Source organism: Chiloscyllium punctatum, chromosome 18 (genome assembly GCF_047496795.1).
Source record: "Chiloscyllium punctatum isolate Juve2018m chromosome 18, sChiPun1.3, whole genome shotgun sequence".
Classification (NCBI taxonomy): Eukaryota; Metazoa; Chordata; class Chondrichthyes; order Orectolobiformes; family Hemiscylliidae; genus Chiloscyllium; species Chiloscyllium punctatum.
Genome location: NC_092756.1, coordinates 82,571,532 through 82,715,710, shown reverse-complemented (window position 1 = coordinate 82,715,710; position 144,179 = coordinate 82,571,532). Strand labels below are relative to the sequence as shown.

The window sequence follows — 144,179 nt, the reverse complement described above, 5'->3', positions numbered from 1 at the left end:
TTTCAAGAAAGAGATCTCACTCCCCTATGCCAATCATTGAAGCAGTTTTGCTGCAAGTTAGCAAGGCAGACGTCCTTACTACCTGAAACGTGAAAGATTGATAGTGTCAAATGAAGTTGGGTGTTTCCTGATTACTTTTTGGATGCCAGTTGGGAGAAACAGATGGTTGTGCATGCCACTTGGCGTTTCTGTGGCTCCAACATGAGATAGTCAGTGATCTTTCTAGAGAGGAAGCTTTAGCGCATAATCTGCTCATCCATGCATGTAGTGACATGACAGAAGATGCCAACACAGACCATAATTAGAATCGAATGAGATTGCTGAAGAGATTGTCAGGTAAACCTGAAACTGAAAACGAACCACTGCAATTGTAGAGTACAGATGTCAAATATATAGGTTAGGAACTGACCATGAAAGGACTTTGCCCTGATCCTTATAAGGTGAGAGCTCCGGTAGAGACACAACAGCTGACTGATGTGAAAGCAGTGCAATGAGTAGTTGGCTTTATTATCTACCGAGCGACATTCTTCGTAAATGTATCATCAAAGAGTGAATATATGCACATGATGTATAACGGTATTGGGGCACTGGTCAAGAATCAGCTTTAATAAGAATCAAATGACAAAAAGCAACAATTCCAGTCCTGGGATGTTATGATGTTAATGATGATATCAATTTGCAGCGTAGTGCCAAGGCAGGACTTTAGATTAACCCTCATGCAGCAAGGTCAACCAATTGAATTTGCATTCAATGCATTAATGCAAAATGAAGACATTCCCTGGAGCCAGAGAAGGAACATCATCCCAGGAATCAGCAGATACCAAATGAACAGCCAGCAACAACTTATGTCCATGCCATTAGAAGACCTGAATTCTTTAAAGATTATGGATGCAAAGCATGTGCAGAAACAGATAAAAGTTTTGATAGAATGGAATAAATGAACAGATTTGTTCATGAATGATATTTTTCTTTATAGATCCTGCATATTGTGTAAATTGAATTTGCAAATAGAGTCATAGAATCATAGAGATGTACAGCATGGAAACAGACCCTTCGGTCCAACCTGTTCGTGCCGACGAGATATCCCAACCCAATCTAGTCCCACTTTTCAGCACCCGGCCCATATCCCTCCAAACCCTTCCTATTCATATACCCATCCAGATGCCTCTTAAATGTTGCAGTTGTACCAGCCTCCACCACATCCTCTGGTAGCTCATTCCATACATGTACCACCATCTGTGTGAAAAATCTTTCCCCTCTCACCCTAAACCTATGCCCTCTAGTTCTGGACTCCCCAACCCTAGGGAAAAGACTATGCCTATTTATCCTATCCATGCCCCTCATAGTTTTGTAAACCTCTATAAGGTCACCCCTCAGCTTCTGACCCTCCAGTGAAAACAGCCCCAGCCTGTTCAGCCTCTCCCTATAGCTCAGATCCTCCAACCCTGGCAATGTCCTTGTAAATCTTTTCTGAACCCTTTCAAGTTTCACAACATCTTTCCGATAGGAAGGAGACCAGAATTGCACACAGTATTCCAACAGTGGCCTAACCAATGCCCTGTACAGCCGCAACATGACCTCCCAACTCCTGTACTCGATACTCTGACCAATAAAGGAAAGCATACCAAACACCTTTTTCACTAACCTATCTACCTGCGACTCCACTTTCAAGGAGCTATGAACCTGCACTCCAAGGTCTCTTTGATAATAATTGCAATTTTTATGGTCTTTTAAGAAAAAGAGGATGTTTGGAGGAATGTGTCCATCACTTTGATTTGCCATAGACATTAACCTGGGATGCAGTTGCTTTCTGTTTTGAGAGAGAAGCCATTAAAGCCAGCAGTTGGAACTTTACCTTCAGTCTTGGTGAAGAAAGCATTTGTCTTCATACAGTCAGCTCCTACTAGTCCTCAGGCTGACGTTTACCCATTCCTTTATCTATCCAACTGTTTTTCTCTCTCTTTGGACTCTATCTCCACTTATCATTTACTCCTCCACCCCCTTCCCTATTCCATCTTTTGTACAAATGTCAATTTTTTCAGAACCAGACCTGCTGTGTTTTTTTACTTATTTCTCTTCTCGTTTCTGATTTCTAGCGTCTGCAGCTCTTTCAGTGTTTTTTTTTGCCTTTGTACAGTGTTTTATTCATGTTCTCATGATACAATTAAGGCCAATAAATTATTTTTGAAATGCAGTTAATGTTAGAGTTTGCTCATTTGCATACACAGTAAGCCTCCACAAGCAACAATATTGTGTTGGTCCCCATCTCTTTCTCAATACTTTGCTCTGTAAAATTATTTTATACTTTCGTGGTATGGGGGCATTGCTGCCAAGACCAGCATGCCTTGAACTAAGTGGTATATGAATAGTATGGGTGGCATGATGGTTAACACTGGTGCCTCATAGTGCCAGGGACCTGGGTTCAATTCGACCCTCTGTGTGGAGTTTGCACATTCTCCCTGCATCTGTGTGGGTTTCCTCTGGGTGCTCCAGTTTCCTCCCACAGTCCAAAGATCTGCAGGTTAGGTGAATCGGCCACAGTATCCAGGAATGTGCAGGCTAGGTGGATTAGCCATGGAAAATGCAGGGTTACTGGGATGGGGTGGGTCTGAGAGGGATGCTGTTTGGTGGGGGGGGGGTCATTGTGGACTTGATGGGCTGAATGATCTACTTCCAAATTGTAGGGAAGGCCATTTCAGAGAGCAGTTAAGAGAGCTACAATGCCGTGGATCTGGAGACACATGTGGGTCAGACCAAGTAAGGACAGCAGAGCTCCCCTGCTAAAGGGCTTGGTGAAACAGATGAACTTTTACACCAATCTGCAATAATTTCCTGAAGTTAGCTTTCAGCTCCAGATTTTTATTTCAAATTCTTCCAGTTGCCACTGTGAGCTTCTCCAGCAAACAGTCTGGGCCTTTGAGTTACCATAGGGATTCCGGTTCGTGATCAGTAAGTTGCTGATTTTTATGTAGTTCGAATCACCCCCCCCCAGCTCTCTGGTTCTGACACTGGACTTAGTTAGGGAATGTGAAATGAAGAAAGCAGAAGATGGGTGTTTCAGGGCAAAAGAATCTCTATTTAAATACACAAAAGGTAAGGATAATACAAGAAATAAAAGACAAGTCCAATAAAACAGTGAAACTGGCACAATTATACGGAGGTAAAAACAATGACTGCAGATGCTGGAAAGCAAATACTGGATTAGTGGTGCTGGAAGAGCACAGCAGTTCAGGCAGCATCCAACGAGCAGCGAAATCGACGTTTCGGGCAAAAGCCCTTAATCAGGAATAAAGGCAGTGAGCTTGAAGCATGGAGAGATAAGCTAGAGGAGGGTGGGGGTGGGGAGAGAGTAGCATAGAGTACAATGGGTGAGTGGGGGAGGGGATGAAGGCGATAGGTCAAGGAGGAGAGGGTGGAGTGGATAGGTGGAAAAGGAGATAGGCAGGTTCGACAAGTCCAGACAAGTCAAGGAGACAGGGCTGAGCTGGAAGTTTGAAACTAGGATGAGGTGGGGGAAGGGGAAATGAGGAAGCTGTTGAAGTCCACATTGATGCCCTGGGGTTGAAGTGTTCCGAGGCGGAAGATGAGACGTTCTTCCTCCAGGCGTCTGGTGGTGAGGGAGCGGCGGTGAAGGAGGCCCAGGACCTCCATGTCCTCGGCAGAGTGGGAGGGGGAGTTGAAATGTTGGGCCACAGGGCGGTGTGATTGATTGGTGCGGGTGTCTCGGAGATGTTCCCTAAAGCGGTCTGCTAGGAGGCGCCCAGTCTCCCCAGTGTAGAGGAGACCGCATCGGGAGCAACAGATACAATAAGTGATATTAGTGGATGATACAGAGGACAGTAATTAGATACACTGTCAAATTACAAGAGGATAAGACACTAGTGGAAGCTAAACAGCAGTTTTGATCACAGACACTTCCTTCGAGCTTCCCTGCACTGTCACCACCCACCTTCCCCTCCTTGCTTAGAGACAAAAAAAACTGCAGATGTTGGCATCCAAAGTAGCTTTGCAGGAGGCTGGAAGAACACAGCAGCTAGGCAGCATCCGGGGGTGGAGAAGTCAACATTTCGGGTGTAACCCTCCCTGCTAGCCAGGTTGGAAACTTTGGCGTCTCGGAAGTTTCAGCTCATCACTGGGGATAACAGTTTCAAAAGTGTGTCCAGTTGCTGTGAGGTTCTCTTGGCCTGGAACAGGCCTGTGTCTGGAAGCTCTTGCTCCCTACCCTCTCTGATGTCCTTTATTGGGATGATGATTAGATTAGATTCCCATGTGGAAACAGGTTAGATCCAACCAGTCCACACCAACCCTCCGAAGAGTAACCCACCCAGACTTGTTTCCCTCTGACTTATGCATAGCCTGGTCAAATCACCTGACCTGCACATCTTTGGACTGTGGGAGGAAACCGGAGCACCCGGAGGAAACCCATGCAGACACGGGGAGAACATGCAAATCTCCACACAGATAGTCGCCCAAGGCTGGAATTGAACCCTGGGACCCTGGTGCTGAGAGGCAGCAGTGTTAACCACTGAGCCACCGTGCTCTTGACTTGTCTTCCCGATTCAGCTTCTCGGCTCGGCCTCTGTAGTTTTTGGTTCCAAAGCTGCTTGTTGGGGCTAGAGCTTGTGGGGGAACTGTTTCTGAAGGGGTTTGATGTTGGAAAAGGATCTCTCTCTCTCTCTCTTTCCCAGATCAGGGCTAGCAATTATACAGACTGTATGCCCCGTTATCTCTTCTCAAATCGGTGTTGCCATTGTGTTTCTGTTGTTCCCTTTTAGGTCAATTGGCTTCCTCATAGTTAAGAGTAGGTGTAAATGGACTCTGATGGAATTCGGATGCCTGGTATCTATGTTAATGAATATTGATTTTAAGTTGATGGGTATCTGTAGAGGCCCCATTCAGTCTGTGTTGGGTGGTGTTATGCCTGGTTGATTTTTGAGTCGAGGTGTGAATTGGATATTCGGGTTGAACAATGGTTCTAGGCAGCTATCTCTGTGTCTGCATATTTTCCCAGAGCAAAGCCCAGCTGTCTTTTTTTTAAAACTTGAAAGTCCAGAGTTTTGGCCCAGCATTTTAAATTATAGGGATTTTTGCTCCATCCTACAGTTACTAGTCATGTGATACTACCACAAAGTCAGCAGCTCCCCAATTATGATATAGGTAAATTGAAAAAGAAACATTTGACACAATATCTCAAAGAGGAGATTGGAATGGCATCAATTTTAATCTTTCAGATGCAATTTGCACCATTGAAGAGACTTCAAGCCCATAGAGATTAGGATTGGAAAACATTTTACCCTAGAATAAATCAATGTGTGCAATCAGAAATTGGAGTCAATTTGCTTTTTCACCATCGATGTATTTGCTTATCAGATGTTCGCTTCAATGGAAATGACTTTATCAAGTCAACAGGAATTCAGATGTATTGGCTGCAGATAGGAAATGGTTGTGGCTTCTTATTTCTATTCACTCAACAGAAGTATTCTCTTATCAGGGTGAAGAGGAGATCATTATTTCACATCAGCAAGCTCAGAATAATGAACAAACTGTCCGCAACTAGTCAGGGGAGCAGAATCTGTCACGGTCAGGATTTCTTTTGCCTTTGGTGGAAGTGAATGAGTTCAACAGAAGATTTCTTAGTATTCTGATGACTCTGAAAGCACTTCCAAATAAACCTGTTGGACTACAATCTGGGTTTTTAACATTTTTAACTAGGATAGAATACAATCCCTCCAGTATGGAAACAGGCCTTCCGGCACAACAAGTCCACGCTGACGAGTATCCCACCCAGACCCATCCCTAACACACCATAACTGCAGAGCCTAGCACAGCCAATCCACTGAATCTACATCTCCATCTCCATACACCACAGGGCAATTTAGCATGGCCAATCCACGTAACCTGCACATCCCTGAACACTATTGGCAATTTCCCGTGGCCAATCCACAGAGTCTGCACATCCTTGGACTGTGGGAGGAAACTAGAGCAGAGAGTGGAAACACCACATAGTCCCCTGACGGTGGGATCGAACCCCGGTCCCTGGCACTGTGAAGCAGCAGTGCTAACCGCTGAGCCACTGTGCCACCCTTCTACAGCACTTTTGTGACACCTACATGACGAGGATACAGGCAGCCCTTCCGACGGTGAGGAGGGGCGCAAGGAGGGTCGTCACCAGAGGAAGAGACAGAGCGCCGTGGGGAAAAAGGAGGGCAGCACCACCCAAACAAGAAAGGACGACTCCTCTGAGGGGATGGGTAAAGACCTCCCCCCACCTGGTGAGAACCAAGAGGTACCCACTGGCCCATAGCTCCAGGTAACTGGGAGCAGCGGTCCTATGACAGGGTCCAGCAGTTTGCCGTCACCACAGGCATGCACACAGCTACCCCAGAGGGGCAAGACCAGCAGTAAATGGACACTGGTAACCTCGTAAACTGTTAAAATGGGGATAAGAGTTGCCAGCATCAATGTGCGTAGCATCAAATCGGCTACGCGATGTGTTTCTACGATGGCCTTCTGGCCAACATTAAAGCCGATGTCCTGTTTCTGCAGGACTATGGGATACTGCACATCAGCAGCTACAGGAGATGGTCAAGCTTGTGGGCCCATAGGCCGTCAGTGTGGTCGGGTGGCAACGATAGCCGCGCCTCCTGCCTGGGTATCCTGTTGCGGGGAAGCAACTTCACCATCTCCGAGGTTAAAGAGGTGGTGGGCAGGTGCCTCCTCGTCACCGACATCATGTACAGGGATGCTCCCCTGAAACTGATTAATGTGTACGCCCCAATGGGTAAGAGTGAACGGTTGGCCGTCCTGCAGCAGCTTCCATTGTTGCTGGCTACGTCCAGGCTGGTCATTCTGGCCAGAGACTTCAACTGTATCATTGATGCAGATGGACGATCCGGCGGGGGGGACAGTAAACCGGACGCTACGTCCAGGGCCCTGATAGACACGGTAAAAGATGCCAAGCTGCACGACGTCTTCAGCGCCCCTGCAGATGGAGCGCAGCGTAGATACACCTGGTCACGGGCAGACGGGTCTATCCGCTCAAGGATAGATTACCTGTTTGTGTCCCGAACGCTCTCGGTCAGATCCACCGACGTCAAGCCGGTGTTCTTCTCTGACCACTGCCTCCTGCTGGCCAACTGTCACCTACAGGACGAACAGCGGGCGGGCAAGGGAACGTGGAAACTAAACACTAAGCTGTTGACCCCGGGAAACATCGAAGAGCTCAAGAGGGATTACGCAGGTTGGAGAACCGTGAAGCCCCTCTTTGAGTCTCCAGCGGACTGGTGGGAAACGGTAAAAGGGAACATCAAGAGGTTCTTTATCCTCAAAGGTGTCCAGGAGGCGAGAGAGAGGCGGGGAAAACTGTCCCAGCTCCAGGAAAGTATGCAGAACCTGCTCCTGCTGCAGACGATGGGGGTCGATGTCACGGAGGACCTCAAGGAGGTGAAGGGCCAGCAAGCCTCGCTCTTTGCCTCGGAGGCCTCCAGGATAATCTTCCGGTCCAGGGTCCGCTCGGTGGAGCAGGACGAGACGTGCTCACATTTCTTCTTCCAGAAGGTGCACAAAGAGAGCTCCGTGCTCAGCAGCCTGAAGAAAGAAGATGGCTCGGTAACGTCATCTCAGGCTGACGTCATGAGGATCAGCAAATCCTTCTACGCCAGCCTGTATGACTCAAAGCCAACTGACAGCGCGGCCTCCCAGTCGTTCCTGTCCTCTATCACGGAGGTCCTAGATGACGGAACACGAGAGAGGCTGGACCAGCCGCTATCTCTGGATGAACTGACCAAGGCCCTCGAGTCCTTCAAAAAGAATAAAACTCCCGGAAGCGACGGCTTACCGGTCGAGCTCTATTCCGCTCTGTGGGACCTGATTGGCCAGGACCTGCTGGAGGTGTATGTCAGTATGCTTCGGGCAGGTACCTTGAGTGAATCCATGAGGAAAGGCATCATCACCATCATCTACAAGCGGAAGGGGGAGAGGGAGGAAATTAGAAATTGGAGACCGATCTCACTGTTGAATGCGGATTACAAAATTCTGTCAAAGGTATTCGCCAACCGGGTCAGGTCTGCTCTGGGGTCGGTGATCCACCCTGACCAAACCTGTGCTGTGCCGGACAGGAAGATCTCTGAGAGTCTCGCACTCCTCAGGGATACGATCGCCTACGTGCAGGACAGGGGGGTGGACACCTGCCTGATCAGCCTGGACCAGGAAAAAGCCTTGGACAGGATATCACACCCGTATATGAGAGATGTTCTCTCCAAAATGGGCTTTGGGGAGGGAATCTGCAATTGGATCAGACTGCTCTACACCAACATTGTCAGTGCAGTCTCAATCAATGGGTGGGAATCAGATAGCTTCCCAGTCAGATCTGGAGTCAGACAGGGATGCCCCCTCTCACCCGCCTTGTTTGTGTGCTGCATAGAGCCATTTGCCGAGTCTATCAGGAAGGATGCGAACCTGAGAGAGGTGACTATTCCTGGCAGCGGGGGCCTGCAGGTTAAGGCCTCCCAGTACATGGATGACGTCGCCGTTTTCTGCTCGGATCCGCTGTCCGTGCGCAGACTCATGTGAGTATGTGACCAGTTCAAACAGGCTCGGGGAACAAGGTAAACCGAGGCAAGAGCGAGGCCATGCTCTTCGGGAACTGGGCCGACCAATCCTCGATCCCCTTCACTGTCAGGACTAACCACCTGAAGGTGCTGGGTATTTGGTTCGGGGGGGCTGGGGCGTGCGCCAAATCTTGGGAGGAGCATAATCAGGAAAGTGAGGCAGAAACTAGGCAGATGGGAGCAACGGTCGCTCTCCATCGCGGGAAAAAATCTGGCGATCAGGTGTGAGGCACTGCCATTGCTGTTATACATGGCACAGGTCGGGCCTATTCCCAGAACCTGTGCCGTCGCAGTCACCTGAGCCATCTTCCATTTTATATGGAGGTCAAAGATGGGACTCGATGTATAAAGATCTGGGCAACAGGGGAAAAAGCACACCCAATGTCACCCTCACCCTGATGGCCACCTTTGTGTGTGGCTGCATCAAGCTGTGCGTGGATCCCCGGTACGCAAACACCAAGTGTCACTACGTACTGAGGTTCTACCTGTCCCCGGTGTTGCGAAGGATGGGCCTGGCCTCGCTGCCGCGGAACGCTCCGAGTAGTTGGACCGTTCCGTATCACCTGTCCTTCGTGGAGAAATTTATGAGGAAAAACACCTTTGACCACAAGTCCATCAGGAAGTGGTCAGCACGTAGTGTCCTTGAGACCATTCGGGAAAAGGAGAGGGCGGATCCTGTCGAGCGGTTCCCTGAGCAGACTGTCAAAGCCATTTGGCAGAATGCCTCATCGCCAGAACTTTCCAACAAGCACCAAGACATGGCTTGGCTGGTGGTGAGAAGGGCTCTGCCTGTGAGATCCTTCATGCATGCCCGGACTCTGCCGCACCACACGCTGCCCTCGAAGTGGCTGCGGGGGGGACGAGACTGTCACACACCTCCTTCTGGAATGTGCCTATGCAGATGAAGTCTGGAGAGGAATGCAGTGGTGCTTGTCGAGGTTCGTCCCGAGCAGCGCCGTGACGCGGGACTCCGTGCTCCAAGGCCTGTTCCCCGGGACTCACACCGAGACGAACATTAACTGCGTCTGGAGGATCATCAACTCAGTGAAGGACGCTCTCTGGGCGGTCCGAAACCTGTTGATCTTCCAGCTGAAGGAGTTGACCCCGACTGAGTGTTGCAGACTGGCACATTCCAAGGTCCAAGACTACGTGTTGAGGGACGCGCTGAAGCTTGGGGCAGCTGCCGCCAAGGCGCGGTGGGGAAAGACCACCGGGTAACATCTGTCTGCCTAAGAAGAACAGGGGGCCCACTCAGTAAGTGGGCTCCGCTAATGCCTCAGCTAAATAGATCGATAATAAACGTCGATTTTTCTGCACCTCGGATGCTGCCTGACCTGATATGTTTTGCAGTACCACTCTAATCTTGACTCTAATCTCCAGCATCTACTGTTCCCACTGTGAGACAATCTAGGCAAGATTGTCTCACAGACAATTCTCCATAGAGTCACAGTCATAGAGATGTACAGCATGGAAACAGACCCTTCGGTCCAACCCGTCCATGCCAACCAGATATCCCAACCCAATCTAATCCCACCTGCCAACACTCGGCCTATATTGCTCCAAATCCTTCCTATTCATATACCCATCCAAATGCCTCTTAAACGTTGCAATTGTACCAGCCTCCACCGCTTCCTCTGGCATTTCATTCCATACACTCACCATCTATGTGAAAAAGTTGCCCCTTCGGTCTCTTTTATATCTTTCCCCTCTCACCATAAACCTGTGCCCGCTAGTTCTGAACTCCCTGACCCCAGGAAAAGGCTTTGCCTATTTACCCTATCCAAGTCCCTCATAATTTTGTAAACCTCTATAAGGTCACCCCTCAGCCTCCGACGCTCCAGGAAAAACAGCCCCAGCCTGTTCAGCCTCTCCCTGTAGCTCAGATCCTCCAACCCTGGCAACATCCTTGTAAGTTTCTTCTGAACCCTTTCAAGTTTCACAACATCTTTCCGATAGGAAGGAGTCCAGAATTGCACACAATATTCCAACAGTGGCCTAACCAATGTCCTGTACAGCCACAACATGACCTCCCAACGCCTGTACTCAATACTCTGACCAATAAAGGAAAGAATACCAAACGCCTTCTTCACGATCCTATCTACCTGCAACTCCACTTTCAAGGAGCTATGAACCTGCACTCCAAGGTCTCTTTTTTCAGCAACACTCCCTAGGACCTTACCATTAAATATATAAGTCTTGCTAAGATTTGCTTTCTCAAAATGCAGCACATCGCACATATCTGAATTAAACACCATCTGCCACTTCTCAGCCCATTTGGCCGGTCTGGTCAAGATCCTGTTGTAATCTGAGGTAATCCTCTTCGCTGTCAATTCTCCAGTCCAGGATGAAAATACATCAAGAGAAAGCTCTGAGAGAGAGCACAACAGGGAAAGAGAAGTACTGCAGTTTCCAAACCCTTCTTTGAGAGCCCAGCAACTGTTAGTGAAAGACTAAAAGTGAAAAGCCTGGCTCTATGGAAGCTTGACCCCACCCATTCAAGCTGCTACTATTGTTCCAGAACAAAAAATCTCCAAGGCCTCACAAGCTGTTTATGGGCTTTGAAGCAGACCAATTGGCACTTCTGATCTCAACATTTCTTCATAAAGAAAAAACCAAGACAAAATACATTTCTTAAAGTCATTATATCATCACAACCTCCAACTGCGTTCTCCTGTGTTTGACCATTTGCCCTATAATCTCCCTGTGCTGTTCAGTGTCAAATTCTGGCATTAACTCTCCTATGAAGCACATATGAATCACACAGTTTTTACAATCATTCAGCTCATAGTGTCTTCAGAGACTCTATGAATGAGCAATTGGCCTAGTGCCTGTAACATTGCTCATTGTTCCTTTTCAGACTCTCACTGCCTTTTGAATGCCTCGATTGAACCTACACCCCACCCCATCCTTTCGTTTCATGTCCTCATCATCACTGCGAGAAGATGTTTCCCCTTGTGTTACTTTTGCTTCTTTTGTCAGTTGCTTTACATCTGTGCCCTCTCAGTGTCAATGCTTTCATGAATGCAAACAGTTCTCTCCCTATCAACACTGTACAATTTATAGTCCAACAGGTTTAATTGGAAGCACTAGCTTTGGGAGCGACGCTCCTTCATCAGGTGGCTGTTGTTCAATCAGGTGTTTCATCCACCTGATGAAGGAGCAGCGCTCCCGAAGCTAGTGCTTCCAATTAAACCTGTCGGACTATAACCTGGTGTTGTGTGATTTTTAACTTTGCCCACCCCAGTCCAGCACCGGCATCTCCAAATCATGATCACTGTACAGGGCTGTCATTTTGAATCCTCTCAATTTTCCTTTCTCTAAGGAAAGCAAAACGTTGAAAATACTGCATTCAATTCTGGTCTCCCTGCTGCAAAAAGGATGTTGTTAAACTTGAAAGGGTTCAGAAAAGATTTACAAGGATGCTGCCAGGGTTGGAGGGTTTGAGCTATAGGGTGAGGCTGAATAGGCTGGGGCTGTTTTCCCTGGAGCATCAGATGCTGAGGGGTGACCTTATCAACGTTTAGATTAGATTAGATTAGATTAGATTACTTACAGCGTGGAAACAGGCCCTTTGGCCCAACAAGTCCACACCGCCCCGCCGAAGCGCACCCACCCACACCCATTCCCCTACATTTACCCTGCAGCTAACACTATGGGCAATTTAGCATAGCCAATTCACCTAACCTGCACATTTTTGGACTGTAGGAGGAAACCGGAGCACCCAGAGGAAACCCCTCAGACGCAGGGAGAATGTGCAAACTCCACACAGTCAGTCGCCTGAGGCGGGAATTGAACCCGGGTTTATAAATCATGAGGCACATGGATAGGGTGAATAGCCAAGGATAGGGAGACCAAAACTAAAGGGCATAAGTTTAGGGTGAGAGAGGGAAAGATTTAAAAAGGACCTGAGGAGTAACTTTTTCACATAGAGGGTATATGGAATGAGCTGCCAGAGGAAATGGTGGTGGCTGATACAATTACAACACATAAAAGGCATCTGGATAGGTACATGAATAGGAAGGATTTAGAGGGATAGGGGCTAAATGTTGGCAAATGGAAGTAATTTAGAATATCTGGTCGGCATGGACAAGTTAGACTGAAGGGTCTGCTTCCATATTGTACAACTCCAAGATTCTATATCTAACTCGATCATCAAAGAATAGCATCCTAACAGTGCCCTTTGGACCAACTGACCCTCCAAAGAGTAACCCACCCCCTACCTTATAATTACCCTTGACTAATGCAACTAACCTACACATCCCTGAACACTACGGGCAATTTAGAATGGCCAGATCACCCTAACCTACATCCTTGGATTGTGGGAGTTAACTGGAATACCCGGAGGAAACCCCTCAGACGCAGGGAGAAGGAGCAAACTTCACACAGACAGTCACCCGAGGTTGGAATTGAATCTGGGTCCCTGGCGCTGTGAGGCAGCAGTGCTAACCACTGAGCCACCGTTCTGACCCAATCCATCCTCAGAATTGAACTTCCTCAGCCCTGGAGCCTCTCCAATGCTTTCACAACCTTCTGAAAGTGCAGCACCCAGAACTGGCTACAAAATTCCAGCTGAGGCTGAACCTATGACTTGTACAAGTTGAACATAATCTCTTTATTCTCTAGTACTCTATGTACCTATTATTAAAGCCCAGGATCCTGTATGCTTTTGTTCATTGCTCTCTCAATGTTTCTGGTTGCCATCAATGATATTATTAGGATGATTTTATAACATTTTTAGAAGCTCTAGAAGGAATGCAGAATCATGTAAATGACTTGGATGTGATTATAGGAGGAATGATTGCAGATGACACCAAAATTGGTGGTGCAGTGGACAGTGAGGAAGGTTATCTCAGAGTACAATGTGACCTTGATCAGATGGGCCAATGGGCTGAGAAGAGGTAGAAGGAATGTAATTTAGATAAATGCGAGGTGTTACATTTTGACAAGACAAACCAGAGCAGTAATTACACAGTTAGTGGTAGGACCCTGGGGAATGTCATCAATCAAAGGGGCCTAGGGGTGCAAGTACATTGTTCCTTGAAAGTGGAGTCGCAGGTAGACAGGGTGGTGAAGAAAGCATTTGGTACGCTTGCCTCCATTGGTCAGAACATTTGAGTATAGGAGTTGGGATGTCATGTTGTGGCTGTACAGGACGTTGGTGAGGTCACTTTTAGAATACAGCGTACAATTTGGGTTGCCTTTTTATAGGAAGCATGTTGTTAAACTTGAGAGGATGAGGAAAAGATTTATAAGCATGTTGCCGGGATTGGAGGGTTTGAGTTATAGAGAGAGACTGAAAAGGCTGGGGCTTTTCCCTGGAGTGTTGGAGGCTGAGGGGCAACTTTATAGAGGTTTATGTAATCATGAGAGGCATGGATAGGATAAATAGATAAGGTCTATTTACCAGGGCAGAAGAGTCCAAAACCGAGGGCATAGGTTTAAGGTGAGAGGGGAAAGATTTAAAAGGGACCCAAGGGGTGACCTTTTCACGCAGAGGGTGGTGTGTGTATAGATTGAGCTGCCAGAGGAAGTGGTGGAGGCTGGTACAATTACAACATTTAAAAGGCATCTGAATGAGTATATGAATAGGAAGGGTTTAGAGGGATATGGGCCAAATGCTGGCAAATGGGACAAAATTGGGTTAGGATATCTGGTCTGCATGGACGAGTTGGACCAAAGGGTCTGGCGCTATGGCTCTACATCAAAGAAAAACCCCAATTTGGAGTTGTTGATGGGGATTAAGTGAAAGATGATATAGATCTTGAGGCCATAGGAAGCCAAGTCCTTACTCCGTCCCATGCCATTACAACAAACCCACCTTAAGGTTAGTCTTTGCCTCAAAGGAAAGTAAGCATTTTATTATGAGTTAAATAATGTTGAACAGTATTATTTCACAAAAACCTTCTTAGGTGCTGTTCATATCCACTATATTGACAATTGGGGAGGTAGGATTTGAAATATTTACAGAGAAACCAACATTTCCATAATATATATTCAGACTGGGATCACATGGATCTTCCTCTCTCAGTCTTAAGACCAAGGAGCAGGAGTAAGCCGTCTGGCCCATTGAGCCTATTCTGCCTTTCAATAAGATCATGGCTGATCTTTGTTGTGGACTCAGCTTCACTTCCCCGCCCTCTCACCCTAACCCTTAATTCCTTTACTGTTCAAAAATCCATCTTTGACATAAAAACTTTCAACGAGGAAACCTCAACTGTTTCACTGGGCAGGGAATTCCACAGATTCACAACCCTTTGGGTGAACAAGTTCCTCCTCAACTCAGGCCTAAATCTGCTCCCTCCCTTATGTTGAGGCTGTGCCCCCTCATTCTAGTTTCATCTGCCAGTGGAAGCAACCTCCTTGCTTCTATCTTATCTGTTCCCTTCATAATTTTATATGTTTCTGTAAGATCCCCCCTCATTATTCTAAATTCCAATGAGTATTGTCCCGCTCTACTCAATCTCTCCTCAAAGCCAACCCGCTCAACGCCGGAATCAACCTAGTGAACCTCCTCTGCACTCCCTCCAGTGCCAGTACATCCTTTCCCACGTAAGGGGACAAAAACTGTACACAGTACTGGATGGGAAAAGTGAGTACTGCAGATGCTGGAGATCAGAGCCAAGAGTGTGGTGCTGGAAAAGCACAGCAGGTCAGGCAGCATCCGAGGAGCAGGAGAATCGACGTTTCGGGCGTAATCTCATTCCTGATGACCAAAACATCAATTCCCCTGCTCCTCGGATGCTGCCTAACAGGCTGTGCTTTTCCAGCACCATACTCTCAACTCTGATCTCCAGCATCTGCAGTGCTCCATTTCCCTGTCCAGTACTGTGTACAGTTTTGGTACTGGACAGGAATAGCACTGCAACAGTTCAGAGAAGAGCCTTCGAGCATTCTTGCCATCCCTTCATTGCAAACCTGTAGAGAGAAAGAAGGTGCATCAACGAAGTTGTAAAATTACATGATCACGTAACACTTCCAGAAAACAGATAAAAAGTTTGCAATCTTTTGAATCAGAATTTGCCTGAGAATTCATAATCCAAACCGAACAACCCCCATTCTCAGGATGAAAATGAGTCAAGAGACCATTCATAATAGCATCAATAATGCAGCGTTTTCAAGTCAAAATCTTTATATTTTATACATAGCTGTTTGCTGTTAGTTTTGGAACTAGGTTTCTATTGTTCTATCCCCAGCGCAACACTAACCAATAATCCCTTTCCTCTGACTGAAAATGTAAAACCTTTTCTGGGAAAGTGACTTGCCAGCCTGAGGATAAATACCAGTCCCACTTCAATTACGATTATTTTAACACCTAATTTGAGGCTGAATTACTCGCATAGACTTGAAAGTGCAGTTCTTTCAGAATTATTCCGTTTTTTCTAATCTCTACTTAGATATGACTAATATACTCAATATCAATGTTATATTTGCATGTGGTTTTATAAATTCATACTGCATGCAAATAAACTTGCAATTGTGATCAGAATGAAACCCCTAACACAATACAATTAAGGCAACAGTCAATGAATTACAGGGGTGTGAAAATTAATCCTAATAAAAGAAACTACTGGCGTAAAAACATGGGCTTTGTTCCCTTCCATTTCAATGTCCCTTATTAAATCCAGGATGAACATCCCTTTTTTGGGGTTTATGATTGTCATGCATGCTGAATTCTACAGGAATGTTTTTAAAAGAGCTTTTTTGTAAATTAAGATCAGTCAGGATGTTCTGAAAAGGTTGGGGGCGGTGGTGAAAGGGGGATGGTGAATTCCTGACAAACACCTGAGTTCAGAGAATTACCCATGTGATGGGGAGAAACGAAAACAGAAACTCACCAAAGGTACAAGTGGCAGACTTGACACCATTCACTGCTGCACCGAATAAAAGACGACAGCTGCCGCAGAAAAAGAACCTACTGCTGTGGCAAAACAAGAACTGCTTTGTGCTCATTGGAAACAAGATACTTTGAAAAGCTTAGGTTCTGATTAAAAGAAAAGTAACAGAGAAGAAGAGGCTGTCGAAGATTTAAAGAATGTGAAGGCATTGACACATGAGATGCAGGTGGAGTGGAATAATTGGCAACAGACATAGAAATTTTGATTTGCTGTGAGGGAGAGATATGAACTTCTGCGGGAGAGCAGGGAGTGACTTTGGGACAGTTCCTTTAATGATGCACACAGAGTCATGGCGTGGACAGCACGGAGACAGACCCTTCGGTCCAATTTTATCCGTGCCGACCAGATATTGTAAACTGATCTAGTTTCATTTGCCGGCATTTGGCCCATATCCCTCTAAACACTTCTTATTCATATACCCAAGCAAATGTTACTATTGTACCCACCTCAACCATTTCCTCTGGTAGATTATTCCATACGCTCACCACCCTCTGCGTGAAAAAGTTGCCCTTAAGGTCCCTTTAAATCTTTCCCCTCTCACCTTAAATCTATGTTTTGGACTCCTCTACCCCAGGGAAAAGACCTTTGCTGTTCAACCTATCCATGCCCCTCGTGATTTTATAAATCTCTATAAAGTCACTCCTCAACCTCTGACATTCCAGGGAAAACAGCCCCAGCCTGTTCAGCCTCTCCCTATAGTTCAAACCCTCCAACCCTGGCAACATCCTTGTAAGTCTTTTTTAAACCTTTTCAAGTTTCACAACATCTTTCCCATATCAAGGAGAGCAGACTAAAATGCAGTATTCCAAAAGTAGCCTGACAAATGTCCTGGATTAGTGGTGCTGGAAGAGCACAGCAGTTCAGGCAGCATCCAAGTAGCTTCGAACTCGACGTTTTGGGCAAAAGCCCTTCATCAGGAATAAAGGCAGTGAGCCTGAAGCGTGGAGAGATAAGCTAGAGGAGGGTGGGGGTGGGGAGAAAGTAGCATAGAGTACAATGGGTGAGTGTGGGAGGGGATGAAGGTGATAGTTCAAGGAGGAGAGGGTGTCCTGTACAGTTCCCAACATTACTTCCCAACTCCTATACTCAATGCACTGATGAATAAAGGCAAGCATACCAAATGCCTTTTCAGGACCCTATCTTTCTTAATTCTGACAAATTATAACAAAGTAGGCAAAAGATTCTGTATATTTTGGTTGTGTTAGTTACTTAATGCAAAAGTACCTTTTATTTAGTTTGTTATACTAATTGCCTGTTGGTCTATTTTATCTATGTTGATTTTTATTTGATTGTGACAATTCAAGTAATAAAAAATAAAGACTTGCTCTTCAATCCTTGCAATTATTTATTGGAAAATACTTCTGCTTTTTAAAAATTATTGGTCACAGAATGGGTGGGAGCATATTAGGGATTTGTGTGGAATTGAACCAACAAACTACAAAGCACATACATTGAGGTTTTAAAGTCTTTAAACACAGCAAGACCTTCAATTAAAAGGTCAACATGTTTATTTTCAGTCCTCAAGCATTTGTGGAAAGAGAAAGCCTGCCTATTTAGTGCCTTGCAATAACCAGAAAATAATAACTTTTCGCAGTGGTTCAGTGGTTAGCACTGCTGCCTCACAGCACCAGGGACCCGGATTCAAATCCAGCCTCGGGCGAGTGCCAGTGTGGAGATTGCACATTCTCTCCGTGTCTGCATTGAGTCTGCTCTGGGTGCTCTGGTTTCCTTCCACAGTCCAAAGATGTGAAGGTTAGGTGATATGCCTATAGGACTCAGGGATGTGTAGGTTAGGTGCACTAGTCAGGAGTAAATGCAGGGGAATGAGCCTTGAGTGGGTTACCGTACGAGGGACGGGGTGGACCTGTTGGGCTGAAGGGCCTGTTCCCACACTGTAGGCATTCTATGGATAACTCAAAGTCTGTGACAGAGAAATGAAGCATTAGCGTGAAAGTAGGAGCTAAAAAAACAAGATGGCCGAAGAATTGGTTTAGTCATTAAATGCTGAAGACAAGATGATCCTGATAGCACTCAAATTATGTTCGCTAGAATGTATTGGCAATTTCTATTTGAGTCAGAAATCTAAATTTTGAAACGTGAGGAAGTGAAAGAGAAAATAATATGGAACTTTAAGTGGAGCTCTGTTGAGCAAGTGGAAAGTTAAACCTTAAATTTCAAATTGAAAGTTGGAACTGCTTGGAGTGTGTAACAAGGGCACAAACCTGAGGAGGGCTTAGATGTACCAGAAATGGGAATGAGGTAACATGCTCTTGGGGCTGTGGAGGAAGGGAGTAGGCTATCTGGTGATCAGTCACCCCAGATGGGACTTGAACCCACAATCCCTGGCTTAGGAGGCCAGTGCCTTATCCATTAGGCCACTGGGGCTGCACAAGCTCTGGCTGGAGGGCTTTTGCCTGAAACATTGATTTTCCTACTCGTCGAATGCTGCCTGACCTGCTGTGCTTTCCCAGCACCACTCTAATCTAGACTCTGATCTCCAACATCTGCAGTCCTCACTTATACCTATCTGGTGATCAGGCGGAATCTGGTGTTGACAGTATCAACCATGCGCTGCAGTCCTTGCCACCTTTCACCGTCCTTCATAAGCTTAATGCAACTGGGAAGTGGCCGTGAGAATGCCTAGGGTGGGAAGAGTCAGTGCCATGTGGATGGGTGAAAGGGGTTCAGGTTTGGGTGGCACCATGGTTACTATGGTTGCCTCACATCACCAGCAACCTGTGTTCAATTCCAGCCCTGGGTGACTGTGTGGAGTTTACACATTCTCCCTGTGTCAGTGTGGGTTTCCTCCAGGTGCTCTGGTTTCCTCCCACAGTCTAATGATGTGCAGGTTAGGTGGATTGACCATGTTAAAATGCCCATAGTGTCCAGGGATGTGTAGGTTAGGTGGATTAGCCATGGTTAATGTGGGGTTATGGGGATAGAGTGGGGGACTGGGGCTGAGTGGGATGCTCTTCAGAGGGTCAGTGCAAACTCAATGGGCCGAATGGCTGCTTTCTACCCTGTAGGAATTCAATTCAATTCCACAGTATATTGAAGGGTCAAATTCAAAGAAAAAAGCAGTTATGTGCAAATCCCAGCTACATTTAATCTGCAATTATTTCATCATCCATGTGCAATGCATGTGGAGTGATAGTGTTGAGGATTCATATGCTTATTGAAGCATTTGGCACATTGCCATTGGTCATTGAACATTGACATCTCACTGAGGGTGATGTTAGCAACCCAATGACTTTAAAAGAAGCCAATATTGGCCAGAGGTGACCCATTTCTCCTACAACTTCCAAAGATGCAGTAGAAGGCAGACACCATTGCTTTCTCATCTGTCATGTCTGTTTACTGATGGTTTGATGCTGAATGCGGTGAGATATTGACTGATAGATGTGCATCTGGGTTGAGATGTTGACTGATTGATGTGTCTTTGGGTTGACAAGGAGGTCAGCAGCAGCGGGCTCTCCACTTTTGGGTGTGATGTGTTGATATGGACCTTCACCAAGATGGTGCCCATGCCGAGGTAGAAGCTGACTGAATGATGGAGGCGTGGCCCTGGTTATCAGGAGCACATGTCTCATGGTATGGAGGAGCACCCTCATCTGCATGAGGACACCACCTCTGAGTCTTTAGAGACCTAAGAACCTCTTTCACACCTCATGTTCCCAACAGAAGGGGAGACAACGCTCTAGTGGTATTGTCGCTGGATTGTTAATCCAGAGGTAATATTCTTGGAACCCAGGTAGATGGTAGAATTTGAATTCAATTAAAATCAAGAATTAAGAGTTTAATGATGACCATGAATACATTGCCGATTATTGGGGGGAAACCCCATCTGGTTCACTGAAGGAAATCTATCATCCTTACCCGAAGAAGACTCAAACCTGAAACGTTGACTTCTCCACCTCCTGAAGCTGCCTGGCTCGCCGTGTTCTTCCAGCCTCCTGCTTGTCCAGCTTGGATTCCAGCATCTGCAGTTTTTTTGCCGCCATCCTTACCTGGTCTGGCCTACATGTGACTCCAAAGTCACAACCAAGTAGTTGACTCTTAAATTGCCCTCTGGGAAATCAGGGATGGGCAATAAATGCTGGCCTAGCCAGTGAATGAATTACAACAAAAGTCATTTCCTCTGAGACTCCTGTCCCTAGCTGCTGACGGGATGTTGCTCACTGTGTTTGATTTCCTGTGAAGGTGAATGCAGAAAGATCAGGGCTGACCATAAGCCCAGGGGGAGGTCCCCAGGTCTCCTCAGGGACTGCAGGTGGCCCAGGGTTTGTTAGTCCTGACTCTATTCCCTGAAGATGAGCAAAGGAGGCAGTGGTCAGTGGGGGTTCCACATGTTCCAGGACCACGGGAGTGGAGTGGTGACAGGCCCAGGAGCCAGACCCGAAGGCTGTAGAAGTAAGAGGCTGTCCTGTTCTTGTGGCTATGAAGGTCATGGGGTCAGTCTGGCTCCAGGAGGACCAAACTACAATTCATTTGCAGGAAGGGGCTCCAGCCCATCAATGTTCCAGGTGATTCGGGGTGGGGGGTTGAGACCATAACCTTGGCAGCTGCCCTGACCCCTACACCCTGGAGCACTCTTGCATTCCCAATAGAAGCAGAATTTGAGGGTCCAGGTGCCTTAGAAGTCTGGTGACTGGGAAACAAGGGATATATCCACGTGACTCGTGCAACTGCCTGACTGATGCCAAGCTTGGGCATACTACTACCCAAGCTTTGACCAGGGACATGGTGCTGCAGACAATGGGGCTATAGAAGATGTGGTTCCAATGCCAGCCCTGCTGTGAAGGGGCAGCCTTCTAGTCCAGTGTGCTCCAGCATCCAGCAACAACGGCTGGAGGAAGAGCGCCTCATCTTCCGCCTAGGAACCCTCCAACCACAAGGGATGAACTCAGATTTCTCCAGTTTCCTCATTTCCCCTCCCCCCACCTTGTCTCAGTCAAATCCCTCGAACTCAGCACTGCCTTCCTAACCTGCAATCTTCTTCCGCCCCCACCCCCACTCCGGCCTATCACCCTCACCTTGACCTCCTTCCACCTATCGCATTTCCAACGCCCCTCCCCCAAGTCCCTCCTCCCTACCTTTTATCTTAGCCTGCTGGACACACTTTCCTCATTCCTGAAGAAGGGCTTATGCCCGAAACGTCGGTTCTCCTGTTCCTTGGATGCTGCCTGACCTGCTGCGCTTTTCCAGCAACACATTTTCTGCTCCAGCATCTTGGCGAGCTATCAACAAGGTGGCATGCTGGGTGCTGAGGGCCTGGGGAACAGGAGCAGTCATAGAGTCATAGAGAGGCACAGCACGGAAACAGCCCCTTTCATCCAACTCGTCCATGCCGATCAGTTACCCTAACCTGATCTAGCCCCATTTGTCAGCATGTGGCTCATATCGCTTTAAACCCTTCCTATTCATATACCCATCCAGATGACTTTTAAATGTAATTGTACCAGCCTCCACCACTTCTTCTGGCAGGTCATTCCAGACACGCACCACCCTCTGCATGAAAAAGTTGCCCCTTTATATCTTTCCCCTCTCACCCTAAACCTGGGGTGGGGGAGTCTAGAACTTCTAGTTCTTTTCTCCCCCACCCCAGGGAAAACACTTTGTCTATTTATCCTATCCATGCCCCTCATGATTTTATAAACCTCTATAAGGTCACCCCTCAGCCTCTGACGCTCCAGGGAAATCAGTCCCAGCCTGTTCAGCCTCTCCCTATAGCTCAAATTCTTCAACCCCAGCAACAGCCTTGTAAATCTTTTTTGAACCCTTGCAAGTTTCCCAACATCCTTCCGATTGGGAGGAGACCAGAATTGCACACAATATTCCAAAAGTGGCCTAACCAACGTTCTATACAGCCACAATATGGCCTCGCAACTCCTGTACTCTGATGTTCTGTCGTGGGCATTGGGAACAGAGTGACATAGAGAGGGTGTTCAGATGGGACCTAGCAACCTGTGTGGCCTAGTGGTTAAACAGTGTCTAGGGTGATAGAAAGCGATTGGATGTGCCAAAGAGTGTCAATAATGTTGGCAATGTGCTACGATTAACGTGACTGATGTGACACTGCAGCTGTACAAGACATTGGTGAGGCCACTTTTAGAATATGAGGAGGAAGGTGATGAGAGCATTTGGCAGGAGGAAGCTCTCTGCTTGTTCGTGACAGAGCTTAGCAATGTCAGGGGCTAAAAGCCAGTCTGGCCTGTTCCAATTGAGGGGACCTGGGTGCAGTGGACAATTAGGAACTGTTAAGAAGCTATTGGTCATCACACTAGCACTTAGTTGGCACTGTGGAGATGAAATGCAGCTTCTATTGATTTTGAGATTAGATTAGACTCCCTACAGTATACAAACAGGCCCTTTGGTCCAACAAGTCCACACCGACCCTCTGAAGAGGAACCACCAGACCCATTCCCCTGCCCTGTATTTACCCCGACTAATGCACCTAACACTATGGATAAGTTAGCTTGGCCAATTCACCTGGCCTGCACACCTTTGGACTGTGGGAGGAAACTGGAGAACACGGAAGAAACCAACGGAGACAGGGGGAGAATGTGCAAATTCGACACAGACAGTCACCTGAGGCTAGATTCAGACCCAGGTTCGCTGGTGCTGCGAGGCAGCTGTGCTAACCACTGAGCCACAATTTGGTTTTCTTTTTGTGACTGTAAATAAAAGCTCACATTTGGATTTGTCCAATTGCTTGCATGTATTTGATGTCCCCTTATCGGACAACAGCAAGCTGCAGTTCTGTAGAGGGCATTGGGAACAGAGTGACATGGAGAGAGTATTCAGATGGGACCTCGCAACTTGTGTGGCCTAGTGGTAAAACAGTGACTAGGGTGAAAGAAAGCGATTGGATGTGCCAAGGAATGTCAATAATGTTGGCAATGTGCTGTGATTAATGTGGCTGATGTGATATTGCAGCTGTACAGGACATTGGTGAGGCCACTTTTCGAATACTGTGTTTAATTCTGCTCTCCCTGCTACAAGAATGATGTTGTGAAACTTGAAAGGGTTCAGAAAAGATTCACAAGGATGTCACCAGTGTTGGAGAGTTTGAGCTATAGGGAGATGCTGAATAGGCTGGGGCTATTTTCCCTGGAGTGTCGGAGGCTGAAGGGTGACCTTATAGAGGTTTATAAAATCATGAGGGGAATGGATAGGGTAAATAGCCAAGATCTTTTCCCTGTGGTGGGGGCGTCCAAACAAAAGGCCATAGGTTTAAGGTGAGGGGAAAGATTTAAAAAGGACCTAAGGGGCAACTTTTTCACACAGAGAGTAGGAAATAAATGGAATGAGCTGCCAGAGGAGGTGGTGGAGGCTGGTACAATTAGAACATTTAAAAGGCATCTAGGGGAAGGATTTAGAGGGATATGGGCCAAATGCTGGCAAATAGGACTTAATTAACTTAGGATATCTGGTCGGCATGGACGAGTTGGGCCAAAAGGTTTGCTTCCTTGCTGTACATCTCTATGATTCTGTGACAATGACAGTGACGCGTTACCAATGCTCATCCAAATACACAGCAGCGTTTGAAAAGGTGCCAATCCATTGGTGCGCATTTGCCGAACGGTGGGTCATTTTGGCCACATATTAAGATGGAGCAGGAATTGGACACGAGGGGTGTGATGGATTGTCAATGAGGTGAGCATGGTTAAATACAGCAAAAAGGCACATGACCTCACAACAAAAACCCTCCAAAAACCTTTGGTGCAGCTTACACTTAGCCACAAAAAAGAATACAATTTAGCCCAAAGGTTGCTTTTGGATAGGCTGGGAACGAAAAGGCCAAAATCTTTTCATATTAAATAAAATCAACACAATGCCGCCTCAGTGCGACTTCAATCCATTTGTGTACACAACTGCTCACACGTACTCAAACTCCCACAAGCACAAATATTAGTCAAATGCAAATCTCTCCTGAGAAATGTTCTCCCTCTTTGTTTAAACTCCACTTACTTTGAAAGACCACGTAATGAATTCATCGTGATTCGTCATCTATTATCAAGAATGTTTCTGGATGCTCTCCTCCCTCCAAGTGATACTACGACCTGTTTAGGATCAGGGCAAGAATGTTGAGCTCTCTCCTCTCAATAAGAAGACTTGTAGGATTTGGCAAACAGCCCATACCCCGCACCAATGTCACCCGGAAACACTGGGAAATAAGCCAGACAGTAGTAGTCTGATATGAGGGATTTTCATCTTGGAGGAAGGATTTGGGATTCAGGAGATTTCCAGACATTGTGATCCCACCACATTCATGATGTAGAAAAGGGACAGTCATTCTTTGGTAATTGACCTGTTGCAGTTATAGAAGGGGACACAATGTCAAGGTCAGGCTGATCTCAGTTCACTGGACCACTGACCTGTATCTGATGATGAGTGAGAGGCTGTTAAACCTCTACTCTGCTTATCCCACCACACCATACCTCCCAACTCCCAAAACCATTCACCTTGTACCCAGCATAGATAGAACTCAGAGATCCTTTGCTAGCATTGCAGAGTCTTTGAGAAGCTCATAATACTGTGAAAATAACCAAACAATATCACATATCTATTTAATAAAGACGATTTAGCAGTTAACAAATCTCAAAATAATCATGAATCCATTTTGTTTTAAAAAAAAGCCATAATCTTCCTTTCAGATCATTAATCTGTGAATCAGTGAATTTTGAAAACTAGATTTACTCCCTGAAAATTGAGGGAATTAAATATCCATGATGGCAGGGATGGAGACAGGAATCCTGGGTCACATCCACCATTTCTAAACCCTACCAGTAAATTCTAGCCCATCGCAGGATGAAAAGGTCCAACTTGAAACCCATTAGCACTGCTGCCTCACAGTACCAGGGACTTGGGTTAAATTCCTGCCCTGGGAATTGCCTGTGTGGAGTTTGTACATTCTCCCCATGTCTGCGTGGGTTGCCTACAGCACTCCAGTTTCATCCCACAGTCTAAAGATGTGTAGGTTAAGTCGATTGGTCACGTTAAATTGGTGTCCAGGGAGGTGTAGGTTAGGTGGATCATCCATGGGATATACAGTATAGTACGGGTGTAGGGTGGATTTAGTTGGGATGACCTTCAGAGAGTTAGTATGGGCCAAATGCCCTGCTTCCATACTGTAGGGATTCTATGAATAAATCCACAGAACAATTTTGTTTTAAGAACATTCCCTCACACGCTCTTCATGGGAATAGCATGGTGGCTCAGTGGTTAGCACTGTAGCCTCACAGCACCAGGGACCTGGGTTCAAATCCAAGCTGGGGTGACTGTCTATGTGGAGTTTGCACACTCTCCCTGTCACTGTGTGAGCTTCCTCTTGGTGCTCTGGTTTCCTCCCACAATCTAAAGATGTGCAGGTTAGGTGGATTGTCCATGCTGAATTGCCCATAGTGTTCGGTGCATTAGTCAGGGGGATAAATTGGATTAGATTAAATTCCCTACAGTATGGAAACAGGCCCTTCGGCCCAACAAGTCCACACCGACCCTCCGAAGAGTAACCCACCCAGACACATTACCCTCTGCGTAATGCACCTAACACTACGGGCAATTTAACATGGCCAATTCACCCGACCTGCACATCTTTGGATTGTGGGAAGAAACTGGAGCACCCATAGGAAACCCGCGCAGACACGGGGAGAACGTGCAAACTCCACACACACACTAGTGCTAACCACTGAGCCACCATGCCGCCCTTAAATATAGGGAATAGATTTGGGTGGATTACTCTTTGGAGGGTTGGTGTGGACTTGTTTGGCCGAAGGCCCTGTTTTCACTCTGTAGGGATCCTCAGTTAACATGCGATTTTATATATTTATAGATTTTTCCCTATTAAGCAGGATCAGAATAATCATTTTATTAAGATAATGTTACATACAGTATCTGGGACTGGGATGATTTTTCTGTTTGCATCTCACCCAGTGAGATAGTTGCAGTCTAGATCACAGCATCCAGTTCTAGGTCATTCTAAGCAGGTATCAAACCAGTACAATAGTACCACCCCTGCCCCCACCCCCCCCCCCGCCACCCCAACCCCAACCCCCACCCTCCCTTCCCCCGGTAGCCATGGGGGATATCTTCCAGGACCTACTGCGAAAGCCCCAAACCACGGATATGAGTGAACCCATTCATTTCAATGGGAAACGTAGCTTCCTGGCTGCCTCCTGCTCTCTGGTTCCCTATAAAATGTTCAGGCCGCAATAATCCATGGGTAACTGAAACTGCAGAAAATGACTCCGTGGATATGGGGGTCGTCCATTTTCAGAATACTTAAATGAAACTTTACTCTTAAATGCAGCCACATCTCCTCTGCGTATCAAAACATGCTTTTCTTCCAACATCTATTTCAGATTTGTGGTTGTCTTTTCTCATGTCGAGCTGCAATATAACGACAGGCTGTTACGGTGGCTCAGTGGTTAGCACTGCTGCCTCACAGCACCAGGGAACCAGCAGTCAATTCCAACCTTGGGCAACTGTCTGTGTGGGATTTGCACATTCTCCCTGTGTCTGTGTATCTTTCTACCGGGTGCTCTGGTTTCCTCCCACATTCCAAAGATGTGCAGGTTAGGGTGGATCGGCTGCGGGATGGAACGGTCTTCAGGGTTGGTGTGGACTTGATGGGCCAAACGGCCTGTTTCCATACTGTAGATTCTGTGATATTACAACTCAAGAGCTATGAAAGAGATCATATGGATCCTTTCACAACTTTGCAGCATCCCAAAGCACTTCAATGTCCAACACTGGTTTCCCCTTGTGGGAAAGTCTAGGACCAGAAGGCATAATCTCAGAATAAAGTGTTGCATATTTAAGACAGAAATGAGGAGGAATTTCTCCTCTCAGAGGAGGAGAATTGATGAAATTCCTAACCTCAGAGGGCTGCCGAGGAAAGATCATTGAGTATGTGCAAGGCTGAGGCAGACAGATTTTTAAACAGCAAGAGAATCAAACATTGTAGGGAAAGAGGAGCTGGGGATTATCAGATCAGCCTCGACCTCTGACCGGAAAAGCAGACTCAATGGGCTGAATGGCCTACTTCTGCTTCTACGTTTTATGGTCTTAAAACATTTCTTAAAGTGTTGTCAATATTGCACTGAAGGGAAATGTGTCAAACAAGCAGCACAAGGCATTTCCCCATGGACCAAAATAACATAAATCAATGGTTTAAACCTGTGTTCAATAATTGGTTGAATAATGAATGGTAACAATATACCTGAGGAGATTAATCCCTTGCTTCTCTCTGAATAGTGCCAATCACATTTTACCTCCAGCTAAACAGAAAAACCGAGGGTCAGTCACACGTTGCAACTGAAAGGCAACACTGCATTCCCTCAGTCCCTTGGGACTTCAAAATGTCATCTCGACAAAGTAGTGGTCTTGACTTTTGACCCGTGACCAGAACTGGACAGCTGCCCATTACCATGGCAAAGCGGCCTCCATAATCTTGAGAACCTCATAATTTTGCCCTCAGTTAAACTGGGTAGGTCGGCTGTGGGGAGCTGAATGACAGCTGGCCAAATTAAGGCCTCGTTAAAGCCTCAACGTTGGGATTGGGGCGACGTTGTTAATAGTGGCCCGAATGTCACTGAGATCACTCCTCAGTTCCAGTTCCCTTCACTTTGATGCAAAATGGCAATCAGCCTCCGCTTTCAAAATATAGTTCCCCACAGCATGTGAGGGCCACTGACAAGGGACAACATTTGTCACCCGCTTCCTGTTGTCTTCAATCGGAATATTTGCTCAGCCATTTCAATTAAGAATTCTGTGGATCTGGAGTCACATAAAGGCCAGATCAGGTCAGTAGACTTCCTTCCTTAAAGGGTATTCATGACTCAAATGGGTTTTTACAACAGAGGATAGGTGTCACGTCACCTTAATTAGATTATTTGACAATTCCAGATTTTGTTAAAAGAAATTAAGCTCCAACCACTGTCATGGTGGGTTTTGAATCAAATCCTTAGGCCTTTTAGCCCGGCGACAATACCACTATGCCACCCTATGTGATTGGGCCCCAATTTCCATATTCAAAAGGTTTCAGTCATCTGAAGCAAGTCACACTGAGAATAAGCTACTTGCAAAATTGAGCAGGCCCCATCACCATACCAACAGGGGCCCACCATCAATATTTTGAGCTAATTGTTGTTCCATTAAAACCAGGCAAAGATGATAGACAATCCACCCACTCAGGTGGGGGTTTAAACCCAGACTTTCTATCGCAAAAAGTGAAGGTGTTTCCCCACTAAGCTCCTTAAGGGTTTTGATCTGAATGCATACATTGGAGTTGAACATAAGGTCATTCAACATGGAGCAGTCTTCTGAATCATGCCAATAAGGGCAAGCTTTTGCTTAAAGAGGAGAAACATTCTCTTCTTGCCTCCCCAAAGTCTTTATTCCAAAGGGCCTGTGGCATTGATGAAGAAAAAATACATTTTTTATAAAATTAAGTTAGCCGCTCCACCACCTGCTTCACAGAACCCTTCCATTGCCCACCGTCCACCATTACACCATCCAGGAGGGCAATGATTCTAAGATTCTTACCGTTTTAGGCTCGTTTATCCACTCAGTTGTGCACTCAATGAATGACCACGATTCTTTCCTGTCACTCCGGGCCTATACCTTTACTACCTCTAATCTCCATCCGACAAGACCCGAAACAAACCAAAGGCAGCAAGACACTTTAACACAAATATCTTTATTTGGTTCACAAATAAATATTCTGTACATGTGTTAAATGACACAATAAAACAGAGCAGCTAAGTTGCACTTGGTGCAAAGGGAAACTTAATTTGTAATGAATTACAAATACATGTCAAACAAAACAATTGTGTTAAAATATTTGTTTCTGTTTTTGAACAGCAGTGTCTGGTTTACGCGAGATTCGTAGTGTCTTTTGTGGAATTTGTCACACAATGTGACGGTTCGGTTTTAATGTGGCGCCGGGGGGGGGGCGCAAAATCAGAAGTCACATGACACCAGGTTATAGTCCAACAGGTTCATTTAAAATTTATCACCTGATGAAGGAGCAGTGCTATGAAAGCTTGTGATTTCAAATGACCCTGCTGGACAATAACCTGGTGTCATGTGACTCCTGACTTTGTCCACACCAGTCCAACACCGGCCTCTCCATATCATCAAGGGGCATGGGAAAGGATTTACTTCCATTCATAAACATATACAATTTTGGCCTATATCAGATTAGGAAACTTCGGTGTAAATGTTCTGGGAACTGGAGGGTACAGTTCAACATTGTCAAAAGAATTGGGGCTGGGCGAGGAAACTGGCTTCCCAATGGGTAGGGTTGTTTAGATGCAAATGTCCGATCAGCCACACGGGTGGGAGTAGGCCCCAAACCAGCTTTCAAAGCGAAGGTGGATCCTTGAAGAATAAAACTAATTAACAGTTTGAGAGAAAAGGCAGGAGAATAAGTGGCCAGCGCTGTCCAAGAACAGACACAGACACAATTGTCTGAATAGGCTCCCTCTTTGCTGTATGATTCTAAGATTCTTACCGTTTTAGGCTCGTTTATCCACTCAGTTGTGCACTCAATGAATGACCACGATTCTTTCCTGTCACTCCGGGCCTATACTTTTACTACCTCTAATCTCCATCTGACAACAGCAGAGTCAAAGAAATTGCTGGAAAAGCTCTGGTGGCATGTGTGCAGAGAAATCAGCATTCCCCTTCCTTGGAACTGGAAAGGCAGTAGCTAAGATCTATGCTGTCTGTCCTATCTGTTTCTTCCTTACATCCGCGAATGGGAGGTGGTGTGTAGTGGTAAAATCATGGGACTAGCTAATCCAGAAGCCCTCAGCTAATGTTCTGGGGATGTCGGGTTTAAATCCCACATGGCAGATGGTCAAATTTAAATTCAATAAAATGGGAATGAAAAGCTAGCAACCATGTACCATTCTCAATTATTGTAAAAATCCATCTGATTCACTAATGCCTTTAACAAAGGGAATCTGCTGTCCTTACCTGGTCTGGCCTAAATGAGACTCCAGACCCATCACAATATGGTTGACTCATTAGGGATGGGCAAGCCAGCATCACCAACATCCCATGAACCAATAAAAAAAACTAACTTACAAGGTTAACTTTAGCTAAATTTCACCTCCTCAAGTTACCCATGTCAGGTTGAACATCTTACCTCCAACTATTATTGAAGCTAGCTCAAATCAAACCTAAGGGACCTCATTTATTGAGGGATGCATTGGGTGACTTTGACTAGCAATGTGTCATGGAAGGAAGCAGCTCAGGGGGACATGGTCAGATAAGAATCCTGAGATCTAGCCCTATCGATACTGAGCAGGTTGATATATTTTCTTGCTGGCTCGTCAATAGCTATTATAGAGCCCGAACAGTATGCAGTCTGATGCTCACTGGCTGACAAGGCTTGGGAGCAAAGTTGGGTGCAGTTTTCCTTGATGGATATAGAATCAGAATGAGCACATGGTTGCTGAGCATAGAGAATGAGGTCTTCAGGAAAGCCGAAGTTTTTGGACATTAGAGGGGGAATTTTGAAACTGCATTATGATATTTAGCACACAGAAATGTCACAAATAAAAAGGGAGGAACCACTATGTAAGCCAGACACTGCCCTTTTCAAATTACATGAAATTATTAACCATGCTGCAAAAAACAGCAACGCCTTGGGACAACGATACAAACTTCTACAGTATCAAAGCACACATTGGAGAGAATTCGCACAAGCTCTTCTGTTATTCTTTGGTGGAACGTGAGCTTCTCTGGCAAGGCCACTGTCTGTCGACCATCCCTAATTGCCCTCGAGGCTAGCCCATCACCCAATAGATGCCAATCATTCTCTCTCAAGATTGTCACCTGCTCAAGAGCATAGCAGTTTTTCAGCAGTCTGTCCCAGGAGTGAAAAGCGTACAAATGACCCGATTTTTCTATTTAAATAGAGGTCTGATTGATTCAATTTGACTGAATGTAGAAGTGACACATTCTCACCCTGTAGATACTGGACCCCAAACCGAACTTTTCTTCCTATCTGGATTTAGATCTGGGTTGAATGGGGAACTCTAACATCCATGGGACATCAGTTGAATTGTCCATAGATCATATCAGTGCCAAATGATAGGCTCTTACAGCATTGATCTAGGCTGTCAGAAGCTAACTAGCTGTTGTTGTTCACTGCAATTGGTAATTATCACTTCCATTATTAACCTCGAAATTCGCAATAAATCATTAAGAAAAGACTTGTTTCATAAAACCTTTTACTTTCTTTATTAAGAAATACTATTCAAATAAAACTTTTAGGAGCAAAAAGTTGATTTTCATTACCAGCGTAGAAGTGCTTATTAACCTTGCTTATTAACTGGAGACAGCAGAGGTTAGGATTAATTTTCTGCATAGATTCTAACTGGGGTTTGACATAAACTCAGAATCAAGATGGGGGAACAAGGCCAACTTATGTGAGAAATCAAAACTGTTCGACAGACTTGAATAAACAAACCATGAGTATGGAACCACAGAGTAATATGGTGGAATCGAATAAGGGTTCCGGTCTGACAAACAACAGAGATCACAGAGTGAGTTTCAGCTTGGAATCCAATCAAAGGGATGGTCCATTGAACTGCATGGTGACCTGAGCAGATTTAGATATTTTCATTGGAATAATTAAGAGATCATTAGGTGATCTTGTCTGTACGATAGATTCCTTTTTCCAACAATTTACATTTGTGGCAATATTTGCTTTCCCGTTGTCAAAGAGGCAGATTCACGCTGGGGTGCTTCACCATGGGGATCAAGGTGGCTGACAAGGCAAGAGAGGAGTTACTTGTTTATCCAGGCCACCCTTCTTTACGTAATAGATTGAGTAATGAGTGCAGGTGGGTTACATAGGGCTGACCTGTCAGAGACTGACCCAATTCACCCCCCCTCAACATACTTTGGCCTTGCTGCACGATGTTTGCAACACTCATAATACACAATCAACATGGATCATAGAATCCAACAGTGTGGAAATAGGCCATTTGGCCCATCAGGTCCAGATCGATCCCTCCAAAGGGCATCCCTCTCAGATCCAGTCCCCTATCTTCTGCCCGTAACCCTGCATTCCGATGGCCAATCCACCTCACCTGCACATCTTTGGACTATGGAAAGAAACCAGAACACCCTGAGGAAAACCACGCAGACTCGGGGAGAATGTCTGTGTGGAGTTTGCACAGTCTCTCGAGGCTGGAATCGAACCCGGGTCCCTGGCGCTATGAGGCAGCAGTGCTAACCACGGTGCTGCCCTAATGGAGGAATGAGAGAGGCAACAGTACAGTAGCGCTAACACCACTGGCAAAGAATTCTAAAGCTTACGGTGACACCCTGCAGACATGGGTCCAAAGACCACCACAGCAGCTGATGGAACTGGGTCTCTTATGGTGTGGTGGTGTGTCCCCACCGCTAAGCCAGGAGGCCCGGGTTCAAGTCCCACCTGCCCCAGACCTGTGTCATGACAGTTAAGAACAGGCCGATTAGAAGATTAATGGGGCCTCAGTAACTCAATTCTGACCAGTCTCTCCTTCTCTACCAGAATGTTGACAAACTGCATTCTAACAAATCAGTTCATTGTTTAATTACATATTAAAATATAGATATGAAGATATAACATTAAAATGATTGACAAAAATTCTGCAAACTAATGCTTTTGAATAACTAAATACTCCTCAGTGCTGACTCCAAAAGGAACCACAAGACAAGGTCTTCTTTGAAAGAACGAAAATGATGTCTCCACATCCTTCAGAAATGATTGACTAAAAATACCGGTGTCTTTTCCCAGCCTCCTACCTGAGGCGGTAAGTGCTCGGGAGCTTGCTCGGCTCTCGATGTGCACCCTTCCTGACTGTACACTGCCCGTATACATCCACTGGCCAACGGCACTCCTACGTCTGGGTCACATCACCAGGGCAAAGGGAACACAGCAACCGGGAGGACGTTGGCGGCATCCCCAGGAACCTGGTGCTCCTCGCTGGGTGTGGATGCACTCCTTCCTCCAGACTCCCAATCTACACCAGCGATCAATTCCAAACAGAAAATCCCGGCGGTCCCTCAGTTACAGTTTGAACGGAAATTCCTCCATGTACTGCTGCAGCCGGGGAACTAAAGGAAGTTGCCGCACGCTTTCAATGCCAAAATGGCCGATTATGTTCTTCCTGCACAACTGCTTCAGATTCAGGATGGGGTTTTTCCTCAAGGGTTTGGAAAAGACCACAGAGACCCCACAGTCAAACCTGAAGGGCTTTACCTGGGTGCTGTCCACACAGTATTCCAGAAGTTTCACCACGCAGTCAAAGCAGGCACCGTTGAACCAGAAGTGCTCCTTCTCAAACAGGATCCGCATGCTAACCGGTCCGCTCTCAGCCCGGACGCTCAGGCTGAACAGGTGGTTGGCCTGAGAGCTGTCCCGAACTAGGAAAGTGCCCACCGGTTCCATCATCAGCAAGGCGTGAGCCTGAGCCACAGTGAGCGGGCCCCAGTAAAATCCACTCTCGTCCAGGAAGCGCAGGGTCCTGTTGACAATCTCCCGCTCCCGGTTGCGGAACGGGCGGAAGTGCGTGGGCTGGTCAGGCGGGCAGTGCTGGAATCGAGGAGGCTCGGGTCGTCGCGCATTTGCCAGTGCATCCAGTTGCGTGCTCCCACCGACCATCTCAGAGAGTCCGCCAACTTTGAAAGGACTCCATCTTTAACCTCCGTGTGGATAAAAGTCCTGAGGGGTGGGGGAGGGGGTGGGGGGGGGGGGTGCGAGGGGAGAGAGAAAAAGAGAACAAGTTGAACACAGAGTGAGATTGTGAACTGGACTATAGCCATGGAGAAGTGCAGCACGGAAACAGACCTTCCAGTCCAACTCGTCCATGCTACCAGATATCCAAAATTACATCTTGTTCTTCGATAATGCAATGGTTGTGTTCTCGTGCAACCCCATGTCATAGAAACATTACAGTTTAGAAACAGCACTTAAAGTGTCGGCGATTTAATTGTGTCACAGCCAATACACATTTTATAAGTTTGTGCTTTAGAAATAGTGTCCCCAAATCATTAATCGCGTTACAGCGAATTCATGGTAACAAAACACGCATTATAGCAGAACGACCTGTAATCTAGAACCATTTGCCAGCATTTGGCCTATATCCCTCTAAAGCCTTCTGATCCATATACCCATCCAGATGCTTTTAAATGTTGTAATTGTACCAGCCTCCACCACTTCCTCTGGTAGTTCATTCCACACATGCACCACCTTCTGCTTGTAAATGTTAACCCTTGGGTCCTTTTTAAATCTTTACCCTCTCACCTTAAACCTATGCCCTCTAGTTTTGGACTCCCTTACTCTAGGGAGAGGTCCTTCACAATTCACCCTATCCATGCTCTCACACTTGCGCAGACACTAGTTTGAGCCGAGGCTGTAATGAGGTCAGGAGCTCAAGGTCCTGGTGGAACCTAAACTGGGCATCAATGAGCAGGTGCTACTTGATAGCAGTGTTGACGACACCTTCCATCACTTTAATACTAGCTTGTGCTGCCTCCTGCAAGTGAAAATAAATAGAAGTTTAAGAAGTAATGGTTCTGACAAGCCAAAAGGATCACCTCAGTGATGGGGATAAGGTCCAATGAACTGAATTCCTAGTCTTTCCCTCCATCTAGAACACCAATGTTTTCCTGTCTGTATGTGTGTTTTGGGGGTGGTTTACAAGGGCGTTAGAATTTTAACCACTAGAGTTGTAAGCCAATGGTTCATAACTGTTTACCTAGAACTGATATGTCTTTTTTAATAAATATTAATCCTTAAATATAGAAACCTGGTTGATGTTTCTGTCAGCTTATATCTAAAAGGTAGGTAAATTGGAGACTTTTGTGTATTTTTATGAAATCTTTACATTTGAAGGTGACTCCAGAAATAGTAAGGTTTGATTTCCAACATTTTACCCCAGTGAGGTGCAATATACCCCCAAACTTATGTCCCTCTATCACCTCAGGAGACAAATAAAGCCACATGGAAACACTCCCACTATCTCAAGGTTTCCCTTTAAGACACACAACATCGTGACTAGGGACTCCAATGCCACTCCTTCACTGGCTCTGGGTCAAAACCCTGGAGCTCACCTCCTAACCCACAGTGTCTGTCCCTACAACTTGCGGACTGCAGCAGTTCAAGAACTTAGCTCAACAGCATCTTCTCAAGGACAATTAGGAAAATGTTGGTCCAGCCAGTGGCATTCATTTCTTCATGAATGTTTGCTTTCATTCCAAATCCCATGATGGCTCAGCGGTCATCATTGCTGCCTCACAGCACCAGGGACCCAGGTTTGATTCCACCCTTGAGCGATTATCTGTGTAGAGTCTACACATTCTCCCTGTGTCTGCATGGGTTGCCTCCTGGTGCTCCGGTTTCCTCCCACAGTCCAAAGATGTGATGTTAGGTGGATTGGCCTTGTTAAATTGCCAATAGTAATGGAGGCTAGGTGGATTAACCATGGAAAACACAGGGGAGTGGGACGTTCTTCAGAGCGTATGTGTGACTTGATGGGCTGAATGGCCTGCTTCCATTCTGTAGGGATTCTATGATTAACAAAGAGCTGCACTGTCTGAGGAACAGCCTTTTAGATGAGAAGTTAAACAGAGGCCTAATCTACTCCTTCCAGTGGGTCTAAAGCAGCACAAAAAGCAGGGAGACTGGGGAATAATAGAACAAAGAAAATTTACAGTCCAGGAACAGGCCCTTCGGCCCTCCAAGCCTGATCCGATATTGTACTGGATAATTTTACCTGGACAAGTATTGAAAAATAGACAATACCATTATTAGCAAACCAATTTTTGCAAGATCTTGCTATGTGCAAGTTAGTTATTGCATTTCCTATATTACAAATGCCAGCCACAGTTCAAAAGTAATTAATTCCCTACAGAGGGGATATATAAAATCCAAATTCTTTCTTCATGGCTGCCTTTATTTAAAACCACTACCTGCTGATTTCTATCATACTAACAGTGTACACTGACCTTCTGCCCTAATCCCTTCATATATCTACTATAGATGCGCCCATCACCTTTCCTGGAACTCATTTCTCCCCTTTTCTCCAAGTTTTTAGCAATAGGAATTTAGTTCAAAAAAATCCTTGTTCTTTGTATGATCTCACAAGACCTGCTCACCTCCTTTCTCCTGCAAGACCAATTGTAGCAGTCATTCCTAGGACCTTCTGAAGTCCATTACTGCATGTTTCACAGCCCTCACCCCTCACACTCTGAGCCTCCTACTTTTCAATGTTGCTTTCTCTAGTTTTGCAGTCTTCAGTTGAGCAAATTATTGCCCAGTTCACCTTTGTCAATTCTTTTAACCAGCTCCCCGCAATATTTTGCTTTTCTAACGAATGCAGGCCGAACTTACACCATCACAACTGGGAAGAAAAAAAGACTTCCTGAAAATACCTTTGTAAAAATAATTTTACTTCTACGTATGTGCTTAAAAGGTACAAAACTTAAACGGCGCCTAAGAGAGAGACAAAGTTTCCCCACTTGTGTTCATCAGGACTGAAATACAAGAAAACAACTGAAAACAGTTTATACAGCCTGAGAAGGAGGTGCTGATTTCCCTTTTTAGCAATTCTTTCCACGTGACTACATGACCAGAATTGCACTTAATACAACAAGAATGCAATTTCCTTACACTGACCATCAACCCCTCTGAAAAGCAGCACCCTTAAGTGTTTATTTTCACTGCAGTTAAATATTGTGCGTGATTGCGTTGTCTATAACTCTGCTGAATTCGAGTTTGTACATCAACATTGACCTGGAGCTGCCTTTCTCTCACTCAGTTATCAAGGAATGGTTGAAGCCTCCTGCCTGAAACCGACCTTGATGCTTTGGTCATGGATGATGATGGATAGTGTAGGGGGACGAGCTGAGAATAGTTCACAGGTCAGCGCAACAGTGAGGGCCAAAAGCCCTGTTCTGTGCTGTATTGATCTATCTCTCTCTCTCTCACTTGACCTTGGCCTACCTGAGTCCCTGAGCGCAAACTCTTGCCAGTGCCTTGTTCCATCTAAACTCAATTATTCCAATGCAGTCCTGTCCATCCTCCCGTCACCCATCCTCTGTAAATTTAGCCAAATCTTCGCTGCCCACATTCTATTATTCAGAGTTGAGAGTGTGTTGCTGGAAAAGCACAGCAGGTCAGGCAGCATCTGAGAAGCAGGAAAATCGACATGTCAGGAATCCCGATGAAGGGCTCCGGCCCAAAACGTCGATTTTCCTGCTCCGCGGATGCTGCCTGACCTGCTGTGCTTTTCCAGCAACACTTTCTCACTCTGATCTCCAGCATCTGCAGACCTTACTGTCTCCTACATTCTAATATTCAGACATATCATCCATCCATTATTGCTATGCTCAATGATGCACATTGGGTGCGCTTCTATTAACATTTTAAAGTAAATAAGACCACTTGTGTATTCAAGTATCTCCAGGCACCTCCATCCCACCCTGGTTTCTCTAAACCCTTGGTCAGCCTGCTATAGGATAGGCTTTATTAAATTGGAAAGAGTACAGAAGAGATTTAGCAGGATGTTGCAGGAACCGGAGGGTTTGAGTAATAAGGAGAGACTGGGACTGTTTTTGCCCCTACAGCATTGCGGGTTGAGGGGTGACATTATAGAGGTTTATAAAACCATGAAGGGCATAGATAAAGTGAACAGTGAAGATCTTTTCCCCAGGATTGGGGGGGCGGGGGAGTTCAAAACTCAAGGGCATAGATTTAAGGCGAGAGGAGAAAAATGTAAAAGGGACATGAGGGGCAACTTTTTCCACACGTGTATGGAATGAACTGCCAGAGGAAGTGGCAGATGCAGATTCAGTTACAACATTACAACAGTGACCAGCGACCACTCTCCATCATGGGTCTGTCCTCCTGGATCGGAGTAGGAGCGTCAGCGGAGGCAGTTGGCGACGGATGAGGACCGGAGCAGGCCTCATCTCGGACACGCATGTCAAGGCCGCAGGGGCAAGGGTTGAGGTTCCAGGGCCCGGCCAATGTCCAATGTCAGGCGAGAGAGCCAGAGAAATTGCGGCCGTACAAACGGGTGGGAATTGAGCCCTTAAGACGGGTGTCATCAGCTGGAGAGAACTGGACAAATTCCAAATCTCTTGCTTTAATTTCTTGCTTTTTATTTAAAAATCCAAGATGGTGCCTGTGAGTGTCGAATCTTTGCACTTTTCACTATATTCCAGAACACGTGATAATAAATCCCAACATTTAAAAGACATTTAGACAGGTAGATGAATAGGAAAGGTTTAGAGGAATATAGGCCAAGCACAGGCAGATGGGACTGGTTTAGTTTGGGAATATGGTCAGCAAGGGTGAGTTGGACCGAAAGGTCTGTTTCCAAGCTGGATGACTATGTCATCTCTTAGATCACTACACGTGTAGCAGACAATTTACATTACTATTTGAGCACTAACCCTTGACTCTGCATTTCTATATCCTAATTAATCAACACGTTCAGTGAGATTAGAAGGTGTTCCTCACACATTTCTTTCACAAAAGCTACTGGTCATTTCGGCTGTTATTATTTGCATTTCCTTGGACACTTGTGTTAACATTCAACTTTACACACAGTACGAGATCTGGAATGGTTTGAAGTTGGTTGAGAGACATAAAGCAAACTGGAGAGGCATGATGAGGTAAAATGGGATAGAGAGAGAGAGAGAGAGAGAGAGAGACAGAGAGACAGAGAGAGAGAGAGAGAGAGAGAGAGAGAGAGAGACACACACACAGTCAGTTAGATAGAGGGAGAGGAGCACGATCAAAAAGCAAAAAAAGTTGAAAATCTCATAACACCATGTTATAGTCCAACAGGTTTATTTGGAAGCACTAGCTTTCATAGCGCTGCCCCTTCATCAGGTGGCTGTGGAGCAGGACCATAAGATACAGAATTTATAGCAAAAGATCACGGTGTCATGCAACTGCAACGACATATTGAACAAACCCAGATTGCTGTTAAGACTTTTATCTTTTTGAAGGGGTTGCAAGTGAAATACTTAACAGTAATCTTTGTTCAATATATCGTTTCAGTTGCATGACACTGTGATCTTTTGCTATAAATTCTGCGTCTTACGTTCCTTTTCCACAGCTACCTGATGAAGAAGCAGCGCTTTGAAAGCGAGTGCTTCCAAATAAACCTGTTGGACAATAACCTGCTGTTGTGTGATTTTTAAACTTTGTCAACCCCAGTTCAACACCAGCACCACCACAGAAAGAGAAAAGCCACATTTAGATTGTCACCCTTCCTGCCCCACCCCACACATGCCATGGTCAAACAACCTACCACCATTCAATGCCTGGAGTTTTGGTTGGAGAATATCTAACTGGAAGTTACCAGCACTCAACAAGACCACAGCATGAGAAATATCAGCCAGCAAACCATATTAAAAAAAAACACAAGCAAACGCATAGAGAACACCACTAAAGACTCACCAGTCCTAAAACAGCTCGATTCCCATTATTGTTAAATACGTATTTTTAAACTGTCAGCATCAACTGTGTGAGGGAGATATCAAGGGGTTTAAAATGTGCCATTAATCTTATCGCGTTTTATTGCTGCACAGCATCCTACTTTGTCCTGCAAGTCTAGCTCCACCCTGACAAGAGCACTGCATAGATAACATGTCCCGTCAAAGGTACAAATGCAAATCAGAGGGGACCACATTTGCTCTGCGGGAAAAAGCTACCACCAATTCCAAAAATACAGCCTTCAGTCTAAGCGTCACCAGCTTGCTCTTATAAGTGGGACCTTCATCGCTTCCTTATGACAAAAGCAGTCAACATTTTGAGTTGCATCTCAACGCGCTACTTAAAAGGTTTCAGCCATGGTTAGTTTCAGGGATACAAGGTTCATGCCAGAGAATCATGCGTAAAACTTGAGATGGCACTCCAATGCAGTACTGAGGTGGTGCTGTATTACTTGGAGCTGTGGTCCTTTGCATGAGATATCAAACGAGCCCTTCCCAATTTTTCCCCCCACTCCCCTTCCACTGCAATCTCAGTTCAAGACTTGAAAATTGCTGTGACCCCCATCGTTAAGAACTGACAGTAAAAGGTGGGCAAAACTACAGCAGTCTTCAAAAATCTAACTTTTTACTGACTTTGGTGCAGCAGGAATCAGTTTTCAAAATAAAAGCAAGGTCTTAAAGGGACCTCGCAGCTGTGGACAACTCGTCAGAGCTGCATGGCAACCGTTGCTACCTTGGAGCTCATAACCCCATAACCTCAATCACAACCCCCACTGGGCCTGCGGTCTACCTTTTGGGAAGTCCTGTATTAAACCAAAGCTCAAATCAGCCAATAAAAAAAATCTTGTACAACATTATCTGAAGACGTGCAGGGGGATCTTCTCCTCGTGCCCTGTCTGACATGTATCAAATCATTTAATCACGTTTACTGTTTGTGGGATCATGCTGTGTACATTAGGTTGTTGCCTTTCTTAAATTATCAATTGCACTTCAAAAGTGCTCAATTGACTGTAAACACATTGCAGTCAGTGTTCGAAGGTCATGAAACCTCCTATGTACAACCCAGCTTCATGCAGTGCGATTAGTTCCAACACCAGCTATTTCCTTTCTGACTTTGGTAAGCAAGACTACAAACTAGGAATCAATTTAAACACAAATTCACCTGCACCTCCACACACATCATTTACTGCATCCGCTGCACCCGATGTGGCCTCCTCTACATTGGGGAGACAGGCCGCTGACTTGCAGATTGCAGGTCCTTGGCCTCCTCCATCGACAGACCATGGCAACACGACGCCTGGGGGAAGAGCACCTCATCTTCTGCCTAGGAACCCTCCAACAACAAGGGATGAATGCAGATTTCTCCAGCTTTCTCATTTCCCCTCCCCCCCCACCTTTTCTCAGTCCCAACCCTCGGACTCAGCACCGTCTTCTTCACCTGCAATCTTCTCCCAACCTCTCCGCCCCACCCCCACTCCGGCCTATCACCCTCACCTTGACCTCCTTCCACCTATCACATTCCCAACACCCCTCCCCCAAGTCCCTCCTCCCTACCTTTTATCTTACCCTGCTTGGCACACCCTCCTCATTCCTGAAGAAGGGCTTATGCCCGAAACGTCGATTCTCCTGCTCCTTGGATGCTGCCTGACCTGCTGCGCTTTTCCAGCAACACATTTTTCAGCTCTGATCTCCAGCATCTGCAGTCCTCACTTTCTCCTAATCAATTTAAACAAATCAGGACAATTCTGTACAGCACAACTGGGCTCAATGCAAACTTGTACACAATTGTCAAGCTGATTTAATGACAAGATGTTACTGAGGTGATTGCTAGTGAGGCTACAGTAGTGTGCATATTAACACAGAGGAGAGAGACCCCAAAATAAGCAGCTATTCCAGCTCCCAATGTATCAGAAATCCATCTTTTGGTTGAAGTACGACATCAAGTTTCCATCAGTGTGTCTTTTGGATATAAAAGGCCCTGTGGCACTGTTTTCCGAATTCTTCTCAGTTTCCTGGCTAATATTTACCCTTCAACTAGCAACATGGAACACAGATTATCTGCTCATTTATCTTTTTTACTGCCTGAGAGAGCGTATGTGCAAATTGCCTGCTGACTTTCTTCCATTACAATTGAGAACTAGGAAGCACTTTGATGGTCATAAAATACTTGAGTGCATGCTGAGAACATGACAGATCCTGCACTTGCAAATATTTGCAAACCCCATATTTACAAACTGCAAGTTTGTTCCTCACTCTCTTTTAGAAACCAATACAAATAATGAACTAAATAAACCAATGATAGCCCCTTAAAGGGGCAGTGTAACTAAATGCAGATATTCAAAAGCAAGCTTACAAGGCTGAATTTCAATGTTGTGCCCAGACACACTCTAACCTCTGCAGTGCTCATTGGAGATGGAAGATGCTCATAGTGTCCAAGTTTGTGCAGGCTAGGTAGACTAGCCATAGGAAATGGAGGGTTACAGGGATAGGGTACAGGGGTGGGTCTGGGTGGGATATGCTTCAAAGGGTCGGTGAACACTCGATGGGCCAAATAGCCTGCTTCCACACTGCAGGGATTTCATAAAGATCTGAGATGTATCCACACTCCACTGGCATAGAGATGTGTTTTTCAGATGAGTTTCAGGTTATTACCTCAAAGTCAGATGAATTGGTAGGACCAACGAACATGAGACTTATTGGACACAGATAAATTGACTAGTTGATGTTGGCACACAGGAGTCAAAATTTAATTTAGTATTTTAACTGTAAGGGGGGTTAGTAAACATTCAGGAGAAAGTGAAAACTGCAGATGCTGGAGCTCAGAGTTGAGAGCGTAGTGCTGGAAAAGCACAGCGACGTCAGGCAGCATCTGAGGAGCGGAAGAATCGATGTTTCGGGCATAAGTTCTTCATCAGGAATGAGGCTTGTGGGTTGGGTCTGAGAGATAAATGAGAGTAGGGTGGGTTTGGGGGGGAGGGGGGGGGGAAGGTAGCTGGGAAAGCGATAGGTGGATGAAGGCGAGGGAGAAGGTGAAGGTCAATGGGAGGAGTGATGGACGGGTCCAGAGGGTGGTGCAGAGTTCAAGGCTTGGGACTGGGATAATGTAGGGGGAGGGGAAATGAGGAAGCTGTTGAAATCCACATTCATTCCGTGTGGCTGCAGGGTCCCAAGGTGAACTATGAGGCATTCCTCCTCCAAGTGTCAGGTGATAAAGGTTTGGCAATGGAGGAAGCCCAGGACCTGCATGTCCTTGACTGAGTGGGAGGGGGAGTTGAAGTATTCAGCCATGGGACGGTGGGGTTGGTGGGTGCAGGTGTCCCAGAGATGTTCTCTGAAACGATCTGCAAGAAGGCGTCCTGTATCTCCGATGTAGAGGAGACCGCACCGGGTGCAAAGGATGCAGTAGATGACATTGGTAGAGGTAAAGGTAAATTTCTGATGGTATACATTCAGTAAATTAGTAAACATTCAAACTAGTTAAGGTGGGCATTTTGAAACACTAGGTTCTGTCCTTGAGTGATGACACTGACAGGCTGCATAATAAAAAGCTGAGCAGCTGTGGAGGAACATGTTGACTCGGACATAGTGTCAACTGTTGAAAGTGTAACAAAAACAAAACAAATGTAGATTCAAATGAATTTTAGACAATCATAGATAGCAAACCCAAATCTATCACTTTTTGAATTCCAGGATAGAAACCACGCAGTCTCAGGGGTTTTAGTCCCTTAAACGTTTCCAATACTTTTCCTCAGCTGATATTAATTAGTCTAATCTCCTCGGTCTTTTTTTTCCTAAAATTGTCTCAATTTCTTATGGGCAACTAGAGTCTTCTAATGTTAAGGCAGAAAAGTTATTTGTGCAATGTGTCTGCTACTTCCTTATCCGTCCTTATAATTTCTCCCATTTCTGCTCCTAAGGAACCAAACTTTACAAATAGCTACTCTCTTCCTTTGTATATGCTTATTTGAACTCTTTTTTAAAAATTATATTCCTGGCTGGTTTAGAACATAGAACATAGAACAATACAGCACAGAACAGGCCCTTCGGCCCACGATGTTGTGCCAAACATTTGTCCTTGCTTAAGCACCTATCCATGTACCTATCCAATTGCCGCTTAAAGGTCACCAATGATTCTGACTCTGCCACTCCCACAGCCAGCGCATTCCATGCCCTCACCACTCTCTGGGTAAAGAACCTACCCCTGACATCCCCCCTATATCTTCCACCCTTCACCTTAAATTTATGTCCCCTTGTAACACTCTGTTGTACCCGGGAAAAAAGTCTCTGACTGTCTACTCTATCTATTCCCCTGATCATCTTATAAACCTCTATCAAGTCACCCCTCATCCTTCGCCGTTCCAATGAGAAAAGGCCTAGCACTCTCAACCTATCCTGGTATGACCTACTCTCCATTCCAGACAACATCCTGGTAAATCTCCTCTGCACCCTCTCCAAAGCTTCCACATCTTTCCTAAAGTGAGGCGACCAGAACTGCACGCAGTACTCCAAGTGTGGCCTTACCAAGGTCCTGTACAGCTGCAACATCACCTCACGACTCTTGAATTCAATCCCTCTGCTAATGAACGCTAATACACCATAGGCCTTCTTAAAAGCTCTATCCACCTGAGTGGCAACTTTCAAAGATTTATGAACATAGACCCAAGATCCCTCTGCTCCTCCACCTTACTAAGAACCCTACCGTTAACCCTGTATTCCGCATTCTTTTTTTACTCTCCCATTCTATTTTTGCCCCTTTTTCTCTAACCTTTGATGCCTCTTTGCTGATTATAAAACACTGCTTATTATAATTTGCTACTGCTCTTTACATCATAATACTTTCCTCTTAATCTAATATCTCTTACATTCTGAGGGATGGATCTTGCTTTCTGAGTTTTTCTTTTGATGGAATGAATTTTCATTGTATATCTTGAACTGATTTTGTTTTACATGTTACCCATAGTTCATTTACCACCACATCCCTTGACAAATTTACCTGAGCCAATTTATCATAATGCCTACATCATTGGCTTTGTTTCAGTTCAACATGTTTCCTTGTGTTATATCAGTTTCAAACTAAACATGGTATCCAAGGATATTGTGATCACTACTCCCCACAGGATCATTTATTATGAAACTGTTAATTAATTCTGCCTCATTACACAATACTAGATCTAAGATAGATTCATCCCTAGTCATTCATAATTATTGATCCAGAAAACCAACAAAATAAATATTTCACAAACTCATTGACTAGATCACTCTTATCAAGTTGATTGTCTGATTCTACATGAAGACTGTCCGCTACAATTATTGTAAGTTCCAATACTTTATTACTGAATGCTGTACTGTTAAGTGTGTCCTAAGGGGCAACTCTTTCACACAGAGGGTGGTGCATGTATGGAAGTGGTGGAGGCTGGTACAATTACAGCATTTAAAAGGCATCTGGATGGGTATATGAATAGGAAGGATTTAGAGTGCCAAGTGCTGGCAAATGGGACGAGATTAGGTTAGGATAGCTGGTCGGTATGGAAGAGTTGGACCGAAGGGCCTGTTTCCGTGCTGTACATCTCTGTGACTCTAGCTGAGTGATGGAAAAGCATATTCATAAAGTATGCAGCATTAACTGCAATGAATGTGGAATCGTTTGAAACTAATTTTGCTTTTTAAAATGGACAGTAGTGGCTGCGATGGGTCACCTGACTCTTGGCGTGGTAACCTTTGAGCCTACAGACGATCTCAAAAGGAAAAAGACTGCAGGTGTCACTACTCATCTCCTAAAAGGTACTTCCTGACTCAAATGGAACATTCTGAAACAAGACACTGTCTGAATGTCTCAGTCCCCCAGCTGAATGTTTGGAAACAATAATCTCGTTACGGGCAATTTGCAAAAGCCTCAGCACCATATCTGGTGAGGAACCAGATGGTAAGGCACCCCACATTGGTCGCCCAATGAGTGCTGGTCTGCAGAAAGACACAACTTTGCTGCCACTGCTGTTTTAGCAGTTATAGAGGTACAGAGTGATTATAGCACAGAAACAAACCCTTCAGTCAATCAGTCCGTGTCGACCATAATCCCAAACTAAACTAGTCCCACCTGCCTGCTCCCTTTCTTATTCATATACTTACCTGAAGGTTTTTTAAAACGCTGTGACTGCACCTGCATCCACCACTTGCTCTGGAAGTTCATTCCACACATGAACCACCCTCTCTTGCAAAAAAATTTTTTAAATCTCTCTCCTCTCCTTAGTCTTGAAATCCCCCATCCTAGGGAAAAGACAACGACCCAAACCCCTCATTATTTTATAAACTTCTATAAAGCCGCCTCTCAGCCTCCCACGCTCAAGTGAAAAGTGTCCCAGCCCATCCAGCCTTTCTTTATAACTCAAATCTTCCAGACCGAACAACATCTTAAGAAGGAATTAGCATCTATCCCTCAAGAGTCAGACACAGTAAGATCATAAGGTCTCACAGATGTTCCTTTACGAGTCCACTTATGAGCAAACTGACCTCCAAGAGTGGTGGTGGTCAATGCATTTGTGACTCAGAAGCCCAGAAACTGCTCTGGTGTCAGGTGTTCAAACCAGTCAATCTGGAATATAAAGTTAGTCTCAGTATTGGTGACCATGAAACATTGCACAAAATCCATCTGGTTCACCAACGCTATTTAGGGTAGAAAATCTGCAATCCTCACCTGGCCTGGCCTACACAGGACTCCAAACCCATTTATGTGACTGAATGGCAAACCGCCCCTTGAGATCATCACTCAGCTCAGGAGCAGTTAAGGATGGACAAAGCTTTCTGACACCACAAGAGATGCCCACATTCCATGAAAGAATAAAGAAAAACATTAATTCCATGATCCACAGAAAGTCCAGCTGTTGAAAGGTTCCTGCAAGGACTCTGGCGTACATCATCAGATATTGAACTTATCCAGCTCGCTTTTCCCACATGATGTTCTCTACTTCATTGGGGCCAGCACCCAACATTTTCCAAGACAAGGCAAACGCATGCATTTTGAACTTTTTTTTTGTAAAACTGCAATATTCCCTTTAACTATATTATGCTCAAGTCTCAAAGAATGTGGGTGAGTGAGTAAAAAGCTGCGTTAAGATTTTCATGGTTATGAAACTCAGAGACTTGCTGCTGGTTTTCAAGTGGTGTACACAGTCAGGTGGTCAGAAATATATACGTCTTCCTTTCCAAACCAAAAAAAAAATTCAGTATTGGGAGAAAACAGTGCATTCAAATGTCTCATACCTTTAGCATAATAGTGAGTTAACAATCTACTCCCACCAGCATTTTCTGATTTTGCTTTAATTTATTCATAGGATTGGATTCCCTACAGTGTGAAAACAGGCCCTTCAGCCCAACAAGTCCACACCGACCCTCCGAAAAGCAACCCACCCAGACCCATTGCCCTACACCTAACACTATGGATCTCTGGATGAGGATGGCAAGCCCAACATTTATTTCCAATACCTAATAGCCCAAAGGACGGCTAAGATTTAACCACATTGGTGTAGATCTGTCGGCCAGACCAGGTGAGCACAGCAGATTTCCTTCCCTAAAGGACATTAGGGAACCAGCTGGCCTTTTATAACAGCTAACATGGGTACCATCAGGCTAATTCTTTTTTTTTAAATTCCAGATTTTTACTGAATTCAAACTGAATAAACAGCCAGGATGAGATTTGAACTCACATTTGCTGGGATTCCAGAGGTTACCAATGACAGAATCACTGTACTACCAATGACAGAATCACTGTGCTACCACCTCTCTCTGAATCAGCCCCGATTCTTGAGTTGCCTCGTTTCTGCATGTACAGATTCAACTTTTGAGGCCACGCTGTTTATCACTGAAGTCTTCTTGCTACCAGAGCCAACCATCTTCCTCTGCCATTCTCTGTCTGTCTTTCTGAAACATTTACACCCCTGGAATATTTGTTTCCTACCTTCAATCACAATACAACCACGTCTCTGTAACGGCGATTACATCTAAAGCATTTACCTCTATTTGCGCCTATAGCTCATCAACCACACTGTAGATCCTTCCTGCATTCAGATAAAGAACCTCTAATTTCACTTTTAATTACTTCCTGCATTGGCCTTATTTGCTGATGCACAACTAGTGCTAAACTCTTCAGCCGTTCCTGTTCTTAGCATACATCGCTGCACAATCATGTTGCCCTCACCCCTCTTCATCTGAACCCACTCAACACCCCTGCATGCCCAGTCCCCACTACATGCTTGAAGCCCTGTCCATAGCCCTAGTTATAGGATCAGCCAAACTACCAGCTCTAGCCTGGTTCAATGGAGCCTATCCCAACAGAATTGCTCCCACTTCTCTAAGTAGCAATGCCACTGCCTGTGAAAGCACTTCTTCCCCATCAATACAGCGGCTCAACGGTTAGCCCGGCTGCCTCACAATGCCAGAGATCCAAGTTCAATCCCGTCCCCAGGCGACTGTCTGTGTGGAATTTACACTTTCTCCGGGTGCTCCACTTTCCTGCCACAATCCAAAGGTGTGAAGGTTAGGTGGGTTGGCCATGCCAAATCGTCCAGAGACGTGCGGGCTAGGTGGATTACCATGGGAAATGCAGGATTATAGGGTGGGTCTGGATGGGGATATTCTTCAGGGGGTCAGTGAATGACCTGCTTCAAAACTGTAGGGACTCTGACCCTTTGAGCTCACACTTTAAAGTTTCCAACACAAAAAAAAATTGCAAAATCCCAACCGCCCCGCCCCCACTTTTGGTTTTGCTCCACTTTCCTGTGAAGTTGATGTCATTTCTTTTGACCACTTCTGGCATAACGAGACATTCGCCGAAACATTTTACAGAAGTAAGCGGGTCAAGGGCAGTCGTAATGGAAGAACTCTGAGTTAGTCTCACACGCTGCCGGGTCTGCTGACACAGGCAACTCATTTCTCCCACTCTTTATTACAGAGCACCGGAGCAGGCAAGAATGACCACTGTGAAAGATTCCCCGCTGATTTCGTGCTTACCCACTTAGCATTCTAACCATGTCTTGCTTTGCAGCTGGATATTAAATGAAAACCCTGGATCCATTCTTGCTCTTCCAACCCAACTTGAACCTGTTAACTCCTTAATCCCCTCAAAACAAGCAAAGTAGCATATGTGCAGGCAACAGCGGCGCACTGAGTATTGTTTCATCATAATAAGGTGCTGCACAAACACTTTCTTATTTAACACTTCCTTTCAAGAAAACCAACCACTGACAGTGCTACCAAAACAGATATTTTGCCATGATTTTTCTTCCCCTCTGTCTCACCCCCAAAAGATCTTCCAGCTGCCAACAGAGGTGTTGCATGAAAACTATTGATTTAAAATCATAAAAAGTGCTTACAATGTTCCGCATCCAGTGCTAGAACTTATTCTGCATGAATATTCATCCTACTGTGCAGTTGTACAGTTTCTTGCAGATATTGAGCCCCAATGAAATGCACCAGCATTGTGTTAGGTGCAATTAATCACAGAAGCCCTACAGTGTGAAAGCAGGCCATTCGCCCCATCGAGTCCAAACTGACCCTCTGAACAGCATCCCATCCAGGCCCACCCATTTCCAAAGACTAACCCATCTAGCCTGCACATCCCCTGGACACTTTAGCAATGGCCAATCCACCCTAACCTGCACACTGTGGGAGGAAACTGGAGCACCTGGAGGAACCTCACGAGACACAGGGAGTGAACGTGCAAACTCCACACAGCAGTCGCCCGAGGCTGGGATCAAACAGGCGCCTGTGAGGCAGCAGTGCTAACCACCGAGTCGCCGTGCTGCCCCAACCAAAACACTTCAACTTGTCAAAGGCAAATGTGACATTCATGTAGTTCCACTGCGGGCAACACAGAAGCATCCCTCACAAAACCAGGAGAGACAATGCAGGGGCTAGGATCCTGAGTGAAAACCTCTTTTAAATATACAGTCAAAAAATGACTTCAGCAGTAATTACTGACTTAATGAAAGTGAGATGAGAAAAGAGCAGACTTCACTGACTTGAGTGTGTCTCAGGTACAGGTCTAGATTTCCACGTCAAACTCCTTTATTCCATGCCATTCATCTGCTACACACCTGGATCGTCCCTGGCCACACATATCTCCCGGTGTCTGATTGCGTTAAACCTCACACAGATGCACAATCTTTCTCACAGGCTGAGATTGCCACACGAGTCAAGACAGCGTTTAAATTTAAACACTGTGGTGGCGTTCCGTTTTCTTTTCTACTCGATCAGCGGTGCTAATTAAATATCAGGCATTACTCACTGTCTCAGAGTCTAACCAGGCTGCAAATGCACAGACACAAGCAAGTCGCAGCAACTCCACCTCCAGCACCAGCTGAGTCCGAGTCCGAGAAAGCTCATTGTTTGCAGTGCAGGCGCGATCCAAGTCTGCACGCTGCTCTCCCCACACCAGCATGTGCCACCCACTGAGCGAGAGTCTCACAGCAGCTTGGCACCATGCCAGCTACCCGACTAAAGGAAGCATACTACTGACCGGCATGAGTCAACCCTCTTATAACTCCCAGAATAGCAGCTCAGCACCATGACTGGTGGAAAACAAAAAATGCAGTACAGCACAAAGTGAGTAAGTTACGCCGTGTTACACTGCCTCACGCCAACCGTTAGCCTCTTGCGAATGGAGCTTGTTGCCATCAAACAGTCAGGTTAGATACAGGGGAGGCTGCCTAATCAAACCCTTACAGTCAGAGGTGAACTCCCTTGTCTCTTTCACAAGTCAAGCACCAGGGTTCACTTCTACAGAAATTACTTTGAAAAGGACAAGCTGTGCTGCATGTTTTGTTTCAGATTCTTTAACAAGCTGAGGTTCTTGCTGTTAAAGGCCAGCAACTGTTGCCTTTCCCAAACTGAAAGTGGTGGTGAATTGCCGTCTTCAACTGCTGCACTCTGTCTGGACGGACTGGTGCCACCTGAGTGGTTAAGTCAAATAGGATGCATTCGAAGGGAAGTGAACTCCATGGGCAGGAAGGAATGGGTTAATAGGGCAGATGACAGCATTTTGAGTGGCCTATCAAGGAATACTTTTGGAATACTGCATTTAGATCTGGTCTCCCTCCTGTCGGAAAGATGTGAAACTCGAAAGGGTTTAGAAAGGTTTACGAGGATGTTGCCAGGGTTGGGGGGTTTGACCTACAGGGAGAGGCTGAATAGACTGGGGCTGTTTTCCCTGGAGCGTTGGAGGCTGAGAGGTGACCTTATAAAATCATGAGGGGCACGGATAGGGTGAATAGGTAAAAACAATGACTGCAGATGCTGGAAAACAGATTCTGGAGTACACTGGTGCTGGAAAAGTACAGCAGTTCAGGCAGCATCTGAGGAACAGGAAAATCGACGTTTCGGGCAAAAGCCCTTCATCAGGATAGGGTGAATAGTCATGGTCTATTCCCCAGGATAGGAGAGTCCAAAACTAGAGGGTATAGGTTTAAATGTGAGAAGGGAAGGATTTAAAAGGGACCTAAGGGGCAACGTTTCATGCAGAAGGTGGTACGTGTATGGAATGAGCTGCCAGAGGAAGTGGTGGAGGCTGGTACAATTATAATATTTGAAAGGCATTGGGATGCATACATGAATAGGAAAAGTTTAGAGGGATATGGGCCAATTGTTGTCATGTGGGACTTGATTAGGTTAGGATATCTGGTCAGCATGGACGAGTTGGACCAAAGGGTCTCTTTCACTGCTGTACCTCTCTATGACTATAATTCAATGCAATTTCAAACTCAAGAGTGCCCCCTGCTGCATCTGTGTAATGCTACCATCCTCATGACTCTGAATGCAAACATTAGAAACTATTTTTAACTCATTAGTGGACCCTCTCACTCTTCAACCAATTATTTCCAAAGGATGATTGAGTGTAGCCCACTATGGCAGCAATCTCGCTTCACCAACTTGCTCTGTTTGCAGACAATTCTCCAAACATCATTAGCAATTGTGGACAGACCCAATCTGACTGTGGAAACATTCTCACTATATTCCAGTGATATACAAACAAACAAAGACTGAATGTGACTGTGTGCTGGTCCCACGCAAAAGGAGCTCAGATTCAGTTCAGCTCATCCTCCTTCCCAAAATGTGGAGCTGCCAATGTTGGACTGGGGTGGGAGAAAGCGAGGACTGCAGATGCTGGCGTTCAGAGTCGAGAGTGTGGTGCTGGAAAAGCACAGCAGGCCAGGCAGCATCCAAGGAGCAAGGGAATCGATGTTTCCAGCATAAGCCCTTCATCAGGGTTGATGCCCAGAACATCGATTCTCCTGTTCCTCGGATGCTGTGCTTTTCCAGCAACACACTCTCAACTTGGACTGGAGTGGGCAAAGTTAAAAATCACACAACAGCAGGTTATAGTCCAAAGGTTTATTTGGAAGAACTAGCTTTCGGAGTGCACCTCCTTCGTCATCAACTCCTTTCCAAAAGGCTGCATGGGGAGGCTAGATTGAAAGTTGGGAACGTGTTAGAATTCAACCTGTGAATCCACCTTTGCTTCAGCACACACTATCACAAACTAGATCAAGACTCCAATGAAACTACTAATGCCTCTTGCTAAAAAAAAAGGCCAAAAACTAACATCACAAATCATTAAGCCCTCAATCAAGCTGTCCCACTGTCTAGAGATTGACAATTCCTAAAGATTACAGACAGACTGTAATGTAGGCTAACCTGAAGTTCCGGGAAAGCAAGGAATTTACCAGCAACATCAGCAAAGGAAAAGAAAAATTCGCCACCGGAACAGCAACAGGGAACCTCAGCAACGTCCAGACAAAGCAACCCATCCCAGCGCCAGCTGTTCCCATGACTTGCTCACCAGCAAGAACTGTTCACTTATTCTGAATAAGCAGGTCATCAGCTCTGTCAAAGTAGGCAGGAAGGAGAGAATCAAACAATCTTGGGATAAAACTAGCAGTGGTTATAGCCTTAAGGCTAAAGAGGACAGAGAAGTGTGCACTCAGTGTCTTTTAGATACATTGCAGCTACTGTGCAGCGGACTATACAGTGAAAATGACAGGGGGAAGAAAATTACAGTGTTACAGATTTACAGGTTGTTTTTTCCCCTAAGGGACAGCAGTTACAGTGTTTCACAATGGCTCAACACATATTGCACGTTAGCACTGAATTAATTCTCAGGGTGTGAATAAAGAAGGCACCTGTTTCAGAGTTCTGTTGGAAAAGTGTGACTTTCTTAAACAGCTGCCGTCTGTGAAAGGTGCACCCACATTACTATTAGGTCAGAAGTTGCAAGGTGCTGATCCAGCAGCAATTGAAGAAACTTTACCAACTTCTTTTCCAATACGTATATGAAAAACACAGAAATGTAAAACGAATCTTGAACTAGTCTGAACTGTGGTCCTTCCGTGGTATTTTGGCAGTCCCAACAACTATCATTCCACATTTCACCTTTGACTGCACTTACCTACACCATATTTCAGTTCTGCTTGCATCAAGCTACCTATCCAGATATTTTTCTTTCCATCTCAAGAATTCCAGCCTTACATCAAAGCATTTGCAGCTGCATCTCCTGAACACATAAATCTGACAAAACAACAGTCAGAGACAGCAGAAACATGGCAATACGATCACCTCTAATTTGAACACGATTCAACTTGGACAGACACTGTGATTCCTTTCTCATCACTGGGTTAAGGCCCTGGAATTCCCTGCTTAACATTTGTTGTAGAAACACATTTCAGAATGCCTCATCAGCAGAGCTTTCTAACAAGCATCACAACATCACTTGACTGATGGTCAGAATGCGCCCAGTCATATACGCCCAGTCGGTCTGCACCAGCGCACACTGCCCTCAAAGTGCCGGGGTGGGGGGAGTAGAGACTGTCACACAACTCCTGCTGGAATGTGCCTTTGCAAAGGACGTTTGGAGAAAAATGTAGTGATTTTTGTCCTGTGCAACTCCATGATGCAGAACTTTGTGCTCTACGTGTTCCCCGGGACACACGCAGAGACAAACATCGACTGCGACTGGGGGACCATCAACTCAGTGAACGAGGCTCTCTGGTCTGCGTGAAACTTGTTGGTATTTCCAGAACATTCCTGATGAAGGGCTTATGCCTAAAACAACGATTCTCCTGCTCCTTGGATGCTGCCTGACCTGCAGCGCCAGACATTTCGACTCTGATCTCCAGCGCCCGCAGTCCTCAATTTCTCCAGAACAAGGAGCTGACCCAGACTGAGTGTTACAGACTGACGTATTCCAAGGTCCAGGATTACATGCTGAGGGACTCTCTAAAGCTTGGGGCAGCTGCCACCAAGGCACAGTGGGAAAAGACCACCATCTGAGGTCTTCCTGCTGAAGTTAAATATATGTCCATTCAGATATCGGACCCTCCTAGTGCCTCAAATGCACATAAATATAATCTGGTATGTGTAAGAGACTTATTTGGTTTATTTGGATAGCATCAAATTCCAATGCTTGTTTGTTTCCTTGAAATGCTACTGTACAGAACAGAACTGCGTTTGTGACTATGTATGTACTCATAAAGAAATCTTCGTATATAAAGTAGATATTTGAAATAAAAAAAACATTCACCACATCATGAAACCCCACCAACTGAACAGAGGCAACTGGGATGGCCGCACTCTTGGGTAAATGTTAAAATCAAGCTGGCTTCCACACTCATTGGTTGGAAGTTCCTGCATATTGCATGATCCCAGCTGATGGTAATATTGGACAAGTCAGACCCCAGAGTGAACCTTGGCCTGATAGACCATAAGCTTTTTTTTTGTTTATAGGGGAGGTCAGTCATTGAACAAATGCACAGGAGGCTGCCAATGTACCTTTAACAAAGGTTACTTCATGCAAGAAAAAGATCATTGAAACAAAATCATTAAAAAATCAGAAAAAAAAAGTCAACCTTTTTATCCTAACAACAACCTTACAGACAGTCAATCCCCAACGAGGGGTCACCTCTATCACCATGCCAAACTATTGCAAGGCCCCATCAGGAATACCTGATGAAGGGTTTTTGCCCGAAACGTTGATTTTCCTGCTCCTCGGATGCTGCTTTACCAGCTGTGCTTTTCCAGCACCACTCTAATCTAGACCTCAGATATTTCATCCTATTGCTTTTATCCTCAATATACTTTGAGTTTGAAAATCCAAAATTCATAATTATACTGCCAACTTTTCGCCACTTAATCAAAACTCTGACAGTCCCATATCCTGTCGATTTATTTGCTTCAGTTTCATACTTTGCCACTTAGCACAGTGGAGGCAAAAAAAAACACATCTACACACGTACGAATTGGTCCCAGTCACTCCCTTTAACAGGCTGCGTGTGATTTACTCTGTCACGCACTTTTATCAGTTTGAGAGGTGGGGAGGTGGAGAGGGGGTAGTGGAGGAGGTGTTGCTGACCACAAAAGAGCATGACATTTCTGCTTGATCCAATCAAGCAAAAAATGCCACGCTCGCAACAACATTTTCCAAACTAACTTGGTCAATTGCACTGCACAGGCCACATTTGCAATAACACTGGAGCTCAGGTGAGTAGTGGAACATGTCTATTCCTGTCCACAATTCTGAAACACACCCTTCTCCCAAATACTGGGGAGCTGTTTCAGGAATTAGCAAAGAATTTGATCAAAGGGAGAGGATGTGGTGGAGGCTGGTACAATTGCAACATTTAAGAGGCATTTGGATGGATATATGAATAGGAAGGGTTTGGAGGGATATGGGCCGGGTGCTGGCAGGTGGGATTAGATTGGGTTAGGATATCTGGTCGGCATGGACGGGTTGGACCAAAGGGTCTGTTTCTGTGCTGTACATCTCTATGACTCTATGACTTGATGTGAGAACGAAGGCCAAAGTATTGGACACAGATCACAGAAAGTATGCAGAATGACACAATGAATAAAATTGAAAAAAGCACAAGGCAAAACTTGGAGACCAGAGAACCAAGAATAATAGCACACTGCCCACATTCAACATCAGCAGAGTGTGGTAAAGGATCTTAAGACAATAAGCTAAAATGTGCTGTACACAATTTATACAAGTCTATGGAGGGGATGCAAAGGCTTTGGTGTATTCCAATTAGGCCACACCAGAGCAGTGAGCGCATGTCTAACTACTGTGACGCAAAAGGGCAAATGATCTTTAGAGTGGATTTTATTTGTCACGTCTACCATATACAACTGATATGGTAAAAAAATGAGACAGCAGTTGGAATACCTCTGGAGAAACTGAGAAGCTAAAGACAGAAAATTGTGGTCTGTCAGCCGACGAGAAGGGAGGCATTGCCTTTCTGAACAAGTTCGGAGGGATAGCCAACTGTTAGTTCAGGCACGTAGCAGGAGGTTTATTTTTGTTTGAACAGCGGGGAGAGATTTTGGGGGGTGTCGAAGTTCAGCACTGAAGCAGCTTGAAAGCTTTGTCAATGGTGTTGGTGCCAGAGGATAGCGTGGAGGCACGGATAAGGTTAGATTCGGGAATTCACCGTGCAAGAAAGAAAGGATATATGCTAGAGGAGATTGCTAAAGATCCCAATGGATTTCTACTTCCACCTCGAGGAGGGTTTGGAGTGGAGTTTCCTAGGGGAGTGTGTTGGGACCCTTGCTTTTCCTGATAGATATTAGTGATCTAGGTCATGGTGTGTAGGAAACAGTTTTGAAGGTTGCAGATCACACAAAACTTGGAAGAATGTTAGATATATTTTAATAAATCTGTTCAGGGATGTTGTTATGCAACTCCGGAGCAAGTGAGATGTGAACCCATGCCTCTAGTTTAGAAAGAGGCAAGCGCCCTTTGAAAAATTGTAAACCATGATGAGAATAGTGTAGAACTCCAAAAGTACAGACCTATTGGGAGAGATAAGTGGCAGATGGAGCTCAATGCAGATGAGTGTGAGGTGATACATTTGAAAGGAGGAACATTGAAAGACGATATAAAATAGGGGGTGCCACACGGGAGGCTGCTGAGTAAGGTGAGGGCCCATGGTGTTCGAGGTGAGCTACTGGCATGGATTGAGGATTGGCTGTCTGACAGAAGGCAGAGAGTTGGGATAAATGGTTCTTTTTCGAAATGGCAGCCGGTGACAAGCGGTGTCCCACAGGGTTCAGTATTGGGGCCGCAGCTGTTCATGTTATATATTAATGATCTGGATGAAGGGACTGGGGGCATTCTAATGAAGTTTGCTGATGATACGAAGTTAGGTGGACAGGCAGATAGTACTGAGGAAGTGGGGAGGCTGCAGAAGGATCTAGACAGTTTGGGAGAGTGGTCCAGGAAATGGCTGATGGAATTCAATGTGAGCAAATGCGTGGTCTTGCACTTTGGAAAAAAGAATACAAGCATGGACTACCTTCTAAATGGTGAGAAAATTCATAAAGCCAAAGTACAAAGGGATCTGGGAGTGCTAGTCAAGGATTCTCTAAAGTTAAACATGCAGGTTGAATCCATGATTAAGAAAGCGAATGCAATGTTGTCATTTATCTCAAGAGGGTTGGAATATAAAAGCAGCGATGTGCTACTGAGCCTTTATAAAGCTCTGGTTAGGCCCCATTTGGAGTACTGTGTCCAGTTTTGGTCCCCACACCTCAGGAAGGACACACTGGCACTGGAGCGTGTCCAGCGGGGATTCACACGGATGATCTCTGGAATGGAGGAATGGCTGAGGATCCTGGGATTGTATTCATTGGAGTTAGAAGATTAAGGGGAGATCTAATAGAAATTTACAAGATAATACATGGTGTGGAAAGGGTGGACGCTAGGAAATTGTTTCTGTTAGGCGAGGAGACTAGGACCCGTGGACACAGCCTTAGAATTAGAGGGGATAAATTCAGAACAGAAATGTGGAGACATTTCTTCAGCCAGAGAGTGGTGGGCCTGTGGAATTCATTGCCGCAGAGTGCAGTGGAGGCCGGGACGCTAAATGTCTTCAAGGCAGAGATTGATAAATTCTTGATGTCACAAGGAAATTAAGGGCTATGGGGAGAATGCGGGTAAGTGGAGTTGAAATGCCCATCAGCCATGATTGAATGGTGGAGTGGACTCGATGGGCCGAATGGCCTTATTTCCACTCCGATGTCTCACGGTATAATTTTAAAAGGGGTGCAGGAGCAAAGCAGCCTGTGTGTATTTGTAAATAGATCATTGAAGACTGCAAGATAAGCTGAGACAGTTAAAGTATGCAGTAACCTCAGCATTATAATACAGGCATAAAAGTACAACAAGGTGATGTTGAAGGCGAAGACACTTGGTAGGTCTCACCTGTAGTCTTATCTACAGTTATGTGCATGGCATTATTGAAAAGATGTGAAGGCATTGGACAGAGTGCAGAAGTGATTTACAGGAATAGTTCCAAGGATGAGAAATTTAAGGGTAGATTGAAGAAGTTGGAAGAAGTTTTGAGAGAAGAAAAGTTACAGGAGAAGAAGGTTATCTCAGACTATAACGGGATCTGGACCAGATGGGCCAATGGGCTGAGAAGTGGCAGATGGAGCTTAATTCAGCTAAATGTGAGGTGCTGCATTTTGGGAAAGCAAAGCTTAGCAGGACTTATACACTTAATGGTAAGGTCCTGGGGAGTCTTGCTGAACAAAGAGACCTTGGAGTGCAGGTTCATAGCTCCTTGAAAGTGGAGTCACAGGTAGATAGGATAGTGAAGAAGGAGTTTGGTATGCTTTCCTTTATTGGTCAGAGTATTGAGTACAGGAGTTGGGAGGTCATGTTGCAGATGTTCAGGACATTGGTCAGGACACTGTTGGAATATTGCATGCAATTCTGGTCTTCTTCCTTTCGGAAAGATGTTGTGAAACTTGAAAGGGTTCAGGAAAGATTTACAAGGATGTTGCCAGGGTTGGAGGGTTTGAGCTATAGGGAGAGGCTGAACAGACTGGGGCTGTTTTCCCTGGAGCGCTGGAGGCTGGGGGAGTGACCTCATAGAGGTTTACAAAATCATGAGGGGAATGGATAGGGTAAATAGACAAAGTCTTTTCCATGGGGTGGGGGATTCCAGAACTAAAGGGCATAGGTTTAGGGTGAGAGGGGAAAGATGTAAAAGAGACCTAAGGGGCAACGTTTTCACGCAGAAGGTGGTACGTGCTTGGAATGAGCTGCCAGAGGAAGTGGTGGAGGCTAGTACAATTGCAGCATTTAAGAGGCATTTGGATGGGTCTATGAATAGGAAGGGTTTGGAGGTATATGCTGGTAGGTGGGACTAGATTGGGTTGGGATATCTGGTCGGCATGGACGAGTTGGACCGAAGGGTCTGTTTCCATGCTGTACATCTCTATGACTCTATGACTCATTCCTTCAGGACCAAGAGTGTTACATGGACAGCACAAACGACGCAATCATACCACGGGCAGCATTAAATGCATAAACGCAAAACACACAAATTACAGTGCAATAAAAGAATAATGAACAGACATTGTTCTAGCAGCAATTTAAAATCATGCAAAGAATTTCAGATAGACAAGAGTCTGAACATACAGTGTTAAGGAGCCTGATGGCTTGGGGGAAGAAACTGTTGCACAGTCGGACTGTGAGAGACCAAATGCTCCGGTATCTTCTGCCAGATGGCAGGAGGGAGCAGTGTTTGAGCGAGGGGTGTGTGGGGTCTTTTACAATGCTGCTAGCCTTTCAGATGCAGTGTGCACTGTAAATGTCTGTAATGGAAGGGAGAGAGACCCCACTGATCTCAGCTGTCCTCATGATCTTATGGTGTCGTGGGGTGCATCTCTACCTCTGGGCTACATGTTCCAGGTTCATGACCCGTGCCAGGACTTGTTGGTCATGGAAGATACAACTGTAAGCTCTTTCAGTGTGCCTGGTGGCAAAAGTGAGAAACTCCCCCCAGTCAGCCACCCTGCAAGTAGGCACCCTGTAGCATGGTCATCTCCCATCTAACTGCAGATTTATTTTAATCAACCTGTTCAGAGATGATTTGGAGATGCCGGTGTTGGGCTGGGGTGGACAAAGTTAAACATCACACAACACCAGGTTAGAGTCCATCAGGTTTAATTGGAAGCACAAGTTTTCGGAGTGCTGCTCCTTCAACAGGTGGTTGTGATGACTTTTAACTTTGTTCAAACAGAGATGCTATGACAAACGACTAGATCAGGTGGGATCTGAACCTGGGGCTCCTGGCTCAGAGGTAGGTATATGACCACTGCCCCCCTGCCCCCCCTCCCCCAAAAGAGTCTCCCCTTTGTTAATTGTATATTAATTGTATGCAAATGAAGGTCACTGTTTGGGGTTTCATCTGCACAGATAAAGGGGTTCTTGTGGTGTGGTGGTACTGTGCTTACCTCTTAGTTAGGAGGCCTAGGTTCAAAGTTCTACATGTTTCAGAGGTGTGTCCCTGATGAGGTTGATTAGAAAATATTTTCAGTACACAATAAAAATATTGTTCAATTCTACACTTGAGCTCAGTGGTTAGCACTGCTGCCTCACAGCGCCATGGACCTGGGTTTGAATCCACCCTCAGGTGACTATCTGTGTGGGGTTTACACATTCTCCCAGAGTCTGCATGGCTTTTCTCTGGCTGCGCTCCGGTTTCCTCCCACAGTCCAAAGATGTTCGGTAAATTGGTTACGCTAAAGTGCCTGTAGTGTCCAGGGATGTACAGGCTAGGTGGATTAGCCACAGTAAATGTGAGATAGGGTGGATGGGTTGGTCTGGATGGGATGGTCTTCGGAGGGTCGGTGTTGCCTCTATGGGCTGAATAGCCTGCTTCCACACTGTAGGGATTCCATGTGGTTGCAAATGTTGGATTCCACAGGGAGCTGGAGTGCATTATCTTACCCCACAGCACAAAATCTTAAGCTTCATTTGAACTTCTGATTTTGCTATGTGCCTCTTTAAGGTTCCCACCTCTTAGTTTGATCTAACTTGATTAATTGCTTTTCAAAAAGAGTACAATGTAATGCTTATTGAGACTATGGGGTGGTTGTAATGATGGACTCTAAGTAAATGGAAGACCTTGCAAAGACTGGCTCCAGTTTGACCCTTCATAGCCCAACTGTCTGGAATAGAACAGCTAATGTAGCACCAGTGAGATGTCTCAGAATACACAACTCAGTGGCCATCAGGAGCTGTAATCAGAACCACCAAGACACCTTCCATCTCCTACTTGTCATAGAGTCATAGAGATGTACAGGACGGAAACAGACCCTTTGGTCGAACACATCCATGCCGACCAGATACCCCAACCCAATCTAGTCCCACCTGCCAGCACCCGGCCCACATCCCTCCAAACCCTTCCTATTCGTATACCCACCCAAATGCCTCTTAAGTGTTGCAATTGTACCAGCCTCCACCACTTCCTCTGGCAGCTCACCCCATACACGTACCACCCTTTGCGTGAAAAGTTGCCCCTTAGGTCTCTTTTATATCTTTCCCCTCTCACTCTAAACCTATGCCCTCTAGTTCTGGACTCCCCTACCCCAGGGAAAAGACATTGTCTATTTATCTTATCCATGCCCCATATAATTTAGTAAACCTCTGTAAGGTCCCTCCGACGCTCCAGGAGTCTTAAATATATAGCCAGATCCTTTTCAACAAGCATTCTACAATTTAGTTCCCTCAAACACTGCAGTTGATGCATCAGTGGAAACTTTTGATACAAGGAGTTAAAGACTGTTGTTAAGCATAACTTTTGTGATAGCGTGGCCATGTGGTCTAAGGAGCTAGATTTCAGCTTCAGTCTCTTTTGAGTTGTGGGTTCGAATCCCACTGCTACCAAAGTAACAGATGAGGCTGGCCAACTCTTGGAGGGCTTCTTGTGGCACATGAAGCATCTCCATTTCTGAGCCAGAGGACCAGGGTTCAAATCTCACTCATTGCAGAGATGTGTAATAACGTCCTGGAATGGGTTGATGAGAAAATAGTGATTTGTTTTCTTTTAAATCAAGGAATTATGAAGGAAAGTCAGGAAACCTCAGCTGAGGAGATAACAGAATAGAACATAATGTGACTGAATGTCTCCCTGTTTTAAGTGTTGACAGTCAAATGATTTGAGAGTTTAGACTCAGAGTGCGCCATCTCCTGACAACAGTGATGGCCACACCAAATGTCCAGTTGAGGTTGCTAGAGAACCAGCTGCGGGAAGAAGTTTACTTAAAGTGGGTTCGGTACTAATTTTCAGAATTGATGCTTCTTTAACGCCTCCCTCCACCCCTTCCAATTTTAGGAGTTTCAAGGGCTGTAGAGACGTTGCCTCCCTTTTTCCTATCAGCGTCACAGATGGGATTTATGATGGGAATGTCCCAGCTCTGATTTTTTGGAGAATAATGTAATAATAATTAGGGAAGGATGAAGGTCAAGCCACATCTCCCTGTTGCGCACAGAGTCATAGAAATGTGCAGCACAGACCCTTCGGTCCAACTCGTCCATGCCGACCAGATATCCTAAATTAGTCTAGTCCCATTTACCAGCATTTGGCCCATATCCCTCTAAATCTTTCTTAATTATATACCCATCCAGGTGCCTTTTAAATGTTGTAGTTGTACCAGCCTCCACCACTTCCTCTGGCAGCTCATTCCAAACACGCACCACCCTCTGTGTGAAAAGGTTGCTCCTTAGGTCCCTTTTAAAATATTCCCCTCTCGTCTTAAACCTATGCTCTCAAGTTTGGACTCCCCTACCATGGAAAAAAAGACCTTGGCTATTCACCTTATCCAACCCCTTCAGGGTTTTACAAACCTCTATAAAGGTCACCAGGTCACCTCTATACTCCAGGGAAAATATCCCCAGCCTATTTAGTCCCTTCCGATATCTCAAACCCTCCAACCCTGGCAACATCCTTGTGAATCTTTTCTGCAGGAGGATAAGTGCATGTGAAGGCTTTGCAAAATAACATTCCCCCCCTCAACCCGAAGTAAAAAATAATATTGAACCAACAGGAGCAGGCTTTCAAATAGCCTGATGTGTGGATACTCAGGCTTTGCAAAGAGGAAACAAAAGTATACAAGGCCACAAAACAGGATAACTATATGCCTGCTGGTTTTTTAATCTGAAGACAGATAGTGAGGATGCAATGAACTCCACACAGACAAAAGGCCATCAACCTGAAATGTTAACAATGTTTCTCCCCACACTACAGCTTCCTGGCCTTCTGACTGTTTCCAGAACACAGTGTCTTCATTTCATCTTTAGATAGTGATATTTTAATAGTGATTAAGACTTAATCCTGCAGTGGTTTGGTTATTTTTTTTTAAAAGGTTCCCTACAGTGTGGAAACAGGCCCTTCAGCCCAACAAGTCCACACCGACTCTCCGAAGAGCAACCCACCCAACCCCATTCCCCTACATTTACCCCTGACTAATATACCTAACACTACGGGCAATTTAGCACGGCCAATTCACCTAACCTGCACATTTTTGGACTATGGGAGGAAACCGGAGCACCCGGAGGAAACCCATGCAGACACGGGGACAATGTGCAAACGCCACACAGATAGAATCGAACCTGGGACCCTGGTGCTGTGAGGCAGCAGTGCTGACCACTGAGCCACCATGGCGCCCATAATTGCTGTAGCTTTGGTCATTTTATGACTGGAATGCGATAAATGAAGCAGCTGTAGTGGCAATTGTCCAAGAGATTGCCCGTAATGAAAAATTACCTGCGTAAAAGAATGAAGACTCACCAATACTGTGGGTTTGTACAGAAGAAACAACCCACAGGGTTATAAGTGGGCCCACAACCAAATGTGGAAAAAGTGAGGACTGCAGATGCTGGAGATCAAAGTCAAAAAGTATGGTGCTAGAAAAGCACAGCCGGTCAGGCAGCATCAGAGGAGCAGGAGAGTCAACGTTCCGAGCACAAGCTCTTCAACAGGAATATGTGGGTAGGGGGTGGGTGTGTGTGCGCGCCTGAGAGATAAAAGGGAAGGGGTAGCACTGGGGGAATGTAGCTGGGAGTGCGATAGGTAGATGAAGGTGGGGGGGGGGAAGTGACAGTGATGGATCAGACTGGAGGTTGGAGGCGATAGGTGGGAGAGGAGATGAGGAAACTGGTGAAATCCACATTGATCCCATGGGGTTGAAGGGTCCCAAGGCAGAAGATGAGGTGTTCTTCCACCCGACGCTTCATCTTCTGCCTTAGGACCCTCCAACCACATGGGATCAATGTGGATTTCACCAGTTTCCTCATCTCCCCTCCCCCCACCCTATCCTAGATCCAACTCGGCTCCGCCCTCTTGAACTGTCCTACCTGTCCATCTTCCTTCCCACCTATCGCCTCCACCCTCCAGTCTGACCTATCACCGTCACCACCACCCCACCTTCATCTACCTATCTCCTTCCCAGCTGCTTTCCCCCAGCCCCATCCCCCTCCCATTTATTTCTCAGCCCCCTTAGGCCCCCCCCCACCACATTCCTGATGAAGAGCTTATGCTCAAAACATCGATTCTCCTGCTCCTTGGATGCTGCCTGACCTCTTGTGCCTTTCTAGCGTCATACTTTCTGACTCTGATCTCCAGCATCTGCAGACCCCATTTTCTCCTCAAAAACACCAATACCAAGTTGTAAAATTCATTTGCATATGCAGATATTCACAAATATGGCTTTTGCTGTTCTGAGTTACTGAGTGTGAGCTACAGTCCAGAAAGTAATCATCAGTGTCAACCTTAACCCCACTTTCCAAGATGGTGTGGTAAGAAGTCATATTTCTCGATCGATTTAAGAGTAAATTCATCAAGACACGCAGACCTTACTCAATTGCCAATTGAGCTGAGATTTCTAGAGTGGCCATTGTCATGTTTGGATTGAGGTGCTGTGTATCTTATCTCTGTGTAACATGAAGATAGTTCCAAATTCAAACAGGTGACAGTATTTACAAAATACATAAAACATCTTCGAACTTTACAGAACAGTTGTCATAGCTGGGAGAAGGCATAATCTCTTTCCAGCTGTGTTCTCAATTAGGAATCAGTCACTTGATTCAATCAAGCCAAACTAATTGAGCACTGTACGAGGATCTGTAATCAGACAAGCTTAATCAAAACGCCACTGTTGGTGGCTCCCCATTCCAGGCATCAGTGGAAGAGGACGATGGCATCGTATAACTGAGATTCATCGCAGTCTGAAACACAAGTCGCGGGCGAAATAGAAGAGAATGAAAACCATTGGGGAGATAGGCCGCCTACTTGCGGAACGTTTCATGGGACACCTCTGAGACACCCGTACCAACCAACCCAACTGCCCCATGGCTGAACACTTTAACTCCCCCTCCCACTCCGCCAATGACATGCAGGTCCTTGGCCTTCTCCATCGCCAGACAATGGCAACACGATGCCTGGAGGAAGAGCGCCTCATCTTCTGCCTAGGAACCCTCCAACCACAAGGGATGAATGCAGATTTCTCCAGCTTCCTCATTTCCCCTCTCCCCACCTTATCTCAGTCCCAACCCTCGGACTCAGCACCTGCCTTCTTCACCTGCAATCTTCTTCCCAACCTCTCCGCCCCCACCCCCTCTCCAGCCTATCACCCTCACCTTGACCTCCTTCCACCAATCACATTCCCAACGCCCCTCCCCCAAGTCCCTCCTCCCCCTACCTTTTATCTGAGCCTGTTTGGCACACCCTCCTCATTCCTGAAGAAGGGCTTATGCCCGAAACATTGATTCTCCTGCTCCTTGGATGCTGCCTGACCTGCTGCGCTTTTCCAGCAACACATTTTTCAGCTCTGATCTCCAGCATCTGCAGTCCTCACTTTCTCCGAGAATGAAAACCATCCCCTGTCTTCTGTTGTCCCATCATTTAGAAGCTGCTGCAGGTGAGGAAAGGAATGAATTCAGGTCCCCATTTCAGGGAGCTAAGTTAATAGTAAGACAGAGGCAAAGTCATTTGTAGTAGAAAGCAGCTAGACTAGATTAAAATCAGACTATCTAGTATAAAGCCCAATGTTTGGCCACCCTTCGAGAATCCTGACCTTCATTAGGACCTGACAGTTGGTCTCTGAATCCAAACAATTGCACTTCCTTTTGACTTCTCCCACGGCTGACACACATTGTCCAATTTCATGCAGCGAGAGGGACTCCTTTAGGCAATATATTGGAGGCTGGTGTCTCCACGGAGCTATAATCCAGCAAGAAAAAAAAAGTACCAGAGAAGTTGTCAGCTAATTTGTGGGCAGTGAAATGCTGGCTAAAGGTGCATTTTATCAGAGCAACAAAACTATAGCACTACACCCAGCTACAGTGGGCCTCAGAAGTTAATCAATTAGCCTTGCATTTTTTTGAACTGGATTAAGGCAGCCATTCAGAACTGCATCGAGACTCATTTCCCATGGAATTCTCTGCCAGAAATGACTCTCATCCCACTATTCATTATGGAACTAAACGCAGATACTATTAGTGAAAGAATACTCTCTAAAGCAAATGCAACCCCTTTGTTTGTTAATTCTTTCACGGGGTGTGGGTGCTGGTGAGCATTCAGAGCCTCATCCCAAATCACTTTTGAGAAAGGCATGATTTATTATTTTATTGAGCAAATGAAACTCCTGGAGATCACAAAGTCCCCATTGGCTGAATTTAAGATGGTGAAGCTGTTACTTAGTCTGTAGAGGGGGCATTCCTCTATAATGTACAGCATTGCTTATGTTTTTCCACAACTGCAGAAAGTGCTTCTATCGAGGTCCCAAAGTTAGAGGCTGCAGGGGCAACGGATCAGAGCTCACATCGCAGCAACGGCCCCTCGGGAAGCAAGGGGACCCAATTTCAGAAGAAAATTGAAGAGATCTGGAGGAGCTCCTTTGCAGAATCCCAGCGCTACACCAGAACCAACAATCTCAACACTAAGCAACCCTCTGGCTTCTTGGCAACCAGGCAGGCTCTCCAAATCTTACAACTTAGTATGGAGGGCTAAACGTTCACTCAAGCAACTTCCTCATCAGATATCATAGAGATGCACAGCGTGGAAACAGACCCTTTGGTCCAACATGTCCACGCCAACCAGATATCCTAGATTCATGTAGTCCCATTTGCCAGCACTTAGCCCATATCCCTCTAAACCCTTCATCTTCATGTGCCCACTCAGATGCCTTTTCAATGCTGTACATGTACCAGCCTCCACCACCTCCACTGTCTCCTCCAAACATTACAGCCAGATCCTCATGGACTTCACTTGCCTCCAAAATTATGGAGGGAACAGATAAAATAGAAGCAGGAAGGTCATTTCCACTGATGGGTGAAACTTGAACTAGGGGACATAGCCTCAAAATAAGTGGGGGGGGGGGGGGGGAACAGATTTAGGCCTGAGTTGAGGAGAAACTTGTTCACCCAAAGCGTTGTGATTGTGTGAAATTCGCTGCTCAGGGAAGCAGTTGAGGCTAGCTCATTGAATGTTTTTAAGGCAAAGATTTTTGAACAGTAAAGGAATTACAGGTTAATGTGACCTGGCGGATAAATGGAGCTGAGTCCACGAAAAGCTCAGCCATGAACGTATTGAATGGCGGAGCAGGCTCGATGGGCCTACCCCTGCTCCTAAGTTCTTCCTGTTCTCAAACGTGGTGATGAGGCACTTTCTAGAATACAGCTGAAAAGTTCACTATACCACAAAGTGGAGGAGCCGGTGTTGGACTGAGGTGGACAAAGTTAAAGATCACACAACACCGGATTATTGTCCAACAGATTTATTTGGAAGCACTAACTTTTGGAGCGCTGCTCCTTTTCTTATGTTCGTTCACAGGATAAGGGTGTCATTGGCCAAGCATTTATTGCTCATTCCTAATTGCCCAGAGGGCAGTTAAGAGTTAACCACATTGCTGTGGGTCTGGAATCACATGTAGGCCAAAATGGGTAGGGATGGCAGATTCATTAAAGGACATTTGTGAACCAGATGGGTTTTTCCAACATTGGACAATGGATTCATGGTCTATCATAAGACTCTTAATTCCTGATTTTACTGAGTTCAAATTACACCATCTGCCATGGCAGGATTTGAACCCAGGTCCCCAAAACATTGCCTGGGTCTTTAGATTAACAGTCTAGTGATAATGCCATTCGGCCATTGCCTCCCCCAGGTCAAAAAACACAGACTTTATAACAAAAGGTTACAGTGTCATGCAACTGAGATGATATATTGAACCAACCTAGATTGCTGTTATAAGTTTTTCATCTCTCAGAATGGACTGTGGGTTTCAGTTCATTAATATGTAAATCTCAGGTGTCAACACATGGACACCACCATTACATGTGGGTACACCACCCACCATGTACGCGATAGGAACTCATGTGACTCAGCCAACGTTGTCTATCTCATACACTGCAGGCAAGGGTACCACAAAGGACAGTTAAGAGTCAACCACATTAAGAAAGTTACATCTAGGCCAGACCCAAGATTAATCCTTAAATAGCATTAAATCAGCTGTGCTGGGATTTCTGGATCATTAGTTCAAGCCATTTGATCACTATTCCACTAACATAACCACTTCTTTTTTTAACCGTACAGTGCGCCTGGGCAACACATTTCACAATTCATAAGATTCAAGCTGCACACAATCACCAGTGTAGAATGTATTGAGCTCATTTAGTTTACTTTCAAATGTCATCAACTTGAAAGGTTCCACATATTGTGTTCATTATTCATTCTCATGGACTGCAGACTCCTCCATTCCTGCTTGGCGCCCTGACAGAGCCACATCAGCTGAGCTCCAAATCTCCAGCACGCTGATCCAGACAGCAAGCACACACTTAGATGATGGAGAAAAGAGGGCCTCTGCATCAGGATGTACCGAAATATGAAACATATTAGACGAGAAACAAGATCCTGCCACTGGATGGAATGCAGAGTCAGCTAGGAAGCATTCCTGCAGATGTTCAAGGTTTCACTGTGCTGCCACATAATCACAGACGCTTATACCTCTGACCTTTCAGTTATTGCTCATTGCCTGTTTCGCCATCAACTCCTTGAATTAATCTGCGCCTTCAGCAAGAGCCAAAGATTGGAAGGAAACGGGGAAAAAAAACGATAGTGAGGATCAGATGAAGGGCCCTGTGAAATAACAACCTTTCAAGGGTAATACATCTCCTTTGATTGTTGCCCTAGCAACCACAGGGAACCAAGGCTGGGTCCTTCCTGACCATATGGCTGAATACTACGCTGTGAGAATATTCTGCTTTTATTGAGCCTGCCGCTAAACCTTTCCCTTCATTGTCTCCCTAACAACATTTGTGAATAAGGAAGCAGGAATGTTTGCTCTTCAGAGGGATGACACATCAGCTGGTGTCGTCCTGTTACAGACTTCCAAGTCAACTCTATGCTAAGATGGTTAACCTTGTTCATAGGTCACAACCAAATCATTGCAATAAGAATGAGAGAACCCTACTCAGTCCCTTGCTGAATCTATTGTTCAACGAGTTGGAATCTTAAATCCCTGTTTTCACATTTAACTCACACACCTTCATGGCCACCTATTGATGGCAATATCAAAATCTCCAATTAATGACAGAGATCCACAGTCATAAAAAGGAACAAATTCCAGATTCCCATGATCCTCTGCATCACTGGCCTATTGTGAACGTTATGCCTTTCATTTTGGATTCCATTGCCTAGGCCCACCACCCCAGCACCACCATCACGATCCCCTCAGCCAAAACAAGAGAGGACAGTTTCTCTGTATTTAGAGTCCTAGAATATACAGCACAGAATCAGACACTTCAGTTAAACTCATCCATGCCAACCAGATATCCTAAATAAATTGAGTCCCATTTGCCAGCATGTGGCCTATATCCCTCTAAATCCTTCCTATTCATATACCCATCCAGATGCCTTTTAAATGTTGTAATTGTACCAGCCTCCACCACTTCCTCTGGCAGCTCATTCTATACACACACAACCCCCGGTGTGAAAAATGTACCCCTTAGATCCCTTTTAAATCTTTCTCCTTTCACCTTAAACCTATGCCCTCTAGTTCTGGACTCCCCAACCCCAGGGAAAAGACCTTGTCTATTTATCCTATCCATGCCCCTCATGATTTTATAAACCTCTACAAGGTCACCCCTCAGCCTCTGTTGATCCAAGGAAAATAGCCCCAGCCTATACAGCCTGTCCTTATATCTCAAACCCTCCAACCCTGGCAATATCCTTGTAAATCTTTTCTGAACCCTTTCAAGTTTCACAACATCTTTCCTCTCGAAGGGAGACCAGAATTGCATACAATATTCCAGTTGTGGCCTAACCAATGTCCTGTACAGCTGTAACATGATCCATCTACCAATTGCGTTTCTTTTAATTCATTCACAAAATGAAGGTATTGCTGACTAAGCCAGCATCTATTGCAAATCCTTAGTTGCCCAGAGGGCAATTGCTATGGGTTTGGAGTCACATGTAGATCAGACTAGGCAAGTTTCCTTCCCTAAAGGGCTTTAGTGAACCAGATGGGGTTTTCCAGATTTTTTTTTTAAAAAGTGAATTCAAAATTCCACCATCTGCCCCAGCAGGATTCAAACCTATGTCTCCATGATATTACCTGGGTTTCAGGGTTAACAGTCCAATGATAATACCACTAGACTTTAAATATTAATGTTATCGACACCTCAATTCAATCACCCCTTAACCTGGTAAACTCCAGCCAGATTTAGAGTCAGAGAGCTGTACAGCATGGAAACAGAGCCTTTGGTCCAACTCATCTGAGCCGACCCAATATCCTAAATTAGTCGAGACCCACTTGCCAGCATTTGGCCTATATCCCTCTAAACACTTCCTACTCTTAAACCCAACCAGATTTATTGGATTTGATGGAATTTGAGGCCTAAGCATAATGTTGAACGGTCTCCTGTCGATAATCTCTATTCATTGAGCATTGCTGGGGACTGACTGCATGAACGCCAGGCAAACCTAAAAGTAGTAAGGTAAAAACGATGACTGCAGATGCTGGAAAGCAAACACTGGATTAGTGGTGCTGGAAGAGCACAGCAGTTCAGGCAGCATCCAACCAGCAGCGAAATCAACGTTTCGGGCAAAAGCCCTTCATCAGGAATAAAGGCAGTGAGCCTGAAGCGTGGAGAGATAAGCTAGAGGAGGGTGGGGGTGGGGAGAGAGTAGCAGAGAGTACAATGGGTGAGTGGGGGAGGAGATGAAGGTGATAGGTCAAGGAGGAGAGGGTGGAGTGGATAGGTGGAAAAGGAGATAGGCAGGTTCGACAAGTCCAGACAAGTCAAGGAGACAGTGCTGAGCTGGAAGTTTGAAACTAGGATGAGGTGGGGGAAGGGGAAATGAGGAAGCTGTTGAAGTCCACATTGATGCCCTGGGGTTGAAGTGTTCCGAGGCGGAAGATGAGGCGTTCTTCCTCCAGGCGTCTGGTGGTGAGTTCCGAGGCGGAAGATGAGGCGTTCTTCCTCCAGGCATCTGGTGGTAGTGTCTTCCGGTGATACCTTCCCCATTATTCACCCCTTCCCGGCAATCACCACAATATTCAGGCCCATTGATGCTCATTGTTAGAGCAATGAGCCATAAACAGTAATGGCTCTCAGTTTCACCAACAGACCTGAATACTCTGCCCTTGATACAGACCAGAGAATGAACGGATCTACAAAGGCAATGGACTCGGGTCCCAACTTAAAGAAAACAAAACAAGAGGCACCTGAAACTTTTGCTGCTAACACCACACTGTCAGCTGTTGTGAGAATGCAAGATCGGAGCCCCAAACCCAACCTTCCTGAAAGGAAACATGACAAAGCTCAAAAGGTCTCTGGAGACGTTTGCAGGAAGGCAGATTTGCTGAGGACATGAGGGTGCTTCCGTGAAAAAAAAAACCTCTGCATTCATGCCATCGCTATCTCATCTACAGTTGCCCTTAATCCACTGATAAGCAATTACGGTATGACCTTTCATTAACTAGATAATCTCTTGATCTCTCCTCTCAGCCAAGGTTTACACTGTTCTCAGAACGCGGAGACCCAATGTGCAAACGCGGTGACCTTTAGGAACATATGAACTAGGAGCAAAAGTAGGCCAATTGGCCCGTCAAGTCTGCTGTGCCATCCAATCAGATCAGGACTGTGCTATTTGCATTTCAAATTCCAATTTCCTGTCGACCTTTAATTCCCTTGCTTAAAGGCAAGACCAGAATATGAAAACTTGGGAATTTCTGACTCTTTAACAGCAGCTAGTAATTTTACACAGCCTTTAGCAAAGTAATTCTTTGAAGAGAGAAACAAGGTGTTCCACAGGAGCCTTATGAAGCAAGACCTGACAGAGACATGCAAGGCAATATTACTGCAGATGGCCAAAAACCTGAATCAAAGAGACAAGCTGATAGCAGCACCTCGAAACGTGGCAGATTGGCTCCTAGGGAAATTCCAGAACTTAGAGTCCAGGCCACGGAGGTTATGGGCACACGTGGTGAAATAATTAAAACCTGGAATGGTCAAGACAAGAGAGCATAGACACATTGGGCAGGTTATGGGGAGGAAGAGGTTACCGAGATAGGGAGGATTCAGGCAAGGGAAAGAGTTGGGAAAGTAAGGATGAGAGTTTCAAAAATTGAGGCCATGAACCGACGTAGGTCAGCAAGACGAGAGCTTGTTGCAAGACAACACACAGGCTGCAGAATATGAGTCACAGAGACGTACAGCACGGAAACAGACCCTTCGGTCCAACTCATCCATGCCGACCAGATATCCTAAATTAAACTAGTTCCATTTGCCAGCACTTGGCCCATATCCCTCTCAGCCTTTCCTCTTCATATACCCATCCAGACACCTCTTGAATGCTTGTGAATAAGCTCAAGGCCACGCACATAAGTTAAATGACACGACTGAAACTTCAGCACAACCGAGTTGCGATTTTTACTGTGACTGTGCTGTGAAGTGAGAAAGATTGAGACACTCCACTCCTGCCCAGCAGAGCTCCCATCCAAACGGCCATATCAAGTTACCCACCCTTTATTACAAGTAGGCTTTGATGATTTCAGAACAGACAAATTAACATCAGCATTACAGAAAATCTTGCATTTTTAATTGCGTCCTTCATATCCTCGTGACATCCTCACGCACCCTGTAGCTCACCAAGTACTTTCAAACTATTTACGTACATCAATGTCCCACAAGCAGCAATGAGACAGTTTCCAGTTAATCTTGTTCAATGGTGCTATTTGAATGATAAGGGATGGCCAGGTTATCAAAAGAACTTCTTTCTCAACAAATTGCATGATGTTATCTATTACACCACCAGAACTAACAGACAGGGCCTTGGCTGAGCAGTCCCTCTGAATGCAGCGTTCGTTCAGTGCTGTATTCACATATCAGGTTAGAGTGGGTCCTCAAGGATGGGATCATGAACATAACATTCCGACTGAGAGGTAAGCCAAATTGCCAATTAAGCTTTCAGCCTGGAACACTTGAAAGACATGGCTGTGCAACAAACACACACCATTTCTGCTGGTTTTTTTTCAAACATTTTACAAAGCCACTATTGAAGTTACTTATTATAGAACCATTGAGTCATACAGCATGGAAACAGAGCCTTCGGTCCAACCCATCCATGCCGACCAGATATCCTAAATTAATCTAGTCCCATTTGCCAGCATTTGGCTCATATCCCTCCAAACCCTTCCTATTCACATACCCATCCAGATGCCTTTTAAATGTTGTCAATGTATCAGCCTCCACCACTTCCTCTGGCAGCTCATTCCACACCCGTACCACCCTCTGTGTGAAAACATTACCCCTCAGGTCCCTTTTAAATCTTTCCCCTCTCACCTTAAACCTATCCCCTCTAGTTTTGGACTCTCCTTATCCTAGGAAAAAGACCTTGACTATTCACCCTTTCCATGCCCCTCATGATTTTATAAACCTCCATAAGGTCATCCCTTAGTCTCTGACGCTCCAGGGAAAACAGCCCCAGCCTATTCACCCTCTCCCTGAAGGTCAAACTCTCCAACATCCTTGTAAATCTTTCCTGCACCTTCTCAAGTTTAACAACATCCTTCCAGGAGAATTGTACACAGTATTTTAAAAGCGGCCTCACCAATGATTAGAGTAGAGCAGTGTAGAATGGACTGGCGTAGCATAGAGTAGTGTAGCTTTTTATTTGTCATTTCTCCCATATACAATTGATACAGTCAAAACGAGACAGCGTCCCTCCAGGACCAAGGGTGCTACATGGGCAGCACAACCTACACGATCGTACTCGGCATAAAGTGCATAAGAAGCATAAAACACGCAAGTTACAGTGGAACAGAAGAATGATAAATCATATACATCTTTCTAGCAACAACGCAAAATTGCGCAAAGCATCACAACAGTAAATGTCCTGTAAAACTGCAACATGACGTCCCAAACTCCTAAACTCAATGTTCTGACCAATGAAGGAGGCAAGTTCAAAGACTGAGGAAGCAATGGGCCAGTAACCCTGAAACACAAGCTAATGTTCTGGATTCAAACCCCATCATAGCATACAGTGAAAGCTGAATTCAGTACAATTTGAGGCAAAGTTAATGGTGACAATGTAACCATTGCCATAAAAGCCCTTCCCAACTCTCGAGGGAAGGAAATTCTATCGTCTTGATCTGGCCCACAACCAACAGCAATGTGGTTGATGGTTAACTGCCCTCTGAAATAGCCCAGGGAGGCAATCTGTTCAAGGGCAACTGGGAATTGGCAAGAAACGCCAGTCTTGCTAGTGTCGCCACATCCCCAAAGAACGAGTAAAAAAAAAACAAGAAAGCAACAGTGGGTGAGGGGATGTGGAATCAGTCCCATTCACGACGGAGTGAATCCACAATACCAACACTAACTGAAAGACAAAAGCACACCTTGATGCAGTCTGATAATCGGAATTCGCATCTGCCTTTCCGGTTCCCTGAGGCTTGCCGGTGTTGAAGGGACGTGTGCCCGGGCCGTGTGAGATTCCAATCTCATGGCTCGGATTAGCAGCAACGTCCTCTGCACCATCCAAAAAAAAACCGTCACAAGGTTCTCTGCTGTCTCACTCACACAATCCTTCGCATGCACGAGTCATGCAGAAGAGCAAAGACTGGACAGCACCCCGCTCGCATTTAGAGAGACTCACAAGAAAAAAAACTGTGGGCGGCTTCCAAGTTCAGCTTATTCTTGGAGTTAATTGAAACAGTGTTTCTTTAAAACCTGCATGGGTAATTTTGGTCAGAGTCAGTGCTGTGAGACTCACGTGGTTACAGTTTTGCACCTCACACCCACTCACATTTGGGACTGAGGCACTGACAAGATGAGGCTTCTTTGCCCTTTTCGAGACTTACTATACGGACTCACAGCCCTAACTTTTCATTTGAGCTTTTGGTATCTCATTCATTATCAATAATCTGGAGTTAAAGGTTCTCCTGTGTTTCAGCAGACATCATTTGACATGAGGCAGTTTGAGCTGTTTGAACTACAACATAGAGAGAGAGAGAGAGAGAGCTGTACACAGAGGCTCATGCGAGTGAATGGTCTCTGAGCTGACAGAGAACATCCTCTCCGTCCAGTGCCCAAAGGGATAACTACAAGACGAGGCCACCCAAAAATCAATCGTTCCTTCCCTCACGACAAATTTAGTTGACGTCCCCAGTGGACAGAATTTTTGACAACCTCACGACACTCAAGTTGCTGTGCGTCCTTCCAACACCCCGACTTTACACCCCAATTTCCCCACCCCCGCATACAAGGTTCCTCCAGCCCCCTTCGAACATCCTGCAAATTACGTGACAAATTCTAACCACACAAACTCGGTGTCATTAATAAAGATGGAGTATCCAGTGGTGACTGGTGATTGAACCTGGCCCTCAGACAAGTCAGATGGTTGTGGCTGCAAAACCCACTCCAGCATGCAAAGACTCAGGATTCCCTCTGCATTAGTCCCATCTCTTTTGTTAATTCACCTTAGAAACACCCTCTTCACACATAAATCTCCCACCACATGGCCCATGCAGCCAGTGTATCGGTGTTGAGAACATGACCTTGCAAATTCCAGTCTCACTCTAGACTGATGTTCGAGTCCAATGCCCATGATCTGCTATAACCATCCCATCAATGAAGGTATAGTTCACATCTGTCTGATCATATGACACAGGAGTAGGACTTTTCCATTTGGCCATTTGAACCTGCTCCACATTTCAATAGAATCATCTGATTATGATCTCAACTCACTTCCTTTCCTAATGCCCCCCTCCCCTCTCGCCACAGCCCCCTTGACTTCCCTATTAGAATCTCAGAATCCTACATTGTGGAAGTAGGCCATTCAGCCCATCAAGTCCACACTGACCCTCTAAAGAGCACCCCACCCAGACTCATCCCATCCCTGTGATCCTGCATTTCCCATGGCCAATCCACCTAATCTGCACATCTCTGGACTGTGGGAGGAAAGCGGAGCACTTGGAGGAAACCCACACAGACACAGGGAGAACTTGCAAACTCCATACAGAATTGAACCCAGGTCCCTGGCAGTGAGATGCAGCAATGAAAACCGCTGAGTCACTGTGCCCCCCCATTTTATTCATCAAGAATCTATCTACAGCTGGTCTCAAATTTAGTGACCCTGCCTCCACCATTCTCCACCTTAGAGAAAAAGACTTCTCATCTCAATCTTAAATGGGAAATTCAAAGTCTATCCTCTAATTCTAAGTGAGTTAAGGGGACATCGTTTTAACATTCACCTTTCACACCTCCTCAGGATTTTATAAGCTCTCATTTCTCTGATCTCCAATGGATACAGACCCAACCTTTCCCCTTAAGACACCCCTTTTCAAGCCAGTCCTTTGAACAGAATGGGAAAGAAATATCCTGTTAATGATTGAGATCCCACAACACTGTTGGAGAACAGACAGTCCTGACAACACATCCCATTCAAAACCAACTCCACAGTAATAGATGGTCCATCTCATTCCTATTTTCAACTTGCTGCATTGCTAAATGATCACTGCAGTTTTTCAAACAAGCATGTTTTAATATAGCACATATCAGTGGAAGCAAATAACAAATGGAATCAGCTTTAAGACAATTGGTATGTGAAAAACAAGGAGATTTATTCTCAATGTAGCGAATTAAAATAAATTGGAAACATTGCCCAGCTGGATTTTAGCAGCAGAAACTTGCCACAGGCAACTGAATGTATACTTGGAAGCAATGAATACAGCTCCAAAGCAGCCTCGAAAGCTCAACACTCATCCAGGACAAAGCAGCCTGCTTTGATTAGCACCACATCAACATTCACCCCCTCCACTGCGTTGGCAGCAGTAGGCATCATCAAACTTACACTGCTGCAAGTCACTCAGGTCTCTTCAACAGCACCTTTCAAGTCTGTAACATCTCCACCACCACCTGGAAGGACATGGGCAGCAGACATATTGGAATGGCACCACTTGTAAGTTCCATTCCAAGTCTCACACCATCACCATTCCTTCACGGTTGCTCGGCCAAAATCCTGGAAGTCCCTATCTAACAACACTCGGGGTTCCCCTCCAACCAAAGGAAAGTAGTGCTTCCAGAAGGCAACTCACCACCGTCTATTCAGGAGCAAGGTCAATAAACTCAGGTCAGGCCTGCAACACTCCCATCCCACCATTGAAAAAGAAATGGTTTGGGACTACAGTAAAAGCAGGGAACTGGGATTTTCTCAGATGTCTCTCTTCAATCAATGTGGGAGACCTCATCCTGTGGAGACAATAGGTCAGCAAAATGTAAACACAGGTGTGTTCTATCACCTTTGGTGGTCTCCAGTGCCTTTGTTGGCTCTGCACATAATTTTATTAATTGGAAACTCAGGTGATTTAGCAGTGGTGGATAATGGATGAAAAGTGAACACAGGTGACAAAAACAAACAGACATTCAGTTGGGTGCAAAAGCACATTGGGATATTATAGCATAAACAAAGGCACAACTATGTATCTTGGGAGTCAGTGCAAAATGGGAGAGATATTCCATTAAACCGTCATATCCTTCCACCTCAGCCTTTCTTCCCCATTAACAAAATAACAGGACTCGTAATTAGGTGGATACGTAAACAGAACACCCTGGGCGGCACGGTGGCACAGTGGTTAGCACTGCTGCCTCACAGCGCCAGAGACCCGGGTTCAATTCCCGACTGTGTGGAGTTTGCACGTTCTCCCCGTGTCTGCGTGGGTTTCCTCCGGGTGCTCCGGTTTCCTCCCACAGTCCAAAAGATGTGCAGGTCAGGTGAATTGGCCATGCTAAATTCCCCATAGTATTAGGTTAGGGGTATGGGTGGGTTACGCTTCGGCGGGGCGGTGTGGACTTGTTGGGCCGAAGGGCCTGTTTCCACACTGTAAGTAATCTAATCTAAAAAAAAACTTGCTGGAAAAGCTCAGTCGGTCTGACAGCACCTGTGGAGAGAAATCAGTTAACGTTTCGGGTTGAGTGACCCTTCCCCAGAACTGATACCCTCCCCCCGAAACATCATCTCTGACTTCCCTCCACAAATGCTGCCAGACCTGCTGAGCTTTTCCAGCTATTTCTGTTTATGTTTCTGATTTACAGCGTCCGCAGTTCTTTGGGTTTTTATTTAGTAATTAGACGGAATGCCTAATGAATGACTTCACACTACTCTACAGTGACTGAACAACCCAGCGCCTACAGCAAGAGTGACAATCAGTCAAAGAGCCAGGAACAAAGGAAAGCAGAGTTTGATAGAGAGAGACACAGTGAGGGAAACCCCTCCCCACAACACTCCAGCACTGCACTCAGCACAGGGGCCTGATCTAAGATAAACACAAACAACCCCTGGACCCTGGAAGAAACCAGATGCTCAGACAGCCATGAGTAGAAAGTGAGGACTGCTGATGCTGGCGATCAAAGTCGAGAGTGTGATGCTGGAAAAACACAGCCGCTCAGGCAGAGGAGGATTCTTGATGAAGGGTTTCTGCCCGAAATGTTGATTCTCCTGCTCCTCGGATGCTGTCTGACCAGCTGTGTTTTTCCAGCACCACACTCTCAACTCAGAGAGCCATATAACTGAAAGCAAACTTAGTGATATATATTACGTTATTTTATAAAATTTTGATTACTGTTAAGTGTCAATTACATCCTATTAATTTTTTTTAAAACACAATTTTCACCTAGAGGGTGAATGCTGTGCGTTAGTGGGTGCCGCTAGCCCCGTCCAACCTTATTTCTTCCTGAAAAGACCAATTATACATCATTATAGTTAAACAATCCTGGAAATTCATTGGCAGCAGGTACATTCGGATATTCCTCAGGCTTTGGTCATGAGTTACAGATGGTTCACCCTGGTGACATTATCAGTTAGACCTTAAAATCACCTTCAGCAACTTTCAGTTTTACAGAGTGGATGCAGAGAGTGCTCCAGACTATCTCTGAGCAACCGTTCCTGTACTTCAGCATTCACATTCATCCCAGAGTGGAGAGGCAGAGACACGAGACTGAAAGATCAAAGTACCCTGAACAGCAGGAGAGAGAGAAGCGCACTGTGTAACCCAGCACCTTGAAGGACGGAGAGGAGAAAACTCGAAAGGGAGAGAGCACAACAGAACTATAATTTCCAGGGTTTCCCACATGAAAAACATCTGTGTTTAAAAAATTAGTCTTGTCTTCTTGGATTACTTCCACTTTCTTTAGCAATAACAGAAATTTCTGACAATATCGGGAATCCTCTCAGAAACTTTTTTTTTTCCCCTTTCAGCCAAAAAAGCAGATCGTAAACAGAGATTAAAGTTAACCTTCTTCAAAATATGTTAGGAATATAAAGAGAACTGCAACTGAAGTTTAAGTGTAGTTTGGTGACGATGGCTGGTATATTTTATCTTATTGCATCCTAGCCGGTAACTTGATGTATTTTGGGAGAATGGGGTTGAAAAAAACTGATTAGCCACGATTGAATGGCACAGCAGACTTGATGGGCAGAACGGCCTAATTTCTCGTCCTATATCTTTTGGTCATATGGATTGCATTTTTGCAGGTGGTTAGATTGTACTGAGAATACTGCTTTTAGATACTGTACAATGGCAATTCTGGGTTTCTTACCAGAATGTGGCTTACTCCTGTAATTAAACCTCATGGACTGTGTTACAGTTGGGATGTTCAGCTGCTAAAATAGATCTGTATTTGACACTGGCCTGTACCTTTAAGACGAGAGGTCTACTGCTTTCTGGGGAGAAAAAGGTTTCATTTTATTTTCTATTCAATATGTTCAGACATCAATCGTGAGGAGGCTCAGTGGTTAGCACTGCTACCTCACAGTGCCTGGAATCCAGGTTCAATTCGAGGCTTGGGTGACTGTGTGGAGCTTGAACATTCTCCTGGTGTCTGTGTGGGTTTTCTCTGGGTGCTCCAGTTTACTCCTACAGTGCAATGATGTGCAGGCCAGGTGGACTGGCCATACTAAATTGCCCAAAGTGTCCAGGGATGTGCAGGCTAACCATGGGGTTATTAACTTGGCCAATCAAGGATCTTGTAGGCAACAAGGTCCAACTGGTTCCTGTCAGTACAAAGAGGTTCTTTGTCTTTGCACATTCAGTTTTTAGGGGCTGTAATACACTGTATCAATGGATTATGGTTTGTGCCACTGTAATACTGTCTCAGTTCAGACAGAGGGGAGAAGTACCTGGTGACAACAGGACTACTGAATGGTCATTATAGAAGGAGAGGAAACACTACAGGACAGACATAAATGGATAGCCATGGTAAATGGTTACGGTTGTGTGGGGGGGGGGAAACGGAAATAGTGTGGACTCGACGGGCCAAATGGCCTGTTTCCACACAGTGAGGATTCTGTGATCCATGATTCTACGAGCTGTCGTTACACGGCTCTTAAAGAAGTGGGATGGTGAATCTGGATCTTCTGGCTCAGAGGCAGGGACACTACCACTGTGCCTCAACAGCCCCAAGAAACAGTTCAAATGGGAAAGTCTAAATAGGAACCTCATTGGAAGGTAATTTGTGTGGCAGGTTTTTGCAGGTTGGGTAACTGCACGTAAATTCACTGAGGTCAGAATACCAAGAACAGAAAAGCAAGCGAGGAATGATGGATTCGCTCTCCTTTTTCAAAAAAACTTGCCCTGCCTTTAAATCTTATATATAATGGTAGACAAAAGCAGAGCACCCATGGTGTCACTCAAGTTAGTCTGGATTCAGATTTTTTCCAGAACATTAGTCAAATATGCAGATAAATTTTAAATGAAATAATGCTTATAAACAGAGATTGCTAGAAGTCGTGCATGAGAATTACTGGAGTCATGATGAAGTATCGGTTTTCTCTGCTTTTTGTTTGAAGCAAGAAGTTAATTCAACATTGATAACAATGTGTAGATGGAACATCTTAGAGTGATAGAATCATAGAGATGTACAGCATGGAAACAGACCCTTTGATCCAACCTGCCCACGCTGACCAGATGTCCCAACCCAATCTAGTCCCACCTGCCAGCATCCGGTCCATATCTCTCCAAACCCTTCCTATTCATATACCCATCCAAATGCCTCTTAAATGTTGCAATTGTACCAGCCTCCACCACTTCCTCTGGCAGCTCATTCCATACACGTACCACCCTCTGTGTGAAAAGGTTGCCCCTTAGGCCTCTTTTATATCTTTCCCCAGTCACCCCAAACCTATGCCCTCTAGTTCTGGACTCCCTGATGCCAGGGAAAAGACTTTGTCTATTTATCCTATCCATGCCCCTCATAATTTTGTAAACCTGTATGAGGTCATCCCTCAGCCTCCGACAATCCAGGGAAAATAGCCCCAGAATGTTCAGCCTCTCCCTATAGTTCAAATCCCCCAACCTTGGTAACATCTGATATATCAGTCTACCTTTCACACAGTTGAACAGCATACAACATTTGACAGATGATGTGTTGTAAAGTCCTGCCTGCAACTTCTTCTTTATTGTAATCTTTATATACCCCTGCGCTTTCCTGTGAATATTTGCGTCAATAGTCCTCTGGCGTTCCCTCTCCTTCTATCTTGACCGTTCAGCACTCTCCAGAAGGTATAAATTCATTATCACCAGACACTTCCCCTTGCTGCCTGAATTGAGACAGCATTACAGCGTCACAAACCACCATCCATTGATACGAGTATATGACAGCCCTGAAAAACAAATGTGCAGAGTTAAAGAAACTGTCTGCAGTGACTGGAACCAGCTGGACCCTGTTGACTTCAAAATCTTTGACTGGCCCAGGTTAATGACCCAAATCAGGAAGCCCTGGCTGACCAATATAAGCAGGGGATTTAGAATCTTCTCAGTTCAGGGGATTGACTCTGAGCTGGCCAAAGCAAGTATACTGTGCCAAAGTTAAATAAGGGTGATGGGATACTAACCTCTGTGCAGTTATTTCACTCTCCGCATTTCATTCTATACAAGGACATATGCCTCATTGCACAGAATTAATAAATCTCACAGAACAATGCCCTGCTCCTCACTTTATCTCACCCAATCCTTAGTTCCTAGTTTAACTCGTTTTCCCACAAACACCTCTGCCTTTTTATTCTGCTATGGCATCACCAATAAGACCAGCATCTTTTGCCCAATCCCTTGAACTGTCTGGACTGTTAACTCTCAACCACATCGCTGAATCAAGTGAGGATGGCAAATTTCCCATAATGTATATTAGTGAAGCAGATAGGATCTTACGACAAGTGATGACAGTTTCAAGATCATCGTTGCAGTAATTGGCTTTTAACTGCAGATTATTATTGATTGAATTTAAATCCCACCAGTTGTCAGGGTGGGATTTGAATCCACGTGCCCAGAGCATTAGTTGGACCTCTGGATAACATACCTCATTACAAAACCGCAGTGCTATGGAATGCTCTGTATCAACTGCAGTTAACTCAACTACAGCACAAGTGTCCAGTTTGACATTTACACTACCTGGTCCATCCCAATTTTCAGAATTTAAATTCAGGTTAAAAAGCAAATTTAGGAATAAAGAATTGGCATAAATCGACTATGAGGCTGTCAGGTGGTCACTGGACTCGTAATCCAGAGGCAAACTAAAACAGAAACTGTTCTTCTTCAGAACAGGAGTGATTGGTCTCTAAATGTTATCTCGGTTTCTCTTTCCACAGATGCTGCCTGAGTTTCTCCAGCACTTTCTATTTTTGTTTCAGTGTTCCAGTATCCACAGTTCTTTGTTTTACCTTCGTAATCTAGACAGCCTGGCTCATAACCTTGGGACCCGGGTTCAAATCCTATCACAACAGCTGACACAATTCAAAATTCAGGTTATGGAACTAGATTATCAGCAATGGTGACCATGGGGACCACCATTAATTGTTGTAAAACACCCATCTGGTTCACTAATGTCCTTTAAGGAAGGAAATCTGCCTTTCTTAAATGGCCTACATGGGACCCACAGCAATATGATTTACTTTTAACTGCTGTCCGAAATGGACTGGCATTCAGTTCAAACACTCCAGGAAATGGCAGCCCTTTGCAAATTCAATAGCATTAATTCCAGTAGAACACATCAGCAACTTCAATTCATCCACAGATCCAATTTGCCAATTTGAGGTTGAATGCACATACCTGTTACCAAATATGGTTCAACTCCAAGTTCCACAACTCACAAAAGACATTCTTCAGTTATTAACATCAAGACAAAAAGCACCCTAGAAATATTCAGATTACGTTCATTTACCTCTGAAATAGAAACTTGGGGACAGGAGTTGGAAAACAGCAAACATTCCCTCCCTGTTTCATTGGTTGGATTATTTATGTACTGGAACAAATTGTTCCTTTTTAAATGTTTCTCCAAGAACATGACAAGTTATCTTGCACAATAACCTAAAACAATATGATCAAGACTCAGAAACACAGATTATTCGCTGGTATCATGTCAATCCATTCGGATCTCTTACACCACCTACCCACTGGAATTTGTCTGGTTACCAACCCAACCTGTAAGGAGAAAGAACAGCTGCATTTCCCTCGAACCAAGTCTCAGAGTGAATATGAAATACACTTCTCGTCACAATAATGGATTTTTGTTGAAGTGAGGAATGTCAGTACTGTGAAGTGGAATTGTTTTCCTGTTTTTCGTCAAAATTCCAGCACCCCTACGTCAAATCTACCAACTTGCATTGTGGTACATATTCCACCAACTGTCGTCATGTGTTCAGTCAGCAAGGATCAACCTTGGGAATGTCATAATAGGGCCCACTTCCCACAACTGCGTACAAGTGTTTCCCAACTGGGATCACTGAACAACATTCAGGAATGTCAGTTCTGCCCAGTTTCACATTGCTACAATGCCCCATAACTCAGAGCATTTTCAGAGTGCTGAAGCAAGAGAGGTCGATAGATTTCTCATCACTAATGCATCAAGAGATATAGGCATATGACAGGAATATGGCGGAGAGGTTGATGATCAGCCATCATCTAGTTTGTCAGAGAGGCTGAATGGCCTCCTGCTGCTCCTGTGTTCTGAGCAACACCACCTTTACTTTTGGTGTAATGGTAATGTCACTGGATTCTTAGTCCAGGGGTCGAAGTTAATCCTTAAATTTAACCACACATCCTCATCCGACCTTCCGCATATAAACTGACAGTTTTCTAGCTACCAGCAGTTCTGAGGAAGGGTTACTGGACCCGAAACCTTAACTCTGATCTCTCTCCACAGATGCTGCCAGACCTGCTGAGCTTTTCCAGCAATTTGTGTTTCTAATCCTTTAGAAGTGCAAATTTAAATCTCATCTAAGCAGTTGATGGAATTTAGATTCAATTATTAAAATCCAGATTTAAAACTATAATTTCAGTAATAGTGAAGAACTATCGATTGTCTTAAAAACACATCTTGTTCGCTAATGTCCTTGAAAAAGGAAGAAAATCTGCCACTTTACCCAAACTACTTAGATTCAATTCCCACCTCAGGCGACTGTCTGTGTGGAGTTTGCACATTCTCCCTGTGTCTGCGTGGGTTTCCTCCGGATGCTCCGGTTTCCTCCCACAGTCTAAAGATGTGCAGGTCAGGTGAATTGGCCATGCTAAATTGCCCGTAGTGTTAGGTAAGGGGTAAAATGTAGAGGTATAGGTGGGTTGCGCTTTGGCGGGTCGGTGTGGACTTGTTGGGCCGAAGGGCCTGTTTCCACACTGTAATCTAATCTAATCTAATCTAAATTGCCCTTAGTGTTAGGTGCATTAGTCAGAGGGAAATGGGTCCGGGTGGATTACTCTTCAGAGGGTCGGTATGGACTGGTTGGACCGAAGGGCCTGTTTCCAGACTGTAGGGAATCTAACCTAAAAAAAATCTAACGTGACTCCACAGCAATTTGGTCAACTCTCAACTTCCCTTTGAAATGGCCTGGCAAACCATTAAACTCAAAAAGAAGAACAATAAAGGGACAATTAGTGAAGAACATCCCATGGAAGATTAAAACTAACTTTCAAGAATTATGGTACAGCATGAAACACTTTGGGTCAGATGGAGGATGAGAAACTCTACCAATTGCCTTCCTCTAAAAGGATACCTTGTAAAATTCAAATTTCAGAAAGTGAATAACGTTGTCATGTTCTCACTTCGGTGAATCTGGACAGATCTCAAGGAGTTACTGAGAACATGAATATCACAGGGAAATCTCGAGGGGATTGGCAGATGTATCAGGTAGAGCAAAACAATGAGTGCAAAGGAAGTCAAGGGAAAGGTTGTGTTCATTAAGCAAATTTAGGATTGTACTCGCATACATAAATCAGCCAATGTCTGTGCATTATCAGACCAGCTTAAAAAAAAGCAGAGGTCGCTTCAGAATTGACACTCATGGGTTAATGTGACACACTTGTGTTGGGTAATTCAGACAATAGAATTTCTAAAAAAAATGGCTGTTTGTCTTGTGCTTAGGCCAGGTTAAAATGCAACAAATAATCAGGGAAATGCAGGAAAACAAACTTGTGGTTTACCGTAACTTTGGACTGGTGTGATTTGGCAACAGGAGGTCCTGACAGTGAGGTGATTGCACCATCAGTCACTGCTCTAATATGCATTTCAGGTCAAACTGCAAAAGGTAAATCACCTCTCTCAAAGCAGGATTGCGTGCCTGCAGTGCGACCAACTGCTCTCAAGTGATTTCACATTGATTTTCACACATTTACAATGCCATGAGTTCCAGGAACTTAGACTTGTTTACACTACGAGTGCAGTTATGGAATGAGACCCACGTGTTTGAACTTGGCCACGCTCTCGTGACACTAAAACATCAGCTGGGTCTGTAGCTTGATCCCTGATCTCTTTTGAATAGGCTCTGCTTCATGATTCATAGGAATGGATCCAGTTAGTTTTAGTTCCCTGAAATGAAGAACAATCAGCGAGGGTTCCCAGTGCTGGTCACAATCTAGTGAAATTTATTTGACATTTCTTACATGTGGGTATTATTCAGTCATGGTAACCTCCTGCCCCACAAAGTACATTTACCTCGCACATGAGGAATCATCATTTGGACGGCAGTTGAGGGCATCCTGGAAGCTAGTTCACAACATTGCCTCCAGAGGGAAGAATTTTTAAAACGTGAGCTGTTTGAAACATGCAATATCCTTTAAGGTTTCCATACAGGCCCTGGATGGTTGGGGGTGAGGGCAGACTAGAGTCAGTATCGAATCTCAGCATAAGGAACGCGCCATTTAGAACTGTGGGTAGGAAATGTTTCTTCATATTCAAAGGATGGCAAATTCTCTACCCAGTCATTGAGTTATGTTCAAGAGAGGGCTTGCTCAATACCAAAATATAATCAGGAGACCTGGGGTTCATGTGAGATAATGGCACTGATACAGTAGATCCAGAATAGCAGAGCGACCTCAAGAGGCCAAATGGCTTCCTCTTGTTCTTCTGTTCCTTCATGAATATAGGATGATTCAGAGATGCTGGTGTTGGACTGGGGTGTACAAAATTAAAAATCACAACATCAGGTTATAATCCAACAGGTTTATTTGGAAGCACCAGCTTTCGGAGCACTGCTCCTTCATCAGGTGGTTGTGGACAACAAGATTGTAAAACACAAAATTTATAGCAAACGTTTATAGTGTGATGCAGCTGAAATCATATATTGAAAAAGATCTGGATTGTTTGTTAAGTCTCTCACCTATTAGAATGATCATGCTGGTTTCAGTTCTTTCATATGTAAATCCCAGAACATTTTTTTAAAAAGTTACATTCTCAAGTGAACTCTTACAATAGGTGCTATTTCATCTCAGATAATGCACTGAAGGTGTGAGGTGCCCAGTGTGTTCAAACTGATTCTATTTCTTAAAAAAGGGATTTCAGAATCTTACATGGAATCATGCAGTTTTTGAGCAAAATCAAATATAATTCTGCAAGTACAAAGTCACCCCACAAACTTATATATCTGTGTGTGTGTGTGTGTGTGTGTGTGTGTGTGTATGTGGTGGGGGGGGGGGCGCGGTATGAGTGTCTGTGAGAGAATGTGTGTATGTGTATGTGTGTGACAGTAAAGAGATATAAGCCTGTGAGAGGGTGCATGTGTGGGTGTGTATGTGTATGTGTGAGCTTATGAGAGAGCTTATGTTTGAGAGAGGTGTGTGTGTGTGTGTGTGTGCCGGGGGGGGATATGAGTGTCTGTGAGACAGCATGTGTATTTGTACGTGTGTGTGTGTGTGTGCGTGTGTCTGTGTGTGTAAAGGGGTATATGTCTGTGAGAGGGTGTGTGTGTATGTGCGCGCGCGCGTGTGTGTGTGTTATAGTGCAATGGGATCACCTGTAGTGTGACATGAACCCAAGATCCCGGTTGAGGCCATCCCCATGGATACCGAACTTGGCTATCAGCCTCTGCTCAGCCACTTTGCGTTGTTGCCTGCCCCGAAGTCCGCCTTGAAGGATGGTCACCCGAAGGTCCGAGGTCGAATGTCCCAGACCACTGAAGTGTTCTCCGACTGAGAGGGAACACTCCTGTGTGTTCCTTCCCAGTAGAAGGACAGACAGGAGTATTCCCTCTCAGTCAGAGGACGGACAGAGTATTCCCTCCCAGTCAGAGGACGGACAGAGTGTTCCCTCCCAGTCAGAGGACAGACAGAGTGTTCCCTCCCAGTCGGAGAACACTTCAGTGGTCCGGGACATTCGACCTCGGACCTTCGGGTGACCATCCTTCAAGGCGGACTTCGGGACAGGCAACAACGCAAAGTGGCCGAGCAGAGGCTGATAGCCAAATTCGGTATCCATGGGGATGGCCTCAACCAGGACCTTGGGTTCATGTCACACTACACGTGACCCCAATGCACCACATACACACACACACACACACACACACACACACACAAGTTTGTGGGGTGAATTTGTACTTGCAGAATTATATTTGCTTTTGCTCAAAATATGCATGAATCCATGTAAGATTCTGTAAATCCCTTTTTTTAGAAATAGAATCAGTCTGAACATTGGGGCACAGACAACCTCACACCTTTAATGCATTATCTGGGCTAACATGGCACTTATTGTTAAAGTTCACTTGAGAATGTAACTTTAAAAAAATGTTCTGGGATTTACATTTGAAAGAACTGAAACCAATGTGGTCATTCGCAAAGATGAGAGACTTCACAAACAATCCAGGTCTTTTTCAATATATGATTTCAGTTGCATCACACTGTAAACTTTTTGTTATAAATTCAGTGTCTTACGATGTTATACTCCACAACCACCTGATGAAGGAGCAGTGCTCTGAAAGCTAGTGCTTCCAAATAAATATATTAAACTATAACCTAATGTTGTATGATTTTTAACCATGAATAGAGGAACCACATGGTTCACATACCTGACCAGACAGACTTGCAAACAAACAGTTCAAGGTTACAATTCATAGCAAATAATTTGGGGCTCATTTTAACTTTGGGTAGACTGAGTGCTATTAGACAAATCAAGTGTTAAAACACTTGCCCCAATTCCTACTTACACGGATGGATAATCTATTAACCAATGTAGCAGCAGCTGAATTCTGTTAACACATTCTGAGCAAGGAGTTAATATTTTTGCACAAAATACATATTAATGACATTTTAACCCAATCATATTCCCAGCAAACTCTCACATCATGGTTTCAGGCAAATACATCAGACCCACACAGTAAGAAAACCCACGACTTCAAACAAAGAGACAGAGTTACAGTAACTGGAGCTCATTAAAGCTCATTTTAACTTTCAGAATGACTGTTCCCTGGTGCCTTTTTAAATCTATGGGCAACTGAAATGTTGGTGGTAATCCCATTTCAGAGGTTAATTTCACAGCACTTTGGTTTGATTTGATTTGATTATTTACAGTGTGGAAACAGGCCCTTCAGCCCAACAAGTCCACACCGACCCTCCGAGGAGCAACCCACCCACACCCATTCCCCTACACTTACCACTTCACCTAACACTACGGGCAATTTAGCACAGCCAGTTCACCTAATCTGCACATTTTTGGACTATGGGAGGAAACCGGAGCACCCGGAGGAAACCCACACAGACACGGGGAGAATGTGCAAACTCCACACAGACAGTTGCCCGAGGCGGGAATTGAACCCGGGTCTCTGGCGCTGTGAGGCAGCAGTGCTAACACTTGTCTGCAGGGTTTAGAATGCAGACATCCACGAAATTACTCAGACCATAGCAATCAACAATGGCATAGGATATCTGTTTGTTTCTCATCAGGAGTCCCTATTTTTTTCTGTATCAGCTTAATTACTGCATGCCATTCCCCATTGTTATTTTGCAATAAAAGTCATATCCTGTAGCACAATTTTCTTTTGGTCTTTAAATATTGATGCAAGGGAATGGTGGGGGCCTCATTTTATCTTTCTACCTGGAGGCTCCCTGCCTTCATTCCTGATGAAGGGCTTTTGCCCGAAACGTTGCTTTTCCTTCTCCTCGGATGCTGCCTGACCTGCTGAGCTTTTCCAGCACCGCTCTAATCTAGACTCTGATCTCCAGCATCTGCGGTCCTCACTTTTGCCTAGTCTGGAACTAAGTCAGTTTTTGCAGGAGCCCCCCGAGGTAGAGAGGGGCATTATTTGAAGGTGGTGCTGAGGCAATGCTGGCACAGAGTTCTGCAGAATGTGTTAATGTTTACACAGTATGAAGGCCCCACAGGTTTGTCAGGGTTTACAGCCAAGAGTGTGGCGCTGGAAAAGCACAGCAGGTCAGGCAGCATCTGAGGGGCAGGAAAATCGACATTTCAGGCAAAGGCCCTTCACCGGATGCTGCCTGGCCTGCTGTGTCTTTTCAGCACCACACTCTTGGCTCTAATCCCCAGCATCTGCAGTGGTCACTTTCGCTTTGTCAGTGTTTTACAGACTGTCCCAGGGGCTTTTCAGTGTTCACAGAGGGCGGCCTAGGGGCATGTCTGTATTCACTAGGTGGTGCGGGGTGGTATCCCAGAGGTACGTCAAAACTTTCAAGAGGTCCTGGGGTTGTTTGTGAGCAGTTTCTGAGCACAAAACCCAAAAAGGCCTCTACTTTAGATGAATAGTTTGGGTTCACACATAAAACAGCCCTGGGAAATCAGTGCATCACCATAGTCTGACCAGACTGGAGCTGCTGACTCATGAGAGATAAACAACTGGTGGTGATTTAACCAAAGAGCTACCATACCTCAGGCAAGGGGAAAGAGGTTGAGAAGAAGAGTCCTTCATGGTTGCTTCAGCCATTGTGGGGATGGAACCCACGCTGTTATAGAGTCATAGAGAGGTACATCATGGAAACAGACCCTTCAGTCCAACCTGCCCATGCCGACCAGATATCCCAACCCAATCTAGTCCCACCTGCCAACACCTGGCCCATATCCCTCCAAACCCTTTCTATTCATATATCCATCCAAATGCCTTTTAAATGTTGCAATTGTACCAGCCTCCACCACTTCCTCTGGCAGCTCATTCCATACACATACCACCCTCTGCGTGAAAAAGTTGCTCCTTAGGTCTCTTTTATATCTCTCCCCTCTCACCCTAAACCTATGCCCATATCTCTCCATACCCTCCCAAAGGCCTCTTTATTCAGCAACATTCCCTAGGACCTTACCATTAAGTGTATAAGTCCTGCTACGATTTGCCTTCCCAAAGTGCAGATTCACCTTTTGTTCACCTGCACCCTGGAGTGCAGGTTCATAGCTCCTTGAAAGAGGAGTCGCCGGTAGACAGGATAGTGAAGAAGGCATTTGGTATGCTTTCTTTTATTGGTCAGAGTATTGAGTACAGCAGTTGCAGCTGTACAGAATATTGGTTAGGCCACTGTTGGAATACTGCGTGCAATTCTGGTCTCCTTCCTATCGAAAAGGTGTTGTGAAACTTGCAAGGGTTCAGAAAAGATTTACAAGGATGTTGCCAGGGTTGGAGGATTTGAGCTATAGGGAGAGGCTGAACAGGCTGGGGCTGTTTTCTCTGGAGCGTCAGAGTCTGAGGGGTGACCTTATAGAGGTTTACAAAATTATGAGGGGCATGGATAGGGTAAATAGGCAAAGTCTTTTCCCTGGGGTCAGGGAGTCCAGAACTAGTGGGCATAGATTTAGGGTGAGAAGGGAAAGATATAAAAGAGACCTGTGGGGCAACTTTTTCACACAGAGGGTGGTACGTGTGTGGAATGAGCTGCCAGAGAAAGTGGTGGAGGCTGGTACAATTACAACATTTAAAAGGCATTTGGATGGGTATATAGGCCAGGTGCTGGCAGGTGGGACTAGATTGGGTTGGGATATCTGGTCGGCATGGACAGGTTAGACCGAAGGGTCTGTTTCCATGCTGTACATCTCTCTGATTCTATGACTCAATGCAGCACCTCGCATTTATCTGAATTAAGCTCCATCTGCCACTTCTCAGCCCATTGGCCTATCTGATCAAGATCCTGTTGTAATCTGAGGTAACCTTCTTTGCTGTCCACTACACCTCCAATTTTGGTGTCATCTGCAAACTTACTAACTATACCTCTTATGCTCGCATCCAAGTCATTTATATAAATGACGAAAATGGCATCACACTGCTTAACAAACCAACCATCCAGCCAACTGAGCTGAAGGAAAGCTTACAAATAGTAATACCCAGTACAAAACGCTTCTCCAGTAACCTCTGAGTTTTGTTTCAGATTTCCAGCATCCACAGGTCTCTGTTTCATTATAAAAGCAATTAAGTTTTCATGAACTCAACTGGAGCAGTGTGTCATTTTCTGGGCACCAGACTTTAGAAAGCTTTTGACAGCTTTGAAAAGGTTCGGCACAAAAGATTCTGGGGATGAGATTGGAATGGATAAAGAGAGCAACGTTCTCCAACAGCAAGGGAACATTTTACAGAGACTTTCAAGATCACAAGACATCTGGTCTGTGTACAGAGGAACCCCACTATCTGAAGGACACGGGCCGGGATTATTTGGTTTGGTTAATTGAATATTGGATAATTGAATGCCAGATAACATAGTTCGCCAAGCATCGGGACCTTGTGATCTTGTTCGGATAATCCAGAATTCGGTTAATCGAATGCTGGATAATCAAGGTTCCTCTGAAGATTATCCCATTAGTGGAAGAGTCAACAATCAGAGGACAGATTCAAGGTAGTAGAGAGAGAGAGAGAGAGAGAAAAGCAGACAAAAGTTGGGGATAAGGTGTTTCTGCAGTGAGTGACTAGGTTTTGGAACACACTGGGAGAAAGTGAGGACTGCAGATGCTGGAGATCAGAGTCAAAGAGTGTGGTGCTGGAAAAGCACAGCAGGTCAGGCAGCATCTGAGGAGCAGCAGAGTCAACATTTTGAGCTAATGCTTGAAACGTTGATTCTCCTGCTCCTCGGATGCTGCCTGACTGGCTGTGCTTTTCCAGCGCCACATTCTTCGACTTGGAACACACTGCCCAAGAGTGTGATAAAAGGCAGATTCCATCATCGTTTCCGAAAGGGAACTGGAAAGACAACAGAAGAAACACAAAATTGAATGGCAATGGGGAAAGGCTACGGGAGGGAGCCTAACTCAGTTATCTTTGAGATGAGCTGGCACCAGTATTTTGGGCCGATTGGCCTCCTCCTGTGCTGCAAACATGCAGGTAAGCCAGAAGAAAGCACAGGCCGCAGATGCTGGAGATCAGAGTCGAGAGCGGGGCGCTGGAAAAACACGGCAGGTCCGGCAGCATCCGAGCAGCAGGAGGATCATTCCTGATGAAGGGCTTATGCCTGAAATATCAATCCTCCTGCTCCTCGGGTGCTGCCTGACCATGCAGGTATACCAGTCAGGATCCAAAAAGAGGCAAGAGGGCACAACATTTCAGTTGGAGGTCCTTGGTCAGCCTGGAAAGGTGCCACTTTTGTTCAGTCCCAATCCATCGAGGGGGACCTCCTGCTGATTGAGAGATGCCCAATAGCTGCCATACAGCCCTCAATGCCCTCACTTAAATCTAATCTCTTCATCTGCTCTGGCACGCTTTCAAAATCATGGCATTTTTCAGTCTAGGTCTTATCAAAATGAACAATAATTAAAAGCTGGCTTAATTCTGTTTGTTAAACAGTGCCAGTGGAGTCGTTCACTTAACAGCAGGAACATGAAACATGGAACATTACCTCGAAGTGTTGATGGAGCTCTGTTTGGTCTTCTTTCCAAGCCCTGAGTCAAAAAATGCACCTTAAACAAAGTTGTTGTCTGTAAAACTGTAAATAAAAGTGTTCTGAGGAAGGGCCACTGGACCCCAAAACCTTAACTCTTGATGTCTCTCCAGAGATGCTGCCAGACCCGCTGAGCTTCTCCAAGCAACTCCTGTGTTTTCCCTTTGGTTTCAGCCAGCCTTCAAGGATGTTGATACTTGGCAAGCCACACACACACACACACACACAGATCAGCTGTACAACAGGGTGACTTCTCCTGGAAAACTTTTGTCCGCCCCAACCGCAAGGTTTACTCACCACCTCCTCCTCCTCCTCCACCACCACCACATGAACTCACGCTGCCCCCCGTGTGGAGTCTCAGGGTCCCGCGGGTGGCAGAGCGGCGGACGCGAGGGGGGGGGTCATTCGAGTGCTGGACCACTTGCAGGGTCTGGCACGGCGGCGCTGCTCTATCCGACGGTGTGGGCGCTGCGCTGGTTTGGCGGAGCATCGCCGCTTGTGTGCGCCCGGCTCGGCTGGAGCTCCCCTCCCACCAGAGGCTGAGCCCAGCACAGACACAGACACAGACACACTCTCTCTCTCTCTGTGTGTTCTGTGCAGCTGCCGTCCCTGAACTTTCTGCCTCGCCAAAGGAAAAAAACCAAAAGAAAACCAACCAAAACCCCGCCTCCTTTACCCCTTCGTTTCGCAGAAACTGCGCCGTTACTTTCCAGGAAATCTGCAGCCCGGTTTCACTTTCGGGCACGTCACTCCCCCCCCAAAGTCCGTCTTTCCACCGTTCACCCCTCCCTTCCCCACCAAATCCACGGAGTTTTCCCTCACGCTGCCCGACTGAAACAGCATCCCCCCCCCCCCCCAAACAGAGGGGACGCGGGCCGCTCGGCCCATCGAGTAAAGCACCCAGACTTTGCATTGGTCGAGCAGACCAGGTCTGGGGGGGGGGGGGGGGAATGTGCTGCTGGAAAAGCGCAGCAAGTCGGGCAGCATCCGAGGGGCAGCAGAGTCAACATTTTGGGCTAGAGCCCTTCATCAGGATGATGAGACATCCCCAAATGTCGATTTTCCTGCTCCTCGGATGCTGCCTGATCTGGTGTTTTTCCAGCAACACCCTCTCCACTCTGATCTCCAGCATCTGCAGTCCTCACTTTCTTCCAGCCTCCTGCCTGTCTACTTTGGATTCCAGCATCTGCAGGTTTTGTTTTGGTCTCTCAACCTTCTGTGGGAATGAATTCCATAGATATGCCACCCTCGGGCTGAAGAAGTTTCTCTTCACCTCCTTGCTAAGAAGAAAAAAGGTCTTCTCGTTACTCTCAAGGCCGTGCCCTCGGGACCTGGTCTCTTCCAGGAGAAAAAGTGAGGACGGCAGATGCTGGAGATCAGAGCTGAAAAAAATGTGTTGCTGGAAAAGCGCAGCAGGTCAGGCAGCATCCAAGGAGCAGGAGAATCGATGTTTCCTGAAGAAGGGCTCATGCCCCAGACGTCGACTCTCCTGCTCCTTGGATGCTGTCTGACCTGCTGCGCTTTTCCAGCAGCACATTTTTTTCAGCTCTGGTCTTTCTTTCTCCTGGAAGAGACCAGGTCCCGAGGGCACGGCCTTGAGAGTAACGAGAAGACCTTTTTTTCTTCTTAGCAAGGAGGTGAGGAGAAACTTCTTCAGCCCGAGGGTGGCGTATCTATGGAATTCATTGCCACAGAAGGTTGAGAGACCAAAAAAAAACCTGCAGATGCTGGAATCCAAAGTAGACAGGCAGGAGGCTGGAAGAAAGCGAGGACTGCAGAAGCTGGAGATCAGAGTGGAGAGGGTGTTGCTGGAAAAACACCAGATCAGGCAGCATCCGAGGAGCAGGAAAATCGACGTTTGGGGATGTTTCATCATCCTGATGAAGGGCTCTAGCCCAAAATGTTGATTCTCCTGCTCCTTGGATGCTGCCTGACCTGCTGTGCTTTTCCAGCAACACACTCTTGACTCTGGAGGCTGGAAGGACACAGCGAGCCAGGCAGCATCAGGAGGTGGAGATGATTCATTCCTCCCACAGACCAACCCTCCACCTGAGTTCACCTATCCCTAACTTACCCCCTCCTCCTTTATCTGCAGCTCCCCCCTACACTGACCCCCCAATCCTGAAGAAGGCTCACACCTGAAATGTCGACTTCTCCACCTCCTGAAGCTGCCTGGCTCGCTGTGTCCTTCCAGCCTCCTGCTTGTCTACAGAAGGTTGTGGAGGCCAGGTTGTCGAGTATATTGAAGACTGAGATAGATGGGTTCTTGATTGTCAAGGGGATCAAGCATTATAGGAACGTGGGGATGAGAAACGTATCAGCCATGATCAAATGACGGAGCAGACTCGATGGGCTGAATGGCCTAATTTCTACTCCCTCTTTTGGTCACACAGACCCATCCCTCTACCCTATCCCCTGTAACCCTGCATTTCCCATGGCTAATCCACCTAACCTGCACATCTCTGGACTCTGTGAGCAATTTAGCATGGCCAATCCACCTAACCATAGAGTCACAGTCATGCAAATGTACATCACGGAAATAGACCTTTCGGTCCAACTCATCCATGCCGACCAGATATCCTAAATAAATTTAGTCCCATTTTGCCAACATTTGGCCCCTATCCCTCTAAACCTTTCCTATTCATATACCCATCCAGATGCCTTTTAAATGTTAAAAATCACACAGACCAGTTTATAGTCCAACAGGTTTATTTGGAATCACTAGCTTTCAAAGCGCTGCTTCTTCAGGTGGTTGTGTGATTTTTAACTTTATACACCCCAGTCCAACACCAGCACCTCCAAGTCATGCCGTTTAAATGTTGTAATTGTACCAGCCTCCACCACTTCCTCTGGCAGCACATTCCAAACACCCACCACCCTCTGCATGAAAAAATTCCCCTGAGGTCCCTTTTAAATCTTTCCCCTCTCATGTTAAACCTATGCCCTGTAGTTCTGGACTCCTCCACCCCAAACAGTTTGACAAAGGGTTACTTAGCTGCCAGAGGAAGTGTTGGAGGCTGGTATAATTGCAACATTTAAGAGGCATTTGGATGGGTATATGAATAGGAAGGGTTTGGAGGGATATGGGCCGGGTGCTGGCAGATGGGACTAGATTGGGTTGGGATATCTGGTCGGCATGGACGGGCTGGACCGAAGGGTCTGTTTCTATGTTGTACATCTCTATTACTCTATGATTCTATAGACCCAAAATGTTAACTCTGATTCCTCTCCAGATGCTGCCAGACGTGCTGAGCTTTTCCAGCAATTTCTGTTTTTGTTCCACCTGATCTGCACATCTTCGGACTGTGGGAGGAAAGCGGAACACCCGGAGGAAGCCCACGCAGACACGGGGAAAACTCCACATAGACAGTCGCCCGAGGCTGGAATTGAATCCGGGTCCCTGGCGTTGTGAGGCAGCAGTGCTAATCGCTGAGTCAGGAGAAAGTGAGGACTGCAGATGCTGGAGATCAGAGCTGAAAATGTGTTGCTGGAAAAGCGCAGCAGGTCAGGCAGCATCCAAGGAGCAGGAGAATCGACGTTTCGGGCATGCCCTGAAGAAGGGCTCATGCCCGAAACGTCGATTCTCCTGCTCCTTGGATGCTGCCTGTCCCGCTGCGCTTTTCCAGCAACACATTTTCAGCTCTAATCACTGAGTCAACCTTCCCAAGCTGAGTTTGAAATTCACTTCAGTCATTGGCGTAAAATCAGCGAAATCGGCTTTTTTTTCTAAAAATCCTTTCATGAGTTCTGAAGATGGCAGATTTCCTTGCTAAATGGGCCATACCAAACAAGGACCAGATTTCTATTTTTGGCAGGGATGGGATGTGGAAGTTCGCAACATCCCTAGTTGCCCTTTCAAAGGGTGAGATTGCTGTTCCTGGGAGTCACGTGTTGGCCAAACCCTGGTCAGGAGGACACATTTCCTTCTCGAAAGGGCCAGACAGACCTTTACAGCAAACAATCGCTTCTCACGATTCAACAGGTTTAATTGGAAACACTAGCTTTCGGAGCGCTGTGTCTTACAATTGTGTACTCCACAACCACCTGATGAAGGAATGGCGCTCCGAAAGCTAGTGCTTCCAATTAAACCTGTTGGACTATAACCTGGTGTTGTGTGATTTTTAACTTTGTACACCCCAGTCCAACACCGACATCTCCAAATCATTCTCACGATTCGTGAGACTTGTTTTCAAATTCCAGATTAATTGATTCAATGTTACATTTGACCGGCTGCAGTGGTGAAATTTAAACCAGGTCCCTAGAGCAATCCTTTGGGCCTCAGCTGAATTCCTAGTCCAGCAACATTATTACTATGCCACCATCTCCCCAACAGGCTGCTTATTAGGCCCAGTGTCCAATATCAAATTTCCTTCCCACTCTGACTAATTGCATGGTGGCTCAATAGTTAGCATTGCTGCCTCACAGCACCAGGGACCTGGGTTCGATTCCAGCCTCGGGTGACTGTCAGTGTGGAGTTTGCACATTCTCCCCGTGTCTGTGGAGTTTCTTCTGGGTGCCCTGGTTTCCTCTCACAGTCCAAAGATGTGCAGGTTAGGGTGGATTGGCCATGTTAAATTGCCCATAGCATCCAGAGTTGTGTAGGTTAGTGGGACTGGCCATGCTAAATTGCCCTTAGTGTCCAAAGATGTCAGGTTAGGTGGGTTAGCAATGATAAATGATTATGGGGGTAGAGTGAGATGCTCTTTGGAGGGTTGGTGCAGATTCAATGTGCCAGATGGCCTCTATCTGTACTGTAGGAATTCTATCCCCATGAGTAAACTTAGGTCTCAATGGCAGTTGATCACAATGACAGCACTTCATCAGAAATCTTCAAATTCCCCTTTCAGGCATATAACTTTAAAAAGAAATAAATTGCAAATACCCATTGAAACAATGAAAGTTGAAACACATTTCAAAATTTTTAACATAACAAATGACTAAGAGCACTGTTAACTAAACTCTATTTTCTTTTCATAAGCAACTTTGACTTTAAATTCAAGACAGTAAAAGTCTCCTTTTAGAGTTATCAAACATCACACTCTTCACGTCTGTGTAACAAATTGTCCCCAAGTGCTCCTAACGTCTGATAGGTTTCTGTATCCCACTGTGTAGTGACTGCAAGTGACTGTCACCGGTCACTTTACCCTCCCCTCCCCCGCCCCACACGCACACCAGAAGAAATCTTCGGTTGGGTGGTTGCAGGAGACATCTCTTTGACTGTAGACCTTTTCCCTCCCACATCCGGCTGTGGTAGTTGCAAAGCCAAGACTATTTTCTCTGCTGACTACACAAAACTGCTGTCTGACTGGGAAACTCAGTTATTTGTGGGGAAACCCCGTAACAACATCATTTTGAAAAATGGCTTCATCTGCCTTTCACATGGCAACATGAAACACATTAAATTTTCATCCGGATAAAAATATTAATATAACTACACTTGATGGCGACTTTCTTTCCTCCTATAAGTAAATGTACAATTTATAGTACAACTGTTTACCACCTCATATCTACACCTTCCTTGGACTTTGGGAAATGCATAGATATGGTAAACTCGGTGTCTTCATTGTCTTCAAGAATAAATACCTTCCTTCCCGGAGGGAAAATGGTATGAAACCAGATCTACTGGTATATACTGGTTTTGCACTGGTTGGATTTGGATTTGTATTCGAAGTGACCACAAAACTGGTCATTCTGTTGCTCTGAAATCTAGCACCAGTAGTGTTCATGAATCTTTGGCACAGGTACAGATTATGTACACTTAAACCCCATGATGCTTTTCTGCATCATTCATTTGAGCAATTGCAACTTCTCACACAAACAATTTAAGCTTTCTTGTGATCTGTAACAATCAAACCATTCAGGTCTACTGTCAGGCAGACTGCAGAACAGTCCCTCCTGAATTTACCCTAAATGTAAGGATACAATCTCAAAACATAGTAAACTTACAAACCCCACACTTGCAACACCTCGCTCTGAAAAAATAAAAAGACATCCACTATAGTGATGAGTTTTCATAAACATTAACTAAAAATGCAACAGCTTATGATATTCTGTTCACTTAACAACTGAGTTAAAATTGAGTTCCCATTTACCATACAGGTAGCACACAGCAACCACACCTCTCCACCCCCACCCATGCTCCATAAAACAGTCCATTGTGGCAGCATCACAATGTTTAAACTGTATCAATCAAATACATGAAACAGTTAAAAGATGAAGTCCTATTCAGACTGATCTTTACAGTCCTTCCTCTCGAATGACAAAGAAATAGTTTTCCTTCTGTATTGCCTTTCTCATTGTGATTGAAGTTCACATTGTTTCCATATCTTTCCTTAAAAGATGAAATGATTAATTTAGTCTAGAACGATACAATGGCAAGGCAGAGGTGTCAAGGGGTCCAGAAAGAGCCTGGTTTAACAATGGTAAGGGAGTGGCCAGTTCTCCCAGTTCAGGTTTTTTTTCTAGTTTGGTTATGTTGTGGCAGTCACAAGATGCTGGAGTCCAGGAAGGTTGCAAGCTTCAGGAAATGTTTCCTGACTGACTTTCTCAATGAAATCTCTTTGCATGCTGTTCCCATCTGCCTGGAAAGAACCTATGTTTCAATTTACCTTTTTGCCAAAGGGTGTTGTTTATGGGATGTTACAGGAATTGAAACAGCTCCTTAGTTAAGTTGCTGTGTCAGGTCAATTAAGTTTACCAATAGTTAAGTTATTCTAAATGCCGTTTTCTTTCATTCGTGTTTCAACTTTAGTGTTTGAATAAATTCTTAAAGCCGAGTGGTTTGTTGCATCCCACCTGGAATATCCACTTCCCATTTGCTTTTAAAATAAGAAAACGTTAGAATGTAGGCTACCTTCGTAAAGTTTCTTGACGGGGTCTGGCCTGGTACATAATATTTTAAAATGTTGTCATTGTACCAGCTTCCACCACTTCCTCTGGCAGCTCACTCCATACATGCACCACCCTCTGCGTCAAAAAGGTCCTTTTTAAATCATATGCCCTCTAGTTTTGGACTCCACTACCCTGGGGAAAAAAACACTTGGCTGTTTACTCTATAAGAACAATATTACTGACTTCTGATGATCTGTCTGTTTATTGAACACTAGTTGGAGTAAGTTGTAGCTTCAGAACAAATTCTCTGTCAGAATGCTTTGTAGCCCCTGAATTCAATAAATCCTTTCACGTTCCTTTTAGATCAGTCTTTAAATTATTTAGAGTTGTAGAGTCATAGAGATATACAGCACGGAAACAGACCCTTCGGTCCAACTCATCCATGCTGCCCAGCTATCCCAACCTAATATAGTCTCATTTGCTAGCACTTGGCCCACATCCCTTTAAACCCTTCCTATTCATATACCCATCCAGATGCCTTTTAAATGTTGTAATTGTACCAGCCTCCACCACTTCCTCTGGCAGCTCATTCCGTACAGGCACAACCCTCTGTGTGAAAAAGTTGCCCCTTAGGTCCCTTTTATATTTTTCCTCACCCTCTCATTCTGGACTCCCCACCCCAGGGAAAAGACCTTGTCTGTTTATCCTATCCATGCCCCTCATGATTTTATGAACCTCTATAAGGTCACCCCTCAGCCTCTGACGCTCCAGAGAAAGCAGCTCCAGCCTATTCAGCCTCTCCCTATAGCTCAAACCCACCAACTCTCGCAACATCCTTGTAGTCATGATTTGGCTATGCCGATGTTGGATTTTGGGGTGTACAAAGTTAAAAATCACACAACACCAGGCCACCTGATGAAGGAGCAGCACTTCGAAAGCTAGTGCTTCCAAATAAACCTGTTGGACTATAACCTGGTGTTGTGTGATTTTTAACATCCTTGTAAATCTTTTCTGAACCCTTTCAGGTTTCGCAACATCCTTCCAGCAGGAAGGAGACCAGAATTGAATGCAATATTCCAAAACGGCCTAACTTTTTTCTCCATTTTCTTTCATGGTTTTAATGCCTAAATCTGCGAAGGGAAATGTTTTAGTGAGACAATCACTTAAGTCAACTTTCTCCTTTTTATACACTGTCACATTTCTGTTCTTGTTGCCTATGTATCTATATTCAGCTGAAAAAAGTGATGATATTCATTTTTAATTATCTCCCCCAGTTTTCTGCAGGTTCTGTTTTTTATGTACCCATGCTGAATGAATTTTAGCCAATTCTTAGTTCCTTCATTTCGGAGCTTTGTTTTCCACTCGAAGAAACATCAATGCAGCCTCATGAATTCACAGTGTGAACATTATCTACAAGCAAGTTCTTTGGCTTCAAAGTGTTGGCTTTCTCTTATTGTGGAGCAGCTTAGAGGTGTGTGTTGTTTTTGACACCGGTAGCTTAGATTCTCCAGGCATTTTCAAAGCAGACAGATTCAATTCATTTGCACTTGGTTTTAACCCTTTGTCGGGAGAAAGTGAGGACGGCAGATACAGAGATCAGAGTCAAGAATGTGGTGCTGTCGGCCCATATTTACCTGTACCTCCACCAATGTCATCTAGTGCATCCGTTGCGGTCTCCTCTACATCAGGGAGACAGAAAACCAACTTGTGGATCGTTTCAGACATCATCCAACCCCACCATCCTGTGGCTGATTACTTTAACTCTCCCTCCCATTCTACAGAGGACATGCAGGTTTTAGATGACTTGCGGTGTGGAAACAGGCCCTTCGGCCCTACAAGGCCACACTGACCCTCTGAAGAGCAACCCACCCAGACCCATTCCCCTACGTTTACCCCTGCACCTAACACTACGGGCAATTTAGCGTGGTCAATTCACCTAACCTGCACACTTTTGCACTGTGGGAGGAAACCGGAGCACCTGGAGGAAACCCACGCAGACATGGGGACAATGTGCTAATTCCACACAGACAGTTGCCTGAGGCGGGAATTGAACCCAGGTCTCTGGCACTGTGAGGTAGCAGTGCTAACCACTGTGCCACTGTGCCACCATGCCACCCACCTGGGCCTCCTCCATCGCCAAACCCTTACCACCCGATGCCTGGAGGAAGAATGCCTCGTAGTCCGCCTCGGGACCCTGCAACCAGATGGGATTAAAGTGGACTTCACCAGGTTTCTCATTTCCCCTCCCCCCACATTATTCCAGTCTCATGCCTCCAACTCGGGACCACCCTCCTGACCTGTCCATCACCTTTCCCACCTATCTACTCCATCCTCCTCTCCGACCTATCACCTTCTCCCTCACCTTCATCCACCTATCACATTCTCAGCTACCTTCCCCCCCAACCCCCCCTCCCTCCCCCACCAGCTCCACCCCCCCGTCCCATTTATCTCTCAGCCCCCTGGCCCACAAGCCTCATTCCTGATGAAGTGTTTATGCCCTGTACGTCAATTCTCCTGCTCCTTGGATACTGCCTGACCTGCTGTGCTTTTCCAGCACCACGCTCGTTGATGCCAATTAAAGGATTCAATGAATTTTCACTCTCAGAAGTCTATGCTTTTAACTCTCTAGACATAGCTTTGGTCAAAACAATATTTCCTGCAGTAGGATTAAGGAGAAATGTTTTTCACCCAGAGACTGATGAGCCTGTGGAATTCACTACCATGTAGAGTGGTCGAGATCGAAACATTGTATGAATACAGGAAGGAGTTGGATATAACACTTGGGGCTAAAGAGATCAAAGGATATAGGGGAGACACAGTAACATGTGCTGTTGAGTTGGATGATCAGCTAGGATCACAATGGAGGAGAAAGTGAGGACTGCAGATGCTGGAGATCAGAGCTGAAAATGTGTTGCTGGAAAAGCGCAGCAGGTCAGGCAGCATCCAAGGAGCAGGAGAATCGACGTTTCGGGCATGAGCCCTTCTTCAGGAAATGTGTCGGCTCATGCCCGAAATGTCGATTCTCCTGCTCCTTGGATGCTGCCTGACCTGCTGTGCTTTTCCAGCAACAGATTTTCAGCTAGGATCACAATGGTAAGGTCCTGGTAGTGTAGCTGAATAAACAGTTCCTGGAGGGCAGATTCATAGCTCCTTGAAAGTGGAGTCGCAGGTAGGCAAGATAGTGAAGAAGGTGTCGGTATGTTTGCCTTTATTGGTCAGTGCACTGAGTAGAGGAGTTGCGAGGTCATGTTGCGGCTGTACAGCACATTGGTTAGTCTACTTTTGGAATATCGCTTGCAACTCTGGCCTACCTCCTGTCGGAAGGGTGTTGTGAAACTTGAAAGGGTTCAGAAAAAATTTACAAGGAGGCTATAAATCCAGACTTGGAAGGTTTGAACAATGGGAGAGGCTGAATTGTCTAGGGCTCTTTTCCCTGGAGAGTCAAAGGCTGAAGGGTGACCTTACAGAGGTTTATAAAATCATGAGGCGCATGGTTAAGGTAAATAGACAAGATCTTCTCCCTGGGATAGGGGAGTCCAAAACTAGGGGGCGTAGGTGAGAGGCGAGACACTTAAAAGGGACTTAAGGGGCAACTTTTACATGCAGAGGGTGGTGCGTGTTTGGAATGAGCTGCCAAAGGAAGTGATGGAATATGGTATAATTACAACATCTAAAAGGCATTTGGATGGATAAATGAATAGGAAGGGTTGAGAGGGATGTAGGCCACATGCTGGCAAATGGGACTAGATTAATTTAGGATATCTGGTCGGCATGGACAAGCCAGACTGAAGGGTCTGCTTCCGTGCTGTACAGCTCTATGACTCTATGACTTTATGACTCTATACTGAATAGTGGAGTAGGTTCAAGGCCTGATTGGTCATTCCTGCTCCTATTTTCTGTGTTTTTACCATTATAAATAGTCTCTGAGTCTGTGAGCATATCGTGAATTTTAGCAGACTTCCCTCCCATCCCAGGTGGTGCCAAAGCCTTATTCCTCACAAACCCATTTCCTAGCATGAAATCAACATTACACATAGGCAACTTCAACATAAGAACATAAGAAATAGGAGCAAAAGTAGTCCATTCAGCCCCTTGAACCTGCTATCCCATTCAACGAGGTCGAGGCTGATCTGCCACAGGCCTCAACCACTTTTGTGTTCCTTCTTATCATGGTCATCAACTACCCAATATTAAAACATTTGTATATTGACCTGTTCATTCAATAATTTCAGTGATCTAACCTCCACAACTCTCTGGGAAATACAATTCCAGATACCACCCTCTAAGAGAAGAAATTTCTTCACATTTGAATTTTAAATGAATGTCCCCTTCTTTCTGTAAGTGTGTCCCTCGCTTTTGAGGTTCCTCTACAAGTGGAAACATCTTCCCAACACCATTTCTACAATAACAAACCCATTGACTAATGCACAGTTTATTTTCACTTGACTCACTGGAGTAAGAGAACAATTTCCACCAATGTTCTGTATGAATTTATTACTGTTTAATGAACACTTGGAGAAATGTTCCTACGTTTTGTTAACAGCAGGATCTGTTTGCCTAAGGATAATATACTTCTTGGACTCTTCATTGGACAAAAACTGGAGTTAATTTATCCCTAACTATGAAACTCCCAAAGCTCTGATGTTTCAGTTTAAATACTTGACAAATACATTGGATTGAATTGGGTTTTGTTTTTAACCAGCTCCACCAATTGATACAGCACTGTCTGAAGAAACATGTGGCGCAGTCCCAAAAGCAACTGAGTTTAAGTCTTAACTTTCAGCTGTCTGCATTTACACATCCTTTCTCATGACAATAAAACCAGACCTCCTAAACCTCCTTTCCTACTTTAAGGGGCACCTCCTTTTTTCCTCATTTATACCATTCCCTTTGTGGTCAGTTGTGTTCTGTTCTTATCCACCTGTTTACCTCTCCATGGGGTTGGAAGCAAAGGTTTGTTCTCATTGCGCTTGTGGAATTGTTCATAATCAGCCAGAGCAGCTATTTCCCTTATCTTTAAACATTTTTAAATTTCTGGGACTGGGTAAAGGTAAAGTATTAGAGTCATACAGCACGGAAACAGACCCTTCGTTCTAACCAATCCATGCCGAACATAATCCCAAACTAAACCAGTCCCACCTGCCTTGCTCCTGGCCCATGTCCCTCCAAACCTTTCCTATTCGTGAACTTTACCAAATGTCTTTTAAACATTGTACCCACATCCACCACTTCTGCAGGAAGTTCATTCCACACACAAGCCACCCTCTGAGTAAAAGATTTACCCCTCGTATCTTTTTTAAATCGCTCACCTAAAATATCTGCCCCCTAATCTTGAAATCCCCCATCCTCAGGAAAAGACACTATCATTAACCCTATCTATACCCTCCCATGATTTTATAAACTTCTATAAGGTCGCTGCTCAACCTGATATGCTCCAGTGAAAAAAAGTCCCAGCCTACCCAGCCTCTCCTTATATCTCAAACCCTCAATTCCGGGCAGCATCCTGTTCTAAACGTCTTTTAATCCCTCTCCAGATTAATAATATCCTTCCAATAACTGGGCAACTAGAGCTAGACAGAGTACTCCAGAAGACTCCTAATTAAGGTGCTCTCTCTGTCTGGGTTCCACCTCTGCCTGTCTGCTTACTTCAATCCCTCTCACTCACCCCCTATGTTCCATTCCACCTTTTCCTAGCTGATATCAGTTCTGAGGAAGGATCACTGGACTGAAAACATTAACTCTGCTTTCTCTCTGCAGATGCTGCTGAATTTCTCCAGCAACTTCTGTTTTTGTTTCAGATCTTTGGCATCTGCAATTCTTTTTTTTTAACTTTAGCATCATTCATATTTCTTTTTGTTTCACTGTTTTGGATCTCCTCAATCTTTTATTCGGCGTCCATTTTGAAAATCATTCATTCTTTAGGCATGTGATAAGAGTCAAGGTGAGCTCGTTGCTTTTAAACTCTTTGTGCGTTAAAATACTTGACCTCCCATGCTCTTGAAAATTTCCTGCTCAGCAGGCATTACCCGTAGATGAATATTCCTTACTAAATCAAAAGAGGGTATGAAATCGAGCTTACCATCAAATCTCTCCACAGCAACCTGTTCACATAGAATCCTTAGAGTGTCAGAGCAGGCCATTCAGCCCTCCAAATACATCCCACCAAGACCCACTCCTACCCCCTTGCTGTGTAACCCTTCATTTCCAATGGCTAATCCACTTAACCTGCACATCCCTTGACAATTTAACATGGCCAATGCACCTAACCTGCACATCTTCTGACTGTAGGAGGAAACCAGAGCACCCAGAAGAAACCCATGCAGACACAGGGAGAACGTATAGATAGTCACCCAAAGCTGGAATTGAACCTGGGTCCCTGGCGCTTTGAGGTAGCAGTGCTAATCACAGAGCCACTGTGCCAGCCATTAAAATACACATTTTTACATTCATTTCTGGAAGCCTGCAGCCTTGGTCAGTGGATTTATGACTTTGGTACTGTTAGCCCTATGCTCTCACCACCTCAGCTACCAACCAAGGCAAGCAATTGAAGTATTTTCTGTCCAGTTCAAATTTCCTGTCCTCCCACTGAGTTTCCCACTTTTTCTCTTTGAAATTCAAATACATTTTTAAAAAAAAATTCTTTCATGTCTCTCTTTCAAATTCGTGTTTTGATATCTCGCTTTCTTTTTCTTCCTCCTCTCTTTGGAGTTCGCATTTTTGTCGTTTGTAACTGAATCGTAGTTATCGCAATCTGTATTTTAACTGGATTTTCTTTTTGTGTCATAGAGTTATACAGCACAGAAACAGACCCTTCAGTCCAACCAAGCCATGCCAACCATAACTAATCCCACTTGCCTGCGCTTGGCCCATATCCTTCCAAACATTTCTTATTCATGTACTTATCTAAATGTCTTTTAAACGTCGTAACTGCACTCGCACACCCCACGTCCTCTGAAAGTTCATTCCATTTACAAACCACTGTGTAAAATAGATGCTCCTTGTGTTTTTTTAAAATCTTTCTCCTCTCCCCATTTAAAAAATATGCCCTTAGACTTGAAATCCCCCACCCTAGGGAAAAGACATCTGCCCTTATCTATACCCTTCATGATTTTATAAACCTCTATAAGGTCACCCCTCAACCTCCTGGGCTCCAGTGAAAAAGGTCCCAGCCTATCCAACCTCTCCTTATAACTCAAACCCTCTACTCCTGGCAACATCCTGGTAAATCTTTTCTGAACCCTCTCCAGTTTAATAAAATCCTTCAAATAACAGGGAGACTGGAACTAAACACAATACTTCAGAAGAGACCTCACCAACATGCTGTACAACCTCCACATGGCATCCCAACTCCTATACACAAAGGTCTGAGCAAGCATCCTAAACACCATCTTAACCACCCTGTTCTTCTTCAAGGTTCAAATATTATGCGAACTCTTCACCTACCTCTGCTTTTATGGTTTCTGGATTACTGGTGCTGAAAGAGCACAGCAGTTCAGGCAGCATCTGAGGAGCAGTAAAATCGACGTTTTGGGCAAAAGCCCTTCATCAGGAATAAAGGCAGTGAGCCTGAAGCCTGGAGAGATAAGCTAGAGGAGGGTGGGGGTGGGGAGAAAGTAGCATAGAGTACAATGGGTGAGTGGGGGAGGGGATGAAGGTGATAGGTTGGCGGGGGGGGGGGGTGGAGTGGATAGGTGGAAAAGGAGATAGGCAGGTAGGACAAGTCATGGGGACAGTGCTGAGCTGGAAGTTTGGAACTAGGGTGAGGTGGGGGAAGGGGAAATGAGGAAACTGTTGAAGGCCACATTGATGCCCTGGGGTTGAAGTGTTCCGAGGCGGAAGATAAGGTGTTCTTCCTCCAGGCGTCTGGTGGTGAGGGAGCGGCGGTGAAGGAGGCCCAGGATCTCCATGTCCTCGGCAGAGTGGGAGGGGGAGTTGAAATGTTGGGCCACAGGGCGGTGTGGTTGATTGGTGCGGGTGTCCCAGAGATGTTCCCTAAAGTGCTCTGCTAGGAGGCGCCCAGTCTCCCCAATGTAGAGGAGACCGCATCGGGAGCAAGGGATACAATAAATGATATTAGTGGATGTGCAAGTAAAACTTTGATGGATGTGGAAGGCTCCTTTAGGGCCTTGGATAGAGGTGAGGGAGGAGGTGTGGGCGCAGTTTTGCAGTTCCTGCAGTGGCAGGGGAACGTGCCAGGATGGGAGGGTGGGTTGTACAGGGGCTTGGACCTGACCAGGTAGTCACGGAGGGAACGGTCTTTGTGGAAGGCGGAAAGGGGTGAGGAGGGAAATATATCCCTGGTGGTGGTGTCTTTTTGGAGCTGGCGGAAATGTCGGCGGATGATTTGGTTTATGCGAAGGTTGGTAGGGTGGAAGGTGAGTCCCAGAGCTTTTATAGTGCCTACCTCTACCTGCATTACCAACCTTTTCCGTTATTGATGCACAGGGTTCACAGACATTTGATTCCTGTCTTAGTTTCATTGCTGAGAGTGTATTGCTGGAAAATCACAGCAGGTCAGCTGTATTTAAGCTGCATTTAAGCTGCATTTAAACTAAATAGTAGAGGGGAGGGGACAAGCTGGATGTTTAAGAATGAAGTTAAAGGGAAAGTTAGAACAAGAGAAGTCAAGAAAGACAACGGAATCAATGGAGCAGAAAACTCAAAAAAAAGGATCATGCCATAAGGTCAAGTGAAATAGAGATTGATAGGAAGGGTGAGGGGAGAAACAAATTAAAAATATTGTATATGAATGCACGAAGCATTAGAAATAAGATAGATGAGCTTGAGGATCAGTTGGAAATTGTCAGCTACGATATTGTGGGGATAACTGAGACGTGGCTTCAAGTGGACAGGGTCTGGGAAATGAATATTCAAGGCTATACATGCTATTGTAAGGACAGACTGACTGGCAGAGGGGGTGGGATGGCCCTGTTGGTAAGGAATGATATTCAGTCCCTTGCGTGGGGGGACCTAGAATCAGGGGATGTAGAGTCAGTATGGATTGAGCTGAGAAATTCTAAGGGTAGAAAGACCCTCTTGGGAGTTATCTACAGGCCCCCAAACAGTAGTATGGGTGCAGGGTGTAAGTTGAATACGGAGCTGAAATTGGCCTGTCGCAAAGATGTTACTACAGTTGTTATGGGGGATTTCAACATGCAGGTAGACTGGGAGAATCAGGATGGTACTGGACCCCAAGAAAGGGAGTTTCTGGAGTGCCTCCGAGATGGATTCTTAGAACAGCTGGTGCTGGAGCCTACCAGGGAGAAGGCAATTCTGGATCTGGTGTTGTGCAACGAACCGGATTTGATCAGTGACCTCAAAGTAAAGGTGCCATTAGGAGGTAGTGACCATAATACAATAAGCTTTAATCTGCAGTTTGAAAGGGAGAGGGTAGAATCGGAAGTGACAATATTTCAGTTGAAAAAGGGGAACTATGGAGTTATGAGGGAGGAGCTGGCCAAAGTTCAATGGTGCAATACCCTAGGAGGGATGACAGTGGAGGAACAATGACAGATATTTCTGGGTATAATGCAGAAGATGCAGGATCAGTTCATTCCAAAAAGGAAGAAAGATCCTAAGGGGAGTCAGGGGTGGCCGTGGCTGATGAGGGAAGTTAAGGACCATATAAAGACAAAAGGGAAAAAGTATAACATAGCAAAGATGAGTGGGAAATCGGAGGACTGGGAAGCTTTTAAGAACAACAGAGGATTACTAAAAAGGAAATACGCAAAGAAAAAATAAGGTACAAAGGTAAACTGGCCAAAAATATATTTGAGGATAATAAAGGCTTTTTTAGGTATGTGAAAAGAAAAAGAAGGTTAAAACTGGGCCCTTGAAGACAGAAACGGGTGAATTTATTATGGGGAACAAAGAAATGGCAGAAGAGTTGACTTGGTACTTTAGATCTGTCTTCACTGGGGAAGATACGAGCAATATCCCAGATGTAATAGTGGCTGAAGGACGTGAACTGAAGGGAATTTATATTAGGCAACAAATGGTGTTGGAGAGACTGTTAGGTCTGAAGGCTGATAAGTCCCCAGGGCCTGATGGTCTACATCCCAGGGTACTGAAGGAGGTGGCTCTAGAAATCGTGGATGCGTTGGTGATCATTTTCCAATATTCTATAGATTCAAGATCAGTTCCTGCAGATTGGAGGGTGGCTAATGTTGTCCCACTTTTTAAGAAAGGAGGGAGAGAGAAAACAGAGAATTATAGACCAGTTAGTCTGACATCAGTGGTGGGAGAAATGCTGAAGTCAATTATAAAGGACGAAATTACAACACATCTGGATATCAGTAACAGGATAGGTCAGAGTCAGCATGGCTTTATGAAGGGGAAATCATGCTTGACTAATCTTCTGGAATTTTTTGAGGATATAACTCTGAAGATGGACAAGGGAGATCCAGTGGATGTAGTGTACCTGGACTTTCAGAAAGCCTTTGATAAAGTCCCACATAGGAGGTTAGTGAGCGAAATTAGGGCGCATAGTATTGGGGGCAAAATACTGACATGGATTGAAAATTGGTTGGCTGACAGGAAACAAAGAGTAGTGATGAACAGCTCCCTTTCGGAATGGCAGGCGGTGACCAGTGGTGTGCCGTAGGGATCAGTGCTGGGACCGCAGCTTTTTACAATATATATTAATGATATAGATGAAAGTATTAAAAGTAATATTAGCAAATTTGCTGATGACACAAAGCTGGATGGCAGGGTGAAATGTGAGGAGGATGTTAGGAGATTACAGGGTGACCTGGACAGGCTAGGTGAGTAGACGGATGCATGGCAGATGCAGTTTAATGTGAATAAATGTATGGTTATCCACTTTGGTGGCAAGAACAGGAAGGGGTCAAGTTAGGTAAAGGGGCAGTACAACGAGATCTAGGTGTTCTTGTCCATCAGTCAATGAAAGCAAGCATGCAGGTACAGCAGGCAGTGAAAAAAGCTAATAGCATACTGGCCTTCATAACAAGAAGAATTGAGTATAAAAGCAAAGAGGTGCTTCTGCAGCTGTACAGGGCCCTGGTGAGACCACACCTGGAATATTGTGTGCAGTTTTGGTCTCCAAATTTGAGGAAAGACATTCTGGCTATTGAGGGAGTGCAGTGTAGGTTCACAAGATCAATTTCCGGAATGGCGGGACTATCTTATGTTGAAAGATTGGAGCGACTGGGCTTGTATACACTTGAGTTTAGAAGGCTGAGAGGGGATCTGATTGAGACATATAAGATTATTAAAGGATTGGGCACTCTGGAGGCAGGAAACATGTTTCCGCTGATGGATGAGTCCTGAACCAGAGGACACAGCTTAAAAATAAGGGGTAGGCCACTTAGAACAGAGTTGAGGAGAAACTTCTTCACCCGGAGAGTGGTGGGTGTATGGAATGCTCTGCCCCAGAAGGCAGTGGAGGCCCAGTCTCTGGATACTTTCAAGAAAGAGATGGATAGAGCTCTTAAGGATAATGGAATGAAGGGTGATGGGGATAAGGCAGGAACAAGATACTGATTGAGGATGATCAGCCATGATCATAATGATTGGTGGTGCTGGCTCGAAGGGAAGAATGGCCTACTCCTGCACCTATTGTCTATTGTCTATTGTCTATTGTCAGGCAGCAGCCGAGGAGCAGGAAAATCGACGTTTCAGGCCGGAGCTCTTCATCAGCCATTTCTGCTGAAGGGCTCCGGCCCAAAACATTGATTTTCCTGCTCCCTGGATGCTGCTTGACCTGTTGAGCTTTTCCAGTACCACACTCTCAACTCTGATCTCCAGCATCTCCAGTCCTCACTGTCTCTTAGTTTTATTGCTTTACCACTAGCACTGTACTATATTGAATATATAGGGTTTAGCTAACTTCAGTCTCCCAAGGATTTATTGAGTCCAAGGTGTTTTTCTTTAATTTCTTTATTTACAGCAAGGTAGTTACAAACATTCCCTTAGACACTGGTGTAGACACTGCCTCTTTTCAGGCCTTTTTACATAATTATGTGACACTAACATCATTCTCCACCATGTTCTGCTGGTGATTCACTCCTCTACAGAGCAGCTTCCAGCACACAATGTTGGGAATCTCACTGTGCCTCAACTTCCCTCCATCATTTGTCATCTCCTAGACTAAGGAACAATAGTTGAAGTGTGGCAGCAAGAAGGGAACCCAATCGTTCTTTGCCCAATTAGCTGGACACCACAGCACTTCTCAGTTGTTTAGACAAGAACGAGAGAACACTGCACCTACTTCTCCAAGGTAACGGTGAGCATTTAGAATTAGAATTAGAAATGGAATTGGAATTGGAATTGGAATTGGAATGTCCCAGGTAGACAGGATAGTGAGGAAGACGTTTGGTTCACTTGCCTTTATTGGTCAGTGCATTGAGTATAGGATTTCAGATGTCATGTTGCAGCTGTGCAGGACATTGATTAGATTACTTTTGGAATACAACGTTCAATTCTAGGCAAATATGTTGTTAAATTTAAAAGAGTTTCTGAAAAGATTTACAAGGATATTGCCAAGGTTGAAGAGTTAAGCTGAATAGGCTGGGGATCTTTTCCCTGGAGCACTGGAGGCTGAGGGTTAAACTTATAGGGGTTTATAAAATCATGAGGGGCACAAATAGGGTAAATAGTCAAGCTCTTTTCCCCGGGATGAGGGAGTACCACACTAGAGGGCATAGGTTTAAGGTGAGAGGGGAAGCATTTAAAAGGGACCTGAGGGGCAATGTTTTCAGGTGGAGGTTGGTTGCGTATGGAATGGATTACCAGAGGAAGTGGTGGAGGCTGGTATAATTACAACATTTAAATGGCATCTGGATGGGTATATGAATAAGAAAGTTTAGAGCGATGTGAGCCAAATGCTGGCAAATGGAACTAGATGAATTTAGGATATCCGGTTGGCATGACCAAGTTGGACCAAAGGGTCTGTTTCTGTGCTGTACAGACCTATGACTAATTAGAATTGGGTTTAATGTCACACATACTCAAGTACAGGGACAAGAGTAGAGCAAAAAGCACCATCTTAGATACAAAGATTTCTAGATTCAAAATCTTGGGTATGAATTAAAAAATAAAGAAATAAAAGTGAAAGATCAGCATTGCAACCATAAAGGTTTAAAGCAGGCAGTGTGCACTGGGTTTCACCTCAAGGTCAGGAGACCATTGAGCCTGTCAGAGGAATGGATGTAAGTAGAGAAAGAAAGGAAAAAAACACGATTAGAGGAGAAAAGAAGGGAAGGAACTGGTGGAGCGGATGAGCTCCAGTTTAAAAACCCTACTCTGTCGCCATCTTACACAGGAGCATAAAAGTGTGGAGTTCACCACATCAGATAGATCACTGAAAAGGTTATTGTAAGTGTTTGGATCATATACATAGGGAGAGGAAAACTTTCAGAAGTATTTGTACCTTAAACTGGAATGTTTTACGCAATGATCTGTAATCTGTTTATATCACTCAGAAGAACTGCTGCATATCAAGTTCTCACATATGCATGGAGACTGCAGCTGGTGCATCATTGAAATGTGCCAACCACATTAGGGAGAATGCCAGCCTCTTTGCCATCCCTGTAAAGGCTTGGTCCTCAGCCAATGCACTGTCACCATCTCCTCCCAGCAATCACTCGACTGAAATGTTGTCGAATGAGGAGGTTCCTTGCAGATTTCGCAAAATTTGCGGCCTCCTCGGCACACCTCTGAGCCCATCATCCAACACGCCTCCATCCTCAATCCCAACAGCTGTGCTCCTTCAACCTCAAGTGTCCACTAAGATTCCATTTCCACTTCAGAGGGGGGAGTGGTGCCTTCCTTACCTTCTCCTGTAGCGAGTGCCAGGCTCCTCCTCTGTGCCAGGTTGGGCAACATTGGGTCGCAAAAGAAACCCCAGCTGCTGTCAATTGGAGAATACCCTCAAGTCAATTGAAATATCTTCATCTAATGTTTAGCAGGTTTATAGTCTGCCCAATGAACGCCCTTATTTGGGAATGGCCTTTATTGCATTGGCACTGGGGAATCTGTTTAAGGATGCCTCAGTGCTCTTAGAATTTACCCCCTCAGAGGGTGGCCCTTGCCTCCCAGAATCCATCTGGAGAGAAAAAACTTGGAGCTGTGAGGGGAACAGTTGAGTCAGGGCACCTTGTAGGAAAGTGGGCACATAGACATGTGAGATGGTCTTGCGATGGTCACATACCAACTGCACACTGATTGAAGATTACCCTTTTCTTTTCACAGATCTCTCCTCAGTCACCATCGGTATGCCAATTTTACTTTAATTATCACAGATATTCAAGAACAAAAGTACAGTGAAAAGCGTACAATGTTGCCACACAAGGTGCCATCGAGTAGGAAGAAAGAACAAAGTTAAAATGTCAACATTGCAGTAATCATAGTATACAATTCATGATGCTGTGGACCTGGGCTCAGCTAGCTGTAGAGGTGAGTTGAGAGTATGGTGCTGGAAAAACACAGCAGATCAGGCAGCATCCTCAGTGCTTGGGAGCCTCCTGTGAAGCGCTTCTGTGATCATTCCTCCGGCATTTATAATGGTTTGTCTCTGCTGCTTCCGGTTGTCAGTTCCAGCTGTCCGCTGCAGTGGCCAGTATATTGGGTCCAGGTCAATGTGCTTATTAATTGATAAGTGCCATGTCTCTGGGAATTCCCTGGCTGTTCTCTGTTTGGTTTGCCCTATATTAGTAGTGTTGTCCCAGTCGAACTCATGTTGCTTGTCCTCTGCGTGTGTGGCTACTAAGGATAGCTGATCGTGTCGTTTCGTGGCTAGTTGGTGTTCATGGATGTGGATCGTTAGCTGTCTTCCTGTTTGTCCTATTAGGGAATTCCCAATTTAATTGAATGGGTTCACTCCTATCCGCGGTTTTGGGCTTCCACGGTAGGTCCTGGAACGTATTCCCAGCGGGTACAGGGTGGAGGGAACTACTGTATTTGGTGTTCAGGCCATTTCCTTATCCTTTCTCATGCCTTTTGGACTGCCAAAAGAGGTTGTGCCTCTTGGTCCCTCAATGTCTGTCTGTTGTTGGTGGTAAAACCAATGACTGCAGATGCTGGAAACCAGATTCTGGATTAGTGGTGCTGGAAGAGCACAGCAGTTCAGGCAGCATCCAAGGAGCTTCGAAATCAATGTTTCAGGCAAAAGCCCTTCATCAGGAATGTCTCTTGTTGCCGAACATAGAGATTTTGGACTGCAGGTTCTTAGTTCCTTGAAAGTGAAGTTGCAGGTGGACAGGATAGTGAAAAAGATGTTTGGTATGCTTGTCTTCATTGGCCAATGCATTGAGTGTAGGAGTTGGGTGGTCATGTTGCAGTTGTACAGAACATTGGATAGGCCACTTTTGGAATACTGCATTCAATTCTGGTCTCCCTGCTATAGGAAAGATGTTGTTAAACCTGAAAGAAAAGATTTACAAGGATGTTGGAGGGTTTGTGGTATAGAGAGAAGCTGAATAGCCTGGGGCTCTTTTCTCTGGAGCATCAGAGGGGTAACCTTATGGAGGTTTATAAAATCATGAGGGGCATGGATAGGGTAAATAGACAAGGTCTTTTTTTCCCCTAGGGTAGGGGAGTCCAAAACTAGAGGGCATAGGTTTAAGGTGAGAGGGGAAAGATTTAAAAGGGACCTAAGGGGCAGAGGGTGGTACAATTACAGCATTTAGAAGGCATGTGGATGGGTAGATGAATAGGATGGCTTTAGAGGGATGTGGGCCAAATACTTGCAAATGGAACTAGGTTAGTTTCGGATATCTGGTCGGCATGGATGAATTGGACCAAAGGATCTGTTTCCATGCTGTACAATTCCGTGCCGGCAGAAGCTTGCTCTGTCATGAACCATTTGATGCCATGTTGGAACTACACCCACTTCCACTGGTGGACTCATACTTGGGTGGGCTGGTTTTGGATCTGCTCTGAAAAGACTAATTCCCATTGGAGACAGATGTGTGGCCAGTATCTGCTGCTCAGGGTCCTCTCCTCTTCCCTACATCCCGGTGCAGATTCCAGGGGGCAACATTTCTCCAGCCTCTCCAGAGTTTCAACTACTCTGAGCAGGGGAAGCAAACTGGGGATTAACAGAAAAGGAGGAAAGAGAGGCAGCCTGGGTGGAAAAGAGCGGGCCTTAAAGGAGTGATTGTTGAGGGTACTGGAGAGACCTTGGAGAAAACTCAGATGCACAGGGGAGGGTACCTGTCATAGGAGAAAGAAGGGTGGGAACTGGAATTAGATTCCCTACAGTGTGGAAACAGGCCCTTCAGCCCAAACTGACCCTCCAAAGAGTAATCCACACAGATCCATTTCCCTCTGACCAATGCGCCTAACACTATGGGGCAATTTAGCATGACCAATTCACCTGACCTGCACATCTTTGGACTGTGGGAGAAAACCAGAGCAAACCCATGCAGACACAGGGAGAACGTGCAAACTACACATTGACAGTAGCCAAGGCTGGAATTGAACATGGGACCCTGGTGCTGTGAGGCAGCAGTGCTAACCACTGAGCCACAGTGCCACCCAAAGTGGGTGGGCAATACAGTAAGATAAATTGGTGTGCTAGGGAGGGAGAATTACTGAATGGGCGATGGGCTGTAAGGGCAAGACTAGGCACAGAGATCTCAATAGGAGTGGCACCAGGGGAAGAGCAGGAATAGTGATATAGTGAAAGGGCCAATAGTTCATGGAGGTATTAAGAAGAACAGAGGGGATGGAAGACAAAAGGAAAAATCCAGCAAATGTTAGGAGGGTGAAATATGCTTGCTAGGAGGTGGGCAGGGGATGAAAGTCAAAATCAGAGTTAACAATCACCATCTTTTGACGTGTTGTTTTGTAAAGCAGGGTTTGCGTGTGTATAAGCACAGAGAACATGAAATCAGAGGAAGCTCTTTAAAGTGAAAGTGCTGGAAGCTATTGCACAAGCAATCCTTTGAGGCTATCGTATTGAAGATAAACAGCCACTGCGTATTAAAGGCAATTAAGGCCTAAAGGAAGTGAACAACTATCTCGCAATCATTTCCAGGCACTCAGCAATCTTTCGCAAGAAGGACAACTGAGATCATCCAGCAGTTAGAAAGTGAGGTCTGTTGGAGATCAGAGTTGAGCGCGTGGTGCTGGAAAAGCACAGCAGGTCAGGCAGCATCTGAGGAGCAGGAGAATCGACGTTTCGGGCATAAGCCCTTCATCAGGAACGGCTTCATCAGATCCTCCAGCAGTGCTGATGTTGGAGGGGAGCATCAATACAGGACCATTGACAAGCCTCAGCAAGTGACATTAAATGGCTTAGGACGAAATCATTGTACTAGGCTCGCATTTCTTTGCCCATTCCTAATTGCCTAGAGTCTGTTTCTGTGCTATGCAACTCTCTCTGCAGGTTAAGTGAATTGGCCCCAGATAATGCAGGGTTACAGGGATAGGGGAGGGAGGTGGGTGGGGCTGGGATCCTCTCAGAGGGTTGGTGTGGACTCGATGGACTGAATGGCCTGCTTCCACACTATAGGCATTCTATGATCATACAGCAATTTAGCACGCCTTCTGGATTTTCTACAGTTCTTTATTTTTTAAAAAATCACATAAGACTGATAAGCAATCACAATAGCTTTTGAGCAAATTTGTCACAGCAACATCCAATAAACAATACATAAAAATGGATGGAGGGTTATTACGGTGATTCATGTGTAATTCATGCTGCCATTGGCTGCATGCCTGTTTGTGTGGGTGGGAAATTTAAGTTCACAATCTCTACTGAAGGCTGCCAATCCTCTTAGAGCACTGGTGAATGCATTGTGGCTGCAAATAGAGGAGCTGGTGGGATAGTGGTAATGTTACAGTGATAATGTTAATCCTGTGGGCCAGTCTCAAACAGCATGGGTTCAAACCTTACTGCAGCTATAGGTGGAATATAAATTGGATTCATAAATAAACAGCTAATCTCATCATGAAACCACCATTGGTTAGTGTAAAGTCTATCTGGTCTCTGAAAATCTACTTGGAAAGAAAATCTATCGCTCATGTGACTCCAGACCCACAGTGATGTGGTTGACTCTTAATTTCTCTCTGGAACAGCCTAATAAGTCACTCAGAAGCAGTGGATATGGGTACAGTTCCAACATTTAAAAGTCATTTGGATAAGTTCATGAATCGGAAATGTTTGGAAGGATATGGGCCAAGTGCAGGCAGGTGGGACTAATTTGTTTGGGATTATGGGCTGGTTAGACTGATGGATCTGTTTCTGTGCTGTCTGCCTCTACAGTAATTTTTGTACACAGAATGGTTCGCATGTGGAATGACGTTCAGAGAATGTGGCGGATGACGGTCCTACTACAATGCTTCAAAGACGTTTGGAAAAGTTCATAATTAGGAAATGTTTGGAAGGATATGGGCCAAGTGCAGGCAGGTGGGACTAGTTTAGTTTGGGATTATGGTCAGCATGGACTGGTTGGACTGAAGGGTCTGTTTCCGTGCTGGACGACTCTATAACTCTATGACTCTAAGTAGAAAGACAGAGTGATCTTCTGAGGCAAACATTGAAGTATAAACTGAATTATTATCACTGACAACAACCTGACGAGCCTTTGGCTAAACAATTAAACATCACAATGTGTTTACCACCTACAGACAATGCTCCCCTTACCCTGGCTCAAAGTGAATTGTGGTTGTGACAAGGGATAAGGATTGGTGGCAGTCTCCTATGTGAAATGAAGGAGAATTTGGATAACATCCAAAGCATTTATACGCTTCACGAAATGTGGAGACCAAAATTGCACACAATATTTGAGGTGTGCACTCAACAGTGCTCTATATAACTGATGAGGTAGATCCGGAAAGACTGAAGCGACTGGGCTTGTATACCCTTGAGTTTAGAAGACTGAGAGGGGATCTGATTGAAACGTATAGGATTATGAAAGGATTGGACACTCTGGCAGGAGGAGACATATTTCCGCTGATGGGGGAGTGCCGAACCAGAGGACACAACTTAAAAATACGGGGTAGACCATTTAGGACAGAGATGAGGAGAAACTACTTCACCCAGAGAGTGGTGGCTGTGTGGAATGCTCTGCCCCAGAGGGCAGTGGAGGCCCAGTCTCTGGATTCATTTAAGAAAGAATTGGATAGAGCTCTTAAAGATAGTGGAGTCAAGGGTTATGGAGATAAGGCTGGAACAGGATACTGATTGGGAATGATCAGCCATGATCATATTGAATGGCGGTGCAGGCTCGAAGGGCTGAATGGCCTACTCCTGCATCTATTGTCTATTGTCTATTGTCTATTGTCTTATTCTTGTGTTCATTTCTTCCGATGTGGACACCAATACTTACAGAGAGATGGCGAGGATGAAAGCTGAGCATACCGAGATACCCTATTAAAATGGACAGCGATCCATACTTGAGAGATGTTTTGCCAGACTTTCCACCAGCCAGCCTAAAGTTAAGTGGCAAGTCTGCAGCACAAGGTTGAAACTGGAAGACATAAAAGTGTGACGTAGGAAACAGGGATAAGTGGGTTCAGTGATCTTGGGGTATTATAGTGAATGCTATGGGGTTGGCAATTGTGTATGGAATTCAATGATCATGGGAGAGATTAGATTAGATTCCCTACAGTACAGAAACAGGCCCTTCGGCCCAACCAATCTACAGAAGAGTAACCCACCCAGACCCATTTCCCTCTGACTGATGCACGTAGCACTATGGGCAATTTAGCATGGCCAACTCACCTGACCTGCACATCTTTGGACTGTGAGAAGAAACCAGAGCACCCAGAGGAAACCCACACAGACACGGGGAGAATGTGCAAACTCCATACAGACAGTCACCCGAGGCTGGAATCAAACCTGGGACCCTGGTGCTGTGAGGCAGCAGTGCTCAGCACTGAGTCACCGTGACGATTGGTGAATAGTTTGGGGTGGGCAATGGTGGAAAGGACATTTGTATTCACAGGGGTTTAACATTCATGAGCAGCTCAGTGACTATGGGGTTCAATCATCATGGAGGGGTTGACATTTTCTGGGTGTTGATTGTTATAGTTTGATTTTACTGTCACCAACCATCCTTTCTCTTTGCTAAGGCTAGGACCGGTCTAATTATCGTGGTAGAGTATATACTCCCAGTGAGCCGAAAGACAGGAGGCCCTATCTTGTATAACAATGTCATTTATAGTGTAAGACCATAGGACGTAGGAGCACAAGGAGGCCATTTGGCCCATTGGGTCTGTTCTGTCATTCAATGCGATCTTGGCTGATCTCATAATCTTCACATCCATTTTCCTGCTTTTCCCCATAACCCTCGATTCCCTTGTTGATTCAAAATCTGCCTAACACAGCCTTGAAAATACTTAACAATTCAGCCTCTACAACCTGATCGGTGAAGAATTCCACAGATTCACTCCTTTCTGGAAGAAGAGATTCCTCCTTATCTCTGAGTTAAAAAGTGACTCCTTATTCTAAGACGATGTTCTCTTATTCTCGACTCTTCCACAAGTGGAAACAACCTCTCTGCATCTACCTTGTGAAGTCCCCTAAGGATCTTTTATGTTTAAAATAAGGTCGCATTTCATTCTTCTGAACATCCATTGAGTACAGCCACCCACTAACTCAACCTCTCCTCCTAAGGCAGTCCCTCCGTACCCAGGATCATTCCTGATGAAGGGCTCCTATCCGAAACATTGATTTTCCTGCTCCTCGGATGCTGCCAGACCTGCAGTGCTTTTCCAGCACTCTTGTACCCAGGATCAGCCCAGTGAAATTCCTCTGGACTGTCTCCAATATCTTTCATGAGATAACAGGCCCAAAACTTTTCAAAGTGTTCCAGCTTTAGTCTGACTGGTGTTCTGTATCGTTTTAACAAGACCTCCCTATTTTTATCCTTCATTCACATGGAAATAAAGGCCATCATTCCACCTAATGTTTTGACATGATAGCAATAAGCACAGGTTAAAATAATTTGCTGGGTATATCCATGGCCTAGAGGTGTTATTGCTGGACTATTAATCCAGAGACCCATATCATGTTTTGGGGACCCAGGTTCAAATTCCATCAAGCCAAATGGCAGAATTTGAATTTTAATAACATTCTGGAATTATGAATCGAATGATGACCATGAAGCCATTGTTGGTAAAATACATCTAGTTCACTGATGTCCTTTAAGGAAGGAAATTTCATTTTTACCTGGTCTGGCCTACATGTGACTCCAGATACACAGCAATGTGGTTGACTCTAAACTCCCCTCTGGGCAACAAGGGATGGGCAATAAATGCTGCCTAGCCAGTGACAACTTCTTCCTGTGAATTAATAAAGAAAGAAAAAGTCAGGGGCTGTGCAGAATGCATTTGCTCTTCGAGAGAACTCACAGAGATAATAGCAAGTGCCACCACCCAAAGACTATTTGGCATCGCTAGATTTGATGGAGCTTACTGTAATATGATGGTCAACGCCTTTAGTACTTTGAAATGATTAGACACTGAAGATCACAGAAGCTCAGTGGGGTCATTGATGGTTGCAGCGAGATTGTTGGACCCAGGGCAGGGTTGGGTTTCAGTCATCAGATGGAGGGGTGGAAATTTCTATGTTCGCTGTTGAGCAATGATCATGCGAGGTGTCCTGTTGTCAGTACCTACAAGATGGAATGGTAACCGAGTTTCTGTGGGAGGAGGTTCCTGTGACAAACTTGTTCCTCCTAACCCTAAAGGAGCAGCTTTCTACATAAGAATTAGGAGCAGGAGGAGGCCATCTGGCCCATCAAGCCTGCTCCACCACTCAATAAGGTCATGGCTGATCCTTTCATGGACTCAGCTCCACTGACCCACCCACTCACCATAACCCATTCCTGTACTGTTCAAAATCTAACTACCCGTGCCTCAAAAACGTTCAATGAGGTATCTTCAACTGCTTCACTGGGCAGGAAATTCCACAGATTCACAACCCTTCGGTTGAAGAGGTTCCTCCTTAACTCAGGCCTAAATCTGCTCCCCCTTATGTTGAAGCTAATCCCCCTAGTTCTTGTTTCGCCCGCCAGTGGAAACAACCTCCCTTCTTCTATCTTATCAATTCCTTTCATAATTTTATGAAAGATCCCCCCTCATTCTTCTAAATTCCCATGAGTATCGTCCCATTCTACTCAATCTCTCCTCAAAGCCAACCCCCTCAACCCCAAAATCAACCTCGTGAACTTCCTCTGCACGCCCTCCACTGCCAGTACATCCTTTCTCAAGCAAAGAGACCAAAACTGTACACAGTACTCCAGGTGTGGCCTCACCAGCACCCTATACAGCTGCAACACAACCTCTCTGTTTTTAAACTCCATCCCTCTCGCAATGAAGGATAAGGAATATTGTGTCCAGTTCTGTTCGCCCTACTATAGGAAAGATACAGAGGCTTTGGAGAGGGTGCAAAGAAGGTTTACCAGGACGCTGCCTGGACTGGAGGGCTTGCCTTATGAAGAAAGGTTGAATAAGCTCAGACTTTTCTCTCTGGAGAAAAGGAGGAAGAGAGGAGACCTGATCGAGGTATACAAGATAATGAGAGGAATAGATAGAGTCAATAGCCAGAGACTTTTCCCCAAGGCAGGATTGACTAGTACGAGAAGTCATAGTTTGAAGATATTAGGAGGAAGGTATAAAGGAGATGTCAGAGGTAGGTTCTTTTACGCAGAGAGTTGTGAATGAATGGAATGCGTTGCCAGTGGTGGTGGTGGAAGCAGAGTCATGAGGGACATTTAAGTGACTGCTGGACATGCACATGGAGAGCAGTGAGTTGAGGGGTGCGTAGGTTAAGTTACTATATTTTACATTAGGATTAAGTCTCAGCACAACATCGTGGGCCTAAGGGCCTGTTCTGTGCTGTACTTTTCTATGAACCTAAAATAACATTTCTCCTATAGAAGCGACTAGAACTATTGCCTCTTTTGAACTGGTAGGTTTTACTGAAGCCTCGAATCTTGGTTGAAATAGGGGAAAATACAGAAGTGAACACTGCCTCCTTAAAAAGATTTCATTGATGACAAACCTGCGAGTGGAGATTGGTTGGTGCGCAAGGTTCGTGAAGGTTCGTGAAGGATGGTGCCTCATTAAATCTGGTACTCGTTAGGTTTAAGATCTTAAAAGGTTATGGGATATCATGTTGATTATTCTTCAATAGGAGAATTCCCCCCTTAAAGTCTGATTTTGGGTAGTGTGTTTTATCTCCTGTACTCTTCCGTGTTCGTAATTGATCCCATTCATTCTCCGTAGCCTCTGGCAGCTTCCAGAGTGATGCGGTGGCTCAGCGGTTAGCACTGTTGTCTCACAGCTCCAGGCACCTGGGTTCAATTCCAGCTTTGGGTGTCTGCCTGTGTGGAGCGTGCGTCTTCTCCCCATGTCCGTGTGGGTTTCCTCTGGGTGCTCCAGTTTCCTCTCACAGTCCAAAGATATGTGGATTGGCCATGCTAAATTGCCCATCGTGTTCAGGGATGTGCAGGCTAGGTGGATTAGTCATGGGAAATGCTGGGTTACAGGAATTGGGTGGGATTTTCTTCGGAGGGTTGGTGTAGACTCAGTGGGCTGAATGGCCTGCTCATACACTGCAGCAATTCTATAAAATGCTACCCATTGCTGTCATACAATGCTTTTGACAGTTGCAATAAACAGCCTCTTATCAGAGAGCAGGATCAAATAATAGAAGTCAGAAGGTATATAAAAGTGTCAGCAGCCTAAAAGGACAATATACGAGCATTTAAATTAGGGGCAGGCGTAGGCCTTTCAGGCCCTGAAGCCTGCTTTGCCATTTAGTAAGATCATGGCTGATGTGACTGTGGCCTGAATTGCACGTTCTTGCCGACCTAATACGTTTTGACTCTGCATGCACCACTTGCTAATGAAGAGCATTCTACAGACCCATTAGCCTTTGAGAAAAAAAGAATTGCTTCATCCTTGTTTTAAACGTTGGGCCTCTTTAAACTGCATGCCCCAATTCTAGTCACTCCCACAAGGGGAATTATTCTTTCAGGGTCTATGGGCTTGGTCCCCTCAGGATCTTATCTGTTTTAATAAGATTACTTTTCACTCTTCTAAACTCTAATGGGTACCTGGCCTTGGCTGTCTGGCTGTCTTCCCGAAAACTCACTTTTGTGAGAGGGAAAGTCTTTAAAAGAGTGTTGCTGAGGAGTCTTTGCCACCCATTTGCAAGATAAGATCTCATGAGTTATGGCATAATGTATTTTCATGAGTAGAAGTTTGGTTAAGGTCTAGGGATCAGAAACTAATGATAAATGGAGCATTTCCAAGTGGGGAAGCTGTAATTAATGGAGTAGCAGAAGGATTAGTGCTTGGGCCTCAGCTATTTACAATTTTTTTCATTAATGCCTTAGACATGGAGATAACCATAAGGCAACCAAGTGTTCTCCTTTAAGCTTGCAATCTCACAAGATGTTGCAAAGTGATACAGGCAGGGTGGAGATGGAGTACGTGTCAAATACTTATTCACGCTGGCAGTAAGAACACAATGTGAAATATTTTTAAAACATGCAAATCTTAACCGCTGAAGTTCCCCGGTGTGGGGGAGTCCAGAGCTAGAGGGGATAGGTTTAGGGTTTAGGGTGAGAGGGGAAAGATTTTATTGAATTGAATTGAATTAGCTTTATTGTCACATGCACACAAATGAGTACAGTGACAAGTTTATACGTCGCCACTGACAGCGCCATCTTAGGTACAAAAGTATCCCGAGGTGCAGCTTCTTCTGTTACAAAATCTTAGTAAATAGAGAGATAAAATATCCAGTATTGCAGAAATAAAAGTTCAGAACATCAAGCCTTCCCACCCAGACCTCCAGACTGTGCCAGGCTTCACCTCAAGGATCATGAGGCTGGGAGACTGTTCTGGTGTCACCTCAAAACTGAGAGACCACGCTCAGGCCATGACAGGTCTAGAGACCAAAATGCCAGGCTAGGAGAGACATCACACCATGCCAGCAGGCCGCGACGTTAAGCCAAGAGACCGCCATAGGAGGCAGCTATACCAGGCTGGGAGGCTGCTCTGCCAGGCTAGGAGGCAGCTATACAAGGCTGGGAGGCTCTATACTAGGCTGGGAGGCTGCTCCGCCAGGCTGAGAGACTGCTATGCCAGGCCGAGAGGCTGCTATACCAGGCTTGGAGGCAGCTTCGCCAGGTCAGGATCTGTTAGATCTGTTCGAGGAGGAGTCTGCATAGATTATGTAGCCCTTGAGCCTGCTTCAATATTCAATATGATCATCACTGGCCTGCAGCCTCCACTACACTTTCCCACCTGCTTCCCATATCCTTCAATTCTCTGTGATCAAAAATCTCAGTCTTTATTTTATTAAATATAAGAACTTTCACAACAACTGGCGTTGATCATTCCCAACATTTGCAACCCTTTGAATGAAGACATTTCTCCTCATTTCAGTCATAAATCTTCAATCTCCTTATCATTCACCAACAACTTGCTGTTGTTATAGAGTCATAGAGTAATACAGAACAGAAACAGACCCTTCAATCCAACCAGTCCATGCTGACCATAATCCCAAACTAAACTTGTCCCACCTGCCTGCCCATATCCCTCCAAACATTTCTTATTCTTCAACATATCCAAATGTCTTTTAAACATTGTAACTGTACCAACATCCACCACTTCCTCTGGAAATTCATTCCACACTTGAAACACTCTTTGTGTAAACAAAAATTGCCCATTGCTCTTTTTCAAATCTCTCTCCTCTCATGTTAAAAATATGCTCCTTAGTCTTGAAATTCCCCACCCTAGCAAAAAGACACTTGTCAAACACTTTATCAAGACACCTCGATTTTATAAACCTCAATAAGTTCACTCCTCAAACTCTTATGCTCCAGTGGGAAAAAGTCCCAGCCTATTCAGCCTCTCCTTCTAACTCAAACCCTCCATTCCAAGCAACATCCTGGAAAATCTTTTCTGAACCCTCTCCAACTTAATAATATCCCTCCTATAAGAGGGAGACCAGGACTGGACACAGTACTCCAGAAGAGGCCTCACCAATGCCCTGTACAACCTCAACATGACGTCCCAACTGGTATACTCAGAGGTCTGAGAAATGAAGACATGCATGCTAACTGCCTTCTTAACCACCCTATTTATGTGTGATGCAAACTTCAAAGAATTATGGGTCTGAATCCTTAGGTCTCTCTGTTCTACACACTACCCAAAGCCCTACTTTTTAATCGTATAAGTCTTTTTCATTTTTTATTTCAGCTCTCCAACATCTGCAGTATTTGGTTTTTTGTGAAAGAAAAAAATATTCTTGCTACAACTGCACAAATGAGACCACATTTTTACTTCGGAGTGCCGTGTGTAATTTTGATTTCCATATCTAAAGAAAGACATATTTACTGTCAAAGCAGAACAGTGAGGCTCAGTTCTTGGGAGCAGGAATTGTTTTATTGTGAGAAATCCCTTTAAGTTTTATTCATTTCTTTTGTTTTGAGCAAGTGAGCATTCTCCATGAAATGTAACATTCAGAACACACTCAGTTCCAAGTTAAGTGTAACATTCACTTCTGCATAGCAATAGGAACTTATTGACAGGTTTTCAGTACATTGTTAGAATGAGACTGATAGAGACCAAAGGCCAGTAAGATATGAGACAGAGATGTACCTTTCATGTTAGAATGCAGATTTTGAGCAATACTGTAGGAAAGGAAACCCATACAGGTTGTGTGTGTAACAGATCAATATCTGTTTAATTACGAAGAGAAGTTGCCTAAGCTCGGACTTTCCTCTCTGGAGAAAAGGAGGAAGAGAGGTGACCTGATCAAGATAATGAGAGGCATGGATAGAGTCAATAGCAGAGACTTTTCCCATGGGCAGAATTGACTGGTATGAGGGGTCATAGTTTAAAGATATTAGGAGGAAGCTACAGGGGAGACATCAGAGATAGGTTCTTTACGCAGAGAGTTGTGAATGCATGGAATGTGTTGCCACCGGTGGTGATGGAAGCAGAGCCATTATGGACATTTAAGCGACTGCTGGACATGCACATGAATAGCAGTGAATTGAGGGGTGCATAGGTTAGGTTATTTTGTTTTAGATTAGGAATAATCCTTGGCACAACATCATGGGCCGAAGGGCCTGGTCTGTGCTGTACTTTTCTATGTTCTATGTTCTAATTAGACAGCAAAAGAATTGCAGACAAGCTATAGGAAAGAAGTTGCTAAACGTGTAAGGATTCAGAAAATATTTACAAGGATATCACTGGGGTTGGAGGGTTTGAGCCAAAGGGAGAGGCTGAACAGGTTAGGGCTATTTTCCCTGGCATGTCGGAGGCTGAGGGGTAACCTTATAGACGTTTATAAAATCATGAGGGGCATGGATTGGATAAATAGACAAGATCTTTTCCCAGAGTTGGGGAATCCAAAACTAGAAGGCATAGGTTTAAGGTGGCAGAGGAAAAATTTAAAAGGGACCGAGGAGGCAACTTTTTCATGCAGAGGGTGGCACACGTAGGAAGTGTTAGAGGTGGGTATAATTACAACACTTGAAAGGTATCTGGATAGGTATATGAATAGGAAGGGTTTAGAGGATTATGGACCAAATTTTGGCATATGGAACTTGATTAAGGACACTGGTGGACACCCCATGGTTCTGTGTCTAAGGATATTTGGACAAGGACATAGCTGCGAAAGAGAGGTAGGTAGTGAATTATGAATCCTCCCATCCCCTCCCTGACCTCCACCATCAATGGCCTGCTGTTTTGTCCTTGTTGAGTTTTCCCGACAAATAGATCCTTTGGTGCGTTTGGTAGGATGGGAGGCTGAACTTGAAGGAAGCAAGGCATTTATCGAACACCAATTCTTGTCACTTGGCATCTCATCATCCAGCAAGAGTGCCTCAGCTTCTGGGTAGCATAAAGGATGGAGAAAGATTATCTTGACGTCAAAGATGGGCCTCACTAGATTTGACGTCAGACTCTTCAACACAACTCATCAAAGCCTATGTTGCACAGACCCCAGTAAAATTCCACCCTGTATGCTACCCATGTTTGTATGTATTAATTCTGAATATCAGAAATAAGTGATAGATGTATTGTAGGTTGAATTACTGTTCTAACATTGCATAGTGAAACCACGTCGTTTCCTCAGAGTTGTGGATTCATGTGGCTTTATTCTCTGGATCTCAGCTTTCCTCTACTTTAAAGGTAAAGGTTACTGGTCCCCAACCATAATGTAACATAAGTTGGTGTTCTCATTTGGGGCCATCGCAGAGAGTTGGTGGGTCTGATCCAGGATGATAACACTATGGTGAGTGGTTGTGTAAAGTGGGCCTGCGCTCATTGGTGTTTAGAAGAATGCAAGAGGCTTTGCTTCAACAAAGCTGAAAGGATTCTCAAGGGTTAGAAGTCCCACTAGCTGGGGAAATCAAAACATGGGAGCACAGCCTGTAAGGTAAAGTGGTTGATCATTATCGACTGAGAAATTTCTTCATTCAGAGGCTTGTGAATCTGAGGAGTGCTCTGTTCCGGAGGCTTGTGGATGTACCATTGTTGACTATGTTCCATGCGAGCATTCATCTCCTTGACTCTTCTCCGCTGTGTAATCTGTTAGTGGCTGATCTAAACGGAACCTCACATCCACCTTCCTGTCCATTCCCTCATAATCTATACAAACTGTCAAAGGTTGAGATTTTCGGTCACTCATGCAATGAAGGGGAATGGGTAGGAAAGTGGCAAAGGTCAGCCAATATTGTGTTGTGTGTCTGAGCAGGTTCAAAAGATAGGAGGGTTCAATTCCTGCCCCTATTTCTTATGAAGTTACCACTTCAGGGAATGGGGCAGACCAATTGCACAAAACACAGTGCCAGAGAGCCGGGTTCAATTCCCACCTCAGGTGACTCTCTGTTGGAGTTTACACGTTCTCCCTGTGTCTGCGTGGGTTTCCTCCGGGTGCTCCGGTTTCCTCCCACAGTCCAAAAATGTGCAGGTTAGGTGAATTGCCCATAGTGTTAGATGAAGGGGTAAATGTAGGGGAATGGGTCTGGGTGGGTTGCGCTTCGGCGGGGTCGGTGTGGACTTGTTGGGCTGAAGGGCCTGTTTCCACACTGTAAGTAATCTAAGGTAAAAGGATCCTTCAGCCTGTTTAATAGGAACATTGAAAACAGGTGGTAGTGTAGACCATTTAGCCCTTCGAGCTTGCTCTACCATTCAGTATGATCATGGTTGAATACCCAACTCAATCCCCTGTGCCCACTTTCTTCCTATATCCTTTGAAACCTTAAGCCCTAAGTAGCTAACTCCTTCTTGAAAACATTCAATATTTTGGCCTCGACCACTTTCTGTGGCAGAGAATTCCACAGGCTCCCCACGCTCTGGGTGAAGAAATCTCTCCTCACCTCAGTCCTAAATAGCCTACCCTATGTCCTTATCCTGGTCCTGGACTCACTGGTCATTGAGAACATTTTTGCTGCATTTCCAAGTATAGCCCTGTCAGAATTTTACAGGTTTCTACAAAATTTCCACCTCATTGTTCAAAACTCAAGTGAGGGTAGTCCTAACCCATCTAGTCTCTATTTAAATACTGTGAAATACGTTAATCATTCAGATGCATATCCAAGACTCTCATGGTCCAGCCAATCCAATAGACAGACAGCAAAACCTCCAGTGCTACCACAGTGGACATTAAGACACTTGTTCATTCTTGTGATTTCTCGGCCATTGACACAGCTTCCTCTTCACAGATGATTTTTAAAGCCGTTTTTGCTTTTACTTCAATACTTTACCCAATGTCATTTCATTTTCCAATACCTGCCCCTTATTTTTTGATAATAACAGGTAATGTGGTCAGGGGAGCTGGGGAATTTCCAAAACTTAAAGGGACACGGCAAAACGTAAGAATAACTATCAGTTATCTACCTCAGCTCACCTACCATATCTCTTTGATACAAATCAATGGTGTCTGTCTCTCTTTCTCTCTGTCTCTTCCTGTAACTGTCTTTCATTAACTCCCACTCAGTAAAATATGGCTCTTCCTTCCTGTGAATTTGTTTTTATTTTCCCTGTTTTACTTCTTTTCTCTCTCTGTCTGACTCACACACTCTCTCATTTCTGTATTTGTCTACACATTTTTTTTTCTTTCAGCCCCTTCCTGTAAGTCCCTCCTTCACCCTGTCGCCCTTCTCTTGTGTAGATCTCCCAGACTCTCGCCTCTTTTCACACACATTTCTCTACTGCAGCAACTCACATTTGTACAGTGACACTTTGATGTAATGAAACATCCCAAGGTGCCTACAAAATATGAACAGCAAAAGTAAATGGAGAGACAATGAACTTGGGGCTTAGGTAACTCAAATCAAAATCACTGATGGTGGATTTTTGTTGAGAATGTACAAGAGACAAAAGTTTGAGGAATGCTGATTTCACAAAGAATTATGGAGTGGAGGACATCACAGAGATAGAGAGGGGGAGGATTTGAAAAATAGGATACATATCTTAAAATGCTTGGCCAGGAATTCCCTCCCTAAGGGCATTATAGGTCAACCCACAGCATGTGGACTGCAGCGGTTCAAGAAAGCACCTCACCACCAACCTCTCAAAGGGTAACTAGCGACAGGCAATAAAAATACTGGCTAGCCAGCGATGCCCACATCCCACAAGTGAATACATTTTTAAAAACGGAACCGATATAGGTCAGGCTCCAGAGAAACAGGACAGCAGCTGACCTCAGGGTTTAAGGAGCACAGAGTGTGGCCAGGCGTGTTAGTTGAGTCTAGAGGTATCAGAGATGTGGATGATGGCTTCAAGACTAGCTGAACTGACACAGTGGTGAAGTTGAGTGATGTTAACAGGTAAATCCATTTATAACTGCTATTCTGTGAAGGGACTGGTTCCACTGCAAGATGGCTAACATCATGGACCAGACTGGTGTGGTGACGGGAGCAGGTGGTGAGATGCCATCTTGGACTGGTAACAACATGTTCAAAGGAGAAGATAACTAATGCCAGGGCCTGGCATCTAAACTTGGAGGGAGATAACAGCCCAAACCAAGTGGGGTACGGAGACTGGAACCTGGTTGGAGAGCAAGTCCTAGCAATACGCAAAGCTTTGGCAGGGGAGTCAGAGACTGCAAATGTAACATAACAGGACGTGGCAAAACCCTATGAGTCTTGGTGCCTCTGGTCTCAATGAGAGGTATTTTTCCCAGGTTTTTGGGAACAAGTATGGAGACAACTTGCCAAATGTGATCTCTAGGAGAAAATGAGGACTGCAGATGCAGGAGATCAGAGTCAAGAGTGGGGGGGAAAGCACAGCAGGTCAGGCAGCATCCGAGGAGAAGGAGAATCGATGCTTTGGGCATAAGCCCTTCATCAGGAAAGAGGCTTGTGGACTGGAGGGGGAGGAGCTGAGAGATAAATGGGAGGCAGGTTGGGGCTGAGAGGAAGGTAGTTGACTGCGCGATAAGTAGATGAAGGTGGGGGAGAAGGTGATAGGTTGGAGAGGAGGATGGAGCAGATTGGTGGGAAGGAGGATGGATAGGTCAATAGGGCAGTGCCAAATTGGAGGCTTGAGATGGGGATAAAGTGGAGGCAGGGGAAATGAGGAAACTGGTGAAATCCACATTGATCCTGTGTGGTTGCAGGGTCCCAAGGAGGAAGATGAGGCGTTCTTCATCCAGATGTCGGGTGGTTAGGGTTTGGCAATGGAGGAGGCCAAGGACCTGCATGTCTGTGGTAGAGTGGGAGGGGGAGTTGAACTGATTAGCCACGGGGCGGTGGGATTGGATGGTGTGGGCGTCCCAGAGATGTTCTCTGAAACAATCCGCAAGTTGGCGTCCTGTCTCCCCAAGGTAGACGAAACCACGTCGGGTGGAGTGTGATGTGTGTGGAAGTACAGGTAAATCTCTGTCGGATGTGGAAGGATCCTTTGGGGGCTTGGACGGTGGTGAGGTGGGGAGGTATGGGCACAAGTCTTGCATTTCTTGCAGTGGCAGGGGAAGATGCTGGGAGTGAGGTGTGGGCTGGTGGGGTATATGGATCTGACAAGGGAGTCGCAGAGGGAATGGTCTCCGCAGAACGCTGATAGGGGTGGGGATGGAAATATATCCCTACTGGTGGGGTGCGTTTGTAGGTAGCGGAAGTGGCGGAGGATGGTGCAATGTATCTGGAGGGTGGTGGAGTGGAAGGTGAGGACCAGGAGGGTTCTGGCCTGGTTACATTGGGAGGTGTATGGTTCAAGGGCAGAGGACATTATCAACCACGTGGGAGGGAAATTACAGTCTTTGAAGAAGGAGGGCATCTGGTTTGTTCCACATTCCCAGCTACATTCCCCCAGCTCCACCTCCCTTCCATTTATTTCTCAGCCCCCTTGGCCCACAAGCCTCATTCCTGATGAAGGGCCTATGGCCAAAACGTTAATTGTCCTGCTTCTTGGATGCTGCCTGACCTGCTGTGCTTTTCCAGCACCATACTCTCGACAAATGTGATCTCTGCCAGCTTAGTGGAGCAAGTAATTTAAAAGTTGTTGAGAAACCACTTGATAGGACATTTAGCTCTGAAACCCAGATTTCACAGCCATCCAAGCTGTTCCTCAGGCAGTCGGTGTTGCCAGGGTTACCAAGGGAATACTGTGGCAAGTAACTGTTCTCCCAGAGGGTATTTTTACCACTTGAGTGTGAGGCAATTGCCAGCTCCTTGGCAAACAGTCCATCTGCCTGGCACTTCATTCTCCTTCAGCAGCACTTCTCCACTGCCAACCTTCACCAGGGCATGCCAGTGGTTGATGTAGCTCCACCTTCCAACTCTGCTGGAGGGCAAGATCCCACAATTCCACCCATTGATCCAGCAGCATCTGCCCTCTCCACTGCCCCTTCAAAGGGGGTGGCCAGTGAAATACTGGGCATAAGAACCCCCTAACACAGGGTTTATAGACATCTCTTGATGCTCTAGGTTGTTCATCTGTAATGGGTAAGGCTTGGATTTATTGCCCACCTTCAATTGCCTTGGGAAAGGGGCTGACTTCTTGACCCACTGAAAACCTTGACACAAAAGGCTGTTAAGGAGGGAGTTCCAGGATTTTGATCTTGAGGCAGTGAAGGAGCAGTGACATATCTCCAAGTTGTGATTGTGTGTGCCTTGGAGGGGAACAGTAGAGGTATCCCAAAGTGTCCACTGCCCTTGTCCACTCAGATGGGAGAGGTTACAGATTTTGAATGGGCAATCGAAGGAGCACCAGAGACTAAGACCATTAGATGGCACTCACTTGTTCCAATACTGTCACCCTGACCTGCACCCAAAGCATTGCCACCCATATCCAGTCACACTCACGGATCATACATCACCTGTTACTTATTCATTGTCTTTTCCTTCTCCTTCTTCTCTGTGATTATTCCAAGTAGCCTCATTCCCATGAGGAATGGCATGGCAATACCTGAGAAATATTTGTGGGGAGGGGTTAACAAAACTGACTGGCTGTCATCTCTCTTTGGCATTCCAAGCTTTTTATTTCTATTCTTTAAGTGATGTGGGATTTGCCAGCATTGGCCAATGTTTGTCGCCCTGAAATGGCTGGGTTGCTAGTCCTTTTCAGAGGGCATTTAGAAGTCAGCATTATTGTTGTGGTCTGAAGTCGCGTGTCAGCCAGACCAGATAAGGACAGCAGTTTTCCATCTCTGAAGGACATTGGTGAAGAAGATGGGATTTTACAACAATCTACGATCACCACAGCTGAGGCTGGTCTTCAGTTCCAGATTCTCATGAATTGAATTTGAATTCTACCAGCTCCCCCATGGTGTGGATTTGAACCCATACTGCCAGAGCTTTAACCCAGGCCTCGGTGTTACTCCTCCATTGTCATTGCCACTCATTATCATCGACATATTTTCCTCACAGCCTGTTTGGAGATGTTATTATACACCACTGGGGCAGGTGAGACTTGAACCCAAGCCTCCTGGTTCAGTGGTAAGGACACTACCACTGACATCACCAGAGCCCTTATGCCATTGTTTATGCTGAGTACAGGCAACACCCTAACTGCAGTAATTACCGCAGCTTTTAAATGTCTTCAGGATCAGCAATTCCTCAGCTCTCTCTAACCCCAGCATGATCATACAATCCCTACAACGTGGAATCAGGCCACTCTGCCCAGTAAGTTCACACGTACCCTCCAAGAGTATCCCACCCAGACCCATCCCATCTCTGTAATGCTGCATTTCCCACAGCTAATCCACCTAACCAACACATCCCTGGATACTAAGGGGAATTTAGCATGGCTAATTCACCTAACACACACATCCCTGGATACTAAGGGGAATTTAGCATGGCTAATTCACCTAACACACACATCCCTGGATACTAAGAGGAATTTAGCATGGCTAATCCACCTAACCGACACATCCCTGGATACTAAGGGGAATGTAGCATGGTTAATCCACCTAACCCACATATCCCTGGATACTAAGAGGAATTTAGCATGGCTAATCCACCTAACCGACACATCCCTGGATACTAAGAGGAATTTAGCATGGCTAATCCACCTAACCGACACATCCCTGGATACTAAGAGGAATTTAGCATGGCTAATCCACCTAACCGACACATCCCTGGATACTAAGAGGAATTTAGCATGGCTAGTCCACCTAACCGACACATCCCTGGATACTAAGAGGAATTTAGCATGGCTAGTCCACCTAACCGACACATCCCTGGATACTAAGAGGAATTTAGCATGGCTAGTCCACCTAACCGACACATCCCTGGATACTAAGAGGAATTTAGCATGGCTAGTCCACCTAACCGACACATCCCTGGATACTAAGAGGAATTTAGCATGGCTAGTCCACCTAACCGACACATCCCTGGATACTAAGAGGAATTTAGCATGGCTAGTCCACCTAACCGACACATCCCTGGATACTAAGAGGAATTTAGCATGGCTAATCCACCTAACCGACACATCCCTGGATACTAAGAGGAATTTAGCATGGCTAGTCCACCTAACCGACACATCCCTGGATACTAAGAGGAATTTAGCATGGCTAATCCACCTAACCGACACATCCCTGGATACTAAGAGGAATTTAGCATGGCTAATCCACCTAACCGACACATCCCTGGATACTAAGAGGAATTTAGCATGGCTAATCCACCTAACCGACACATCCCTGGATACTAAGAGGAATTTAGCATGGCTAATCCACCTAACCGACACATCCCTGGATACTAAGAGGAATTTAGCATGGCTAATCCACCTAACCGACACATCCCTGGATACTAAGAGGAATTTAGCATGGCTAATCCACCTAACCGACACATCCCTGGATACTAAGAGGAATTTAGCATGGCTAATCCACCTAACCGACACATCCCTGGATACTAAGAGGAATTTAGCATGGCTAATCCACCTAACCGACACATCCCTGGATACTAAGAGGAATTTAGCATGGCTAATCCACCTAACCGACACATCCCTGGATACTAAGAGGAATTTAGCATGGCTAATCCACCTAACCGACACATCCCTGGATACTAAGAGGAATTTAGCATGGCTAATCCACCTAACCGACACATCTTCAGGCTGCAGGAGGAAAACAGAGACCTGGAGGAAACCCACACAAATACAGGAAGAATGTGCAAACTCTACACAGACAGGCACACCCTGAGGGTGGAATTGAATCCAGGTCCCTGACTCTGGAAGGCAGCAGTGCTAACCACTGAGCCACTACACAATGATTTTAGCAACAACTCTTTCTTAAGACTGATGTGCATCTGTGACCAGTTTGAACGGGCCTCGGGGGCCAAGGTAAACCGAGGCAAGAGCAAGGCCATGCTCTTTGGGAACTGGGCCGACCAATCCTCTATCCCCTTCACCGTCAGGACTGACCACCTGAAGGTGCTGGATATTTGGTTCGGGGGGGCTGGGGCGTGCGCCAAGTCTTGGGAGGAGCGTATCAGCAAAGTGAGGCAGAAACTGGGCAGATGGAAGCTACGGTCACTCTCCATCATGGGAAAAAATCTGGTGATCAGGTGTGAGGCACTGTCATTGCTGTTATACATGGCACAGGTCTGGCCTATTCCCAGAACCTGTGCCACTGCAGTCACCCGTGCCATCTTCCAATTTATATGGAGATCAAAGATGGACTAGTTCCGAAGGGTCTCGCTGTACAAAGATCTGGGCAATGGGGGGAAAAACACATCCAATGCCACCCTCACCTTGATGGCCACCTTTGTGTGTAGCTGCATCAAGCTGTGCGTGGATCCCTGCAAACACAAGTGTCACTACGTACTGAGGTTCTACCTATCCCTGGTGTTGCGAAGGATGGGCCTGGCCTCGCTCCGAGTAGTTGGACCGTTCCGTATCACCTGTCCTTCGTGAAGAAATTTATGAAGAAAAACACCTTTGACCACAAGTCCATCAGGAAGTGGTCAGCACGTAGTGTCCTTGAGACCCTTCGGGAAAAGGAGAGGGCGGATCCTGTCGAGCGGTTCCCTGAGCAGACTGTCAAAGCCATTTGGCAGAATGCCTCATCGCCAGAACTTTCCAACAAGCACCAAGACATGGCTTGGCTCATGGTAAGAAGGGCTCTGCCTGTGAGATCCTTTATGCACGCCTGGACTCTCTGCCGCACCGCACGCTGCCCTCGAAGCAGCTGTGGGGGGGACAAGACTGTCACACACCTCCTTCTGGAATATGCTGGATTAGTGGTGCTGGAAAAGCACAGCAGTTCAGGCAGCATCCAACGAGCAGCGAAATCAACGTTTCGGGCAAAAGCCCTTCATCAGGAATAAAGGCAGTGAGCCTGAAGCATGGAGAGATAAGCTAGAGGAGGGTGGGGGTGGGGAGAGAGTAGCATAGAGTACAATGGGTGAGTGGGGGAGGAGATGAAGGTGATAGGTCAAGGAAGAGAGGGTGGAGTGGATAGGTGGAAAAGAAGATAGACAGGTCGGACAAGTCAAGGAGGCAGTAACTGAGCTGGAAGTTTGAAACTAGGATGAGGTGGGGGAAGGGGAAATGAGGAAGCTGTTGAAGTCCACATTGATGCTACTCTCTCCCCACCCCCACCCTCCTCTAGCTTATCTCTCCATGCTTCAGGCTCACTGCCTTTATTCCTGATGAAGGGCTTTTGCCCGAAACGTTGATTTCGCTGCTCGTTGGATGCTGCCTGAACTGCTGTGCTTTTCCAGCACCACTAATCCAGCATTTGATTTTCAGCATCTGCAGTCATTGTTTTTTCCTTCTGGAATATGCCTACACAGAAGAAGTCTGGAGAGGAATGCAGTGGTGTTTGGCGAGGTTTCGTTCTGAGCAGTGCCGTGACGCGGGACTCCGTGCTCTACGGTCTGTTCCCTGGGACGCACACCGAGACGAACATTAACTGTGCCTGGAGGATCATCAACTCGGTGAAGGACGCTCTCTGGGCGGTCCGAAACCTGTTGATCTTCCAGCTGAAGGAGTTGACCCCGACCAAGTGTTGCAGACTGGCACATTCCAAGGTCCAAGACTACGTGTTGAGGGACGTGCTGAAGCTTGGGGCAGCTGCCGCCAAGGCGCGGTGGGGAAAGACTACCATGTAACATCTGCCTGCCTAAGAACAGGGGGCCTATGCAGTAAGTGGGCTCTGCTGATGCTTCAGCAAAAGAGCTGGATAGTAAATGTACAGACTTGTACATACGAATGATTAATTCCGATCACTGTATGTAAAGAAATGGAATGTATACGAACAAATGGCATCACCAATTGTATAGATTTCAAAATAATTTTATGAATCAAGCATATTTTTGAAATTAAAAAAAACTGTGCCTTACTCTGAGTATATCAAAATTGTTGTAATGCAGAAGGAAACATTCAGTCCATCTCAAAGTGCATCACAAGTTACAAGTCAGAGAAAAACACAGTGCTCATTTGAGTACTTTTAAATTAGATAGCTAGCAAAATTATGAGTGAATAAAGATGGGGGAGTGGGGAGAAGGTGGTTCCGACATGTTTTTGGAAATCAGGAATCAACTCTCGGCCAGAAAATTGGCAAGCAAGGCAATTTCTCAGCCAGTTTTCTGCCCAGAAAATCAGGTTTGGCCTAATTTCCACATTTGGCAGAACACAAAATGGTGTGAAATTTCAGGAGCCCATTCTTCGCTGTTGCTTTTTCACTTGTGGACTCACATATCATTAAACAGACTGGAAATCAGAATCCTAAAGAAGTGAGTGTTTTAAACCACAACACTGAAAGAGATTATTAAGTAAAGTCTTTCAGATGCCAGAGATCTGAAGTACAAAGGGAAAGTGCTGGAGAAATTCAGATTTTGCCTGTGAAGAGAGATACAGAGTGAGCGTTATCTAGTCTGACATGACTCTTCTGGGGGAGACTGCAAAAGTGATGGGTTTTCTCTCTGTAGGGAAAAGAAAGGGGGGAGGGGGTCAAGTGAAACAAATAGCAAGGATGCAAAAGTGACAAAAGGGAAAGGGTGTGCTAATGTGAGTAGCCCTTTTAAGCTTTGTCTTTGTCAGCTGAATAAGTGAAAGAGCAACCTTTTGTTCCATACTTGAAATGAGAGTGTCCATAACTTTACAGTATATTATGTTACACAAGACTGAAAGTACTAAGAGGAGATGAAACCTTGCCAGTGTCCCAAAAGACTTTTTCATTTTCACCAAAGTGTTTCTTTTGAGAAGTGTCTGACTCGATGCATTTAATTTCCCTGGGGTGGGGGAGTCCAGAACAAGAGGGCATAGGTTTAGGGAGCTGCGAGAGGGAGTGGTGGAGGCTGGTACAATTGCAACATTTAAAAGGCATTTGGATGGGTATATGAATAGGAAGGGTTTGGAGGGATAAGGGCCGGGTGCTGGCAGGTGGGACTAGATTGGGTTGGGATATCTGGTCAGCATAGACGAGTTGGACTGAAGGGTCTGTTTCCGTGCTGTACATCTCTATGACTCTATGACTCTAATTGTGTTTCTTCTACTCATGAATGCCAGATTTTTTTGTTAGCTTCACATCTCTGACTCACTGTAAATAAATGTTTCTGTTTGTTTTCTACCAATCTGTTGTAAGATAGCAAAATATACAATTGAATTATAGGTTAATACAAAAGAGGTGATTGTTCACTGTCAACTGATTCAACTGAAAAGCGATTGCCAATAATGTATAACTTCATGTTATATAAGTTAGTCATTGCACAATTTCAGAGTTCAGCTGAGTTCTTGTTATGGTAATCATTAAAAATCTATTAAATCAAGAACTATTCCTTAAAGTATGTCTGAATTATCACTCTGGTGCTAGCAATTTGAGAGGCGGGGGGGGGGGGTTCTCACGTCTCTGCTTATCTTTACAGAGGTTAATGCTATATCGGCTGACTTCCCTGTTCTGCCTGCTATGAGTCAAGCCATTGGCAACCTATTTAAGAATGAGACCAGACTTTGTTATCATCTGCTATTCACACGCATTTGTAAGGAGGAGACATCCTGATTGCATAATCTCCTCTTAGGGGTCAGGAAGGACCAATTTGTTCCTCCGGTTGGCCACAGAGCACAAAGACAGGATGGTCAGATACGACATAGAATAGAGAACAGTACAGCACAGTACAGTCTCTTCGGCCCTCGATGTAGTGCCAGCCTTTCATCCTACTCTAAGATCAGACCCTTCATTGAACTAACTTCCATGTGGGAGAAAATGAGGACTGCAGATGCTGGAGATCAGCAATGAAGAGCTTATGCTCAAAACGTCAACTCTCCTGCTCCTCAGATGCTGCCTTACCAGCTGTGCTTTTCCAACACCACACTCTTTGACTCTAACTTGCATGTGCCTACCCAAGAGTTGTTTAAATGTCTCTAATGTATCTGACTCTACTACCACTGATGGCAGTGCATTCCATGCACCCACCATTCTCTGTGTAAAGACCCTACTTCTGGCATCTCCCCCAAACCTTCCTCTAATTACCTTAAACTTATCCCCCCTTGTGATAGACATGCCTGCCAAGGGAGAAGGTCTCTGGCTATCCACTCTATCTATGCCTGTCAACATCTCGTACACCTCTATCAAGTCACCTCTCAATTCTTCTTCATTCCAATGACAAAAGCCATAGCTCCCTCAACCTTTCTTCATAAGGCATACTCTCCAGTCCAGGCAGCATCCTGATAAACCTCCTCTGCACCCTCTCTAAAGCTTTCATATCCTTGCTATAATGAGGCGACCAGGACTGAATACAATATTCCAAGTGCGGTCTGACCGGGGCTATAGAACTGCAGCATAACCTCGCAGCTCTGAAACTCAGTGCCCCTGCTAATGAAAGCCAGCATATCATATGCCTTCTTAGCAACCCTATCAACTTGGGTGGCAATTTTGAGGGATCTATGGACATGGACCACAAGATCTCTTTGTTCCTCCACACTGCCAAGAATCCTTGCTTTAATCCTGGATTCTGCATTCAAATTTGACCTTCCAAAGTGAATCACTTCACACTCTTCCAGGTTGAACTCCATCTGCCACTTATCATGTCAGTTCTGCATCTTGTCAATGTCTCGTTGCAACCTACAACAGCCCTCCACACTATCCACACCTCCACCAACCTACACGTCTTCGGCAAACTTACTAACCCACCCTTCCATTTCCTCATCCAAGTCATTTATAAAAATCATAAAGAGCAGAGGTCCCAGAACCGATCCCTGTGGAACATCACTAGTCACCGAGCTCCAGGCTGAATATTTTCCATCTACCACCACCCTCTGTCTTCTATGGACCAGCCAATTCTATATCCAGACAGGTGTCCCTGTATCCCATGCCTCCTTACTTGCTGAATGAGCCTACCATGGGGAACCTTGTCAAACACCTTGCTAAAATCCATGTCCACCACTTCCACTGCTCTACCTTCACCAACTTGTTTTGTCACATCTTCAAAGAGTTCAATAGAGTTTGTGAGGCATGATCTGCCCCTCACAAAGCCATGCCGACTATATCTAATCAAACCATGGTTTTACAACTAACCATAAATCCTGTCTTTCAGAATCCTCTCCAATACCTGTCATTCCCTGGATTATCCCTCTTCATATTCCAACTGATTTTTCCTCAGCAAATGCCTGCATGAGACCCCATTAAAATTATCGATACTGTGAGCTCTGGGAGAGACAATGATAATGTCACTCTTGAGTTCGGCAGATGTGAGGTTCAATCCCATCATGGCAAGTAGTGAAATTTGAATTCAGTGAAAATCCAGCCTAATTCCAATTATGAGACCATTGTCATTAAAATCCCATCCGGTTTACTAATTCCCTTTAGGGAAGGAAATCTGCTATCTCTTCCAGGGCTGGCCTCCTTGTGGTTCCAGACAGGCAGCAATCTGATGGACTCTTAAATGCCCTGTGGGCAATTAGAGATAGGCAATTAATAACACACTGATTCTACTTTCCGATCCTCTGAATCCCTTATGAGTGGTTTGTACTGCTGCCGCACAGTGCCAGGGACCCAGGTTCGATTCCAGCCTCGGGGGACTGTCTGTGTGGAATTTGCACATTCTCCCCGTGTCTGAATAGTTTAGATTCCCTACAGTGTGGAAACAGGCCCTTCAGCCCAACAAGTCCACACCAACCCTCCGAAGAGTTACCCACCCAGACCCATTTCCCTCTGACTAACGCACCTAACACTATGGGCAATTTCCCAAGGCCAATTCACCTGACCCAGATATCTTTGTGACTGTGGGAGGAAACCCACACAGACAAGGAGAGAATGTGCAAACTCCACACAGACAGCCGCCCGAGGCTGGAATTGAACCTGCTACACTGGTGCTGTGAGGCAGCAGTGCTAACCACTGAGCCACCGTGCTGCCCCAAACAAGCTCTTTTCCCACTCACTCCCCAAGTGGTACACTTGAAATAACTCCATAGAGGCTGGAATCCGTCACTAAGTCACCATTTATACACACAGGAACAGTCCTTGAATTTAGCACTGACTCTTCAGAATCAGCTACCTACGTTTTTTGCTCCGAGTCAACCTATTGAGTGATGTTATCAAACATCTCTGGAGCTGGTGGGACTTGAACCCAGGTCTCTCAAGCCAAGGGTAGGCGCACTACCTCTGCTCCACAAAAGAGTCCAGGTGGGTCTCCTCCGGGTGCTCCAGTTTCCAAAGTCCAAAGATGTGCAGGTTAGGGTGGATTGGCCATGGGAAATTGCCTTGTATTGTCCAGGATATGCAGGCTAGGTGGTTTTAGCTATGGGAAATGTGGGATTAAAGGGTTGGGTCTGGGTAGGATACCTTTGGAGGGTCAGTGTAGACTTGATGGACTGAGTGGCCTCTGTCAGCATTATAGGGATTCTATGATTGTCCTCTAACATCCAGGATACCAAACCGTTTTAGTCCATTCTTCAGGTCTTTTCAAAGAGTTGTGCACCCTGGCTATTTCTATCCCAGACTTGGTCACTTTGTTATTCTGGACTGAATCCTACTTCTTTCCTTTTGGCTGTCAGCTTCATCGGGTTTCCTGGTAGGTTTCTCACCTCAAGTTGTATCTGTACCTCCCTCACCTCATTATACCTCTCTTACCTGATTCAAATCCCATTTTACCACTCACAGTTCCCAGAAGAACTCAGCAAGCCCCCACCCCAGCAACCAACAACAGGGTGTGCCTGGCAGCCTCCCTTGAAGGTGAAGCCATCACCCTCTCGGGCCAAACAGCAGGCTGTAAGTGGTCACTTAATAGCCTCAGTCAAGAGGGTGGTGCTGGAAAAGCACAGCAGGTCAGGCAGGCTTCCAAGGAGCAGGAAAATCAACGATTCGGGCCAAAGCACTTCACCAGGAACCTTTGCCTACTTAATAGCTCCATTTGGTCCCTGGGAGGGTAGATTACTCAACAGGTGCCCGCACCTGTGCTTAAGTGAAGAGAGGAGGGAAAGCAGTGGGATCTATTCCCCTACCCGAACACACAACCCCCTCTCATGTCCCTAAACTCAGTCTGTGTGGTGGGAAATGATTAAATTCCGCCCACAGATTGAGAACCCTGAGCATTCTCTAACCTCACAAGATACAGAGTTTTTTTGGATTAGATTGGATTACTTTACAGTGTGGAAACAGGCCCTTCGGCCCAACAAGTCCACGCCGACCCGCCGAAGCGCAACCCACCCATACCTCTACATTTACCCCTTACCTAACACTACGGGCAATTTAGCATGGCCAATTCACCTGACCCTGCACATCTTTGGACTGTGGGAGGAAACCGGAGCACCCGGAGGAAACCCACGCAGACACGGGGAGAATGTGCAAACTCCACACAGTCAGTCGCCTGAGGTGGGAATTGAACCCAGGTCTCTGGCGCTGTGAGGCAGCAGTGCTAACCACTGTGCCATCGTGCATACAGTACAGAAACAGACCCTTTGGTCCAACCAGGCCACGCCAACCATCTTCCCAAACTAAACGAGTCCCACTTGTCTGCTTCTGGCCCAAATCCCTCATTACCCACTACCACATCCACCACTTCCTCTGGCAGTTCATTCCACACACGAAACACCCTCTGTGTAAAAATGTTTGTCCCTCATGTTTTTTTTAAAACGTTCTACTCTCACCTTAAAAATGTGCCTCCTAGTTTTGAACTCCCTCACCCTAGGAAAAAGATCCTTATACATGCCCCTCATGATTTCATAAACCTCTCTATAGGTCACCCCTCAACCTCCTATGTTCCAGCCTATTTTTCATAACTCAAACATTCTGTTCTAGGCAACATCCTGGTAAATCTGTTCTGAACCCTCTCCAATAGGAACATCCTTCCTATAGCAGAGTAATCAGAACTGCACATTGAATTCCAGAAGAGGCCTCACCAACATCCTGTACAACCTCAACATGGTGTCCCAACTCCTGTACTCAAAGGTCTGAGCAATAAAGACAAGTATGCTAAACGCCTTCTTAACCACCCTGCCTACCTGTGATGCCCGAGGTCCCTCTGTTCTACAACACAACACTACCCAGGCCCCTACTATTAATTTACAAATC

General features: G+C 45.3%; 1 protein-coding gene and 1 non-coding gene across 8 annotated transcripts; both read right to left on the bottom strand.

Annotated features, from left to right (window-relative positions):
* Positions 1-18,816: 18,816 nt before the first annotated feature.
* trnar-ccu (transfer RNA arginine (anticodon CCU)) lies at positions 18,817-18,889 on the bottom strand. The gene has a single exon. It is a non-coding gene; the product is annotated as a tRNA-Arg (tRNA).
* Positions 18,890-29,150: 10,261 nt separating this feature from the next.
* Positions 29,151-94,078, bottom strand: LOC140489251 (suppressor of cytokine signaling 1-like). 7 transcript variants are annotated; one of them, XM_072588591.1, is made up of 2 exons: positions 93,422-93,751; positions 29,151-34,232 (listed from the first exon to the last, which is right to left on the bottom strand). In XM_072588591.1, the coding sequence occupies exon 2, from the start codon at positions 34,170-34,172 to the stop codon at positions 33,579-33,581; it is 594 nt and encodes a 197-aa protein (XP_072444692.1). In that variant the 5' UTR covers positions 34,173-34,232; positions 93,422-93,751; the 3' UTR covers positions 29,151-33,578. The 7 variants fall into 7 exon arrangements, with proteins under 7 accessions (XP_072444692.1, XP_072444699.1, XP_072444695.1 ...); XM_072588598.1 differs by lacking the exon at positions 93,422-93,751 and adding an exon at positions 50,529-50,694; XM_072588594.1 differs by lacking the exon at positions 93,422-93,751 and adding an exon at positions 50,298-50,510.
* Positions 94,079-144,179: the final 50,101 nt, after the last annotated feature.

Coding starts and splice junctions, on each gene's coding strand:
- LOC140489251 (XM_072588592.1), bottom strand. CDS start 34,172: ATGGTCGGTGGGAGCACGCAACTGGATGCACTGGCAAATGCGCGACGA.